Source organism: Sparus aurata, chromosome 18 (genome assembly GCF_900880675.1).
Source record: "Sparus aurata chromosome 18, fSpaAur1.1, whole genome shotgun sequence".
Taxonomy (NCBI): Eukaryota; Metazoa; Chordata; class Actinopteri; order Spariformes; family Sparidae; genus Sparus; species Sparus aurata.
This window is the reverse complement of record NC_044204.1, coordinates 29,553,504-29,668,765: the sequence shown is the minus strand read 5'-3', so window position 1 is coordinate 29,668,765 and position 115,262 is coordinate 29,553,504. Positions and strand designations below refer to the sequence as shown.

The following is a 115,262-nucleotide window of genomic DNA, read 5'->3' as shown; positions in this document are numbered from 1 at the left end:
AGTCCCGCCTTTAATCCTGTGACTTCCTGACATCACACTGCATCACCATGTCAAATATTTGCATAATTTATGCTAATGTTCATGGTAGAAGCGAAGCTAACCAGAAGCTAAAAACAGAGGTTGAATACAGAAATGTAGCACTGAGATTTCTGAGCAATAAAGCATTTAAACTTCATCTGGTAGTGACCCCAGTGGCGGTTCTAGGCCAGTTTTAATAGGGGGGCTAGGTTGGGGCCGGCTTATTTGTTAGGGGGCACATACAACCCGGTAAAAGGATAAATCCCTCATTCAGACAAAGCAGTGTTTACAATTTCATTTTGATTGGGTAGTAAACTGCTGAGACACTTTATTTATGCCTTTCCCTTCAGAACAAAATCATTGCAAGAAATCTGTCATTGTATTATTGATGCAGACTCACTGTCAGGGGGGCCACAAGGGGGTCCAGACTCAGAGTTATGGGGGCACTGGCCCCTGTTGCCCCCCCCCCCCCCCCCCGAACCGCCCCTGAGTGACCCACACTAAAATTATAAATCCAAAAATTACCATATGTCTCCTTTTAATCTGATATTAGATGAACTGAAGTATCAAGAGTAATTTCCTGGCCATGATGTAATATCAAAAGTAAACGTGACATTAAATTACACATGCAGTGTGTGTATGTATGTATGTACATATATATATATATATATATATATATATATATATATATATATATATATATATACATATATATATACATATATATATATATATACATTCATATATATATACATATATACATACATATATATATACATACATACATATATATGTATATATATATATATATATATATATATATATATATATATATATATATATATATATACACACTTTGGGTTAACTGATTATCAGTCTGGTGGATTATCTGATCCATTATACATTTTTTAGATTTTCAGAATCAGTGTTTTAGGGTTTTTGTGTATTTTGTCGGATTGCAGATTAATGTAGTGGAGTGGAAGTAGCAGAACATGGAAATACTCAAAGTATTTAGTGACATTCCATCACTATAATTTGGTCAAATCAAATCTCAGAAAAACTGCAATCACATCCCAAAGCCCAACGTTACGTCGTAAAATTGCTTGGCTGGAAATGAAAAGCAGCAAATTCTCACGTTTGAAACACTAGAAACAGCAAATTTTTCACATTTATCCCTGAAACATGATTTTAATCAAATTGGTGCAGATTTGTGTTCTGTTAATCCAAACTTCAATTATTTGACTACTTATCTCAGCTCTTACTTGAACAGGAAGGACTTGCGTAGGTAACAAACTTAAGTGAGATGAAAATCCATTTGATGAGATTCTGATGAGTTGTTAACGCTGCAAATTAACCTGGCAGTTTAAATCAAGTGAGCTCAGTGGAGGCTCTGCTGAATACTCCAGTGAGCAGCGACAAAGATGCAAGTCAGTGCCACAGTCAGCTAGATTTCAACCTAGTTTGAAGACGCAGTGAAAAAACAAAATACATTCTCCAAGTTTTAATCCTGTGTTAAACATTGATCATCTCTCGTTACTAAAAGTATTTTTTTTTTTTAATTCCTCTTTATTCTCTTTCGACTGACTCATGTTGAGCAGTTTCATAATTATATCAATTAAATGTCCTTTTGGGGTCAACTTGCTCACTGTCCATCATATAAAACAGTGCAGTGCAGCTGATATGAGTAGCTTGTTTTGGATTTTAGCTGTTGATCTTGTGAAAAACTTGTGTGTGTGTGTGTGTGTGTGTGTAGGCCAAAAGTTCTCTGCAGCCTCCAATCTCTTATTTCAGAAGATAAAGACTCCCTTACTTCTGTTTCATCCTTTCTTTTAAAACTTGAGGAAGGTTCATCCACCCACACAAAAAAAGGATGTTAATGACATCAAACAGCCCACTTATATAAATATCTGCAAAAACATAATAAAATTGGCATTTTTCATTTTGGTTTCACTGTAATTTATTCTTCATTCAGGTAATTAAATACAAAGATGGTGACCTTAGCTGTGTACATTTAGCTAACTTGGCTTTTTCACTGTTGAAGCCAACCAAACACTTTAATCATACAGTGAAGAAAAACAAATTGTCAACCGAGTAAAAAAACATTGTCTTTTAATACCAACATCAGTATGCTGCATGTGTAATATATGAATATGATAAACCGAAAGGAATGACACAGCAAGCCAGCTAATAAAGACTCCCTCCTCCCTGGATGAAGGCTCTTCTCCTCCTCCTTCTCCTTTTCCTCCTCTCCTGTGTTTATGTTGCTGAAGATGACATGAGGCTGCCCCCTGGTGGTCACTTCTCTATCAGAGAGTCCAGCTGCTCCTGCAGGGAGGCCAGCTGTTGAAGCAGAAAATAGAAGGCGTGATTGATGCCCCGAACGCCCCGGAGTGTAATGGGAGGGTAAGTGGATGATGATTAACATGTCTTATCACATTAATTTGCCGCCTTCATTTGTCAATACAAACAACCACCCGAGATAGTAGGTGGCCTCCATGCCATAGTTGCAAAGAGGACTCCGCTGTTAGCTGCCGACAAGTTACATTTCACATGACATGACTGAGTTTGAACTTTACTAAAAGGCATTAAAAAAATATTCGATTTCAAAAGTGCAACGCCATCAGCTAACATGGTACTTGACATTTTTACAAGATAAATTCTTGCAAAGTGCTGAAAGCTGTAGGAATCTCTCAGCGAGCACCGGCCCACGGCTTTTTAACGCAAAAGGTTCTTACCTGCTCCATCTCTCGCTCCTCCTGCTGAATAATCTCGTCCAACAAAGCTTGGAAGCGGTTCTGTGAGGGGAGAGGAGACAAACAAGATTTGTTCGAGTCGACACGCTGAGCCTCATTAAATTGCGATGGCTTTAAATGTGTGTCTGCCTGCGCGCTGCTCATGTCACTATCTCCTCCCTGACAGAAAGGCCACTTGGAATGCCAGTCAGAGACAGCTGACCTTTTCCCTGCGACTGTGATAATAACGACTGGAGATGGGGCTTTGACGCTCCCAAAACACCGGGCAACGAGAGCTCTAAATGGCAACGTAAAAAGGGCCGTGTCTGCTCGTGTTTTGCTCATTGTAGTCTCCGCTAAAGAGTGCTCAGAAGTACAATGAATTTAATTTTCAGGACATTTTTCCCTGCATAGCAATGTGTTTATAGCAAAGCGCTGATGGGAGAAATGTTATACTGCGTGTAATCTGCCGTCTTCATCATCACTGCTGAGAGAACTTATGCTGCTTGAAGACTTCTGCCTCAGAGCTCATCTGCATATTCTTGTTTACGTTCCTGTACATGCAGACCTAGTTTCTGTGTGAAAGAGTGTGTGTGTGTGTGTGTGTGTGTGTGTGAGTGGGTGCGTGTTAAGTGTTTACTTTGAGGGCCTGGTTTTCCACTTTCATGATGAGCTCCTCCTGCTGTTTCTTTCTGGCGCGGGTTTCCTGCAGCTTGGCCTTGACGTTGTTGATCTGCACCTGATATTCCATAACTGCGGGGAACAGCAGAAGGTTCAGATGTTACGACCGCCATAAAAAAAAACAAAAAACACAAACATTATTTACGCCTCTGCTTTGTTGCGCAGTTAAGAGTGAACAGGAAAAAAAACCCGCAGAGAGATGATGATGTGACTCGACAAAGCCACGAGGGCAAGACGTGCACCTTAGCTTGCTGAAACACAAGGATGCCTCCATTTCGGTTTGACAAATTGCAGTTAATGGGAACAACAAATCCATTTAGAAGGACGTGAGCCAGCAGGCCGAAGCACTAAAAGACGCAACTAAATCAGACTGCTCCGGGCTCCACAGAGGGTTCCCATTAAATCCAGCCAAAGTGATGGTGTCTTGCAACAACCTGTGGCTCCATCACCATCAACTATCTTCCAAACTAATTGTATCCACCCCCTACTCCCCTTCAAGTGACTCTCAATAGTCTGATACAGCCCATCTAATATGCACTATCAAGCAAGGAGGAGTCCCTGCAGACCCGTTTATTACAACTCTACAGCACTGCCAGACTCCAACACATCTGCAGGAGCTCTGCTGCTGCTACAGAGGAGCTGACCAGAAGTGCTGCTGACTGACAGCTCAGTGTATGTAGATTAGGAGCCATTGAGCTGTCAGACCGGACAGCTGTCTGAGCCAAACGCTGAGCCACAACACCTGTCAGGCTGGTTAGCCGAGAGCTGTCAGTGTGGTGCATCTCCATGGGCGAGGACACAGCACGTGTGTTTAAGTGTAAGTAGGGCTACTCATTTGAGGTTGTGTGTGTGTGTGTGTGTGTGTGTGTGTGTGTGATGTCTGACCTAAAAAACTCAGCTCTGATTAGAAGTCCAGACACCTGGCTGAGGTTATTTTTGACCTCTGCTTTGTAAGTGTCTGAGGGGGTTTGATTTAAATTTATGTCCGACTGTGTCAGTTCGACAAGTCGGTTTTGAAATCAGCATGCCATGGTCTCGGCAGTGAACCGGATACGACCGAAAAATGAAAGACCGGGGGTATGGCGGGTGAGTCGGCTGAAAGAATCAGCATTCACACCGAGATGCTGCTGACGTAAGTTGCAAGCACAGCACGGAGGATTGCATAATTCTAACGCTAGACTTACTTTATCCGTGTAGATTTACACACTTTCCAGAATAGCTCATACGAGCACACAAGCTCAATTTAAGAACAGATGTAGACACCATATGGGCATACATCTACACATCATATATTAAAGAGCTTCTATGTGTATCTCATTTACTTTATTCCTTCTGAACTGGAAACAATTTGTGAAGTGATGTATTCAAATACTACACTGTGTCAGTAGTGCTGCAACTAACAATCATATTAATCAGTTGGTTTGTCAATTTCTCATTTAGCCATTATTTGGTCTTTAAAGTGTTAGAAAATAGCAGGAAATGCTGTTCACATGTCCCCACAGCCAAAGAGGACATTGTGAAAGGTCTTGTTTGACAAGCAAATCTTCACATTTGGGGAGATTTTGACCGCTAACTACAGATGTTTTCACAGGAGGCTCCCCGTTTCATTTGCGCTATGAAATAATCATGATATTAAAGCAGATGTTTGTGGATGTTTTATGATGAAAGAAGTGCAACGCCACTGACTATAAAGTAGTTAAAAATGTCCTCATACGCATTTTCAGGACACTTTCATTTCATCACATGCAGTCCTCCCAGTGCCTGATGGCTGATGGATGTGCTACTGTAAAACCCATCCAATTGCCACAGTGCTAATGAATGATGTGGAATGTTGCCAAATTTCATTTACTTCTGACAATGTCATTAGCTAGCAAACTGTGATAGCCCTAAAGTGGGAGAATGATTCCAATTGCTTTAGAACAGGGAGAGAACAAAAATGTGTGGGGCAACATAAGACAGTATAAAATCAAAAAACATTTTTCATACTTCAATAAGCTTTTCATACAACAAGCAATATTTGTCATTCTGCAAATTTTCATACAAATGTCATACAGCTCTCCAGCTCTGTAGAAACCTTGACATCTTCTTACCTATCTGGTTGTTTCTGTCACTTTCATGCTGTGCGGAGTCGGACTCGTTGAGTTTGTCTTGGAGCTGTCGGACCAGATCATCCTCCGTGTCCATGATATTCAGGTCCTCGTCCTCGTGCCGGTCCCCTTCGTCTTCCTCATCCTCACTGGAGCTGCTAATGTCGTTGAAGATCTCCCTCAGCTCGTCGCGCTGGGCTGGCCATGCGGAAACGCACATTAGTGTTATTAACATGGACGCAAAGATGGAAAGGAGCGAGACGCAAACACATGCTTTGGTTCCATCTAGGTCAGAGAGAGTACAGGCTGGTCGGAAAACATGAGAGTAGGTTCAGGTTATGGGCCTGTGTGTAAAATAAACCAGGTACGCTAAATGCGCAAACAAACTGTGTGCTCCAGCAAGCAGCAGATAAGTGGTTCTTTTTCCCATTTTGTTCTTGGAATCACTTTGTTACCACACTGCACCATCTGAGCGTATTATTAGTCATGCCACTCACGCACACACACACACACACCACCACCTCGGCACCTATAAGTGTCGGCACATTTGCACTGTGCCCTTAAGTGCTCGGAGGGTCTTCTGGTGAGTCTAGAGGCAAATATTATCTAAGGGCCAAAGAGTAGCTAATGCTTGGGTGCGCTCCATTTCCATTTCAAACCTCTGGGGCAGAGGCTATCAACAGTGACAAGAGTGGTGTGCAGGTTTGAAAATTAGGAGAGAAACCTCTGATGGTGAGAGAGGAGAGTATAAAAAAACATCCCTGTACCGCAGTCGGGTCAATCTCAAGAGCCATCAGTGCCTTTTCAAAGCAGCTGCACACAAACAGTTCGACCTGCTGACTGCAGGTATGTCAGTATCAACACGAGTCGGCCTATATGTAACAAGAAATACTATTCCTGTCTTCAAATATGACTCAATTCATGATAGCAGTGGCTGATGTTTATCTCACGTGTCACATCAGTTTTGCACCGGCACATTCATGAGCTACTGGCTTGCGAGAGGATGATATTAAAAGGTTGTTTATACATAAATCATATGAATTTGTACAATCTAAAGAAAATCTAAGAAAAAAATAAATGTTCTAGTATCCCTGCCCACTTTATCCAATCAGGACAGAGAACTCTCTGAAGAGGCGGGGCTGTTCGCTCAGGGAACACGCGGCAAGAGCACTGGGTAAGCTACCAATTCCAGTGCTCCCGGTGATGGCTTATACTACCGAACAGGCCAAGTGATGAAAAACGCCTGAAGAATAGAAAGAGGCAAAGAGAGCCGCCTCGGGGAAAAAAAAAAGGAGCCATGCAAGTGTAGTCATGTAGAGAGAAGGGAGGGGATTGCCAGCTGCAAAATGGAGAGGAGGTAAAATGACAAAAAAAACAATCCAGCAGCTTTACATCTTTAAGCTTTCAAATAGCAATATCTGCATCTGCAATGTCAACCGAGTTTTACTGTTTTGAATTTATCATGTGCTTGAAGTAACAATATAGTACTCACTCCTTTTGCTGCTCTAACAGAGCCGGGCTGCCAGCATGCAAATGAAGCCCACCAAAGTCATTATTTCTCCTGATTTAGTGATGTTTCTCTTACCAGAGGATCCATGACCCATCTTGTGCCCCGAGGTGCCAGGCGAGGAGTCCAGGTTAGCCAGAGAGCCGTGCTGATCCGCTTCCTTGGACTCATCCTCATTTATGATTTCCCACCCTGAACATCATGGGTTAAGGTCATTATACCCTCTGAAGCCCGACACTAAGAGACTTTCAAAACTCAAGTTTCCACAAACTCGTCTTTGAAGTAGACTTGAAAGATCATACCCCTCAACTTTAACATTCATTAGTGTGTCGCGTGTATGTCGGCCGCTGCATGCAAACGCTGCATCTATAATTAGAATCCAGCTTCACCGTGAGCGACTAAGCAATGATAATGAACAGTCCATCTCAATTAACACACAGCAAGCAGCCACTCAAAGTGGCTCCGCTGTGCTCTTATTCTGTCAGGCGAGTTTAGAGTTTCATTAGAGTGCTAATAGCTTCCTTGCAAAGTGCATCTCGCTCACAAAGACATTCGACAGAGTCAAGTCAGGTGAGCCGGGCAGGAGTCAGAACACCCGCTTGGGTGTTAAATCAGCAGAATTAGGATTTAAGGGATGTGAGGTTATGTTTGTCATAAAAAGAAAATAAAGCCCCAACTATTTGATAGTGTATGAGCGCTAAAGTCGCTGCTCAGGGTTAGCTTCCCATCTGATTCTAATTAACAGGCAGTTGCTTGCTGTTTTGCTTGGTTACACATCTGGTTAATTAGCTTTTTAGGCTTTGAAAAACGACCATGAGCAGCAGTTGTAGAAGTCTAAAAAGGATACGGACGCTGACAGCCTCGGCGTCGGTGCTCAGCAATCTCTTCACCTCCTTTTCCACGTCAGGAGATTCGATGTACTGTGAAGAGAGAGAGAGAGAGAGAAAGAGGTTGGGTTAGCCTCCATCTCTCTCACTTTCTGTCTTTGTCTCTCTCCCTCTCTCTCTCACACACACTCGCACTCAAACACAAAAGGCAGCGGCTGGACGCATGCCAGGAAGCACATTAGCGATTAAAAACAGAAAGGGCCAAATCAATATGGCTCGGCTCTGCGTCTTCAAGAAGATTTATTCCGAAGACAAAGTAGAAGTGTAGTGCTCTAGCACACTCGCTTTCACTTTGATCAAAGCAATAGTGAAATTGCCTTCTTTGCCTGCCTTTGGGGCAAACTAAGATGGAAAGGCTTTATTTATATGTAAATCTTGGTTTTCACTTTCACCACAGTTCCTATTTTATGAAATGTAAATGTCTTGTTGGAGCAGAGCCGAGGAAAAGCGACGGATCATCAGACAGGATGCTAAAGAGACGGATGGGAGAGTGGAGGTGGGGAGATGAGGGGGAAATGAGAAAATGTCAAAACCTTCTTTTTCGCAGTCTTACGAAATCTTCTCTTGCGAGTGTTCTTCAGAGGGCAGGTGACTGGAGACCAAAACAACAGGATTAGTGAAGTCAAAATGGCTTAATGAGCCGTGGAGGGCAAACTGTATTTCCTGAATTGCTGAAGTTTTGAGCACCAACAGCTCAAAGTGCTGTTACGCGTAGATATTTGTCTCCTTACTGCCGTGGTTCCAGACGAATTTCTTGTCCTTGTCTTTGTCCTTCTTTTTGCTCTTGGGGTCGGTGCCAGTTGGCTCCTCTAAAGGAGGGTAAAGGTCTCCATCTAGTGTACACACCAGCATCTAATTCATGGAGGCAAAAAATTAATTAATCACTCTGCATTCTGCTGACTAGGTGTTGTCCTAGAGACAAGACATTAGACAATTGTCATCCTAAAGATTCACAACAAGAAATGTATCCAGTGAAGATGACATCCTGAATTTGTTGCCACTGTGGTGTTTTACCTGGCAGACATCAGCGGTTTTATAAAATGTCTTCTTGTCCACCGTTTTCAGAGACTCGATCATACACGGCAGATCCACCAGTTTGCAGGCCAAAGGGACGCGGTCTACCCTCACTATGCCGTGACGACCGTCAGCTACAAATAAGAGGAACAAGATGATTGCTTTTAATGAAATGATGTGTGTGAGAAAAATGTAAATACTACAATTAGGATACTGCCGTCACTGTTAACTTAAGCAGAGTACAAGTGCAGGTACAAAACGTGTTTTTTCAGAAATGTATAATTTAAGATTATTTGGAAGTGAAGACTTATACAGATAACATCTGTTGACATATTGACAGTTGTAGTGAAACAAACTCATAAAAATACCAATTCTCATTGGTCAAATATTTGCAGTTAAAAGAAGGTTTGATTCGATAGAGTGTCAACAAAAATGAAAAGAATCTGGGGATGCTTTGTTGCAACATTTGGACTCAATCTAACCACATTTGTATTCAAATATGGATCAGGTCTTTTCTTTCACTAAGCATACATTTACAAAAATCAATGAAGTTAATGAGGTAAAAACATTGAACACATTATCTTTTTGATTGAGTTATATGTGAAAAACTGCTTTTTTAAACCTGTGATACTTACTACTTAAATTACTGCTTTTTAAAAATTATATTATTGCTAAGACTACTGAGAAACAAGCTTACGGTGCAGCTCGATGGTGAGTCTGTCCTTCATGTTCATACTGCTAGACTGGGCAATCCTTCGCACTGTTGAGGCGTACTCCTGGAAGAGAGAAAAGATGAATCATTTTCAACAGTCACATTATATTTTTAGAGAAATGGTGAGTTCCAGCATGTGTAACAGTCTCACCGAAGGCAGCCTCAGGACAAACTGGCTCTCCAACTCATAAGGAGCATCCTCCTTGTTCTTGGAGCCGGCCTTCCCAACTAGAATCAAAAAAGATCACCATCAATAAAACGTTTATTTGTTCTGTTCTGTACATGTGACATCTATTGCATGTCTGTCCATCTGCATGTCTGCCCATCCTGGGAGAGGGATCCCTCCTCTGTGGCTCTTCCTTGAGGTTTCATCCATCTTTATTTTTTAATGTGGCAAGTTTTTCCTTACTCGAATTGAGGGTCTAAGGACAGAGGATGTCGTTCACTAAGCAGACTGTAAAGCCCACTGAAGCAATGTGATTGTGATTTTGGGCAATATAAATAAAACTGATTTGATCTGGTAGAATAACTGTCTTGTTGGTTGCTTTTTATTCTCAAAACTACAATTTGAACAAGAGGCTAGAAACACACAGTGATGTTTGACAGGTGCAGCTGTACAGATCAATAAACACTACCTGGTTTCAGTTTTGAGGAAACTCTTTGGCTAGTTTTTAATTAACAATCATGTTACAGTACGTGAATGCTGAAATGATCTTGTATTTTTAACTCATATTCCTTAACTTTTTCGGCACTTCCCTCAGACTGGGTCTGCACCATGAACCTGCTGCTAAGAAAAGAAAACTTCCCTGAAGAGCATTTGGAATAAATTCACTCACAATCCTCTATAATGTCTTTGAATTCAAGTCACATTTTTAACTGGTGTCAATTAAGTATTCCCATAGATAAGCCTCTTTCACATTTGCCCTTGTTTTATTTGCCTTTTCACGGCACCTTGATATTTCTCTTCTGCCATGCTATCGCAGATGTTCTTGATATACAGATAGTACCCATTATAACTTGTTTGTTTACATCAACTGATTTCTAAGCCAATATTGTTGCATTTTATTTTCGGACTGTTTACTTTGGATTCCTGGTAGTAAATAATAAAGTCACCAAACGAACACCTCTTCTCAGCCAGTATCAATATATGTAAATCATCCAACACGATCACCACCTTTCAAAAGTATTAATGTTATGATTAGTTCAACAAAAGACTTTACCTCTAGTTAATCAACGTTTGCCTTGATGCATATTGATTCTAATAACCTCTTCGTTTTGCCGATATACATCCAAATATGTTTATTACAGTTTGAGTAACGGTAATGTTGAGCTAACGTTAATGTAGCAGGGTTGCAGCTAAATGCGTATGATGCTACAGACAGTCCTGATTAAAACAGCTACAAACTTTAAATTCTGAACAAATGTTCATACCTGGAAACAACCAAATTCTGCTAATTTTGTTCGGTCATGTTGTTTTTAATCACGACTCATTCATTCCAATACAAACTGCCTGAGAAGAGGCGGCGGCATGTTTACAAAACAGCTAGCTATCGTTAGCTTAGCGGCTAGGCTACATTAGTAGCAAGGGGCTTTTAAACGTAACGTTACCTTTGATTTTAGACGTCATCTTCAGTTTTGTTATTCGGACGGCGCAGCTGCATAAATGTACTTAAATCATAAAAACAACGCACAAGAAGGAAAGGTTAAGTATGCTGACACAACTCTGTTGTCAGCTATAAGAAGCAAACAGTGACGACCGAGACGAAAACACAAACGCTAACGATTGAGTAGATGCATGCTGCATTCATGTACTCCTCGGAAATTGTGCTTCCACCATTCCAGCACCCTCGAGAAGGTGAAGGTAGGCGTACAACGCTTGTAGACGATTCCGGTTCAGAAGTCTAACTTTCAGTGTAGATCTGTTTAATTAAATGATTCTGAATGATACGGGCGTGTATTGCACTTTGGTTGTTGGTGAATGGTGATGTTGTAAAAGAGAACAAGTTGCCGTCTGTCTTTAACCGTTATATGCTTGGTTATTGTTTTGACACAGATCCAAAATCCATAAATATTCAATTTTGTAAAAAAGTAATTACAGATCTGGCGTTTAGGATGCTGACTTCATTAATTAAGGACTAACAATTATTTCATATGAAATTTACCGACTCTAAATTATTAAATTCCGATAAATATGAAGGTACCACTGATTCCCGCCTCTGCATCGCCAGACTTTGGACAATCGAGCTTCGGTGAAAAAAAAGGGTTATTTAAAAATACAAAATACTTATTTAGTAAAATATCTTAATTGTAGTTAGGCGTTTTATAGTGGTTTAGTTGTACTACAAGGGTGAGGACAAGTCGTAGCATCGGTACAAGGAAAAACGTCATTACAAAAACGCCCTGGGAAATATTATCTTTATTTTTTACAAAACCATTTTTAGTAATCATTGGACTTTTAACCTGGCATAATACCCAAGTCGATCAACAGAACAGAAACAGATAAGAAATTAAATGTGTCTCTCTTTTCATCTCACTTCCTGTTCAGAGTGGTAAATATTTGATATTTCACAATAAGAGTCGTTAGTTAAACCTAGCATTATAGCACAGGTAATGTAGCGTGTAAAACAGCGTAATCTATTTATTTCTTTATTCACAAGCAGTATAAATCATAAACAATACGTAAAGCCACGATGTGTCCGTGATAGTGGATTTAAACAAGCAACCTGACGCCACGGTGCTTTTACACTGAAATAAACATTGTACACTTTCTGGAAAAAAATAGTTTTCACTTCCGGGCCGGAATTGATTCCTCTGTTGCTGTCGTCTTTCTGCTCTGCACTCCCCCCAGTTCGTGAATAATATTGGCCCCAAAGTTTGCTGTTCCCCTCGACGACACCGGAGCATTTGACTGAAAGGACACCGACATGGTGTTTAAAGTGACTGTCAACAGCGCCTGGAGGGCGACGAGGACGCTGTGGCTGCTCGTGCTGGTGAGCCTGTCTGTGTGCATCTGTGTGTGCCGAGCATCCTCACCTCAGGAGGACAGTGCCATGGAGAACATCGTTACCGAGAAAAAGGCTGAGGAGAGCCACCGGCAGGACAGCGCCGACCTGCTCATCTTCATCCTGCTGCTCACCCTCACCATCCTCACCATCTGGCTCTTCAAACACCGGCGCTTCAGGTTCCTGCACGAAACTGGACTGGCGATGATTTATGGTGAGATGCTCCGGCGTGACTGAGAGACGTCATCAGTGTCGTTTGCTCTCATGTGGGGATCATGATTAGATGTTAGATGAATGGATGTCATTGTCAGGGCCTCATTCCTCTTCTTCCTCTTCTTCTTCTTCCTAAAAAATGGCTAACTTAGGACAGAATGAACCCCTTATCTGCACCCTGCACGACATTCAGACATTTGGTACTTGTGGCCCCTAGATGTGGAAACTGTAGCTTGAAAACTCCTGCACCAAATGTTCACTTACCTACATTTTCACTTCCCTAAGGCCAACATTTTATGTGCTTGATATCAAGCAGGCTGCACAATGTGTGGTCGACTGTTTCCTCCTTCACTAAAAAAACCCTTCCCTCACATCTGTTAGAAAAAAAACACCACTAACTTGCCTGTGACTGCTCTTTACTTTCAGTTCTTACTTGCTGTGACATGGTGGCACCTCTGGAGAGCACCCAAATGTCTCTCCTTTTTAAAATAATTCCCTGAGCAGTGAGTATGAGTAAGTTGGTCACGCTGTAGTGGAGTCATGTTACTTTTAGTATCTACAGTATGACTTAGTCAAATATTTGCTAGCCCGCCCGTAGGAGCTTTCACAGGAGACATTTTGGCTGCCATAGTTGTAGATCATAACAATAAAAATCATGAATTCCATTGACATGTGGCAGCCATAATGTCTAGGTACGGTACCGTTGTGTCGGCTCACCTGCTTGGCCGCAGTAGTGGATTCTGCTGCTTTCAAGTGAAAATGTGTGATGTGAAAAAGTGAAACTGTGCCTGATTCTGTTGCTCCTGTGACGGCGTGAGCTCACATGTAATTATCTTTATAGGTGCGTAGTGTTTGTTTCGGTGAGGTCATGTAATTCCAGGCATAGCTCCACTCGGCTTCATTCAGATTACAGGTGCGGCGCCTTAACACGTATTTATTTTGGAGTTTTAGTCCTGAAGGTGATCTGACTTTAATTTCACACCAGAAACTGATCTCATGCTCTTTATTTCGACAGAAAAAATAATAATGAAACATTAGATGATCCTTTTGTAAATTTAAAGCAGCACCTCACATCCTCTCGTGACATCTCGTCATTGATTTTAGCCTCCTTGTTGCACCAGTAATCAACTCTGCCCTTTGTGTCCCGTTTGTCTCGCTTCTCCTTAACTTCCCTCCTCCTTAACTTCCCTCCTCAGGCCTGCTTGTCGGCGTGGTCTTGCGCTACGGCATCCACGTTCCCCGGGACATCAGCAACGCCACGCTGGGCTGCCCCGTAAACGCCAGCCCCGCCACCCTGCTGATCAACGTCAGCGGGAAATTCTACGAGTACACCCTGAAAGGAGAGATCAACGCCAACGAGGTGGACAACGTGCAAGATAATGAAATGCTGCGAAAGGTACAGGCCAGCATGTCAAAGTCCTCAAAATGTTCATAAAGGATTGTAAGTTATGGGGAGATCAGTGGCAGGAGGATGCTCTCAGTGAAAGATGGAGCCGCTTGAGCTTTTTTGGAGTCATGACTGTCATTCTGCGGTCGTGTGCTGTCGAGATTCACACCCACAAAACAAGGAACATGTAGAGAGAGTGCCACAAAGGCTGCAATCTTTCGAGTTGTTCCATTACTGTTTGAGGTTCGCTCACCACACATGTCGTCTATTACAGACTAAACCTGCAACGTCACATAAAGACAACTTTTAATACAGCACTGATCTCCATTTACAGCTAATACCCTGTTAATTTCCCCGTGCATCTCCTCGTTCTGCTATTGTCAGAGTGTTTTGTAGATTGTTCTGGAAGCTACTTTATGACGTACCAGATGTGTCTTTTTTTGTGACTGTATTTTTATCCTTTGTGTGTGTGTGTGTGTGTGTGTGTGACTCAGGTGACCTTTGACCCCGAAGTGTTCTTCAATATTCTCCTCCCACCGATCATTTTCCACGCTGGCTACAGCTTGAAAAGGGTGCTGTAGTTTTTCTCTCTCTTCTGCTGCTTAAAAAAACTAAAAGCTTGTTAATCTCAAAGCAATAACATTAGTTACACTTCACCCTTCAGTCAGATCATTGATGTGTGTAATTGTTTTGTCTTTCAGAGACACTTTTTCCGTAACATGGGATCCATCCTGGCTTATGCCTTTCTGGGGACAGTTATTTCCTGTTTTGTCATCGGGTAAGAAAAAATAAAATAAAACCATCATTCCGATTTCTCACGTGCAACTCTATATAGTCACCACAATGTGCATTCAGTAAATTCATTGTATGCCACAGCAGTGTTCATATGTGTCAGTGACTTTGGTGTTAAAGTGCCCGTGACGGCAATAAAATCAGTGTTGTTCATGACGACATGCTAATCCACCCGCTGTTCCTCCGTCAGGTTGCTGATGTACGGCTGCGTGATGCTGATGAAGCAGGTGGGACAGCTGGGCGGAGACTTCTTCTTCACCGACTGTCTGTTCTTTGGAGCCATCGTCTCCGCCACAGACCCCGGTGCGTACACTTCCAAAGCGCATAGGTTACACTGATTATACTGTTTCACAATGGAAAAATAACAAAACAAGCATCTTTGGAAACAACATAATTTCTGTTGTACTGTTGAGTAATTCTTTGAGGTGGGACGACAACAATTCCAAACATATTTGGATGTTTTGGTTCTTCTGACTTTGCACGTTGCAGGAATCAAATCAAAAAGCAATAAAATTATCAGTTTGAACAAAAAACAATCTAATAAATACTTGGGAAAAAAAATTGAAAAATGTCAATTTAGCAGCATTTATCAGTTCAAGTCTTTCATTGTTTCCTATTTCTACAAAATGGTAAAATAGAAGTATAGTAAAAAGCAAAGTACAAGAATATTTATATTTACAGTATAAGTTTATAATAAGGATCAAGCAATATGTTGATTTTTTTGTTTGCTGATACATGTTATTAGTAATTAAGGAGACAATATTTGGAACTGATGTACATATTGTACATTTGCAGTAAACATCAACATCTTAATGTCAGAATTTAAAATAGCCAATAATTGAATAGAATTTAGTCAAATATACTTGAATATTTCCTTTTTTTCTGCTGTTTCATAAATCCACTCCACTACATCTTGGAAGCTTTTACTCTGTTACGTTTATTACACGAGTCACTTTGTAGATTGAGAGTAACACGTATGTAAAATATGTAATTGGAAGTTATTGTGGGCGTGACATTGAGTTAGACGACAGATTGCTGCTTTAGAGCCAAAGCAGAATGATATTAAATAATGTATTTTTTTAGCAAAGAGACAAAAAGACAGATTTTCATATCGTCCAGGCTGATCACTGACCCATCTGTAGCATCGCTTTCCACCCACCTCCATCTTGCTCAGTGATATGTATCATTATTTTGGTCTGTGGTGAAATGGAGGTATATCAACAGTGTTTCACGTGTTTGTCTCGCTCCACAGTGACGGTCCTGGCTATCTTCAACGAGCTGCAGGTGGACGTGGATCTGTACGCTCTGCTGTTTGGGGAGAGTGTCCTCAATGACGCCGTGGCCCTGGTTCTGTCCTCGTAAGTCATCCGTCTTCGTGACGACACACCCAAACCATGAGTCTGTATCCACCCCAAACCATCCCGACTGTGTACAAAGCTCCTACGTAACTGATTGAGAGAAACGGTGAATGTGCAAGACATGACCTACACATTCGCCGGTGACCTTTTAACTAATCTGATATCAGCTTCTCATTAGCGCTGTGTCGAACACGAGGCGGTCGCTAAACTAACACTCAGTTTTTCTCCTCCTCTACTCGAAATGTTATTATTTCCCCAGAATTGTAAATTATAACAGCAGGCAGCGTGGAGGGGCCGGTCCCAGCGGAGAGACTCTGACCGTCCCACTGAACGGGTGCACTAAGTAGAGCATGGCATTGTGTGTCTTGCCTTTGCGGTGCCTTGGGACAAACATGACAAATCACCAGCTATCTGTTTTCCCCACTCCGGCTTATTCCGCTAGAGATGCAAAAGATTTCATTACATTCTCATTTATATCTGGGTTTTCTTTTTTGCTGCTGCGCCAGCTAAGAACACATTCCTATTATCTTTTGAAGAAACTGTTCACACAGAAGCCAAAGCGACGGCCAGACGCCAGGAATGATAACAGACAAACTACCTGGTGATTTGTTTTGTGAGTGTGCGTGGACTGTGGATGGTGAACATATCACTTTCATTCCATTTTATCTCAAAAGTACTTTGGCAGAAAAGAAAAATTGTTTTCTGTAATTGCTTTCTCTGACTGACAACTACCCGGCCAAATTTTTAGATAACTCTTCTGCGATAAAACGCCTCTCAACTCAGACTGCACTTGAAGGAGCTTCATTATTTTCGGGAGTGTGTTGAGGAGTGTCGTCTTGTTCTTTTGAGTATGACCTTATCGGGACAGTTCAGTGCTGATACTTAACTGTCAGGGGTCACAGAGTTGCTGTATAAACTGAAATCAGACTGACATGTAGGTGAAGTATCTCCCTATTTGGACTAAATTATCTTAAAGCAAGGATAAATCTCTGTAGTCAGTTTTCTTGCTCTACCTGCAGCATGTAATGGTGTTTATTTGGAGAAAACAGTCAGTAAATGGCAGTAAAGTAAGCCAAAAATACAGCATAACATTTAGTATACTTTATTATCTATTTATGGGACAATTCATCCGACGCACCAGATGCAGACTGTCGGTTTCAGCCTTTCCGTCGAACAGCCATTTCCTTTCTTCTATGACAGTGAGATAACACACGTGGCTACAGTGCTCACATCGACCTTCAGACCTTCATAAATGAATTTAATTGGATACTTTTGTGCTTTAATCACAGTACACAAGCCTTGTAACATGTTTCTTTTAGTAAAAATCTTGAATTGTATTCACTAGACATTGCATCAGTTTTTCCTTGTGGTTCTTAATATTTATATTTATAAAGCTAGCCGTTGTTACCTTTTCTTTTGCAGGGGATTAGCCATTTTAATCCCAGGGCCTGCCTCCCCGCTTGCAAATGGTCCACCAAAAAAAAAAAAAAAAGTCATTGTTTTGCAGGAGCACTGGCGCTGCATTTGTGCTGCCCAAGATGACTGTGGTTGGTTAGAAAAACAACAAACAAGCCAGATGATTTCCCCCCATGTGGCAGAGTGGTAATGAGTGCAGCCAGACCGTTCTCTAGCGCTGACACGGTGCCGTGGTTTCGGCTGTGCGACACTGTGAGAACATGTGTCCCCTCACAAGACATCCTGACCTCAGGGGGAACTCACCTGCATCGATTCCGTCTCAAGGCTTCATCACAAATCTGCACTTATTTCAAGCAATATCACTGCAGTAGACTTTTAAAAGCTTGTCCTAGGTTGAGTATTAACACTGAACTGTCCAAATAGAGAATCTTCTGTTCCAGCCCTCTCACCGCTACATCACTCTGCTCTTCTTTTTCTGAACTCATCCAGTTTGCACAAGTTTTTTTTGCTGTGAAGGCCAACAGCGGCACAACTGAATTTAAGTTCCCGTACAAAGAGACCTGCTAGAGATATTATTTTCTGTGTGCAGGCTTTAATTTAGGCTTTGTAAGTTATGTTTGTGCTCATCGGTGATTGTATTTTGTGTTACTTCAGGTCTATCGTAGCGTACCAGCCACAAGGAGACAACAGCCACACCTTCGAGGGCACGGCGATGCTGAAGTCTTTCGGGATTTTCCTCGGAGTGTTCAGCGGCTCCTTTGCTCTCGGCGTGGCCACAGGAATCGTCACCGCTCTCATATCCTTTGTGGCGCGGCTTATTTGTTTAATTTACTTATACTAAAAAGTATATTTGTAGAACTTTCCTTTTAAGACTAAAAGAAAGCAAAGCATAAGCACAGTAAAACGTTTAATTAAATCCTTTTTACGTACAATATTGCTGGTAAACATTTCTGTTGGAGCTTTTTAATTGATAGTGTTTTTTGTGGGAAGTCTGCAGATAATGAAACATTTTTACTGTTTGAAGAAACGGGCAACAATAATTTTTAATAAGGACATTTTCTCCATTAAAATCCGAGTCCAGTCAGGACTCCCCTTGTAACACATCACCTTACTTGGGTGACAAATGAAATTATTCCACCTGTCCTTTCTCCGACGTTATGAATAATAGATAAAAGTTTGATCGGAGTTCATCTCGCCGTGTCTCAGTGTCTTGTTAAACTCCTTGACTGTCGACCGCACGTGACAAAGTTCACTAAGCTGAGAGATTTCCAGCTGTTGGAGACGGCTCTGTTCTTCCTCATGTCCTGGAGCACATTCCTGCTGGCCGAGGCCTGCGGCTTCACAGGTAACACACACACACACACACACACACACACACACACACACACACACACACACACACACACACACACACACACACTCACTCCAACCAGCATTTACTAGACAGTAAATCTCTTGGACAAAGCACAAAATATGTTTCCCTTGAGGATCAAATACTCGGTCACACTGTTGGTAATAATCAGTGTTTATTGATCGTCTCTCTCTTGTGCGTCTCCGTCCCTCCTGGCGTGCTGCAGGTGTGGTCGCGGTGCTGTTTTGCGGAATCACTCAGGCCCACTACACCTTCAACAACCTGTCTCCCGACTCCCAGGACAGGACCAAACAGGTCAGACCTGGAGGACAGCTTCACCACTGCTCTTTTCTTGTCTTTTTCAACACACAATAAATTCTGACTTGTGTTTAAACCAGCATTTTGACAATAGTGCTAAAGGTGGAGTTTATCAGAGACAAAGTCAAAAGTGAAAATGTCACAAGATTAATAAAAAGCGTGTGTCAGTTTACAAGCTATAAAATGCTGCAGTGGGTTTGTTGGTCGAGCCTTGTAAATTCAGATTTATGGTTTGATATTGTGGCTCGGCTCATGAATCTGTGTCATCTGTTGAAGTAAAACTCTGTGTTGAGTGACCCAAACAAGGTAGAATGACGAGGTAAAATGCCCGATTGATATGCAGCTTTTGGTGCAGATACAGATATTAGGGAGTGAAAAATGAATCCAGATGATAAATAAATCGGCCGATACACAAATGCACATTTGTGCAATGTTCCTTCAAATGTTCGTCATCAAACAGTTTAAAAATAAGCTTTGAGGGCGTGTGACATCAGTGAACCAAACTAATTAAAAACAACAGTTAAATTGCTGTCAGAGTCACTTGTGTTTCCACGTGTACCAAGGTTGCATTGATGTCGTTTCTCTTGTGTTGCAGCTGTTCGAGCTGCTAAATTTCCTGGCAGAGAACTTCATTTTCTCCTACATGGGTCTGACCCTGTTCACCTTCCAGAACCACGTCTTTAATCCCATGTTCATCGTTGGAGCTTTTGTATCTTTTGCTCGTGTGAACTACCTGCTGCACTCAAATCCTCTGCTTCATCACAACATGTGTCAGTGTCAGTGTCAGCGCAGGAATGTGGAACTCCCACTAGTATCAGCGCTTTTCAGACGCCAGAAAATAAAAAGATCCCACAGCGTTACACCTGACATCCACGAGGCAAGCTGTAATTGATTTAAAGGAGCAGTAAATAGTTTGGCACAGAATGAGGACGCTTCACTGTGTCGCTGTTTCGTTGTCCTCTCCTTGACCTCCGTCCCTCCCAGGTGGCAGTGTTCCTGGGACGAGCTGCGAACATCTACCCTCTCTCATTCCTTCTAAATCTGGGACGGCGCAACAAGATCAGGTCAAACTTCCAGCACATGATGATGTTTGCAGGTCAGTATGTATCCTGAACACTGTGAGCCTCTAGATATGAAGAGAATAAAATAAAGGCTTGTAATCAGAGATCACCTGATCTGTCTTAAAGAATAACTGGCATACTTGTTTGCGTCTAATGTTCTCTGTGCTCTTCAGGACTGCGAGGAGCGATGACCTTCGCCCTGTCCATCAGGGACACGGCGACATACGCCCGTCAGATGATGTTTTCCACCACTCTGCTCGTGGTCTTCTTCACGGTTTGGATCTGTGGAGGTGGCACGACGCAGATGCTGTCGTGCCAGCGCATTCGGTACGCCTCTCCCTCCCTCACCTATCAGATTCACTGGATTCACATTTGTTTATAACACTGCAGGGGTTTGACACATTAGGGTATTATGTGTTTAGCTCCTCTAGTTCACCTATCAGGTCAAAACATTCATGGAAACCTTTTTCTCTGCCCCTCAAGGCTGTTTTATATTTAAACGCCCACCTTTACGTGGTGCCTCGCTGCTCAGGAACTTGCTAAACGTGGGAAACACGCTTAACAACACTTACGCAGCTGATTTCCATGTTTTTTTTTCTCTCTTTTCTTTCACAGAGTGGGAGTGGACTCTGATCAAGATAACTCTGTAAGTGTGCCTCTTGAGAAACACTTAAATACTGTAATGTCTGTAAGAAAACCTCTAACTCCACGTTTTCCGTGTTCGCACAGATGAGTATCACTGAAGGCCCGGAGAGAAGAAGCACCAAACAAGAAAGTGCCTGGCTTTTCAGAATTTGGTACAACTTCGACCACAAGTATCCTTGGAAGTGATTCATACAAGTGATAAATTTATATTGATTGACTGATTTTTTTAAAATTGTCTGTTTTCAAGTAGTTGGTTTTGTTTTGATTCAAAAAGATAAAAGTATGTGGCCTTTGCAGACAGGAAAAAAGGGAAAGAAAGGGGTGTAACATGGTTGTGCGACATATTTGCAACCATTTCAGTTACCTGCGTCTAATAACTTGTAACTTTTAGTCACAACTATGATAATGATCTCGCCACAACTGTTACAAGAAACAGACAAGTAGATGATTGGCTTTTGAAAGAATGCTGCACCTCTGACAGAGAAACTAAGAGTAAGATACAAACAACAGACACAACAGAAATCCTCGTATATAAATCACAAATTAGCAGAACAAAAACAAGAATAGGTTTTTGGTTCTTTTCCCGATACTAGAGGTCAGGTTTAGTGTGACAGCAAGTCATCAGCCTTAAGAAACATTTATAACACTTGACACTGATCATTTTAACCTAACTACACAAGCATGGTACGTTTGTTTTCCATGTCTAATATCACCTTACAGAAAAGGTCTTAAGTCCTCCTCCCCTCCCCCTCCTTCCTTCCTCCACCCTGAGTGGCACTTGGGAAAGACAGCCCCCAAAAAACTACACTAGCCCTGTATGTTGAAGGGACACTGGTGTAGTGACGGCTGTACTTCACAGTGTCAGACAGCAGAGGGAGCACCGTGTACAGAAGACAAATGATCTCTTTTATTAGCTGCGAAGTATGAAGGTCATGAAGTTTAATGTATTTTCATTAAATCACTTTAATTGTGATCATTTTAACCTTTTGACCTGAATATAAAAAAAAAGCCAATTGTTCATTCATTTAGTTGCTCTTCATTAATCACACTTGAGTTCGTCTCTCTCTCTCTCTCTCTCTGTGTGTAACCCGTCTCTCTTTTTCTCAGTGCTCGTTTTCATTGTTATCATGTCCTTGACTCGAGCCCCCCCCCCCCTCCAGCTACCTGAAGCCCATCCTGACTCACAGCGGCCCCCCTCTCACAGCCACGCTGCCTCCCTGCTGCGGCCCCCTCGCCCGCTTCCTCACCAGCCCTCAGGCCTATGAGGTCAGACTCACACAGGAGCTATTTTTGGCTCAGCTGTGTTTGTTAAGTTTTATATTGTATTAACGGATGGAAGTTATTCAGATGAGTCACGAAGCACGGAGGTTCAGTTTGAAGCGAAAGATGTTGTCTCACTGGACAGATGAGAGGAATATTAAAGGTGCACTCTGCAGTTTTGCGGAAGACATTTTAATCAGAATTATTTAGTTTGACCTTAGAGATTACTCTGTTTGTATTTGGCGGACCCTGCCACCTTTTCTAGCTCCAGACAAAGTTCTGGGGACCTTACTAATATTGTAGATATTAAAATTCTGAGCTTGAATTTCTATAGTCCAGTCACTTCCTGTTCTTCATTTTCATTGTTCCTCTCGACAGAACGAGTGCCAGCTGAAGGATGACGACTCCGACCTCATCCTCACAGACGGCGACATCAACCTGACCTACGGCGACATCACGGTCAGCACAGACGCCTCAGGTGCCCACACGAGCGGCGGCGCGGCATTCGCCGGCGCCGCCACCTCCGACGACTTGGACAGGGAGTTGACGTACGGAGATCACGAGCTGGTGATGAGGGGCACCCGCCTGGTGCTGCCCATGGATGACTCTGAGCCGCCCTTCACAGACCTCCACCACGGCATGCGGATGTGAAGGCCTTTCACCGGAAGACCCAGACGAACCGTCCCGACTCGAACTGACCCGAGCCATCGAGCAAACCGACCAGTACCTGACACTCCGTCCTTCACTGTTTCTCATCCCGCCTCGCTTCTCTTCCTTTATCGCCACGTTTCGCTCCCTCTAGTGGCAACTCACTGTCTCTACCTCATTCTTGTTCTGCTCCTTTCCACACCTTTCTGGCATCTGCCGTTAATTGTAATATAGTCTTTATTTATTTGCAGGTTTTTTTTTCTTCTTAGTTCAGCTTAAAGTCAGTCACCTTACTGTAGCATTGCACAGAGGTCTAGCAGCATGTGTTAGTGTGTAAATGCAACCACGAGCTACTTTGTCGATGTACAGTATATCACAGGAGTACTATAACTTTGATATGCATGCTGAGGATGCTTGTCGTTTTCTTTGTGTGGGAGGTTACGGGGCTTTTGTGTTTCGGGTCTGACCTTGAATGTTGCTGCCTTCTATCTGTGCATCAGAGGCATGCTGACCCAGTGGATAACTTTACTGTACACTTTGTTACAATCAAGTGCCTGGGAAATGTAGTTTTAAAAAGCATGGCAGCCCGTACACGGATCGGCTCTGGGAAGCAGAGCCGGATCAGGGTGGGCGGTCACGCAGTTTTTTCTTTCGTATAAAAGAGGAAAAATAACTTAAAAAAAACAAAAACAAACAGACACCTCTGTCCATAAGGTAGCAATATTACTCAGTGGGTGTTTGGGCTGTCAGTTTGTGCTCTCCGCCTGTAAATAGTGTGTAACAATGCGAGCCACTGTACTGATGCAGTGTAACCTGGCAGTGAAAGTTGTGGATCTCTCCCAACGACCTTTGACTGTGACACAGAGAGGGGCTTTACACCTTATTTTAGAAGCTGATGTTGCTCACAGCAGAACGAAGGGCTGTTGTTCTGACGACAAGATCCAAACGTGTTTGAGCGGAGAAAGCTTAGTGCCATTTCTGTCCTGCATTCGGACGCTTTGTGAAAAACCGAACGCAGGCGACCTTAAAAGTGTTTTGTATCCTTTTTGGGTTTTTTTGCGACAGAGCTTAAAGGACTTTAAGCTGAATCACATTTGTCCTACATATTTAGCTTTTTCAATACATTTTCTATTGCGATTGCGCGTAAATGTCGAGACTTTGGATCAAATTTTAGCATTAAATGAATCTCAGAAACGCACACAGATACATGAAATCCACACACAAGTGAAGCGAGTCACTCTTTGAGTTTAATTAAGGCACATCAGAGAATTGATTTTCTCTCAATCAGATTTTGTTTAGGTCTGCAACCAGTTTAAACACTATCGATGAAGCAATTTTCTTTGTGAAACTGATCAGTCGTTTGGCCTGTAAAGTGTCTGACACCAGTGAAAACAAATTCTCATGACAGATTCAATTTCCCAGAACTTGAGTTGATATATTTCAAGGGTTATTCTGGTATTTTTTAATATAAAATGATGGTGGTACAAGAATAGATGAATGTTTTGAGATCAGTCCAGTTGCTTGCCTCAGCTGACAGCTGGGAAACAGGGATGCAACAGTATGAGATCACCGGAAAGATCCCTAAATAATTGGACCTTTTTTGTTTGAAGAGCATCCTTTTGTTTAACTACAAACAGCTGTTATATCTCTCCCTTTCAAAGCCACCAGACTTCATTGACAAAAACAGTCATTTTACCTCGCAGAAGATGGGAGTTATTGTCCTGCTGCTGCTTCGATCGCTTAGTTGTTTGTGTTACTTTGTGTGACTTTAACAAGTTAGTTTGTATTTGATAAGGAACAGGTTAAACTAACTGGACCAATTCAAAAACGTTTTGCACCTGTTGTATGAAATACTGGAATTACCCTTTAAATGTCTCGTTACGTGTGATCAACAGTTTAAAACCCAAAGAGATTCACACACAAAATCGCCAATATGTACATTTTAGAAGCTGGACGCAGTGAATTTGAAGCATTTTCGCTTCAAAAATACTTTCACTCAATCATCAGAATTGTTCCCAATTGATTCTTTTGTTGTTGCTGAGCAACTAAATCATTAATTAATTGCAGCCCCTCAATTTTATACAATGATGTCCGTAAGATCAGTGAATAAGACAGGGGATGGCCGTGATTATTGTAATGACTTGATTTCAGATATGAGCAGATATTAACGTTGGTACTGTGGCAGCTTGTCATTATGAAAACTGCTGGAATAAGAACAACAATCGTTGTTTCCATGCTGGCTGTTTCTCTCTCTGCTGTGCGAGACTGGACGGTGCGTGAGGGTTTAAAGAGCACGAAGTCTTAAAAATACACACAATCATTAATGGTTCAGATGGAGCGATGTGTTAACGTTTTACTTGCCGTCTTATTTCTGGATGGGAGGAAGGTTCAGTGATCTAATTCGTGTGCGGAGTGCAGCAGCTGTTAACGCGGGGTCTAACAGGAAGTGTTGACAGGGCGACGCCGTGGCAACGCTGTGTTGACGTGGACGGGAGCCAGAAAACACTGACGAACAAGGCGACTAAAAGTTGAACACACCGTTTTTGCGTTCCGTCCTCTCGGTGAGCCAGAGAGGAGAAACGACATTGCAAAACGGATGCAAGAGAATGAAAAGAAGAGGGTGAGAGAAATAAAAAGAGAGATGCTTAGTTAGTGTTTGTGTGTGTTTGTGTTGGAGATGATACGGAGGTGGAAGGAAGATGTCAAGCTTCCTCCCACGGTTATCTTCTGCTGTGCAGGAACTTCTGACAGAAAGTGTTTTCCTCTTGTTTTTTTAATCAGGCATGCCTCTTGACTCCATCGGAACCCAGGAAACGATTCGTTCCCGACAAAGTTTTTTTTTTAGCACGTGTCCTTTGTTGTTGTCGTTGAATTTATTTTGTAGAAGGGAAGCGATGACGTGAAAGGAAAAAAAAAAATTTGCACTTCTTCATCCAGAATGTTTTATTGTTTTGCTACGTTGTATGTTTTATCTAACGGCTGCTTTTTTTTAATATTATTTACCTTTTTTTAAATTTGTTTTTGGAAGGTTGTGGAAAAATGTCAGATGAATGTCAAACAAGTCGCGTCAGTTTAACGAGTCTCGCGTCGATGTTCGGTAGAATTTCAAGTTTTAGAATGAATTTCCCCGTCGCAGTCGAGATGGTTAAAAGTCCCCTTTTCATGCTTTCGTTCCATCTTATCACTTTACCATTCAGGTACTCTGATGTGTGTCTGCAAAAACGTCTGAATGCTGTCGACTTCTACAGAGCATGAATCATTCATCGTTCAAAAAAAAAAAAAAAAATATATATATAAATATATATACAAGCAGATGTGTGTGCCACTGTTCTTCAACTGACACATTAAATAATGTGAAATCTGCAAAAAGCTGATATAGGTTTCGGTGTTTGCCTACTGCTCTGCCAGTATGTGTTCTCTCTCTCTCTCTCTGTTCTCTGAATGGTGACTCGTGATGGGCTTTGATCATTGGAAGTTTTGTCTGAAGTAGCTGACCAAAGAGGCCTGCTGTGCTTTGTGTTTTCAGACAGTCCACTCTATCTTTATACTGCAAATTCTCTGTGTGAATGCGTGAACGTGTGCTCATGCCTGCAAGTGTGTATGGGATGTGTGTGTGCGTGCGTGCGCGTGTGTGTGTGTGCGAGGGAGAGAGGAAGACGTCGCGTCGTCTCTCTTCCCCCGTTGTGTCGCAGGTACTGACTGTTTACATCTGTGTGAATATACTCTCACCTGTCCATGTGCGTGCAACGGTCAATAAACAGAAGCCTGTGCTTTTGATTAAAGCCCTTCGCTGCAATGGCCTCGTCATTTACCTCGTTTCCTCTTCTAATGGATAACCGGGGTTGTGTAAGAATGTATCTGTGGAGCTCATGAGATCATCCAAAAGAAGATTAGTGCCAGGAGTGATTTTATTCGAGTTGCGTAAGTCCAGGAGGGGGATTTTCTCGTTAGGGTTTATAATCTTCATACCTGAAATGTGGCAGTGAGACCAAGATTACACGCTATTAAAGATTGTTAAATATTCCAGTGGGATAAAGTTAGACTGGGGCCTGATGGTCCTGCTCTGAAGCAGGGTTGTGATGCGGTTCCCACCGAACGATGGCAAAATAAACCAGCGGGATGATGAGCAGAAAAAAAGAAAATACACAATGAAGTGTTTGCGCTCTAGAAGTTGGTTTGTTTTTCAGGCCTCCGAAAGTTTAATAAAAAAACAATCTGAGGAGAGAAAAAAACAGCGACCCGGTCACGACCTGTAGACATATGCAACCCGTCAGGATGATTCACAGGAGACTCTGTGCAGGTTTATAAGATCAGAAAGCTGGGATTCAGGAAAAATGGTGGAAAGACTTCTACAAGTTTAGGCTCCTTGTCTTCTTGTATTTTAATATATAAAAGAATTTAGCATTGAAATGTATAAAATCAACTAGACCACATTCTGTCAAGCTGTGCACGCACGTTATCCCAGATATTTCCAGAACAAGGAAACTCAGGGGAACCGTGCATTTCATTTGGTTGCTCACTTACAACTTCCAGTCAGAGAGTGAGGAAGGAAGTTGGTGAATGATTCTAAATTTAACGTGTATAAAAGAATATTCTTCCCAAACGGCCAGAACACTTTACTGTGTATTAGTTGATTTGTATGTGTTCTAACTTCAGGTCAACTCTCGCTCAGCTCAGCACTCACCCGAGACTCCAGTTGCCTCCCTTCTTTCTCCTCTCTCCTCTCTGTGAGGTGATGTTTCCCCTCCAGATTCACTCGGCAGTCGGCGTTACAGCACCCGGCGATGGAGGTCACGTCCACGGATCCCTGCTGCAGTCAGGCCGATAAACGGGAGTGAAGATGAATCCACATTTTAAAAGAATTCTCCACGCTCTCATTCCTTCTGTAAGCGGCTCCAGATCAGCGCAGAATCCAAAGTGACTCCAGGTGTTTATTCCTCCAGAAGGTCTGGCTCACACCTGACTCTGTCCTGTCTTTTATTTTGTTTTGACAGAGACCACTTGCCTTCATTCATAACCAAAAAAGTGGTTGGAGTCCAGCTACAGGATTTTAAAAGGTCCCGTGAATTTAATACAGGTTTCAACATGAATATTTCAGTAAAATCAGCGACATGAACTGGGAGAAGTTCTGGATTTTTTCGGCGAGTTGGCAGCTTCTATTTGCACCATTTAACTATATCTCATTAAAGATGCAGTTGTTCTTTTTTGGCACACGCTTTTCATCCGTCATGCTGTCAGCTGTAACGTTGCAATACGTCAGCTAAGGAAGAACAAGGTGAAGACATTCATCCAATCAGCACGGCCTTGTAGTTTGTTCAAGTAGCACATACTGTATCTGCCAGTCGATGAGGTTATGTAAAGGTTTGGAAGCTGAAGTACGAGGACATTAAATACTGCAGCAGCTCTCTGATTTGCATCGAAAGCAGATCGTGGCCGTCTTCCAGATCGATCACCCCGACTCCCAATCTGATAACACGCCAGACGTGTGAATGAAAAACAAAGTGTGCATGAATTATTGTTTGATGCGAGTCGACTCTGAGACCCTGATGTGTCAAACTGTCCCCAGCGTGCGACATGAGTGCTGAGTGACTCCCTAAGGTTGTATTTATTGAATGAAAGTGTCATCAGAGGGCACCTTGTGAAAGACGCACCTTTCTCATCTTCCTGTCTTGTATTTACATCTTATTCTCACATTTTAATCAAATATTTTTAGATGATCCTCTGTTTCTCTGTCATTTGTAATGCTGTCAGTGAGTATGTGAACCAAAAATCTATCTTTTTGCACCTTCCAAAATGCATATTCGACAAATTTCACCCATCTGTCCGAGATAAAAGGGCCGAGTTGTGTAAATGAGAGAGCCACGCCCTGAGCAGTGCAGACTAATGCCAGTTTACTCTCCCAGCTGAGATATCAGGTAACGTGTTCCTAATATGGGCACAACTCCCTCCAGTCTGCTCAAGAATGTCTCAGTAGTGGAGTTAGAGTCCAGGGCGGAAACAGTCGTTTTAAAGGGCCACTTAGCTCCAGCACAGAACAGAACCTTCTGATTCCCACTCACTTGGCACTCTTTCACTCCACTGGATTGTTTTACTTACTGCAAGACGAAATCTCATACGACGACAATGGATCGAGGAAGACGTTTACTGCTGCGTATCCTCTGTTGCGTCATCCAGTAAAAACAAGATTCTTGATTGCTTTTGCTTTCATGACATGACAGCCAGCCATGGGTGCAGATCCTGGGGGGGACGGGGGGGAACATGTCCCCCCCCAATTTCTGAAAAACATGAATTGTCCCCCCCAATAAAAATACACTAAATTATTCAAAATTGAACAAATGTATTTTCAGACTTCACATTCTTCACATTTTAGATTCAGAACTGTTTACCAGCATAACTGGCATTATAAAAACATGATCAGTTAGTTTACGCCCCTTGGTTAGGGCTTCATATTTTGACATTCATCCATATCAATTAATCATGCATAAAGTAGTCCCATACACTGGGAGAAAAGGAAGATGGTGAGAAGAATTGGGGATCTGGGAGGCTTGGAGGGAGGTGAAAGATAAGAGCATGAGTAGACCCTTAAAATTATGATTTACGAATATTACATTTAAGTAAGCAGTGATACGCGCTGTTGTCTGTTTAGGACAAAAACAAGAAAGGTAAGCACAATAAATGATTCCCTGTGCAGTACTTTTTGAATGATGTGCCGAGAAAACTCACTTTTGTGTCCCCCCCCCCTAATCCTAACATCGGATCTGCACCCCTGCAGCCAGCCCCTAAAAACTTCTCCACCCAGATGGACCTGCACAGATCAGACCACGAGGCCCCCCATCAACATTAATCCAAGTCTCAAGCAAGTCCCGAGTCAAGTCACAGGTTGTGTCAAGTAAGATCGGGTCCTTGTAGTCAACCTTAAAATGACATCATCTGTGTAAGATTAGATAGATTGGTTCCTGTGCAACCAAAACAGGAAGAGGTGTTGTGTTCCGCGGCCACGTCTCCAGGTAACAGTGGAGCAACTGGAACAACTGTGGAAACTCTTCTCCACGTGGATGGAGAAGGCAAAGAAGGTGAAGATGGAGGGTGACAGAGTGAGGAGTGAACAGGTGGGCAGTCACTGGATGGAAAATCTCCGGTGTTTCATGTAGATGTTTTCTCTCACCACCAGGACGTGAGGCGGTTCAAAACTGACGTTCTTTCTACTGGAGTACATAACAAAAATGCCTCTTCACTGATAACAACCGGGTGATTAACTCTGCCTTCCATAGCAGAGATCAGGGGTTTATTTCAGGTCAAATTGAGATTCTTTTTTTGCTTTGGAAATTAGCCAGGCTGCTGGAATTTTAAACGGTTTTCTGAAGTCTGTTTCCACTTTTAAGTTACGTCAAGTTCCAAGTCAAGTCATTTTTTATCCCCCAACATACATCATTCTTACCTGCAGTGTCGGGACCTTTATACAGAGAAACAAAGCATGAGTGTGTGTCTAATGGTACAGTTATTAGGAGATGTTTCTTACCTGCTCAAAAAACATGACATGGAATTTAATTTTTATTAGAATTGTGGATATTCAGGGAGATAAATGTAGTCAAACAAAGAAACACTAACTTTATGAACTCTGATTTATTTCTTAAAGTTGCCTTTTGTAGTTTTTGGGGAGAAACTTTCATGAGAAGTGAAAGTTCTTCACTAACCGACTCCTTTTTATGCCTAAACTAACAAAATGAACAAACTCCCTTTGTTATCATGACTGAATAAACAGAAAAAAACTGACCTTAAAGGACAACACAGTTTTATACTGTGTACATGTGGCGGACCCTGCCACCTTTTCATCTTCAAACAGTGTTCTGGGGACCTGATTTTCCTCTGAGAACAGCTCGGTTAAAAAATAAATATCTCTGAGTTTTAACCTGATAAATATTGTAAATGTTAAAATTCTCAGTTGGAATTTCTTCTCCGCAACCCAAAGAGCCCCTTTAATTTCTTCTCAACCAAAGAAACGATCCGTCCCCATCACTTTTAAATAAGATATTATTAATAAGATAATAATAAGTCCTGCTCCAGATGTTCAAACACAACACATGTGACCTCCTGACCTTAAAAATCCTCCCTTCACATCTCCACCCTGACTGCACCATCACACACAGCCTCCCTCTCACACCTCCATCCTGTTGTTAGATGTGTATCTCTCTGGATGGAGTCCGGGCTGTTAAGTCTCAGTGACACCCTCGATTTAAAAGCTGCCATCTGCCTTACACAACACCTTCAGAGCACTTCATCATCCCTTTGTAATTGGTGGTGGATTAACTCTGAGGGGGGAGTTCGCAGGCTGCATGCATTTACTTTGGGTTAAGAAATGAGTCATCTTGATGTAATTCCCCTCTTCATTACCAAAGAAGGAGAGAGTGAGGAGGACAAAAGTGTGTCAACCTTGAAGGAGTCGGTCCATCTGTTGCAAACAGCCAAAAACGTTCAAATACAGAGAGGATAATAAATATAAAGGGGTCGTATAATCTGGGATCTCCGCTCAGCGCCGCGCACAGAAAGGTGATTGTTGGTCTCAGCGCTCGCTGATGCGGAAAAGTTACGGCTCTGCTTTCTTCAGGAGTACAGCGCCAATGAGAACTTTTGAGATCTTGTAAATTCCTGGTTGAGGTCATTGTTTATGAGAGCTTACAGAGGTTTGGCTCGTGTCCTGCAGCTTTTCTTTTCTCTCTCTCTCTCTCTCTCTCTCTCTCTCCCTCTCTCTCTCTGCTCCCTCCGTCTTTTAAAGCTGCGCTCGCTCCGCAGATTTCACCTCTCGGCCAAACCCACCGGACACTCTCACTGCTGGTGTCCTCTGAAAGACGCTCATCTGTTCGCTCTGCAGAGGTGAGTCCAAAAACAACTGCAGCTGTGCTTTAAAGAAATATATCGGAGGATCAGGTCATCCATCAGGTAGTCAGGAGAAGATTATCACAAGGCGGCTATTTGATCTTTTTACGCACATCCATGACGCGTAATTGCAGCTTTTATCTCATCGCGGGAGGGTTTCCGACATCATTTCCGTCAGTTTACAGCACCAGTTCCACAGAAGGAGCTCACTGAAAATGCTTAAATGTGCGACAAGTCTCTTTTAGTCTTTTTAGCCCTCCTCATCGTTTTGGGCACGGCGCTGCTGCGCTGCGCAACAGGTGATGCGCTTTGTTTTGGCACAGCAGTGGCGCGCACTCGATACTCTCCTTATATCATCACATCAGCAGCCTACAGGTTCATGCTTCAGGTTATTTTTTTCAGAGAAAGTTTCTTTAGAACTTTTTGTTTCAGGAATAAACTTAAAGTGTGTGTCAGTGGGTGTCACTTATTTCCAGGGAAATACTTATAAACAACTTTGAGGTTCTTAATCGAGTATTTTAATTTTATTTTACTAAATTTTAAACTGATTTTTTACATTTTTATTCACAGCTATATTGTTAGTTACTTTTCATATTCAGACTTTACAAACAAAACTATGATTACTTTATAAAGTATGATGTGCTGTTACAACCAAAACCTCCTAAAAGTGGATAAAGCTGTTAGAATAAACTGACAAAAAGCTGCAGCATCACAGGGTGCTGAAAATCTGTACTCAAGTACGAGGACAGTTACATTACTGAAATATTACTCAGTTACAATTACTCAATTAGTTAAAACTCCTGGTATTGAACAAATACTTCTCAAACGCTGCTCAGAGTATGAGTTACTTTTAACTGCTGATATTTAATTACCATATTGGCTACAAAAATGCAGGTAAAGGTTTAAATATTGGTTTACTCAATGGTGATATTAAAAGTAAATGAGAAGATTACATGGTTGTAACACATACCTACGTACAAGTAAAACTACAGACTTAACAAAAAGGATACCTATATAATGACTTAATTGCAGTCATTTGATTTACATATTAAGATTTTACAAACAAAAGTACTTAATAAAAAATATGATGCACTTTTACAATCTGACCCGCCCAAAAGTGTCCACTAAGGCGATTAAATATCAGCAGAAAAAAGTAACTAATACTCTGAGTAATGTTTGAGAAGATTACTTTGTACCTTTTACTTTTTTATTTTTTCAATACCGAAATTTTAATGAATTCGTTATTGTAACTGAGTGATGTTTCAGTCATGTAACTACAGTATGTAACTGTACTCGAGTACTCTGTCCACCACTGGTTACTGTGACGTTGTAGCTCTTTACATCCTGATTTTAACTGCTCGATGTACTTTTAGGAGACTTTGGTTGCAGCAGCGCCGTTTAAATCAGCATCAGCCACAACATGACAGTGATGTTAATGCACGAGTGAATACAATCCCATAATATAGATCTGAATGAGGGAATTTAACTTAATAATAAAGTATTTCCACAGTGAGGAAGTGCTACTTTTCCTTAAAGCAACATCATGTAGAAATTGGCATTCTCCCCGATTTGTTGCTACGGAGCGCAACACGGCTGTTGTACAAACAGATCCCAGGTCTGTAACAATCTGTCGGACTTAATGTAGGTGCTGACTACAAACACAACGCGTCACGTCACAACGTTGTTATGTGTTGTAACAAGTGATGGAGACTCCATTCCTCCTTTTACAAGACACTGTTCCATCAACGTGATTTTGAAGCTTTTATTTTAAGGTATAAAAGTGACATAATGATGCTGTAAGCCATCGTACAGTGTGTGTCATACAGCCAGTATCAATACAAACACCTCTAAAATCAGCTTATAATATTCAGTTGTGTCGATGCTGCGTCAGGGAGATGTTGATTGAAATTTTATTGTTGAACTATTACTCTAATGTTACTTGACCTCATGTCCTGACCCCTCCCCCCCTCTCCCTTCTGCTCAAACGATGTGCAGTGATATATTACTGAAAAGGCTGGCGTTCTCACGATAAACAGCAGAGCCTCAAAGGTTACATGTGTGGCTCCGAGACTGTGAAAGCGTGACATCAGCTCACCGTCTCCTCCCTCCTGGTATTGGGCAGCTGCCAGACCAAACGCATGATGTCATTAAAGAGACTTGGAGATTACGGTCCTTCCTCTGGCACACTGGACCTCCCTGTGGCTCCAGAATGACTTCACCAACCCCTTTCAAAGCTCATAAAAACTTCGGCTCTAACCGAGCAATAAATGAACCCGCTGTAATATTGAGGAGGCTGCTCCTTTCTCTGCGGCGTGGAATTTATAAATCACTAGTAAGTCAGTCCTGTGTATCTCAGTAAGTCTTTTTTTGTATATTTGATGTAAAATGGTACACATCAGTCATTCATAAAGCCGGGCATGTAGTGTACAGTTCAGATCAATCTTTAATGAAGCTGCTGTCTGTCAGCGCCTGTGAGGTCTCCTCTCCATCAGGCCGGCAGCGGGACATTTGGCGGCTGAGACGACGTCACGCCAGCAGTTTTCTTTCAGGCGGAGGCGGTTTCATCACCTCTTTCATTCTTGGGTGTGTCTGAGAGCAGATGACTGAGTTGATGAAACACATGAAACGGCTCTCGGCAGCTCCGAGCTCGACTCCAAAATAGGCAATGCTGCTTGTTTGTCCGCGTTGGCCCGAGCGAGCCGAGTGGATGTCGAACAGCTTCCCTGTCCTCTCCACCCTTTTTTTTTTTTTCTCTACCTCTTTAGCCAAAGAGAGTCTCAGCTGAACTGCTCATGATTGTTTGGTGAATAAAGGAGGACGATGAAGGAGGAAGAGATGAGGAGGGAGCCACAGAGAGAGAGAGAGAGAGAGAGAGGGAAATAGACTGAGAAGAAGCAAGTGTATCAAGCAGTGAGGTTGTAGACTAAACAACTAAATACTCCTTGTCTCAGGCTGATAAGTCGTCGTTGTTCCTGGAAACTGACCAATCACATTTTTGTGTCATCGCTTTGTAACCCAGGGCAGGGAGGGAAAAACTCATATGTAAGACATTGTGAAAGGGTTAGTTGGGTTAGTGGGTTTAACCTAAAAGTGAAAAGAAATTAAAAATGATAAGTGAACAAGATAACATACGTTCTTTAAGCCTCCCAACCGAGAGTCCTGCATCCATTAACCCACATCAACTGGCTCCAGATGCAGACTTTGACACTATTTCTTAAGTTGAAATGACCAGGGAGTGTCCAGGAACATCATAATTATTGAACAACATTAATTATGATGTTCCTTTTCTGGGAACGGCAGCAACAAGGTGACATCCGCAGGCAGTGGCGTGCGCAGACTTTTTGAAGGGCAGGGGCGAAAAGAAGGGCACTTTAGCACGCGTTTTGGCTCCAAGAGGACACTTTAGCGCGCGTTTTGGCTCCCAAGAGGGCACTTTAGCATGCGTTTTGGCTCCCAAGAGGGCACTTTAGCGCTTGCTTTGGCTCCCAAGAGGGCAGTTTATCATGTTTTAACCAGCCAAGGGGGCAGTTTAGTGTGTTTTGCCAACCAAGAGGGCACTTTGGCAAGCTTTTTTGGCTCTCAGGAGGGCACTTTAGTGCGCGGTTTGGCTCTCAGGAGGGCACTTTAGCGCGCATTTTTCAACAATTGGGCCACGAGGAAGAGCGACTGAGCGATTTTTGCCAATAGATGCCCTTAAATCCGACACACTGGACCTTTAAGTCTACAAAATGAATAATAATTTAGGGGATAATTGTTTTTGTTTTGTATATGGAACAATTCCACAAAGTATCCAGGTGTTATATCTTTTGAATAACAGTATTTAATCGTTTATAAAGTAATATAATCATTAAAAAAAATTGCTGGCCCATTTTAATGGACAAACTGCTGAGGTGCTCTTTCATAAAGGCAGTGAGATTAAATAAAAACTGTCCTGTGTCGATAAAAAACAAACTTGGTATCACTTTGTCTCTCTGAGGGTCGAGTGACGCGAGTCTTACGAGAAAATCCTGAACGTAGCGAGCACTGCCCATGAAGAATCTAAAGTTTTTATCCTTACAGAAATACTGTCGAGCGCACAATCAGGCTTCCTCTTCGCTCCACACGTCAGAGCGAGGGACTGACTTCTTCTGGGTGTCGAGGCGCGAGTCATGTGAGACCGGCGAGAGGTGAAGCGCTCGCTGGCACACAGTGGAGGCTTTATCTGAAAGTGTGTGTGTGTGTGCTAGCAACACTTCGAGGCATATCCGTTGGACAGGAGTGTTAGTGTGTTGATGGAGCTCCCCTCGTGGCCTTTTGTCCACACATGTTTGACCTCGGTGTGTCTGGGTCTTGCAGCCACACCCGGATTTATTCATTCACTCACTGGTCTCAAGTCTGTGTTGTAATACAGCTGTGTGTGTGTGTGTGTGTATGTGTGTGTGTGTGTGTGTGTGTGTGTGTGTCCTGTTGTCTTGACGCTGTGTTTGTGTCAACATAATGAGTCACTGAGCCTCCTGACATTGACAGTGTGGCTCAGTATCACCGGTCTGCCTGGCCGCTAACCAGATTTGGACGGGTTAGTGAGACACATGGCCGCCCAGGGCACGAGGTCAAGTTGAATATGAGCTCTCAGACACACACACACACACACACACACAGACACAACACACACACACACACACACACACATATACGGCTTTTGTTGCTGTTGGTAACAGTGCAGAGAGTGAAGGGTGTTTGTTCCAGTCGCACTGAGTGATTTCCGCTCATTTGCTCAGGAAGTACAGGTCAGACTTCCTGTTTCTCTCCGCCTGCAAACACCAAACTTAGAAAGTGAGAGATGATGGGATTGTAGCCAAGAGGCAACACCTACCAAAACAGTCACGGTGTGCATTTTGCATCTCACGGTAGGATGAGTTGGAGAAGCACACACTGTACATGAGAGAGAGTTTATCATCGTCTGTAGCAGCTGCGTATTTAACCCTGCATTCCTTCATTTGGGAAAAATAAATATTTATAGTCTTGTTTGTTGTTGCAGATGATAAGGAGTTATTTCTGCTTTTGGAGATGGCATGTGGGAAGGTGGCCACTGCAGTCCAGCAGTCACCGGGTAGATTTAACACCGTCACTAAATAATACTGTAGAAATACAGATAGTGTGAAACCAGACGTGCTTTATACTCGTGTTGTCAGGAAATCATAACAGGAAGAGACAATGGATAAACAAAAGATGCCCTGCAGGTTAAAAAAGCTCATTAAACAACTTGTATTTAAACAAATGTTACAAACAGCAGTTCATCTTTTTCTGACTCCCATCGCAGGACTTTTGGTCGTGTTTATATCAAATGTAAAAACATCTGTTTCTTTAGGATACATATAACAGCAACTGAACGCACCATGAGGGATGATGGATATTGCTGTTGTAGATACTTTCAAAACAAATCAATACAATGACGACATTTAATATTCATGATATTTACAATGTAGCGCCAATTTAGCACAGTATTATGTATATATCTAACCCATTTCCACTGAAAAAAACCCTGATATTTGGCCAATGCAAAGAAAGTGATGGCAACATTGAATTTTTATTGTTATTTTGGTAATATTACTGTCCTTACTGGTTGCTGTGACACAGAAATTTTCCCGGTCGGGAGACAAATAAAGGAATTCTAATTCTGATTCTGATTCTGAAAATATATAAAATATCTGCATTACATGATGGCCAATTAAGCATTGATAAAAAAATCAAGTTTATGGCATCTACCAAGGAGATAACAGCTCCTGCAAACAGAAAGTGACAATAAAACTGTCATTGTTCTGGCTGTCATAGTATTTTTGATGTTTGCTGAAAATTATTTGTTGGTCGTAAATCTATTAAACTGTTTCACCTGAAGATAACAAGATGACAAATTGTTACAGACCTAGAATTTTTGTATTTTGCGACTGTGGTGTTGCACTCAGAAGCTGTGGGAGGGCGCCAAATCGCACAAAACTCCAATTTCTACATCGTGTTGCTTTAATGTGCACCCAGTGTTTTTCCCCTGCACATACAGTAACATTTACCTTTCAGCTACCTCCCTTTAGCCACACGATGCTAATGCTAACTGCCCTTCCATTGGTTCTAGTAGCACTTTGCTAACTCAAAGGACTATTGAGTTATAATAGAGAATACAAATGGCTTTAAACACTTTATTCTACATTATGCACTCTTTATTCCTTTGTTGGATGTTGCTTTCCAATAACACTGGACCGCCGATGAATTTCACAGCCATCACCATCATCATCATTGTACCACATGTCAGTTCGCAGAGTGCCTTTTCTCTCATTTGCACTTCTTAACTGTCAAATTTCCACATGAAATCGACGCTGCGAGTGATGGAACCACAGCGAAATGCATCGCGGTGAGATATTAAAACAAGAACAATCGAACAAATGGAGAAATAGAAGCAGGATGAACAGATTTCCTGCTGTAGCACAGAGGGAGGTTTCTGTGGGCCGGGAGTCACGGCGCCTTCCTGCTCATTAATTAGTCTTTGTGGGTTTTAGAATAATTAGGTGACAGATTATAAAAGACCAAACGTAACGCTGTGCTCTGTGGTAATGGACCAAATCAGATCTGTAATTGCAACCAGCTGCCCTTTATATACACACACACACACACACACAGGGTAGCTAACTGCATTGGTTTGTTTCGTGTGTGATGTATGAAGAAGTTTATTGAATAGATTTAAGAGATGAGGCTTCCCTTCATAAACTGAGAGAATAACTCAATTATTTCCCGTCTCAGCCGTTCTCCTCAGTCTCCAAGTCTCCTCTCATGCACATAATGAGCCTATATTTCTGTATTTAAGCTCGTCTGACTGCGAAGGCCCAAACCAATCAGAGTAAAGTGCCATGTGGAGCCACGTTTGCTCCACTGCAGACAAGATAATGATGGTCCGTGATTGTGAGCTGGCAATAATAGAGATGGCAAAATTAAACTGATTCTAAAATAGCTATAAGAGAGTCATCATCTGACTCAGCAGTTCCCGGCAGCTCCGTGGAACTTTTTAGCTTCTTTCAGCTGATTGTTTTGGTTTTCCAGCTCACAACTTCACTGTTTTGGTTCAAACTCGTGGCTCTCATAGCGTAGCTTTTTAGCATAGCAACTTTTTTTTGTGGTAAAATAAATGAAAAAAAAACCACAGCCAACACCAGACGGACACAATAAACAACTCGCTGAGGAACAAAGTAGAGCAGTTAGAAGCTAATGAGAAATATATTTCCCTAAGGAGATGGTGGAGACCAAAAACAGAGCTAAAAGAAGAGTGAATATTGGACTTACACTCATCAGGTGATGAGATAATTGAATGATAATGTTGTTTCATAACAAATTTGTCATGATGAGAGCACACAAGAGGCATTTTCAGACTAAACAGTCCAAACTATACACATTCTATGCTGTTTGTTCTTGTATGTTGTCTGTTGTTAATAGAGCTGACAGGGTTTTAAAGATGGCGGTTGCTTGTGTGGCTCCTGAGATCGACCAATCAAAGTTCCTGTGGTGCTGGGAGAGTATCTACACGAAATATGGAGCTTTAAAAGTTGTTTCATTAAAAATTGTTCATGGTTCTTGTGGTGCGAATACAATCAAAAGAAGTTCTCAGAAGTAGGAAAGGTTACTCGGGCCCGAAAACGCCTAAGGTTCACCCAAATGCAGGAGGCAGCAGGCAAAGGATCTAGTTTTTATTCAGGATCACAGCACACGAGGATCAGGCAAACACTCCAGGGAGACGAGACAAGGACTGAACAGAAGACTCAGACACAAAGTAAACTAGCGGAGCAGGTGGTGTGAGGCGGAGAAACACAGGAGGAGCTGATGTGTGGAGAGAAATCAGAGCAGGAGCACAAGAACTCAGGAGGAAACAGCAAAACACAGAAAACACATGAAACACGAAAGTGAACCGACGCGACCGTGACAAAAATATCAAGTTCACAATATCAACACAAAAGATGACAATGTTTTATGTTCACAACTTGTTTCCAAAGCGTCTGCTGTCGCAGTTTTAATTAAGTTTGGAATAAAAACGTGCGCTCATAAGTTGGAAAGAAGTTAGTTCTTCTTATTATTATCACTTATTATTGATTTAACGTGTTTTGCGTTTAAATTACAGATTTTTCATGTTTTTGTGATTAAATTCAGGAAAATATTAATTCAATCACAAAAGCATGTTTAATGTATAAACAAGATTTTAAAAACGTGTGAGTAACCACATTTTTTCAGTTCGTTTAATTGAAAATGTAGGTTTTTTTATTTTCTAATTAATGTAATGGATGACATTTTCAAAATGTAACAAAATGAGTGACAGTTTACTGTAGAAAAGAATAAGTTCTGAAGTTTTACACAGATTTGATTGTTAACTGACAGAAATCTTGTAAAATTATGGAACTTGTGATGTCAGAAACATTGAATAAATGTGGGTTTGATATCTTAAAACATTGGTAAAGCCTCAGAATTCTGCAACATATTTGTTTTGCTTACGCTTTAATTGTTTGTTAGTCTGAGTGCAGATGGACGAGGACATTTTATTCATGTTGACTTTAAGCTTCTCTATCAGGAATGCGCTCGGTGTCTCTGGAGGCTTTAAAGAAAAAACCGTCTCTCTTGGAAAACGAATCACTGAGATAACAGAGACAAACGTTCGCCACTGACGATCACATTTTCCTCCCATTCTTGAAACATTCTCCTCCAGGCTCGCTTAGTTTGAGCGTATACGACGTCATCTTCTGGAATAATATGCCATACGCTCTCACGCCCGGCGATGAAGACTTGAGGAGAAGCTCTTTAGAACACTTTGTCTCTCCTCAGCTGCTCCTCCTGTGGCTCGTCTGTTTGAGTCATGATGTGATCAGCGTGTCATCTGTACATGTCCTGAACACTCCAACAAAGCGGCTGAATGTCGGGGCAGTGGGAGTATCTGTTATCCCCGGTGGCCATCGCTCGCAGCCTCCAGACTGTGGTTTTGTTTTTTTTTTTTTCTACCTTCTGATGTTACAGCAGTGGAATCCAATCTCTATCACCTAATCTCTCCCCTCTGCATCATACTCTCCCTCATCCGCTCTGTTCTCTAATGCATACCCTAAAAAGGACAGGAGGGCCCACGGTTGGATGTGGTCGTGGGGTCGGGGGGTGTGTGCGGGTCACGGAGGGGTATATACAGCCCCCCGTATCTTAAAGAGGCGCGCGGTCTCTGGGTTTGACCCTCCGTGGATGCTACCGTCTCCTCCTGTCCTTGCTTTTCCTTCTCTCCTTCCTCTTTTCCTCCTGACGGGAACCAATCATGTCGTACAAACTCACAGGTAAAATGTAATACTGGATGCCGTAAATTATTGGACATTTGTCAAGGAAAAGCTCAGGAAGAATTCCACAAGATTTCACCTGAATTTTACTCATGTTTATGATTTTAAACGTCATATTTCTGTCCCGTCTTTTAAGCTTTGTTATGGCGGATTTCAGACAATCCAGTTAATTTTAAATGGTTAATCCTTCAGTTTATTTTTCTATAAAACTCAACAAACTTTAAGATGCATTTTTTCTAATCTGTCAGCAACAGTATGTAACAATATAATCAACTACCAGCAGCCTGTCATCACTCTTTTCCATATTTATGTCCTTTTTCTGGATTTCTGTTTTATTCTGTTAAATTATCTGACCAGCAGAACAATGTGACTTTACATATTCTTAACCTCTTATAAACTTTATCTTCACCATCCTGTTACTTTAATTCTTATGCTGCTGTAATTTTATCTCGTCCAATTTTAAGATAAAATTTGCAACAAACTTTTTGAAGCTTCTCTTGTTAGTTTGATGATGTGACGTTCAAACAGCATCTCTGGCTCGGGGGGATTTCTGTAATTCCATAATGTTAGTTATATTTTGATGCAGTCATACAGATTTAAACTTGTTTAATTTAGACATCAGCTAAATCACAGACATCTGCTGGTTATTGTTTTGGGTTGGTTTTTTTTTGCAACAAACTCTTCTCTCATCAGTTTGGTACGCTTCCGCTAACAGCTGCTTCTTACCGTGTCTTTCTAATATCAAAGGGCAAAACCTGAAACATTTACTTTGTGCAGATTCTCCGTGGATTATTTGTTTTTCATTTTAAAGTCAGATTTACAGTTACAGTCTTGGGCATGTCGTCCTTATTGTTGAGGTAAAAGATGCACTGAGCTTTTGTTGATGGTCCGTTGATGTTCAAACAGCCTCTTCCAGTAAAAAAATGAACAGCTGAACCATTCGAATGTCAAAGACTGAAATCTTAAATCGTCCCCACCTCTGGTCGGGAAGATTCCATCACGCTGAGCTCTTATTGATACAGACTTTTCATTTACATCAGAACTAAACTACATCTTGTATATTGAAGATGGAACTCAATGCAGTGATGATACGATGGAGTAGATTTAATATCTTTTTAACCTGAAGATTCAAAATTCAATAATGTCAGAACTGATTAGGAGCTGAGAGCAGATGTTAAAGTGGAAGTCACACACACGTAGCACCTGTTGGAGGATCAGCAGCGACACGATCGACCCGCTTAGATTAAGTTCTTCAAGTTGCACGAGTTCACAATAAAAACATCTACTGTCCTGCCCAGTTGGCCTACAGTGCTGAGTAGAGGGTGTTCAGGAGGGTTGTGTGCTGGTTGTTCTTCTCTGAACACTTTGTGAGTCCGTCATGAGTTTGTGCTCAGCATTAATGATGATTTTGATGTGGGTGGATGATTGAACCGTTCTCTGCAGTCAGACGAATGAGAAATGAGCTGAGCGTGTGCAGCTCTGTGATAGCATCGTCCTGTAGTCAAATACTTGGAGCTCTCTTGAAATATTAATTTGCTGATTTCTGTTGTGTAAAGTCTACAGAACAGTCTGTTCCAGGGTTTGAATTGTGCTTTAATTTCCTCTCCTCCGGAGTGCTGTGATTGTGTTCAGATGACCTGATTTCTTAAGGAGGCCTACTGTTAAGTGAACACAGAGTTTGGATGATGGTCCGCTGTTGATTTGGCTGATGCACAGTCCGGATCTTTGAACACGCACCGCTCTGACTCACCTCTCAAACTGATCTGGCGTTGACCTTTCCTGCTCCCCCCGAAGGGACCGCGGTGATATATTCCACTCCCCCGCACAGCTGAGTGTCGGTGCATACCACGCCTGCCTGACAGGGGGCAGCTGTCAAGCTGTTTGTGACAAAAGATTAAAGTACTGGACACTGGAGCCACAATAGCTGCATAGTCCCAGTGGTCATCACTCTGTATCCATCTCCACGTGTCCCCACGTGGAAGGTCAACCTACTTTAAATAGAGAGGGCACGTCTAAAATTAGATCTCTGATCTGGCGGGGCTCAGTGATGAGACCCCGAGCATTGTGTGCGTGAGATTTGGTGACTTTGTCAGTTGGATTAAATCCTACGGGAGGTGAGTTTAGGCGGCATGGGGCGTGTCAGGCCTCGGTCCATCCACACACACACACACAGACACACACATCGGGGACACATGCCACACTGCGGGAGGCTCATCTCTGTTTACCCCCGTCCCACTTGAAATAGCCGCAGTCTCCTCTCATCAATATTTTCCTTGTTCCCATGGTTACCCCGACAAAATGTCATTCCTCCCATTGTTTCCTCCATCGCTCCTGTTCTACTGAGATGATATTCATCAACACTGACTGTTCAGCTGCTCTCGCTGACATCCTGTGTGTGTGTGTGTGTGTGTGTGTGAAAGAGAGAGGCACTTTAGAGTGATGTAGATAAAGCATAAAAAATGTCCACTCACTCCGCCCCAACACGACAGTTGTTCCAGGAATCTTATTCAGTCTGCTCCCAGCGGACGCTGCCCGCGATGCAGGAATGTTGATGGACGAAGGAGCGAGGCAACTTTGGCTTATAGCGTTTACATTAACAGCCAATAAAATAAAATGACCCAGACGAAAGAGAGGGAGAGACAGAGCGTGAGTCGGGGTGAGGTCCTCGAGGTGGAGTCGGGGGTGACGGGGGGAGGGAATGAGCCAGACGGTCTAAAAATATGAGCTTTCCAGGGAGAGCTTGATAAAAAAGTCTGCAGGCCAGAAAGCACGCAGACAACAAGCAGACATCTGTGGGCCGCTTTTTTTTTTTTTTTCTTTCGTCAGCGACACTTCTCTCATCAGTTTGGAATGCTGCTGCTAAGAGCTGCCTCTCATTGTGTTACTCTTACTAATATTAAAGGGGAAACTCTTAAACTACCTTTTCTGCACATTTCTGCTTAGATCCGCTTCACATTTTAGGGTGCAAAGGTCAGATGTACTGTTTACGTCCCTGTGCTGTTCGCCAAGCTCTCATCGTTAAAGGATACGTCCACCTCAAAAATGAGAATTCAGTCATCGTGTACTCACTCTCATGCTAATGGGAAGTCGGGGAAAGTTTTGTTGTCCTGTTAAGTACTTTTGGAGCTTCACAGGAAGAACAGTGATACAGCAATCTGCCAAAAGATTGAGGTAGATGGGAACTTGTTTTTAAACTTAACCAGTGGGGTGCACAGACTTTTTGAAGGGCAGGGGCAAAAAGAAAAAAAAAAGCCCTGAAGAGGGCACTTTAGCGTGCGTTTTGGCTCCCGAGAGTGCACTTTAGTGCATGTTTTTGCCTACCAAGAGGGCAGTTTATCATCTTTTAACCAGCCAAGGCGGCACTTTAGTGTGTTTTGCCAACCAAGAAGGCACTTCAGTGTGCGTTAGGGCTCCCAAGAGGGCACTTTAGCACGCGTTTTGCCACCCAAGAGGGCACTTTAGCGCACGTTTTTCAACAATTAGGCCACGACAAAGAAGGCAGCTACAAAGAAGATCTCATCTTAAAAAAGGGTGAAAATAAAGTCTTCTCAAATCAGTTTGGGATCTCAGAGGCTTCCAGAAAATAACATGACACTGGACAAGTCCCCATCTACTTCAGTTGTTGAGGAGAACGCTGTAACATTGTTTTGCTGTGAAGCTCCAGAAATGTTTTATTGGCGACAAAACTCCACCTGACTTTCCCTCAGTGAATAGATCATGAGGAACTCGTCCTTTAAAGTCATATTCTGTTCTTATCAAATTCCCATATTCGATTTCCATCTCCCTTATTTCTTTTATCCACGTTTCTCAGAGCCGCAAAGCACTTTTAATCATCTCAATCCATCATTTGCTGAATTCTGTCTTTGACTTGCGTTGTTCAGAGAACCATGTGGATGTAGGAAAAAAAGAGCAACACTGTCCCCATCTGGTGTCTGAAGGAAGCTGGTGTGAGTCGGCTGTGCTGTGTTTCCCCTCAGGTCCCAGGAGTTATCTCACCTCCACCATGAGTGAGCGCTTCGACTGCTACTACTGCCGTGAGAACCTGCACGGGAAGAAGTACGTGAAGAAGGATGACAAGCACGTCTGCCCCAAGTGCTTCGACAAGCTCTGCGCCAACACCTGCGCTGAGTGCAAGAAGCCCATCGGCGCTGACTCCAAGGTGAAAACACAGTGTGAGTGACAGACAGAGTGGATGAGTGAAGGAGGCAGAAGTAACTGAGTACATTTACTCAAGTAATGTACGTAAGTATAGATTTGAGATTCTTGTACTTCATGCTCTTCTACAATTCAGGGGGAAATATTGTGCTTTTTACTCGTCTTCATATAGTTGATGAATTTAGTTATGAGTCACTTTGCAGATTATTATCAAATAAAATAAAATGTTTTCCTTTAGATTAATGCACTCAACCGTATAAAAAGTAACTACATTTACAATTTAAAACAAGTATTCAACATTAAAGATATGCAAGTGATACTTTAAGTTTTCCTTATTAAGAGTTGTAATGCAGGACTTACATAATCTTAATAAAAATCGTTCTTCACCTGGTTTCAGACAGCTAGGAAAAAAAAAAGAAATTCAGGAGAATTTTTTCTACTCTCTTATTTTACCCATTTGAATCATATCATCCTCTGAAAAAAATATTTTTCACTCATTTTCACACATGAAACTTTGTTTGGTTCCTCTGCAAAATAATTTTTTTTACTCACCTGGTTTCAGACACCTAGAATTTTTTTTTTAAGGAGAATTTTTTTACTCTTATTTTACCTGTTTGACTCAAATCATTTCCAGAAAAACGTATTTTGACAAATTTTCACTCAAAAACATTTTTTTGTTTCCTCATCAAACAGTTTCAGCCACCTAGAAGGAAAAAAAAAGGAAATTCAGGAGATTTTTTTTTTTACTCTCTTATTTTACCTGTTTGATTCAAATCATCTCTAGAAAAAAAACTGTTTGTTTTTTGTAAAACTCATTTTGATCACAGGAGGCTGCTCTGTGAACACTGGGAAAACTGGCTACACAGACGGCCAAGTAAAGCCAGATTGCAGAAATGAAACATGAGAGACATCTTTTTACACATAATAATAATCAGACGTTAAATAAAGATCCACGTTCTCATAAACATTCAAACGAGCAGTATTACTCGCGTACTTGCACTTCCGTATTTGCGCTTCCATAAACATCTTTCAGTTGTAAAAATATGTACAAGTCTGCCTCTTTAGGTCAAAATGAGTATTACAGAAAGAACCAGAATTTTTTTTTTCTCCTCCCGACACATGAAAAAAAAAAAATGTTTCACTCTTTTTCTCACTCTATTTTTTTTTTTTTTTAAAGACAAAGAAAAAGAAAAAGAAAATTCTCCCTTGCACCTCAGGGCTTCCGTATATTCTAGTATTCACCCAGAATAAAATCATGAACCTAAAAGTGAGCATCATATGTCTCCATCAGCTGGAAACAAATCATCATCAGGTCTTTTGTCTCAGCAGATGTTTTGACTTGAACCCTGCATTTCAAAATGTCTTTTAGTAAAAGCCTGTCTGTCCTGAATCTTAACATCTCTCCTCCGTGGGTGTCGAACAGAAGTAGAAGAAAGAAAGTGAGGCTGTTTCTGTGTGTGTGTGTGTGTGTGTGTGTGTGTGTGTGTGTGTTTTCTTCTTCTCTTGTTAGTTCAGATAGCTCTCAGTCTGTTACGCTACTTGTGTGTCATCCCGCGGTGGCCTCCGCTCTCACCGCGCAGTCACAGCCTGTTAAATCTGTAAAAAGATGTATTATTACTTCTAATGGGGCTTAAATACTTATATCTCATTCTCACCATCCGATCCCTCGAACTCCTTCACGGCTCGCCACGTCCCGGTTCACTTCATCTCCACTTTAATGTCTGCCACATGGGCTCGTTCTGTATTCTGGCCCCGGGGCCTCGGTCCACATGATGAGTAAACAAACTCCACGGCCTCCTTCTCCCCCTCCTCCTCCTCTCTCTGTTCAGGAGCTGCACCATAAGAACCGCCACTGGCACGAGGACTGTTTCCGCTGTGCCAAATGCTACAAGCCGCTCGCCTCTGAGCCCTTCAACGCCCGGGATGATGGCAAGATAATGTGCGGCAAGTGCGGCGCCAGAGAGGACGGCAACCGCTGCCAGGGCTGCTACAAGGTGGTCATGCCAGGTGGGCTCACTGTCGTATTATTGTTTTCTTTGTAAAGGCACAGTGTGGAGTTTCTGCCACTAGAGGTCTCTGAATCAAAACAACACAAAAGACTTAAGTAGTTTGAGAACGTGGGATTTGTTGTGTCGTCACTACAGCAGCCCAGAGGTTCTTATCTGACCTGTGGCCCTTTAATAAGGGCTAATAAAGCTAAAGCTATAATAATAATGTTAATATTAAAAGACTTTCTCATGGGCGAGGTAATGTTTTACGCAGGGGCGGTTCTAGGGGGGGGGGGGGGCCAACAGGGGCCAGTGCCCCCGTAACTCTGAGTCTGGACCCCCCTGTGACCCCCCTGACAGGGAGTGTGCATCAATAATACAATGACAGATTTCTTGCAATGATTTTGTTCTGAAGGGAAAGGCAGAAATAAAGTGTCTCAGCAGTTCACTACCCAATCAAAATTGCTGAAATTGTAAACACTGCTTTGTCTGAATGAGGGATTTATCCTTTTTTCTGGGTTGTATGTGCCCCCTAACAAAAAAGCCGGCCCCAACCTGGCCCCCCTATTAAAACTGGTCTAGAACCGCCACTGGTTTTACGCTACATCGATAGGCGATAGGCGGCCTAAATTAAACACTGTTCCTTTAATAAAATGACAGGTTTCTCTGCGTTTGAACATCGTTTGGAAACATTTGGGATAATGTACACAGCTCAACAAAAGATACATCAAAGATCTGGTGGTTTTAATAAATGTATGTCTTTATTCAACACTGTTTATTCCTCACATTTAGTGAGGACAGTTTGTTTTTTATTAAGGTATCTCACTTTTAAAATTCAGCTCCTGTGCTTTATCAGGAAGCGAGTTTTGATCAGATTTAACCGACAGTGTTCGACAACACAAGCAAAAAGGACACCAGATATTGTTACATGTTATTATAGTTATTAGATTTCTTTTGAAATGTTGCACAACTCCAGCAGAGTCCAGAAGCATTTTCAAGCATTTACAGCGACTTGGATCTGTAGTTAATTTAATATTTATGTACATTTGTGTGCTAAAAATGAGTATTTCACTTCATCACAGTAGATCAGACGTTGCTGTTGGAGAAGCAAACAAAATGAAAACTTTCTTGAGAAAAGTTTTGTTTTTAAAATGTTCCTCTTATCTGTAAGAAGACTCGGCATCCTGTAAGAGCTGAGCTATGGAGTTTCAGAGCATTTTCCAAACCTTTAAAACAAAACATTACAACGTGTCAAGTAAAACAGCTGTTCTAACTATAGCAGGTTGTGTCCCTGCTCAGAACCACGTTATCAGAGAGAGCAAGTGTTTTTTTGTTTTTTTTTTAAGGTTTTATAGAGAGAAAAGAATCGTTTTTTGGAACAGAATTTAGAAGAAAGTGATTTTTTAAGGAAACAAATTGTTGCATCAACTTTTGTTTGTGTTTCTTAGGATCCCAGAACGTGGAGTACAAGAACAAGGTGTGGCACGAGGACTGCTTCAAATGCTTCGAATGCAAGCAGCCGATCCGCACCAAGAGCTTCCTGGCCAAAGGCGAGGACATCTACTGCGCTCCCTGCAATGACAAGAAGTTTGCCAAGAAGTGCTTCCACTGCAAGCAGGTAGGAGCACTGATCCTGTCACTGTCTATGTTCTGCGCTTGTAAAGATATTCATTAGTTTACAGAACAGCATCCTGCTGATGAATGACCTTTTGGCCCTGTAGTGTTTGACATCAGAGTCCCTCTTGCTCCTCTCAGGCCATCACCTCCGGAGGGATCAGCTACCAGGACCAGCCCTGGCACTCCGAGTGTTTCGTGTGCCACACCTGCCGCAAATCTCTGGCGTCCACTCGCTTCACCTCCCACGAGAACAACGTTTACTGCGTGGACTGCTTCAAGACCGATGTGGCCAAGAAGTGCCACGGCTGCAAGAACCCCATCACAGGTCAGAGAGGCTCGAACACACGGTGGCATTAGTGTGATTTCTGCTGTATGTACACAATGTACAGAGAGCGCATCAGTTTATTGTTCTGGATGTTTCCTGCACGGCTGTAATCGCCTCCTACAGATTATAATCCACAGATGACGAAATAGACCATGAGGCAACGGGGTCACATACAGTAAGAGGATGTGCTGCAGCGACAGAACCTCAGATGATTCATCATGACGCAGTTTCAGTGTGACACAGCAGGAAAACTAGATGTTTTGACGGCGCTTTATCGTTCTTAATCATAACAATACATTTCCCAGAGTATGTTATTCACAACAGTATGTGATCTGACGCAAATTACAGGGAAATTTTCAGTTATTTCCGGCAGAATTGAGTGTTTTTTAAGGCCAATGTGAAATTTATATTCAGGGAAGAGTACAATTCAACGTAAGGTTTTGAGCTTTTCTTTAAAGAACTTTACTGTCAGTACCAAATTACATGATCATTAAGTTTATTTCAGACTCTGCCGGGCAAAGTCTAAAATGAGGTTGAGCTATAAAGAAAAGATGAAGAAGAATACAAGAGCCGCAGTAATATACTTCTAATGAAAGTGCTTTTTAAAAGATATTTTACCTTTATTTTACCACGAAGGCCCATTGAGATCAAGATCAAGATCTATTTTACAAGAGAGACTCGAACTTATCGGGTTAAGTTTCAAAGAACTGATAATAATTTATTAAAATCCTTCATTGAGTCCTGAATAAACCAACACATTCTTCTTCACGGTTTATATCAATTACGTGGGTTTCCTTTCAAAGAAAGACGAGCAGTCACTTTAAAAAGAAAAAAAGCTGTTAAAAGCATATTTGAACCTTACTTTGTTCTGACAGCCACCGTAAATACTGTGAATTGTCCACATACTTGAAACAAGATCTCAGTTTTTCATCATTTGAGACTAACTTGTGCTGAACATTGGGACAAATGACAGGAACGATTAAGACGAGACACGTCTCGATGTCCTTCTGTCTGTCTTTTCGTCTCTGCAGGGTTCGGCCACGGCACCAACGTGGTGAACTACGAGGGCTACTCCTGGCACGAGTACTGCTTCAACTGCAAGAAGTGCTCCCTCTCGCTGGCCAACAAGCGCTTCGTCATCAGCGGAGAGCACATCTACTGCCCCGACTGCGCCAAGAAGCTGTGAAGAGGGCCGCTCTTTAAAGGGGAATTACACCAAAACTGACTGTTCATTTGCCAAAAAGCACATTTTCTTCTCTTCTGGATGTTTTTGGGGATTGCGAGGTAATAACAGAATAAATGTTTCTCCATTTCTGAGTTAGCACGAGGTGTAAGAACAGTCAGTTTTGGTGAAATCTCTCGTTACAAACTCACAGTTATTTCAACTCGGTATGCACTAGCTTGAATCATTTATCCACATATACATTATTGCAACTGGCTTCAGTGCTGGAGACTAACATGGCGACGGAGTTTCTTTTGTGGGTTTGTGTTATGCACTAATCTGATCTGTGCGGCCGTATGAGACAAAAGCCTTTTCAGTGCCTTACTGGGATCCTTCAGAGGGAATAAGATGCTCTTTACATGCATACTGCTGCTCGCTCATTACCAGCTTTGATTAATAATCTGTTACGCCTCTGAAAAAGTTTGACAGCTTTCAAAAGATGTTTAGCGAGTGACTTTCAAATATGAATTAGGTCTTTGAGATTGATGCTGACGTGTAAACTGCTCATGTATTCAAGACTTTGAGTGAAGTTAAAAGAATAAAAAAGGGAAGGAGGTGACGTGAAGTGTCTTTATTTGAGAAGGAACTGACGAAGAGAAAACACGGCAGAGAGGAGTATTTTTTGAAGACTTTATTGTTTTAACAGTTTGTATCATCTCAGTACACTTTAGATATATTTACAGTACAAATCTTATTTGTGGACAGGGCGTTGTTAGGTTTCTTTTTTTTTTGTGTAAATCCTCCAGAGAAATATGCATATTCACAAAGTTGCCCTGGTTGGGTAGACTGATTGTCGAGGCCGAGGTAAGGACAAGCTTTTCTTAGTTAACTGTGATACAATAAAAATACTAAATCTCGGATCTAAGGCACCGTTCTATCCTATTGTTATAGACAACTTTGAGGGCCGAGAGCAGTCGGCTCCGGGCGAGTCCTCAAAGATGCAGCAGGACCTGGAATAGATACAGTATCTGTTCGAAGCAGCAGCAGCAGCTACAACAGCCACCCAACAGGTGCTACTCATGAGCGGGAAAGGTTTCGGGTGTAGGCGAAGGACTTTTTTTCTTTTCTTCCACGCAGTTTCACACAACTCTCCTTACGAGCCCGCACGGTAAAGCTACTTCATCCTTTAACCACAGCGCCTAATTTGTGCCAGTGCAAAGAGTCTCATGTTTTCTAGATGAATAATGTATGAGAGCTAAAAAAAAAAATAAAATAAAAGAGCAGGCAGCTCTGAGAGACACGGTAAATAATGAAGGACGGTTTCTGGGAGTCTGTTACATTCTGTGAGCTTATTAATCAAAGCTAACATCTAAAGCCCCTAGTCCGTATGTACAGAGAGATTTTAGTGAGCAAGCCAGCAGAGAACAAAGCCGGAAAAAAAAAAAAAAAAAAGGTCCACGATACGTCGTGCTTGGACTAGTCAAGCAAGATCTTAATATAGCTAATGAAAGAGACAGAAAACAGCTGTATTACGTTTGGTGCCTCGTACTACAAAGGAGAAATCGTTGTGACCTGAGCTGATATGCCTACCGACAACATCCGCACATCCTTTGACAGAATATAAAACAGACTTTGATGACATTAAAGCGTCTCAGAGAGGCCTTAAACATGGGTTAGACATGCTGCCGAGGGCTGCAAATGTCACCAAAATATCAAAGTTGTTAAGTCTCTGAGAGGCAAAATTCAGGATCGGGGGGCGAGAGGGATTACAGGGCTGAAGAAAGCTCTCAGGCATACACACAGATACACACATAATATTTTGAGAAACGTATAGTGGGTCCCCACTTGGCCCCTTGTTTTGTCAGAGGACTTCATGTAAATTTTGGGTTTTTTCCAGGTGGCCCAAACGTCAAAGAGTCTAACAGAAACCTAACTTATAGCACAGTCACATACACAGAGACTTCAATTATCCACATCCTGACGCCGCTCCATCCTACGCATGGCTTCATTTGCCTAATACTGATTATATACACAGTACAATAACACTTAAATATATGTAGAAATGTGTTTTTCATATATAAACAAACAGCCAGATTTCTTTAATATTATAAAAAATAGTTGAAATGCATTAGCAGCTAGAGTGTCGGGAATCCTCGAAGAAGGTTAGTGGGGAAGTAAATGTAATGAATTCAAGGATGGATGGATGGATGGAGAGGATGTGTGGGTGAAAGTCGAGCTTGAACCGGATAATTGGAAACCAGATGTTTTGTTTTTTTTTAGTTTCGCTGAAGGTGAACAGCTGAGCGTTCCGAGTTCAGAAATGACGCAGCTCTGAATGAAACTAAAGGACTTCACCTGCGTATCAAGTTACAGTAATGGTTATTCAAACAGAAGTGTTGAAGTGATGCAACCTAAAATGATGTTAGTAAACATAAATTCTATTTACATATGTAAAACATAACAAAAAAAACCCTACATCAAACTTCACTGAACGTATGAATTCACTGCGGTGTTGTCTCGAATCTCAACACTCATCAAAATGTAACAGCTGTGCTCCTGAAGCCCTCTAGTGGCCAAAAGAAGGGAAACACACAGTGAGAGAACCTGGGAGAGACGACCGGTGTGCGTGAGCATGAAAAATGGTGGCTGAAGTGACAGAAAATCGCTAAACTGTGTGCGCGTGTGAGCTTTGAGCACAAGTGTTTTCGCATCAAAAATTCAAAGTCGGGAGAAGAATAGTAAGGCCATATTTGTTGGACGCTACCAAAAAAAAAAAAAAAAAGCAGCCGGTCAAGTAAAATTTAGATGAATCACACATGCGAAAACCTGGTATTTAATTCCCACCCAGCAGAATGTATTAACCCTCCTTTAAGTCACGATATTAACCTCACGTTCACGTCACACAGCCTCGTGTGCATGTGTCCTGGAATATTCTCATATGAGAGAAAAAAACAAAACAAAAAGACTAAACATATGATAACAATAATTACATAACAAAGAAGCCAAAATTAATAAATTACAACAATGCACCCCTGACGAAGACACGACTCTTAAAAAACATCATCAAAATCGGACACAACATAGAAAAAAAAAGGAACTAAACACAAGAGGAAGAGGAAAGAGACCTGGATCGAGCACGTTGAAGGAATAAATGGAATTTCCCTGAAGCATAACGTTCATTTATTTTTTTATATATATATTTATATGTAATTGTAATATATCTGTTTCCTCATCATTTGGGGTGCGAAAGTAGCACTTAGGGTGGTCTTTCCGCTTCACCTTGTGCTCCTTGTCCTCTAGAAGAGGAAGAGGAGAAAGAGGAGGAAGCTGTTCGGAACTGGAGTAAGGAGGAGGAGTAAAGGAGCTCAGCGGGACAGGAACAGGAACGAGTGCAACAGTAAGAGGCTTCTCAGCGATGGCTGCAGCATCAAATCTCTGCAGAGACACAGGAAGAGTTATTTTTGAGAACACAAAGTCAAAACGTGCTCATGGATGAACGAGTGGAACTGACTCCTCACCTGACAGGGCTTCTATGGGTTGATTGGAGGAATGCAGGGGGTTGACGGGGGTTCCCTTGTCCTCGAAGGCTACCCTGGTCGCATCTGAGCCCCCGTCACAGTTAATCAACACCTGGTTACAGTCCTCGGCCTCGATGAGGGGCCGAGTCTTTGAGTGGACGTTGAGGTCGATCAGTTCCTCAAAGCTCCACTGGTTGGATTTACCGTTGAGACCGGACACCAAACCCACCTTGGCGGAGTCCTGCTCGTTCAGGAGATCCGAGCCCTCGACGAGGCGGCCCTTAGGGACCGGACTGCAAAAGCAAAAGAGGTTGAAGAAGAAGATGAGAGGTTAAAAGGCAAATCTCTTACAGCGCAACATCACTTTGTCACAGAACGAGAGAAGTGAGAGGGAAAAATCCACAACAATAAAGGATACAGTCGGTGTTATTTTATATATTTTGACAAAGCCAAAACCAGCAATAGCAAGCAAACTTTTAAAAAGCTGAAGAAGAAAAAAACATTATATATAAAAAAATAATAATTAACTAGGTTTGGTTATTGGCTACATTATGTCTGGCTGTTTCTCACAGAGTAAAAGAAGAAGAGGTGGCAAACTGCGGGAGTGCTAATAAAAAAGATGAAGAAGAAACAAAACCAGCCGTCTTGACATCTATGAGGGGATTAATCTGTGAAAGGGAATCTTTTGCAGTAAACAGGAAGAGGCCGGCAAAGGTTCTTCTTCTCTTCCGCCAAGCGATTTAAACGTTTGTTACATCAGAGCCTATTTGGAACAGCAGTTTTCATCACTCATGAAGTGCAGGGAAGGAAAAGACCACTTTTAATATCTAAAAGTGATTTCTGACCGGGCTGGATGCCATTTTCGTTTTAACAGATGATAAAACAAACTTTGTGAAAGTGATTAGCACACATTTGAAAGGGACAACATGTGGCTGTGTGACCCACTTCTCTTCTTTACTTCAGAGAACACAATGTTCAGCAGTTAATCAGAGTTTTGTCAGCAGAGCTCTGAGCCTTTTCGGTGTGGGTTTCATTATCTTTCTGAAGTTATACCTCACAGCCTGAGTCTCATCTGTGCTTATGCCATTGTTGTTCTCCTTGTCGTCCGTCTCCGGTTTTCCGTTCACACTTCCCAGGGGCTCCTCTCGTCGAACCACCGGCTCGCCGGAGGACAGGCCGCACACGTCTGCATCTCTATCAGCCTCCGGCTCCACCTGGCCTGCAAACAGACACACATTGAGAGTCATGTAAATCCACACACTGAAGTCATTATGTAAAGTTTATGTAAACAAACACAATAATCATGCATTAAAATATCCTCATCTCAAGCCATTAGTGAAAGCTGGAGAATGAGAATGCTTACTCATGGTGTCAGTGTTCATCTCGTCCTCTCCGTCCTCTCCCTCCTCTCCCTCGTCTCCGTCCTCTCCCTCCTCTCCCTCGTCTACATCCTCTCCCTCGTCTCCGTCCTCTCCCTCGTCTTCTTCGTTCTCCTGTGAGCATTTATCGTCATCGCCTCCATCTCTCTGTGCAGGAGGCACAAACAACATGTTAACATACAACAGACACTATAAGACTTGTAGGCTGAACGGCTTTCAGCTCACCTTGTCACCCTGGTCCCCTTTTCTTGTTCTCTTCATTATCTCTTCAATTCTCTGAAGTGGAAGAACAGAGGATATTGACAATAGAGCAGGAGCCAAATAAAAGATAAAAATTGCTCCTTCATCAATCTTTTCCTACCTTCTTCCTCTCCATTCGTTCTTGCTGGTTCTGCTGCATGATGCGGTCCCTCTCCTGACGGACCCTCTCCGCCTCCTCCAGGGCCTTGGCCTCAGCCTCCTCACGTTCCTTCTGGAGCTCCGCCTGCCTCACCGCTTCCTCTTCTGCCAGTCTCACTCGTTCTTCCTCTGCTAGACGAGCGTCTTCCTCTTCTTTAATTTTCCTCTCCTCTGCAAGTTTCTTCTCTTCTTCCACGCGCTTCAGACGAGCCTCCTCTGCTAAACGCTGCTCTTCTTCCTTTCTCAGCCTGAGACGGTTGAAAAACAAAACATTACATCTTGTTCGCTACGCTAGGAACACCAATCATCCTTTAATTCTCATCAAATGGTTAAAGATGGTACCTTTTGTATACTTCATGTATATGCTGTATGTCACATTCACATTGATAATTTCCAACAAATCTTACTTCTCCTCTTCCTCCCTCTGTATCCTGAGCTGCTCCTCTTTCTCCTTCTGCTCTCGCATTAGTCTGCGGTTCTCTGCCAGGATCTTTGCCGCCTCGGCAGCCGAGTTGGTGCCCGTCGAGCCTTTAGAGTCTGACGAGAGGAAAAGACAAATATAGAGATACATTTAGCATTTCATGTTGCATTTACATTCATTGGATGCCGGCTACTCGTGACAGGGAAAGACAGCAGCAGGACAGAGAATAAAGCAGTCTGATACGGAGTTGTGTAACTTTCACATGATCATCTTGTCTTGTTGCCCTTTGGAAGAACTCTCGTTCCAATTATTCTCTGTGAGAAAAATAAATCTCTCGAGTTAGTTAGAATCAAAGATTCCTCTTGGATTAGAGGTGAAAGGTCTCCAAGAAACTGACTGAAGTCCAGTTGCCTACAATATACCACACAGTTAGGTGCTGTAGAACCATTACTAAGCCATTTTATCCTGGAGAGCCTGATTTTCTCCAGCAGATGGCAGCAGGAACAAGCTCAGAACTGCAACAGGATGTGACTCCAGCTGGAACTTAATAGGTCTCCTGCTCCACTGAGATTTATTGCAAACTGAGCTGCTGCCACGTCGGTTTACAGCACACAAACACACACATCTCTGTATGGTCTGTCAATCAAAACAGATAATAGTGCTCTGTTATCTTAAAAGCAAACTGATTGCTCTTTGAAGCAGAACTGAACCATGATCACAGTTTGATTACCGTTTAACACTCATGGTCATGAGTTTTTCTTCATGCTGGAAGCAGCGCTGATAACAGAGTGAGGGAGTTCAAAGGGGAACAGAGCGTGAGCATTTTTTCCGGTTTAATTACAGAAAAAAGGTGATAATGTCAAAAATAAAATTAGAACAATATCTCTAGTTCTTCTAAACAGCTTAAGCAGCTTGTTTTACTAAACAAACTCGTTTTCTGCAATTTTAACAATTCATTGATGGAACACCATTCCTTTTTAGAGCTGTTTGATTTCCTCCCTTTCCAGCCCCTGAGCTCTGTGTGTATGTATGAAATGTGACCAGATGTCTGGACAATGTATACGTGAAGAATGATGAGAAATAAGGCCGACATGGATTAACAATCATTACTAGGTAGAGAGGAAGGGACACCCAATTATTCAAAGATAATTATCTGGAAGGAGACACGACTTTAATCTTTTCTGGGCTTTTAAGTAGGTTTGATCTTGCTTCCATATTATTTATCTAGTTAAGATGAGAAAGATTTCATTTCATTTCATTTTGCCTGGGTTTACTTCCCCCTCTGAAATTGACAGCATATCTCGATGCACCAGTGCAAACATCCTGGTCCCCAGAATAACCATCAGTCTTGGTAAATATTGGACCTGATGAAATTAAAACCAGTCAGCTGTCTATGTTTGTTAAGTCTTCCTTTAATATGGAGCTTTATTACATGATTTGTACTAATATGAAACTCCTTCTCCAGCGAGCTTGAGATATATTTCAATGAAGTACAATGAATAATTTCAGCTGTGAACTGCATTCTGATCACTGAGAGTAGCTCACCATCTTTGTCTTTGGTCTTGCTGGAGTCAGACGACTGTGTAGACACAGCCTGGACAGGACACAGATCCTTGGACTTGGAGTCCCTCTTCCTCAAGGTGGGGGGTCCTGTTGGAGTGAGAGCTGGTTTCTGGATGGGTGGGGGCTTGGCTGATGCAGGCTGGGGGGATGGGGGACGTTGTTTCATTGCACCAGGTGAGGGCGGGCGTGTCTTGGAATTTTGCCTGTGAGAAGATATTGTGTTTTATAGTTAAAGTTGTTTGAGAGTTTGGCTGTAGCTTTTTCTTTTTTATTTAAGTTAAGGAAAGGTTTAGGGCTTACTTTGATGCTGCTGGGGAGGGGGTCCTCTTTGGGGCTGGATTGGGAGCTGGAGATGGTGAACGGTTTCGTCCCAGGGGAGAAGACGGGGAGGCGGGACGCTGCGCTCCAGGCGATAAATGCTTGTCCTTCTGTAGAGGTAAAGAAGTAATTCATGACTACCACGTAACTCACAATAAAACCCTTACAAACACCTATTTACCTATTAAAATATGTCGATGTTGATTTAAATACCTTTGCGTCATAAACAAAACAGTTGTAAATCATGTAACTAAGTGGTATTTATATAAAAAAAGATCAGTCCACAAACATAATAATGTCTCACTACAGCCTGTTGGTCTCCACTAGAGCTGCTGAATTTTGAATATGGCGAGTGAAATATCCAAATATCCAAATATCAGAAGCTGGTTTTTGATAACGTGAAAAAAGTCTGACAAAACAACATCACAATGAGGTTCTGTAGTGTTGCAGAGATGCCCAGGGCTACAGATCTTGTTCATCAGATGACAAAAAACGTGATTGTTTGGTACAAACCCCCAAAAATCTTACATCATTTATGATTCTACCGATGATCATTCCCACCAATCATGAATCATAAATGTTTAATCTTTTATCTGTCCACAGAATCACAATATGACAATTTAATCATATTATGCAGCCAAAGTCTAAGTCAGTGTTTTCCAAACATTTTGGCGAGTGACTCTGGAAAATGAAGAAGAGGGTTTACTGTAGTCTCTCATCACAGCACATGGCTTTGATATGGACATGAATTGTCCTTGAAGACCTTAAAAACAAACTGAAGGAAACAAATTATTATTCCTTCTCAGTTCAAATTATTCCTTCTCAAACTTAAGAATGACCTAATTTGAACTCAAAAAATTCTTCTGGGGTCCGGCGAAAATTATGGACACAACTCCGATTGACACATGAGAGATTAAATATTCTCCTGAAACTGATGAAAAATAACACCTAATTGAACTTTATCAGGTCTGATCACTGTGATCATAAACATTTTCTGGTATTTTTTTGGGTAAATCTTTACATTTGCACAAAATCAGGAGCTTGTGTTTAAGAAAAAAGAAAAGAAAATGAAACCTCAAAATCCTTAAAGAAATAAATGAAAGGTACCTATTATATAAAAGAGGAGCTGTAACTAAATTGAAAATACACCATGTAACTCCTTTTTAAGCTGCCGTCCTCTGTGTTTCAGTTTCACACGGCTTTTCAGACAGTGACGCAATGCTGGTGTGATGGCGGCCATGGGTCAGGTTTTAATTCATCTATTTTTAATGTCCACGTGCTGCGTTTGGCTCTATGAACACGACTGCACAAGGTCAACCATGTGACACTCAGGCAGACACAAATATACATTACTGTCCCACCTCAAGCCAAGTAAGTTGATTTAATACTGTACATTTTAAAAAGAAGAAATTGCTTTGCCATTATGAATAACTCTATCAACTTTGGTCACAGCGTGGTAATCATTCTCTTGTGAGGACGGGAAGGTAAAAACAAGGACAGTAAACAGGCGACTGGTATACAGTTTCTCAACAGGGATGAGTCATTCATTTCCTGTATATGTCAGTATAAAATTGGAGCAGTATATGTGTCTTTGTATCAAAGAGAGGTGGAGTTCTTAAAAGACATACACAGCAGTAACAGCCATGAATTGCACGACACTGACGACACCAAACATCTCAGAATATCCAATCATGTCACTTATAATCATTTGTAAAAAGAAATATCCAAGTTCAGGCAGCCCGACTCAGCTGGCTTGAAAGACACAATTTATCTGAGGTGTGATGCAATGCGATAAGCTGTGAATTTCAATTATCTCCCCACCAAATCTGTGCATGTGGAGGGGAGAAGACAATGGAATGATGAGGACAGTCAAAAGGCTTTTGACATTCGGCCCCAGGGTGAAGGGTGGGGTCTGCTTTGCATGGCCTGATCTGCCCATAATCAGGCTACTGCTGATCTCTTTGTCTCAGGCTCTGACAATGAGTCCCTTCACAGCCACAGAGGAGGCTGAAGACAGGCAGGTTATGAGAGACAGCCAGGCCACTATGAGACATCAAATAACACTATCTAAGACCCCAGTTAAAGAAAGCAGTGAGTAGGATAAAATGATGGCGATATAAGAGAGTGAGCAGCAAATGTCAAAGAACAGCTGGAGGAACAACATTTTCCTATGGTTAGCATCCTGCAGAAGTACTTTGACAGGCAAATGCAGCCGGATACGTGCATATAAATCAGAGCCTTTGGTACCATCTACAGATTCCTCTTAGTGAAAGCATTTCAATGCACGAAAGCATGCATTTGTTCTCACTACACAAGACCTGCTATTCAGACGGATTAGGGAAAAGGTATCCCTCTCGTCCACTGCAGTCAGGGCAGCAATGATTAATCGTTTACTTGTCAACTATCAAGTTAATCAGCTAATAATTTGATCACCAAACAATCAATTTGAGTATTTTTTTATGACCAAAAAAAGGACAGAGTTCTCTGTGACTACTTTCTGATTTCTTTTCTCCTCTTTGACAGTAAACTGAATGTCTTCAGGTTAAAAAATACGACATCTGACGACATCATCTTGGGCTTTTGGAAACACTGGTCCAAAAGTATTCAAAAATGGTGAAAAATGTAGATCAAACAACTGGCCGAATGATTGAGAAAATAACTGACAGATAACAGATTAGACAATAAAAAGAAATGTTACTTGGAGCTTGAAGTGCTGCCAACAATTAAATCATGTATGAGTTGCTTCCATGTGTTTTCTTCCATTAACTGTCCCATAAAAATAAAAGCAAAATATTGCTGCTACCAAAGGTTTCACACGGTTTTACAAACACAGAACTTTTTTCTAGCAATTTTATTCTACTGTATAATACTGTAAAGAGACAATTTATAGCCCTACATCCAAGGTACTCCATTAGTTAATGCAAGCTAGCTTACGGACACAGGGCTGCATTATTACCTCACATGGTGAACTGATTTATTGGTACATCGGTACCAGCTAACATCTGCCTTGTTGACTGCTATCGACAAATAAGATTACATTCACTGGTCATGGAGGACAATCTTTATTAATTTTGTCCCATCAACTTTGTGGTGGCACATTCATGAACTACTGGCTGACACCTGGCAAGGCAAGGCAAGGTTGTTTCATACATTTTCTACTTTTTCTAGGCTGAATGACTTTAAAACAGTTCAGTTAATTTTTCCAAATGAGTGTGTCAAAGTTTCTCTGACACAAAAAAAGGGTAAATAAATTTGGAACAACAAAATCAACAGTCGGCCCAGAATTCTAAAACTGGTGCATCTGGATTATTGACGGTTAAAACAAACTGACAACCCGGGTATATCTGCGCACCTAGTCCTGGTTAACTGTGCCAAGGCATGACTGAGTGAACCCAATGAATGAAACATGATCAGACTGTTGTCACTCCCTTCCTCTTCCAGTACTGTCACGAGCAAACAGACCACTCCGTGAAACAGATTCACACTGTCGACTACCTCATGTAATGCGGATTTTCACACATGTATGTTAAGTTTCTGTACTTGCAGAGCCATATAAGAAACGCTTATTCAACGTGGCTACAAAAAGGCAACTTAAGGGTAAGAGAACAGGGAGACCATTCATCTATCTGCAATGAAAGCTTTCACTTCAGTTGATCATAACAACATCATACTTTTTCAGATTCTCTGTAGGCCAGTGGGGTTAGTCACATGAACGTCAAGAGGTGTTCTCACCATTGAAGGGTCGAGAGCTCCGTCGGCCGACACAGAGGTGGTCATGCCGCTCTTCTGCCGGTCGATGCTGCGGCTGCGCACGGGTCCACGCGGTGGGTGCAGGGGACTGGCAGAGGCTGAGCGAGGACACAGGTGACACTCTGGTAAAGGACACAGTCATCGCAGGGCCAGGGGAGCACAACCAATGGGAGGGGTGATAAGCGGCCGTGTTGGGCAGCAAAGCAGCAAAAGAGCGAATGAACCAAAGAGAATAAAGAGAGTGGAGGGAAAGAGAGAGGGAGAGTAAGAGAGAGAGAGGAAGGGAGGGCAGATGATGGTTGAAAGAAATGCAGGAGAGGATTTTTGTGAGGGGATAAGAGCACAAAAAAAGCGATTTGTTAGATTAGGCAGGCAATGGCTTGATTTGTGAAGCTTGTTTGGGCTGGAGATTACCGGAGCAGCAGAGGGCAACAATCTCACAGAAACCCCGACACTCCACAGGTAGCAAAAGCCTCAACATGAACAAACCCGGAAGCATCACCGCACAGCACAGACTACACAAAAACCTACCACCAACACAGCACAACACACACTGACAGTGCACACATGTACCACACAGATTTATTAGTACACTAAACACACATTGATATTGATAGTGTTGTTTCTTGTGTTCAGTTGCTGTCTTTGAGTACTTCCTGCCATCATACTGTAACTCTCTAGTTCGTTGTGGTTTCATGACTAAGGCTTTCTCTATCAGGGTGTTTACAAGTAACAGACACTAACATTTTATGCATGTTTACACCACCTCTTGATCTTTTTTACTTGACTATGAATGGATTTTCCTTTATTGAAATAATTGTGAATTGGTGATCATCTTCACAGAATTGACTTCATTATTGTTTTTCTAATATATTATCAAGGGGAGTTTGCTTCCATTTTCAGTAATTAGTAAGTATGTCACCATGGCTGAAATGTCTGTTCTGCGGAGCAATACCACAAATTTGCACTCCTACCTGAATTTTTTCGCTAACAAATATGTTCTGTGATGGAAAGAAAATATTTGTTTCTTTACAAAAACTAATGTGAATCTAATATGTCTTGGTCCCATTTTCACAGTTTTAGGCATATTTTTTGATGATTATGAAGTTAATATTGTGAGTCTCAATTATTTCAGAAAGCATCATCAATTTGAGATTTTCATGTTGTTCAATGCTTATTTTCAACAAAATCTAAGACAGATTTTTGAATGAAAAATACTTTTCAGAATGATTGTAGATAAGTATAAAGCTAAGTAATATATGTGGTACTGTGCAGAGGTAGGTTCTATCATTAATCTACATTTTGCCAACAGGTGGGTGCAAGTATAAAGTTAAAAAGACAGCATTAGGTTCAGTGGTTCAGTGGTAGGTTTAAATATGTTTACATCAGAAACATGGACACCATTGGATAAAAATAAAATTAAAAGATGGATAAATTAAATTAGATAAAGTGTTTATACCAGTCAAGGCTGTTTAAATTCAAATTTAAGACTATGTAATGACTTTAAAGCTTTAAAAAAGGACCTGCAGACACCATGCATATATCTAAATTCTATGAAAATAGGATGATTGATGAGGACATTCTCAATAACTATAAACCTGGAATGACAATGGGTGACGAGCGCTGTCCTTAGCACTGAGATTAAGTGCAACCTTTAGTTGGTAAGGAGAGTAAATACTGTTGTCCACCGGCTATGAGCTTGCTGTGTCAGATTGAGGGATTAGCCAAGATAATCCTGAGACCTGGAGAACTCTCCCTGCCACAGCCTGAACACAAATGTGCCCTGTAATTCATTCAGACTGCATACTGAGCAGCTACAGTATGGTGGCTAACTACAAAAATGTACCCTGCCACTGCTGTTGCTGTAGAAAAAGGCAATGTGTCATGTTTCTACTGTGTCTATACTTAGCAGAAGATCTATAGTCACTAATGGGTTTGTAATGGCCGGTCAATAAACACCACAACCTAAAACCAACACGAGGAATCCAGTCGCAGCTTTTGAGTGAGTCAGTGCTTTACAGTATGGTTCTTTAAAAAAAGAGTCAACAAGAAAAATGGGGCATTCATCGGTGTGTGCCAGGAGATTCATTATGGGTGCCTATGCTGCTTTATGTGCTGTAAATCCCACTCATCGGAGCATAAAAACATAAAAAGTTAAAACAGTTTACTGAATATTTAAAGCATGCAAGTCATTCAGAGAGACATAAAACCTCACCTAGTTGGCTTCAGAGTGTATTTTACTGAAACGAGTCTGTCGAAAATCTCGTGCAAGAAGGGAGGCATACTGAATCTGATTAGTGCGACTTCAATATTCACTGAAAATGCCAGTAATTACCATGTCAGCACTGTGTATTGGTGCTCAGCAATCTGGCCGAACTACCAGAACACATGTGATAGCACAACAGTCTGATTCTGACGTAACAAGAACCAACAGGTAAGCAGCTTAGAGCAAATCTCCCAGCATGGACTCTGAGGCTCCTCAGATGCAGAGAAATGCTCGCAGCCAAGTCAGCACACAACAGCCAATTGTGTCAGACCTGAAAGTGCATGTGAGCTGGAGCCGTTTGTGTCTGTCAATATTTACCATGTAACCATGATCTCTCACATGAGTGTACTTTGCTGCAAATAACTACTGTACATAACATAACATAAGACAAACAGCTGATCATTACAATAGCGGCTTTTAAACACGGGGAGCTGTGCAGGGACTTCTGTAATTCCACCACCACAAAGAGACCACCATTCACTATGACTGTTCCAACAAGGTAGGGCAAAAGGATGAGATCAGATCTAGTGAAGGAAAGGGATTGGGCTGACTTTCTACTAATAAAAAATAAGGGTAAGTAGGGAGGACCACGCTCTCTGCGTAGCCCTCCTTCCTCTCTGTCAGGGTCTCCGAATCGGAGGTTACCTGGAGCATCTCTTCCTTCAGCTGACAGGGCGGCGGCGCTCTTGCTCCTAGCTAGAGATGCCTGGGTGGGGGTGAGCAGGCGACTAAGGACCCCTCCGTCCACAGTGCCGGCCGGTGGCCTGTGAGCTACACGGCCGAAAAAATCACCCGAAGAAAAGAGGAGAACAGAAAGGCCGAGAAGGAGAAAGTGGATGAGAATGGGGGATGAAGGCAAAACAAAGAGGAGGGAGGGGAGGATCAGTTAAATTTAGAAAGGTCACCATGTGATTTAACCAGCAGAAGAGAATCAACATCAACAACTGAAGGTTAAGTCCCAATAATCTTACATGGGCTCCTTATTAACTGTCTTTATCCTGTTATCTTTCAGTGACATTCGAAAAAATAAGGAGAGTCATTAAAGACAGCAAGGAAAGGACACCATGGAAGAGTGCTGAGACTGATTGTCTGGTTACTGAAAATCATTAGTCAAAGTAGAAAATGAGGTCAAATCAATGGTTCCTTGGGGTACAGGGAGGTTTGCTGATGGGAAAAAAACGAAACATTAGTGAACTTTGAAGACAGCAGAGGAACACTATTGGGTAGAAAGATGAGAAGTGAAAGAACCCAAAGACTGAGGCCTCATTCAGACCAAATCAAGCGTTGTGGTGAAAACACCAGTCCTCCCATTCTTTTTGACTAGTGTGTTTAAGACTGAGGCAGTGCGGATGGCTGAGATTAAAACAACAACAAAAAAAAAAACTGCAGCAGCCCTGAGATGAAAGGTAAACACAGAATCAACGATGGCCAATCATAGGTTGGCAATCAAGGGTCAACAGTATCATTGGTCAACCGGTTTACACTAAATTTATAAAATGACAATACAAATTTAACCAGCTACTATAATACACATTATGGAAGCTTTTCATGCTTTCTAACTAGCGCTGGTTGACATGATATATTTGGTGTCAGGGTGAAAAAGATACTGTTATTTCTTCCAAAAGGAAACACATTCACAATCATTCAAACTTCAACCAAATTGCTCAGTTTCCTCAAACAACATCGTGCTCCCAGTGGGCTGAAACAGCATGTGAGGAGAAATATTCAGCAAACTTGTTCTAAATGGGAAAAGCCTCTATGTAAGATTTGCTGAATGCTGGAAACTGGTCGCTATCCAGGCCGAGTTTACAGACCAAATGATGGTGGTGTCATCCCACACCGCAGATCAACCCTGCACTTATTGTCGAAACGCCTGATTTGGGCTGAATGAGGCCTAGAAGTGACAGAGCAAGTGACTGTGACCAGGCAGAAGTTCTTTAGATTCTGCAGTGCAAACTTATTTTATGGTTAAGTTAAAGAAAGTGCAAATTTGATAATACAGAGGCGGACTATAACAGTCAGTACTGAACAATTCAGCATATTACAAAAGCACTACAGTGAACTCTTGATTTCACTGCAGAAACAAAGAGCTCCTGCCTCCATGAAATGGAAAAATCAATAATTCCCAATTTATGCCGTTGTTGCTACCGAGGCCACAAAGAAGCATCGATACGAGAAGAAGGGAAAAAGTGATGAAGGTTTGATTTTGCCACATGTCTCTACAGTAAATGCTCGTTCTTCAAAATGAGAGCACACAGTCACAGTTCCCTTTGGAGCCCCTCACTGAGAAGACATCTGTTGCAGACAGACTTGTTTGTTGTTAGCTGATGAGTGCTAACTCCTGGAGCATGGCAGCACAGCTCGCTGCTCTGCACCCAGGTATTAAGATGGGTGATTAGTTTGAGATAAGTTTAAAACTATTAAAACAACGATGTGGGTTAAAAAAAAAAAAACTTTAAGAAAATCTTCTTTTGGTGATGAGCAGTGCCAAGTCAGTAGTTGTATTATTGCCTAGGTTAACCACACAGAACAAACATGAATACAGAACAGTGACATTTTTAACTCCTCATCTGCACGAAGAGGCCAGCTACAGGACGAACAAAAGCATTGGTGGTTAATGGCAATACACAGACTGCAGTCAGCTGCCGTGGTCATTTCTGTGCTCTGGGGGTGCTACGGTGGGATGGCACTGACACACACCACACTGAAGCACGAGCACAGCGACTTAAATCCAGCTATGACGTCATCTGGGAGGGAGAAAACAATCAACACTTTGTGACAACAAAACAATACACCGTTAGTGCAAACAGGGAACACAGCAAAACCATTTCTGGGTTGACACTTTGTTGACACAAAACAATAAGGAAGGTTAAAACAAGATCAGCTTTCAGTGAGATCCAAGGCACAGTGCAGGTTAAAACAGCAGAGAGGTTAAGGCATACATGGAACAAGCATCAGTGGGTCCAGTTAATCACAGACAAACAGTGCAGAGAAGCTTATCAGCTGCCTAGAGGTAATTCAGTGAGTAAGATTTAATCGGAAGAGAACAAGGATTTAAAGAAGGAATACACAAAAAGAAGAGTTGAAGGTTTATACACCCGTTTAGCTGATGACACTGAATATTATCCCCGAAACCTCTTAGTAGCCGAGAGTGATGATAAGCTTTTTAAACCGAGAAAATTCAGAATGAGCAAGCTGTTAGCATCACAGCAACATGCTTGTTATTCCAAAATGGAGGCCTGAGCGATGTATGAGAACAAATGAGAGCTGATTGTTCATGCTAGCCACCTTGATCATCCGTTGTCCCCTTATCAGGCTTGGAAGGGGTCTGCGCTCTGCCCACACTTACTCGTGTGAGGGACGAACTTCTCGTCTTCATGGAACGGCCTACGGACACGAAAGTGGAGTTACAGCCAAGCAGGCACTGGGAAGGAGTCAACAAGGAATCCCCAGAGACAGTTTAGAGTCATGTGCGCTTCATTTGGCCATGTGTGAGTCACCGGGCTACTGCAGACAGCAGCTGATGTCCAAGTTTAATAGAGGATGCTTAAAACACACAGAGGAGAGTTGGAACTGTCTACTTGATGTTCACTAACTCAGGCTACCACAAAGTTAATACTGCAACAAAGGGACCTGTTGTAGTTTTAATAGCTGTGTGTTTAAACCATTAGCATGTGCAAAGTTAGCTTGATATGTGGTTGGCATAGCTACATAGTGTTTTATCCTAAGTTTTCCTATATTTAGGTGTATTCTAGCTTATTCATGTTTTATGTTCTATATTTATAGATATCTATAGATATTCTTCAGATATACATGGTATAGATTATGGTAAGTTTTTTCTTTAAACTCTGAGTTGAGCTATTTCAACTAATTTTGTTATTTGTTTGGTTTTCTTTTTCTGATGGCGAGTGTTATATTTATATTTTAACATATAGAGCTGGGCAATAGGGCCTTGGAACAATAACGCAATATATTTAGGCTTCATCGAGACACACCAAATCGATCCTGTTTAGGTGTGTAAATATTGTGCAACTCCGGTTACATGTATACTAAATTAGGTGTGTCAATATTGTGATATTCATGATAACTCTGATATCAAAAAATTCAATATTGACGTTTTGTTAATATTACAAATATGACAATATCATCTGAATAATCCAAAGAAGATGTTCTGCCTTGTGCATATTTTGGTTATGAGGTAATCTGGTCGCCTTTTCAGTAGAAAATGAGTAGTCCGTAGTAATTCCTCTTCATTCAACAAAATATCAAGACAATGAAACGTTTGATAATTAATCTCCAGTAATGTCAATATAATGACTAAACTGGTCAAGGAAAGTATAAGAACAACATGTCTGGCTGCTTAAACAGATTAATTCACTTGTAATGTTACTGTAATGTGTCCTTTAAAATAAGAAAAGACAACACTTGGGCCATTTCACAATATAGCAAAGTCTCAAATCTAACCCGGTAAATAGTCGCAAATAATGATATAATATTGAGATATTGCCCAGCTCCAACCCTTGGGCTAATATTTCCTCTTTCATCTGTGTTGGTTTGTTAAGAAAGCGTGGTGTGGGATGGAGAGCGGATCTTTTGCACCTGTCTGTTCCACCTGAAGCTTTTTGCCGTCTTCCTTACTGGCCTGAGCAGCATTGCCATTGCTAGGCAACCGGTTACAAGATGAGCTCCTCTGCTTAGCCCCTGAGAGACAATGATGAAACACCCAATGGTGAATTTACACAGCGCTCGCTTGTGAATGGTTCAAGGTCTCTCAGACTTTTTTTTTTAGGAAAAAAATAGAGAACCCTGGAAAAGGAAAGGCATAAATGTGAAATAAATTGGGAGGTATACAAAAATCAGCAATATCAAAAAGTAGAAGCTGTGGAGAGATGTGAATCAGCTGATTGTGTTGATTATTTCTTTCTGTAGAAATCAAAAACACTTGTAAAATCAAAATATGTGAGGTTTCTACACCACTACAAGTACATTTATTTACAAATCACAAGTTGATGCCAGGGACCTCTTCTGATTCTGAAGATTTTGATTCAGTACTTCATAGAGGTGCATAGTGAACGGATAAAGCAATATTGGGAGACCATGCTAATTTCTCATTAGCTTGAACCAGAGACAGAGAGCTAAAGTAATTATTACCAGTCTGTGCTCCAGTGAGCCTGTGTGTAAAGCCCTGGATATGGAGAGCACAGGGGTCAGAGTTCACTGCAGCCGTAAGAGTTGGAAGAGAAAGTGGGTCTGTTCCAGATAATCTACAGTTTGTCAACTGTTAGATCTCAATACATTATCATCACTGAAAAACATTCACCTGGCTGATAGCAGATAGTCTGAAAACCTACTTTATTGCCTAACACACAGCATGGGAATGCACGGAGGTTAGAAGGAAGGGAGGGGGAGAAGGAGTAAACGAGGAAGGAGGGGGAGGGAAGACAAGAGACTTACTTTTGTCGGGAGATTTGACGAGGGTGGCAGAGGAGGAGGATAGGCGTTTGCTGATGCCAGCCTCAGACGGCTGTTTCAGGTTCATGGTGGATGTGGAGCGCTTGTCCACTAGGAGGGAGGAGGATAGACAGACAGGGGAGGCGGGGTTTAAACTGGAGGTTGGCTATTGGGAAAGGCATTTGGGTGCACACAAGGGAGTACAAGGTTCTGCAAGATCTTAATACCCCTAATATGCAATGGGTGATATGTTGCTTTGAAATACCAAAGATAAAAATATTTCTAATTACATAATATACCCATTAAACCATGAAAAATACATGATATAAAGTATGAATTCAGACGTGAATATCATGTTTAACATGACTACGTAGACTTTTAGCAAACCACAACAAAGTTGCTGTGGTTTAAGAGCCGGGCATGGCAGTTAGTCAACAACAGATGCTTTTGTTTGACCACTCCAAAGATGAGAGCATCATTGTCATATGATCCGTGCCAGAGAGATATTAGTCCTGCGTTTCGTGTCAGGCTTCCATGCAGAGTCGCCCATGTGACCTGGAAGTGTTTCGACGTTGTGAGTGAAAAAACTTAAAGCTACACTTCCAGCTATTCACCCAGCACAAGGCACATTCAGAACACAGGCCTCATACAAGAAATGGTTAGTGAAAAACTGCCAGTTAGAGTGCAGGTGAGGGTTGGTCGGTGGGGGAAGATAGTGGCAGTGCCAGCACCAGTTCAAGCTGTGTTGCTACATCGTGAGCAAATTATCAACAAACAAAACCTTGTCGACTCCTTGGTGGCTTTTCTGGCGAGGCAGGGGAGATAACTATTGTTACTGGAGACGAGGCGCCGGCATCAGAATCTCCTGTGGGAAAACACAGCTCTCAGAGAGGAGCCATAACATACACGATGCTGAGGCGCATCCGTCATAGAATGGAAGAGAGAGAGGAGGTGAAACCTGGCTTGACACCGAGCATTGAGTTGTTACAATCTTGGCATCAAATTAACATGGACAGTCTTCAGCTGGTACTTTAAAGACCCATTTACTTCTACGTCACAAATGGTCTGTAGTTTTCTGCAGAACATTGTGGGTTATTGTCTGAGTGTCAAACACTGGGAGTGATTGTGCAGATGAGTCAAGTGATATCTCATGCGCGTTGTGTTGTGAAAGAGTGAGAGCATGACAGACTACATGTACAGTTGTCATTTACATTTAATTCTTCAGATTTCAGTAAAAAAAAAAATGATTTTTGAGTTTTCACATTATGTTTTCATCTTTGACAAAAACAGATTATTGAAAGCTCTCCACCTTTAGAGTCTGAGAAGCCTCTTTGTTGCTTGAGGGTTAAGATTTGGGGCTATGAAGTTGACAAGCTTTATATTTATACATAATGCATTAAGGCTCAAATGATACCAAACTAGTGGCTAACAAGGCCTAAAAATGACTTAAAGGGATGCAATTCAACACAAATGTAAATATGACAGAAGTTATCGTTTTCTCTTAGCTATCAAACTTGTAGCAGCTATATTTTGTAGTATAAAGACACAGTCACCTCTGTCAATTGTTGAATAACAAAAAGATAGAGAGTGAGGACTGCATATTTTTCTAAATTTCCATGTTTGTCTGAATGTCATGTCATGTCATAATACCAGCCAACTCATCCAGCAACAATAGCATGCTGTTGCTGGATGCTTTTATGTACATTATAGCTGGATTTTACCAGAACTTGACCACTTTCACATCTTGTTTTTTCATTTATGTTGCGTGTGTGGCACTTTTTGTGAACCCTAACCTGCTCTTTGTCGACCATGGCAAGTGAATGATGAAAGTCAAATTGAACAGAAGAGCAGAAAGGAAAGGGCGGGCCTTTTGGCCAAAGAAAGGGCCTCTCTACCTGTTCGTCCATCTGAGTCTGTGGACAGTCCTCCCCAGGACCATCTTTTCTGCCTCTGCTCCACACGCTGACTACGCTCCAATGTCCGCCGCATCACTGCTTCATAGTGCTCCTGCAGCATTACAGGGGCAGAGGGAAGAGAAAAATGTAAGTCATTTATAGCAGAGCAACCTTCATCCCTAAACCTAAAGCAGAGAGGGAGGGAGATATCAAAACTGTCCTTGTTCAGTTTTCTGTCTTTCCTCTTTTTTTTTTTACTATATAAAGGAAACACTGAAATAAAAATTTGTATTTCTATGTAAATATTACTCTTATAGTCACAAAAGTCAAATCAACAAGGAGCACTGCTCTGAGGCTCCGCCCATGCTGCATCTACCTTTTCCTCTTCCTGTTTCTGCTTCCTCTTCTCTTCCACAGCCATTCGTTTCTGCTCCTCCTTTCTCCGCTGTTCATCAACCTTTTTCTGGCGCTCCTCCAACTGACGCTCCACTTGCAATTTGGCCTTGCGCTCCCGCTCCATGATCTGAGACTCTCGTAAAGCTGAGCACACAAAAAAACAGGCAAAAAAATCAATCGTTAGTTGGTGGTCTTCTTATGCCCATTAGAAAATTCCTGGTACTAAAATTAAATGATTGCTTTTTTCTTTAAAAATAAGTATAAATTCTGTTGTCTCTTTTACATTTGACAGGGTTAATTTCACATACACAGAGGAAAGTTAGAGCTAAAATCGCACCCTTACCCTGTTGTTTTTCTGCTTCTTCTCGTCTCTCTTTAGCCACTCGCAGCCGGTCGTCTATTCTAAGTGCGGCACCGTCAAGGACTGCGAACACATCCATGTGTATATGTGTTTAAAAGGTAAAACATGTGCGGCAATTCTTATTCATTGAACAAAGGGACGGATTATAATGCAGCATAGTGTCACAAAGGCTTTGAATCAGGCAGGCAGATGTGTGCATGTGACTGTCATTAATGAGCTTTGCCAACTGTTACAGTAATAAGATGATGACTAAGATTCACCTGCATTAAGCCACACTGAGAGGGTGGTGGAAGTATATTGTGTTGCATCTAATGGTTCAGATTATAGAAGACAATAGCGCGGTGACAGAGCAGTATCTGTGTGAACCGATCTGTTTCTGTGTCAAGGTGTGGTGTCATTTACCTGGCTTACACCCCTGAGGTTTAGCTGGTGGGTTGGTTGGAGGTCCTGGACTGTTCCCTGACAGGCTGCGCCGCTCCTCGGCTTGTGCCTGTGCAGCTGCAGCTGTATTTAGGAAACCACAGACCATACACACAGAGAATTAGAGTCACTTCATCCCATGTCTTACAAAGCAGGTATATCAAATAATATCAGGGAGACAGGATTGCTTTTGGTTCTCCAAACCAATCAAGTTTAAATCAGCCGATTTTCTCTGTGCTTTGTTTGCTCTCCATAGGAATGCTAGTTCTAGAGAGATCCAACGGATTTGACGCACCAGAACAATCCAGCTATTCAGCCATCTGACATAACCCCCCCGCTCATGGTCAACCCTGTAGCCAACCATACACTGCTTTCTGTGACCAGCTCAAAGGCATGGGCTGCTGTGGGAAACATGTCTGGAAACAAACCCCTTGTGAGCTTCCTGATATACAGCTCATATGCCACTCCCTAAAACATACAGCAAAATCAATATAGGACAAATTTCCACATGCACAATCAGCTTCTGCTCTGGTACAGCCACCTTGACAAACCAGAACATCAGCAAAAATCTGCCTCGGGTCTTCCTGCGCTTGCAGCCAACTGTTCTATCATAACATTTCTGCTGTTCTTTTGAGATTCGAACATTACAGAGAGAAAATATTAGTGTCCCTGGTGACAATTTTGTTGTAATACTCATACACAAAATTGAGCAATTTCAAATAAAGGCAGGGGTTAGAAACATATATTCAAGGTAGCAAAGACATCAACTCTACCACCAGGACCACTATAAGGTTAATAGCACATCATGGTTAGGAGCTACCGGGGCAGGAAGGAAGGAAACAGTGAGGACGTGATCAAGCTTTATGAGTCCTGGTATCAGCCTTTTCTCCTGTGTCGCTGTGTATTCAGCATTAGAAGAACTGCTGACAAAGAGGCTAAACCATGGTCAGACATGTGATGTTCACATTATTAACGAACACTTCTGACTATGGTCTTTAAAGTTTCTCATTGTCTCCATCTCCATCGCCAACATAAAATGAAAACTAATGGGCTACTTGTGACCTGCATATAATAGTACTGATTTAACTGTGTTATTAGTACATCTACTTATGTACACCATATGTACGACAACGAAAATAAAGTATTATGTCATCATTGACATAACTTATTGTCAAAAAAATAATATACATTTGCTTGACAATAGGAGTGTATGATATCTGGCCAATAATGTGAAATTTATATCATCAGCTATTGGCTGATAATGAAATTATAGTGAATAAATTGATATGTTGCAATGACATCAAACTGGAGCACTGCGTAGAACCACACAGTGTTAACTAAAGCAAAACATGTTGTCACTGGTTTGGATTTGGTTTTTTTTACAGTTTCAGGGGAAGAGAACATGATTGCATGTTGATATACATGTTCTGCAAGATTTGTAAGAGGAGAGAAATGATCAATTTTGACACAGCAAATTTTATTTGAGCTATAGGATATAAATCATCCATCTTCGCTCATTACTTCTTGACCTCAGGTGTGCGTAAACGGTTATGAACTTGTTTTTAAAATTCAAAGACGTGAACTTATCAGTTGTCTTATTGACATAATTTTTCTGAGGAGAGAAAAGATAAGAAATGCCCCATCGTCTCAGCAATGCATGATTGTGACATGGTGTGCTGAGTCATGATCATATGCGCCCTCCAAGCAGGGGATAACCGCTGACACTAATGTGACCAAGCAAGGAGTTAAAATTGTGACCATCTCTGTCTACACTTAAAAATGAAGCTCTACTCACCTACAACCACACACACCACTTTTTTTAAGATCTCTTCAGACAGTAACTACTTCCCATTAAAACTGTAATTTCTCACATCCCTCATAAGAAACACAATTAACACAAACCTGCTGCTACTTCACATGTCATCTTCTTTTGATTGAGCAGCTATAAAAAGTAGCAGCAACCTTATTTGCCACAAGATAAGGTACAGACATTTGTCTTCACAAGAAGCGCCACAGTGAACTGAAATGCTTGCATGGAGGTGCTTATTGGACGTCAAAGTAAGCAATTCCTTGTACTTTATTTGCTCATGTAAACCAATCATGCAGTGCCCGCCACACTGATCATGGTTTCTCAGCAGAGCATCGCGTGCATGTTCTATCTGTATGGAAATTGACTTTACACTTTACAACCTTACTCGCTGGAAAACAGAGGACGACGGGCCCTTTTTACGCGAAGTGACAAATCGAATTATAATATTCACTTAGCTGACAATAAATTTGCTATGTTTGCACCCCTAATCCAAAGGAAGAGTCTTAAATGCATCCAAGATGAAATAACAAACATAACAGGGTATCTGGATCGACATTATAAGATTGGCTATACAACCCTCAAAAGATTTGACAAAACAATTCTAATAAACTAGATGCTAATAAAATAGATTTCAGATTCACCAGGGGAGAGACAGAGCAAAACAGCTGACAATGCAAGCAAATGTTCACTGATTATCTGTATCATGCAGCAGCATTGATGCTCTCCAGTCAAAGAGGGTCGTGAGGGTCAAAGTCTGCAGCTAATGCCCAGTGGAAGGATACCACTTCACTTTTGACTCCGTTCTTCGACCCTACCAATGAGTAGGGCTAACGGGGGTGAGTTAGGTCTTTCGTTTTTGTTCGATACACAAGAGTAATGTAATTAATCTGATCAGGATGTGGATATGACCAACATCTCATATCCTGATAAGGGTAATTTCATATCCAGATAAAGCAGATGTCACAATACAGCACTATCAAGGTTAAATAAAATGACAACATGGAATGGCCCATCTCTTTAACATTTGAAATCATATACTCAAATTACTGTTTGCAAAGTGCAGTTTTCTGGTCTAAGACTTTTTAACTAGGTACTAGCTCCTTGTTTAGTCTACGCTATTAGGGATTCCTTCTCCCGTGTCATGTTCACTCTCCTCTATGTTTGTGCTGCTTTCATGCAAATTTCCTGTCTGCATCCGTGCCATGCTGACAAACGCAAAGCGCCATCCAAATGATGAAAAATATTGCTGTAAAGAGCATGATTTGCAATACAACAACATGAACGATAGAATATGAAATGAAAGAACAGACGTTCTCCATTTTTACATAAGTTTTATCGACATTTCGCACAGCCCAATTCCTAGCATTGAGATTGTATGAGTAGTGGGAAACATACAATATCACAAAGAACAAACTGACCTCAAAGCAAACAAAGAAACCTGCACATGCAGACATTTACACACGGCTTGTTCAGCAATATTTAGCATACAATAGTGCATGTAAACAGTATCACACTGTATGTTTAGCAAACATTATTAACATGTGTGGTTTGGGACTGCGAAGAAACTGCTATTAACCAAATGTCAATACAGACATTCCCCTTTACGCAGGAGAATAGACAGGAAAAACAGATGGGGCGCTGCTGGCGAAAGGAGCTGATCTATATTCAGAAGAAAAAGCAATCTAATTCTAGCATTAATGAATCACGACCAAAGTAAAAACACAACTATCTTTCCAGAGAAAAAGATGTTAAGAGATGCCGGGATATCAAATCTTGATGACTGAACGGAAATGTTCGGGCCCAGAATCTGTCTCACATCATATCTCACTCTTCTACTAAATCTACTCATTTAAAGGGGGAAAAAAAACAAAAAAAACAGACTGTAACCGTTGCTTAGTGATACAGCAGCTCGGGATGGATGAAGAGCTTCTCATCCGTACTCAGGCCCATATCAGTGAAGACATTGTCTCTAAAATGAGATGACTCACTGCTAAATAAAGAGAACAGAGCGGTAAAGCTTTGAAGGATTACTCATCAGTGTAAGTGTCAATTTACATGGAAATATTACTTCACATTTGTGGGTTTTTGAATGATGCTGATATTGCAACCCATACTCAGTAGATCCAGGATGAAATCTACTATCAAGAGGCTGCTCAAACAGTATTAACTTCAGTATAAAAGCATAAAAGTCAGTTTAAGACCCAGAATATTCAGTTTCAACAGTATGATCGTCGTCCATGACATGACAGGATTTAGACTTCAAGCAAACTGCACTCTCTGTTCCTTAGAGAGAAGTAAAAGCAGACAGGAAACTAAAGGGGCTGAGTAGGTAACAGCTGCTAAGCTAAAACATGCAGTCTGTTTCTTTTGACGCAAGATTACTTATGCATAAAATCATCTGTTGTAACAACACTGATGCCGTAACCACACTGACTGCGCTTATTGTTCTGTAAGAAGCTAAATAAGTGCACAATCAGGCCGAATCAGAAACAGCACCGTTCAATAAAACCAACACGCTCTCCAAAGACACACATGTTCAGGAAGAGATTCTGTTTGTCCAACAAACCTCACGAGAGCCAGGTGTGCTCATAGAACAGAAAAGAGCCAATCAGAGGAGCTGTCTCTCATCACTCCATCACTATGGAGATGTGCACACATTAGCATACATCAATGCTGCTGCATCAACAGACTCGGCTAAATGCAATGAAAGGAAGGAAGACAAAATGTTCAAATTAACCAGGTTACTAGTTATACACCTGACCTGATCAAGGGGATAATCTGAGTAAAGTAGGCAATAATGACAATCTTTATGTCGTGACTAATCCAGTTGGTATTAGCTTGGCATATAAATTTATACTCAACAGTCAAGAAACATTATTGTCACTGCACTGCTGTGCAAAACAACACAATGAAAATACCATGGCAGCCCCCGCTATTAAGGAGAAACAAAATAAAGAGAAACAATACAAAAAGTTACAACAAACACAACCATTCTGAGTGCAGCACATATACATATTGATTGGTTGTGAGCCACCCTTCAGACTGCAGAGTTATTATAGCTGCAGTAAAGACCACCAGGGGGGCTGGTGATGACAAGGCTGCCCTGCAGGCTAGACAAAAACAGCAAACAGGAAACAGGCCAGCCTGCATTACATTACAACACTTCTAGTTGATTGCCACCACTGATCAAATCCTAGTTCTCTAAATAACACGAAAGGTCTTTTGACATTTTCTTTTGTACCAAGTTGGGGAAGCAGGTGTGAGTTAGGACTCTTTTCCGTCCCTCTTTTGAGCTGCAGCCACTACTGCGTCCTGCTGCACGGTACAATTAAGTAGTTTGTTGCACAGGAAGTGTCTGCGCTGCCTAATGAAAGGGTGGACAGCCATTTGCTGGCGAGTAAAAAAAGTATGTAAGGTTTCATCAACAACCTGAACCAGTAATTAGTTCCTTCTTCTGTTAAGTTTGTCCAAAATCAGTTAAATTGTCTTGTGTAATACAGGTCTGCAGTAAAAACATTCTCAGCCATCTGGGGCACAAAGCTTCCCATCACTGGCTCAAGATTTCAGGCCCTCAGATAACACTGCTGATGCACGCTCACACACGTGCGCGCACATACACACACCCTAGATCTTCTATTGGGATTACACGAGACCTGTTCATGCAAAGGTAAGCCATGGCTATTTGCAGTACTGGGCCTGGCAGGATAATAATGACACATCCCAGTTTGCTGGGGAGTCTCCTCTACCAGGTGGACTGCACCTTTTCTTATTGAGATGGACACTGAACGGATATAACCACATCCATTATCAATGATAATCGGCAATCCAGTGTTTGCTAGACTCTTTGTGTGGGAAGCTAGAACAGTACTGGTTTTACAGTGTTCAGGTTGTTTTATTGTTGAATCTCTGTGGAGAAACATGACATGACAGCAGACAGTGCAGATGCAGTACAGATATTCAATACTAAAATACAAAGCTGTCAGAGTTGAAGATAAATTACAGTTTAATATTTATATCCCAAGACGCAGACTGCAGTTACACTTCATTAAAACTATTACACCTGTAATCATTTGGTTTGTAAGCCTTCCTGATCCAAAACATCCTGCCCTAACAATCTGTGACAAATACAAGTCACACCCCTCATTCACATATCTTATCTTTACACTGTCTGTAACTCAACACAAGCAGCGTGTTAAATCAAAATGTGTCACTGCCCCATATACATGCGGTGTTGTTGACAATGCAGATTTTTCCTAGGTTTGTGGAGGACATTGCTGCATGTATTTGGTGGCGGGTTTGGGGGTCTTTCCCCTAAGAAACTTTCACGTTCTTCAATAAAATACATATTGGCAATTTTACACAATTTTAGATTACAATTCTCACCATTTGTGTGCACAAAAAGTTGAAATAAATTTGAGCATATAATACATAATCCAAACCCAAGAAAAGCATAATGTTAAATTTACCAAGAGTCTGCTGAGGACTAACTGCGACCATCAGATCCTTCAGTTAGTTAGTTTTCATGCTCTCCACATTGGCTTTACATTCATCTGGCTTTGATGTTGTACCTATGCCTTATAATGACAGGGGAACCCAACAATGTGTGAGCATCACTAATTGAAATTGATTCTGGAACAATTTGGAAATTATCCTCGAAACCATTCAAATCTCGAGGCAAAGATGGCAGGGAACTTACAAGTGCGCTAATGTGTTAAATGTTAAAAAGTGAAATAAAAGAAAAACAAGAACAAAATGAAGCTAAAATCTTTTTTATATGAGCATACCAAAACAGAGTAATGAGCAAAACCATTCTAATGACAGACTGACCTTTGAGTTTATGCTTATACAAACTACCACGTTTTGCTATTCAAATCTTTGGCGTGTGAATGCGAGTGTGTGCACTGTAATACACACTATGATGGTGGTAGAATAAAACAGGGATGGGGCATTTGTTCTAGAACAGCAAAACTAAGTAGACAGATCCAACAAACTACTGAAATTGAGGCTGGTTCATTTCCTCTTCTGGTTAAATCCAACCAGCTTTGAAATATTTCTCATGCTTTTAATTCTGCAGCAGCGATTGCTGGGCCAGGATCAGGATAACCTTGCAGTGTGACTCGCAGTAGCGCGATCTCCCTTCATAATAGCAGGGTACATTTTCTCCTTGCTCACATTCTTGTGGAAATGCACATGAGCTAGATTCCGGGCGTTATTTTATTATTGTCAGTCCTCTGCTCTGACTGCAGGCAGAGCGACTCCACATCCTTTTTTTATTCCTCACAAAGCCCGGACTCAAACACTTCACATCACTCTGGACTTTGTGGATATTTTCATAAAGCCACAAAAATGGGCGGATTTAAATTCCAGATTGAAAATTCTGAATGGAAACAGGAAGAAGATCAGTACTAAATACGGTCCAGTTGTTGCCAGGAGTAAAACATGCCTACACCCACACTGGGTATGCAGAAAAACTCCCTCTTACCCTTAAACAGTAAAAAAACTGTCAGGCCACCGGCGGCTGGAGTCATAACAAACTGTGCATTCATGCCCACAGATGCAGACACAGTAAACATCCACGTCCAAGTCTGGATGGGGCCAGCTGAGGCATGGGTGAGAGGCACTGATGGGAGATTTCAGCCTATTTACAAAAAAAAATGCACAAGACCTACTTTTTACACAGACAAGGGCTGCTGGTCCAACCAAAACTCCTCTATCACTTCATCAAGAGAAAAACAACCACAGCCTTATTCTCTTATCAGAGCTCAGTGTCTGACAGCGTCTGACACTCCAGCTTTATCTGAAATTCAGGTCAGACATTGTTATAGTTACCCTCCCTGGAGAGTGGAGGGGGTTGTGCCATATGTCAACATATAAGCATAAATGTAGAGCAATGTATAAACGAGAGAAAAGCACATTTTATAGGAGATACTGGAGCAGGAAGCTAAAAACAATACTGCTGATGTGCTGTGGACCGGCTAGATAAACAAGCTGGTAACTTCTGTAGGAATCAACTCAGGTCGCTTTTTAGCACTTTCACACAAAAAGGCATGAGCAGAGAAGCAAAACGCTTCCTGAACTCTTCCTGAAAGCGACAGCAGATGATCACTTTTGACAATAATCCCCATGTGATGAGCAGCGTTATCTAAAGCTACTGACGGGTGTCAGTTACAACGCAGGTAGTTAGCTTCGCTTACCGAGCATTCAGAGTTTGTTCCCATAGTTTAATACATTCACACAACAGCAGCTCGTCAAAAAACGTGATTAAAAACGTAATAAAGCTAAAATACAGCCAAGCTATGTGGGCTGGGCGCCAGACAAGAAGCTAAAGTCGTGATATGTCAACCGGCTCCGAGCTACACAACTTAAGCTAACGTCAGTTACAAGTACTTTCTCTACGTTAAACTAGCTTGTTTAGCTTTTCCCTGAATTTTTCTGCAAGATGTCGGCTAGCATGGCAGAATTCAATCCGACTTGTAGCGTTTAATGCGGGAAGAAGTTGCAGATTTTTCCGCATCCATTGTCAGCAGATAACCGGACAGCGAGCTAACGTTACTAGCCAGAAAAAGCTGGCCGCGTTGCAACACGTTCAAAAAACCCGGCGAGCGGCGGCAGCTGCCAGCAAACATCACGAAGTGGTTACTTCCATGTCAGACACAAGCGGGAGGAAAACCAACACGACTGCCAAGAGTTTTCTTACCCATTTGGGCTCGCAAGCCTTTGAGAGTCGTAGTACCCTCCGCCATTTCTGTGAAGTTTTCCTTCTCTGTTTTTTCTAAAGCTGGGGCGCGTAACACATCGCAGCCGGCAGGACTGGACACCGCGGGGACGTGGACACCAGAGACAGGGTGGGATGGAAGAGGTCTCACTCCGACCCATTTCAGGAAACTGACAACAGCGTCGCAAAGCATTCAAAACGCTGCTGTTTGATGTGGGAAGTTTGGAGACACGGTCAGCTGTATTTCAAATTACAGATGTTTTGATGTCAAATTAGTTGACCTTAATTATTGTTAAAATTAAGGGATTTTTTTTTTATCACAGCTCATTATTTATTTATTTTCTATGTATTTTTTTCCCACCAACTAAATGTATGGAAAGCAATTTCGAGCAATTTTATATAGATATATAAGTGGTGATGTGTTTATATGTATATACATAGGCTGGTGGTCTTCGTTGCTGCTGTAATAACTGTAAGTCTGAAATGCTGTAAGTTTGAATTGTGGCCCACAACCAATCAATATGTGTATCTGCTGCACTCAGATTGTTTTTCTGGTGGTTTTTGAACATCTCTTATTACTGCAAACTGCTGGATGAGGCAGTAAACTGAATCAGATTAGTGTTTGTTAAATAAAGATGAAACCTAAGCTTGATTAAAGAAATACATCCACGGTAAGTCATAGTAATGAAGTAAAAAGTCATATATAAGAGATAAGCAAACAAATAAATCTTGAAAATGGGCTCCCGTAGGGTTTTGTGCCATTATTAGACATTCTTAAATCACATGTTTGTTTTTTGTTTTTTTGTTTTTTTAAAAAAAGGCCTACCTTTTTATGATCTCACTGCTTACATAAAAAAAACTTCAAACATGGCGGTCGACAGCTCTTTCACGTCCACTCCCGAGAAAACTACTTTGCGCAGGAGAGGCTGCATCATTCTGCAGATTTCTTCTGTCTGCGTGAAGATTTTAATCACAACCTAAAAGTTTTTGCTGTACCTTTGTTGTGAGTGGTAGTGACTCATCTTCAAAATAGACGATCTCGGGAGCACTAGCCTATTACGCACAGGAGCGCCCCCTGGCGTCTGTGGCAGGTGTTGTATGATATTACATGGAAAAGTTTATCCACAAGAGACACTGGCAACAATTTATAAATGAGTCTTGATACGTCCACGAAACAAGAAGGTTCAGTTAAACAAATAGAGTACTTTCATGATGTAAAATATTCTACATCAGTCTTCTCAGATTCAGAGTTTTCCAAAATAAAAGCAAGATAGGTTTTAAATAACACAGTGTTTAAACAACAAAGTAAACCTGCTTTTCAGATGGCTTTGAAGAGCAGTGATGGTGTAAAAAGAAAAAGGTAAAATCTTACCGGTTTGAATTTGCTGAAGAATCTGCAGAGCTAGAGATTGAGGAAAATTTGTCAGTCGCCAAACTTCTTCCAACGAGAGAATAAAGTATTTTCTCAGGGCTCAGTGTTGTCTATTTTGCTCCGAACACTGCATCCTCTGTGCTGGTTTGTCTCACATGCTTTAGCCAGAGGGCCTCTCATCTATTTTACATGGTAAACAGGAAGTAACACTGCATGTAGGGTTCAGTTTCAATGGCCTGGATATTGTGTTATTTAACACTCAAAGCACAAAGTAAAGCGTCTCCTCAGTATTAATCATTCATGTGACATCAATTGTGTTATGGAATGTATTGAGATGGAACTTGATAACGCAAATATCCAAACAAATAAAGCACAACAATGGACAATTAGGTAGAGAAAAATAAAAGTTCTTTACTCACAAGAAGTTTCGTCATTCGCTCAAAATCAATTTATCTCAGTGAGAAGATTTTCTTTGCTTTCCAAGAGTAAGAGTCCGGTGCTCCATCTATAACAGTGTTATTGTCCAAAGTGGGTCAGAAATACTGTATAACAGTTGGAGTCATGGAAACACACCCGTAGGGTCTAAGTGTTCAGATGTTCACCGCAGCCCTGTGAATCCCAGCAACAACTTCAGGATAATGTCAGAGTACAGCAGTCTGGGCCAGCAGTGTGTGCAGGTGAGGTCCAGGAAGCCTTGAAGAGTGATGACCTGAGGCCGGACCCCCAAGTGTTGCTCCAGTCTTCTGAAAATGTTCCTGTTGTCTGCTGAGTCCTGGAGCTGGGACGAGTCCTGGACTGATAGTCGAGTATCTTTGATACTCTGACCCGGACAGAGACAGAACAGTACAAACACAAAATCAATGGTGAGTCCAGAGTCTGTTGGGGACGTGTGCAAAAGTTTTCCAGTGGCCATGTCACCATTATGTCCAAGAAAAATTTGACAAAGTCCAAAAATAGTTTCTTATTTCAGATGTTCAGATTTGAGAAGTTTTAAAAATAAAGATACAATTAAAAACTAGAACAATAAAACCTACATTCAATGACGTTATGCAAGTTAAATGGGAATTATATGATGGAGCCCCCTTTGGTTGCAAATTGTGGTTTGTGAGCACTGCATTTTGAGATGTTTCTGGGATGGAGTCGCTGTTTTTTTTCCCCACTTTCTAGAAGTGGCTCCACTAAAGGGGGATTCGAGGGAGCAGCAATGCGATGTCTGGTGCCTGAATGGGAGGTTTAAGGGGGTTTACAGTTTATAGTTATACTCCTGAGTTAATTTCACCCAGATGAACCTGAACAACTGAACTCATGCATGGATTGATTTATCCGTTAGGAGGCCACGGCACAAAGGACGTGTTGTGGAGCTTTATCTCCAAAAAAGAAGGGGCCATTTACTTAGAAACCCTGATCCACTTCCCATGTTTACGGGAGTTTTTGCACCATCTGATACTGATATAGAAAAAAGGACAAGCTAAAGTCGGTGCTTCTGACTCCAACGTCCTTCTTACAGGAGCAGGTATTGAAATTGATTGAGTTAACGACAAATCCTTTAATAGTTAAAACTTCTGAACAGTGAGGCTGTATGCTTGGTGGTCTCTGTGGAGCCTCTGCGTTGCGTTTGGAGTCGTTAGCCACTCGTGCTCCCCGTTAGCGGTGCCTAGCGGGAGAAGCACTGAGACGAGGCTCTAGAGAACGAGCATAAAATTCACTTCCTTTGGATTGTTTTCTTTTTTTGGGGGGGGGGGGGGGGAAACCGGAAGGACAGAGAATCCTTCACAAACAAACACATCCACAGTCCAGCGGCTTTAAATAACTCCAACACATCGTCCACGTTCTCCTGAGAGACGGGGAAGGTCTCGTTTTTCTTGTCACTACAATCCGCTCACATGTGGTCAATAAGAAGTTATTCATGCGCGTACATTTACTGCAAATTGTTACGTAGAGCCCCTTTAAAGAGAATATGCTGGGGTTTGTGCACACTTAAAGAAATGCTGTAACTGTGGGCTGAAAATCTAAAAATGCACAGCTGGAAATCAGATGTTGACTGATAGTTACAGCCCTGATTTGTCCACAGAGATTTGATCGATATCTTGGAGTCAGCTGTCTTACTCTTAAGCATATCAAACTCTCACACACTTCTGGCTTTTAAAGTTCAGGATTTCTGGTCTACGTACATATTAAAAAGCTGAACCTGTAGGCGTGAACTAAGGGAAGCTACTGACAGTGGGCTCTGTGGATCATATGAGACATTTAACTTGCTCTGGAAATGTTTTTTGAAATGTCATTCTCCAGGCTTTTTGTTCACCACGAATGGATTTCCACTCCTGCGTCTCGGGTGATGGCAGAAGTCTGCTGAAAATCTCAAAACCTCAGCAGAGGAAACCCAAACTGTCTCCATGGCAGGACGGGATTAGTGGTCATTACATTTGCTTTGAGTGTGTGATTTGGGTTTGTCGGTTTGCGTGCTGACAGGCCGACCACATGAGCCCAGTCCAGTAGTGTTACTGGAATCACTGGAGAGCAGCATCGCCATTTTTCCCCTGACCTTGGCACTACGACAGTGCGACACATCAATCCACTTCTGTTGAACAGCGGCTACTTTGCTCTTCCTCTTGTTCGAGGCTCTCTTCTTTCTGATTGGAGGGCTTTGTGCTGGCGGTGACGTTAATCACAGTGGAAGGAGGAGGCACCTCATCGTCGTGACCTCTGGACGGAGAAGAAATGAATGTAAACAACTGAGCAGTGATGGAGGAGAAACTGGGTAATCAAGCAGCGCTGCGCCTCAGGGGGATCTCGACGTGGACAGAAGTGTCTGTGAAGGAGCCTCTGATTGTTCGGCTGTGGACGAAGGTACTGAAGGTCATCGGCGGGAAACAGGGGAACCTGCTCCGAGCATCTCGGAGAATAAAAGGCTGAGAAAACCCCAAGAAGCAGCGGAGCAATGAGGAGAATGGAGGAAGCTGCTGCTGAGCCAATCAGGACCTGTCAAAAAAGGATTTCTTCTTTTACTCTTTAATCAAACAGGAAGTCAGTAATTGAACAAAAGAGGCTTAAAAAAGAAGCTCCTCACTCTTCTCTTGGGCTTCTTCGAAATTTCCCCCGGGCTCAGTGACAGTTATAACATTTCCTTTAAACATCGCTGCAAAATCACCAATCGATAAAAAACTATTTATACAAGCTTAATAACGTCGTTGGCTCTCCGGTTTATCTCTGGGTCTTACTCACTTCAGAGCCTCGAGCTGTCAGAGGCAAACACTCTTTATTGACTCTGCCACGGCTGTAACAAGGCACACAGAGCGGCTCCAGCTCGCCAGTCGTGCTCCTGAGTTTATAATACCTGTACACACAACCACGCTCAGCACAAACACAAAAGTTCTAGCACATATCCGGTGATTCGTCACCCATCCTGGGAGGCAGTGGCCACGCTGCGAGACAAACTTCCTCTGCAGGTTTCAGTTGATCCTTATACTTCAGTTCTTTGCCTCTCATAGACTCATCACCAGCTTGTAGCTTCTCCTGACAAGCTTCCTTTCGTCCAGCAGAGGTAAGGAAGTGTTGGGAAAGGTCTCTGGGAATCCCCCTCATCCCGCATCAGGTGTGACGCAGGAGAGGATCCCAACCTGACTGCTGACCAGTGGACCAATGAAGTCGAGACTCTCAGGTCCCCCCCCACCTGGCCCACCTCGAGTCACACCGTGGTGTGTCACAGTCCCTCCAGGGGAAACCCGCTTGTTTTGGTTCTGGCTTCTCATGCAGGGAGCCGAGGAGGAGGAGGAGGGAATTAAAATGCATGAATGAAACCCTTGTTAAAGAGCGTGTCTCCAACAAGGACACTCTGTGTGTGTGTGTGTGTGTGTGTGTGTGTGTGAGCTTGTCTGCAGGTTGGAAAAACATCTTTAGTACGACAACCAGTATTGTTTTCAGCTCTCTCAGGTTCTGACCCGACTGACGAGGAGCTGTGAATAAAAAACTTTTCCTAGAAATGAGTCGGATGAGACGACACACTTGTAATATAATGTTTGACCACCTTGTGGTAGTGTGGAGCCATAAATGATCCCAAGATGTGTGTGTGTGTGTGTGAGTGTGTGTGCATGCGTGTGTGTGTATGCGTGTGTGTGTGTGTGTAGGAGTCATTATCAATAGCTTATGGACTGTTGTAGTGTATAAACTGTTAACAGAAGTGCTTATAAATTTTTTTTATAATTTAACCAAAGCCCATCGATGCTTTTACACACAGTTATACAGTCTGATTAATGCTGATAAGCACCATATAAGTACTACTAAGGCCCTCATTATCTATCAACTAACACTTATCACAAGCCTGTTAGTATAAAATGCTACTGGGACTTATTTTTAACCAGGTTTTTTTTACTTACTTGCTCACTAACGAGCGAGAAACACTTTGTTTTTTCCACAGTTTGCTGTAGACTCTGCTTACCTTCCGGTCTGTACACGAGAACAAAACAGACGTGACGTCACACACAGAGAAGCTAATTTAGATTTGTTTGAGAAAGAAGCAAAAGAACATTACTGAGTGTTTGCAGAAGATTTATGACAGCAGCAAACCAGACACGCAGAAGAATCGCAGGCACACACACACAAACCTCTTGTGTCGATCGTAGACATGAACGTTTCCAACCACAAAAAGATTTTTGGTCATAGCCAGCGTTTATAGAGATGATATAAGATGATTGTCAGGTGCAGTACTTGTCACATGTCACAGTAGAGATACGTCTGGCTCATCTACCTCAACACAAACAAGGGTGTGTGTCCAATCAGTGTGTGTCCTATTTCCCAACATCCTGCCGTCTTTCTTTAAACTCTTGGAGATAATTGTTCCCATTAAAAGTCTCAATGAGAGTCATTGAGAAACACTGAAACACTGAAACCAGGTGCTTCAAGCTGATTTGAATGTCAGAATTAAATGTCAGAATTTTGACACTCAATTTAGCAAAAAAAAAAAAGGTTTCCTGAAGGTTTCAACGTTATCTTGCTTGTTATGTATGTTTATTGCCGGTGATTAATGAATAACTCGGGGGACTAAAGGAGGAGGGCGTGGAGGTTCTTCTAATCGAGGAATAAAGTGAAGAGAAGCTCGGCAGCAGACTCACAGCTCAGACAGCTTCACGTCAACGATCGGTTCTCACAAAGAAACAGCTTGAGGTTCAGATTTGACCGTCTCAAGGACACGACCGGGGTATGTTTGAGTTTTTCACTCAGCCACACATGAATCATAAGGTTAATAATTACTGTTACTTGTGTCAAGGGCGAAGGCAGTCTAAAAGATTTGTGTTTCTCTATGTGTCACATTTCAGCTGATGAAAACTTGACCGGCATCCAAAGTTCTGCGTTTTTTGTCCGCTGTCATGAACTCCACCAGAAGCCTGTTTTCTCTAATCACCTGTCTGTGTGTGCTGCTGTCAGTGTGTGTCCCGGGTTCAAGTAAGATTTCAGACTAATCAATTAAGTTCACAGCACTTGACATAGTACATAGGTGGTATAGTGGCAGCACTTTAACTGTGTTTTTCTTGTCCTTACCTTGTGGAAATTATTTCCTCTTGTGGAAATAGGTGAAATATCGATTTTATTTTATTTATCGGTACATTCCACGGTGACAACACACAAAGGCATCTTTACTTGTGGAATTCAAGCAACAAATTAAGAACAATGATTGAAAACAGAACAGAAAAGAGACATTCTAAAAGAGGGAGAAGAAGAAGAAACGGGAACTATATGTGCTTTTAAAACTCGGTGTTCACTGAACTGAAAGAAACTGAAAAACAACTGATTGACGACGTGGAACTCATTTCATAATTTTCACGGTACTGGAGCTTGACTCTTCTTCTACCTGTGTGTTTGTTTCCAGGTGCGTCTGCCAGCTCCAGCCTGTGGGGTAAGAAGATAACCATCAGAGATCATAAGTGTGTGTGGCAGCTACAACCGGGCACTGTAGTACCAGCCCTCGAGGAACTGAGTGTATGTGTGCTTTTATACATCACTACCATCACAGTGTCGTGGACAGGTTTTGTCTACAAGGCACCAGGGAAAAGTCAGATAGAGCTCGGACTTGAGGGCACAGATGAACATCTGGATGTTTGGCTGTTTGAAAAAAGTCATCGCTTGGTGAGAAAACTGAACCTGAGCCAGTGGCACTCTGTCTGCCTCACCTGGTCTGGTCAAGCCCAGAGGCTGCGGGTCTACATAAATGGATCCGTCCATTACAATGCCACTGTGGATCGCCCACAGCTCGCCCATGGTGGCACCCTCACTCTGGGGGTGTCTCATTTTGTAAACTCTGGTATAGTGCAGACAGAGTCTGGGAAGAATCTGATTGGTCAGATCGGTCGGTTCAGGGTGTGGAACAGAGAGTGGAGCGCCGAGGAGCTGAGCGGGCCGAGCTGTGCGGATGGAGACGTGTTGAGCTGGGACATGAAGCAGTGGAAACACAACTGCCGCCCTCCAGAGCCTGACCACACCTTACAATGCGGTAAATACAGTATGACCTATTCTAATGCATTTCACTGAACTGAAAAAACAACAATTACTCACAAGGTTTCCTCGCCTGGTCACATAAAAAGCAATCAGCTGGAGGTGAGAGTTGAATGAGCGGGCTGTTCAGTAACTACAGTTTAAGGTCAAAGAAAAGGCAAACCACATCATAAACCTGTAGTCCTCTGGAAATATTTTAAAGCAGTCTTTGCTTTTTTTGTTTTGTGTGTTTTCTTCAGCATGGTCACTCTACAAAATCACAATGTGGACGGTCATACGTCACACTACAACGCCTGAGAATTGTTCAGCGTCCCTGGAGGAAGTCACGAGAAGCTGGGTATGACAAATACATGAACGATGGAATGGAGTCTTTTTTTCTTTTGCCTGTCAAAAAATAACCTGTGTTTATCTTTCGCTGCCGTCTCTTATCAGCTGGAGAGTGTTTTCCCTCGCAGCATCTCCGTCCATCACATCGTTGTCTCGTCACCAAGGTAACGCAACTTCTGTTAAAGCAAAAGCAACCCCCTCAGTAGGAAAGGATGGAGGAAGTGTTCAAATCCCTGACTTACAGGTCACATCATTCCTTTTTTAAACAGCACATCTACAGAGCTTTGAAGAAAAGGTTCAGAATAAAAGTATCTCTCCTTAAAAACATTATTAAGATTGTGAATCTGTCGTTTAAAAAAATGTGTTGGGTCTAAACAGCAAGGATTGTGAGCCAGTAGTGTCACAGCGTTGGTATCACATGGGATCTGTGTTTTGTCAGTGGTTGCCAGTTTGTGGGGGGAAAAAGTGAAAATGGCTGAATTCCACAGTATGCTGGGGGAAGTCAGCCATTTTCACTTTCAGCTGCCCTTATGTTAGCCAGCTAGCTTTAGCAATGTTAGACTTAACGTTTGCAACTAACTGGCAACCACATGATGGGGGCAGATCAGAATCAGTAATCAGAAAATGCCTTTATTAGTTCCGCAAATGGGGAAATGTGTGCGTCACCGCCGCCAACCAACAGTTCAATATAACAATAAACAATGATATAGTAAATAATAAACGATAGTGAGCAAAAGAGCTAGAGCAATGATTCGAAAAACAGCAGTGTTGTGACGTAAATGCTAACATTAACAGGCTAGCATTAGCAGCATTAGCAGCGTTAGCGTTACACTCAAAAATCAACTTTTCTTACTACTTTTATTATTACTGATGCATTGATGTGAAAGTAAGATTTCGTTGTTGAAGGACATCGAGGTGGAACAGATGTGAACAATTGTATATACTGTTGCATAATTTTATCTACAGCAGCATCTTCTCACGCACAGCACTTGTGTCAATATACTTCGGCCACCACTTCAAGCTGGTTTCTCGTTATGATGAAAAGCTGTGTGTGTGTGTGTGTGTGTGTGTTTGTGTGACTGACGGAGGTGATTGGTGAATTATCAGTCTAGTCATATACTGCGACCATATTCCTGGGCGACATCCCCGTCTGTAAATTCTGTTATCTGTGTTCCCTTATAGCCCTGCCTGCCACGGGGTTAATAATTCTGCCGCTCCGCATGTGCAGCAACCTCAGGTACACGACTATCAGCCCTCAGTTTGATTTTCCACAGAAGGAAGCAGCAATATCCTCAAAGACCAGCTAATTACAGAACAGATGAAAGGCTCTTTTTCATTAGTTGAATGTTATTTTCCCAGGAGTAAGTGAAGTCATATAACCTTTAAATAACGATTTGATAAACTTCTTTTTTCAGAAATCGCAGGCATTATTAAACTCCTCCTGTGCCAAATGGTGAGATGAATTTACCAAAGATATTCTTGACAGCTGGGTACAATTTTTTTATTGACCCACTGCATTGTGATTAATCCCCAGTTTCTGGTCTGACATCTACGTGAAAGTGGATCCCGCTGCCAGCGTTGAAGAGGTGCAATCTGACATCGCTGCGTTACTGAATCCGTCCTTCTCTGACAACTTCCTCAACCTGACATCTGACCCTGATAGCATCAGCGTACTCCCTGTAGGTACGTATTCTCCGCACAGCTCACGTCAGTCCTCTCACACACGCCTGTGAAAATGCACTCGCTGTTGTGTTGTAGTGGATACCTGCACCAGTCAAAGATTAACCAAACATAGATTTTTATGACCATTTTTATTGTCACGAAAAAAGGATGTATGTCTGTGTCACATGAAGTTGACCTTTTTTATCAAAGGGTGTATTTGCGCACATAATTATATTTGTTTAGTTCTTGTGTTTTATGGACACACAGCCGACTCTGGATCACAACTGGAATTAAACGTATGCTGCATAGATACACTTGTGAAGACAGGAAAAGAGATACCGCACGGCTGCAGAGATACGTAGAGTGAGAGGACAGAAAATGTTAGACATGATGTTATTTCTAACTCTTAATTTCCTTTTTCCAAATTCTTTTTTCAGAGTCATTCCCTGCAGGGACGGAGCCAACACCAACCGTCAGCACTGGTGTAACTACGCCAGGTGAGCATGAAAGAAAGGATTAAACGATGTTCGTGGTGTATCTGTAATGGCAGCAGCAGTGACTCAATCTTTATAATCAGGTGAAGACAATCTCTTTGAGTTGTCGTATTTTCTTGTAAACTGTGTTTTTTTTTCTGATTCACAGAAGCAGGTCCAACTCAAAGTCAGGCGTCGTCACCTCCTAACATATCGACCACCGGCGAGCCTTTGGATCTAAACAAGACTGCCTGTGAGTTCACTATCATGTCAGATGAGTCAATGTGTTTGTGCCTCCGCTTCAAATGCAAATATTTTTCACCAAAGGCAGCAGTGAAACAGAACAAAGGCATACTATGCAGGTTTTGTCGGTTGCTATTTGTAAATGCATCGTTTCAAATCGTCCCCTCCCGCCTGGCTCAGCAGTCGAGACGGAGAGAGACAGTGAGAGCAGCGGAGGTAACTCATTAGGAAGCAGCTTTTAATGAGAACAAAGCAGCGAATCAAAGAAAATCATATTTTTTTATCTGTATCACTGCCATTATTTTCTGAAGCACAAGAAAGTACAACCCTCCAGATGATGGGTGAATGCAGCCAAAGTGCAAGTTTCATTCTGCCTGCTGTTTGCACTCTGCTCTACCTGTGTGTGTGTGTGTGTGTGTGTGTGTGTGTGTGTGTACGTGTGTATGGAGCTCAGCCCCACCCTCAGTCAAACAGACACACAGGCATGCAGCTCTTTATAACAGATGAAGAGAGCAGGACAGAGATGCAGACCTCATGTTGTTATTGGTTGGGGCTGGCACACGTCTACCTAAAGGTTGACAGAACACACGGAAATACCAAGAAAAAAAGAGAAAGTCCCTTCAAATACTGACACCACTGTCCACCTCTAGTGGGTCATAAGTGTTGATTGAGACGAATTCCTTTCTTATGAATCTATAATTTTCCCATTCCAAAATGTCTTTGTCATCTCTGATTCAGTGATGGATCTGGAACATTAACCATCTTGTCTCCATCAACATTTAACCGACATGGAGTTTACCGTCTGTGTTGCCCTTTCTTGCATATCGCCCGTGTGTTTGCATAAAAAACTATTTTCATAACTGCACAATGATAATTATAGCGCCTCGCTGTCTGCCCTTCAACAAAAGGTCTGTGAGGACAAACGTTATTCATAAGTTTGGTTTTTAGAGGTGTTCAGTTTTAGGAAGTGATCATCACAGCACTGTGTGAGATCATCGCTCACTGCAGGCACCTGCAGCGACTCATTTAGATTTCTGATCATTTCTGTGTCCGTCCTCTGTGTGACTTTTACAGTCATTGGCGTACAGAATGAACAGCATTGAGAACATTACCATGGAGGGAGGCTGTGGACAGCAAGCACAGCTTAGACACTATTTTGTCCCTCTGTTCCTAAAATCTTCAATTGTCTCAATAGTGATAAGACACACATGCTAACACGCACTGCCTTACTATCTGTGTTTTCATTCCTGCAGATGGACCCAGTGTATTCTTCCGAGTAAATATGAACTTGAGTATGAGCGGCAGTCCGACAAAACCCAAGGATATTATTGAGAACTGGGTAAGAGGCTCAAATGACTGCACTCGAAAGCTTTCTCGACTGAAATAACGTGAACGGTGACTTACTGGAATGAAAAACCTTGAGCAAAAAGTAAATAAGGTGCCATCATTTCCACACATACTGTACAGCATACATCAAGAGATAAGAGAGCTGCCCGAACCACTCGAGCCGCTTCAAGACACTGATTGTTACGTTTCTTTCTGCAAAAACATCTTTTGCTCGCACAACTTTTTCTGTGAAAGGAACAAAGTCACACACTGAAAATGCCTGAAATCTGTTGCAAACTTCACCACCTTTACAGAATGTAAGAAAGCTGATTGTTGAGTTCCGTCCCCAGGCTGTCGAGTGCTGGTGATTTGGGTTGGCACCAACTCAAAGTGTCAGTATTTGAACAATCTGAGGACTGAGACTCAACAATCCACTATCTTTCTCCAGAAACCTACACTTGTTGCTTAAAAAGAGCTTCCCTATCCTGGATAATTCGGTAACAAATCCGCAGTAATCATGTCTAATTTTCAGTAATCTTTTTAAATATGTGCTTTATCGTATCCGGCTGAACTCAGTTTTACCTTCCTTTTATCTCCCTGGTTTAATCTCTTAATTTTCATAATAGCCCTTCCATGGATCGGTGTTGCAAATTAGCATCTGCTGTAAACACGAAGACACTTGCATCAGACAGCTGTTATCAACTCGTCAATGTTTACTGTATCTGTTCTTATCGAATCAACCATATTTAATAAAAACAAAATTAATAAATTTTCTCTGGGCCGAAGGTGAGACAACAGCTGGAGGTGAACAACACCATGGCGGTGCTGAACGTCGTCATAATGAGGAAATATGACAGGTGGGTATCATTAAATCAATTCAAGGCTTTTTTAATATTTGTCTTATTTACAACAAACTTGGCTGAGTTATCATCCATCTGTTTAATTACAAAGGTACAGGGAGGAGTACAAGGCACACGTGGTGAGCATGCATTTTAAAAGCAAGACAATTAGGATCAAAATGCAAAACAAATGATAATTTTGTAATTTGATTAGATATTTGGGATACAACGTCTGTTTGTTTCCTTTCTTTTAGATTTTCCCGGACCAACAAAAACAGTAGGTGACTAAACAAAGAAAAGAATAACAAAGCTAGCTGCACAGACTGTTTTGATTTGTATTGGTGGTTCAATATGTTGTTGTTGTTACAAGTGACTGCGCGTTTCCTCCGTAGATATTACTGCAACTTCCACGTCCAGGAGTACAAAATGAGCAATGTGACGGAAATCCAAACTCTGATCAACGCTGCCTTGACATCAAACCATGAAAATGACTCCATTGCTGTTCAACCTACGGATTTGGTGATCAAGCACATAGGTACGTTCTCCTGACACAAATGAAAAAGAAAGGTGTAGATATATGAATTACGTTTTGAGGACATGTCTCCTTCTCAGAGCCAGAAAACTGTTTAGAGGAAACTACTCCGACGATCTACGGAGAGTTCATTTGGCCTGAGACATTCCCGCAAGAAATCCAAGAAATGGGATGCGTGAAACCACTAACAGAGAAAGCCTACAGGCTTTGGTGAGACATTAACTTCCATTCACCCATATATATATATTTGAGCAGGATAATGAGGATTGAATTGTCAGGCTGCAGAATTACGATCTAAACACATAGCAATAATCAGTCAAAACAGTGAGTAAACAAAAGGATTTAGTGTTTTACAGACTGACATCACACAGCCTCATATAACATAATGTCTGTCGTATTATAATAAAGCGTATATTGGTTTACAGTTGAGATTAAGTGCACTAATATTGATGGGTTTATTCACACCACCTTTCTAGTCATCCTCTAGAAAAAAAAACAACAGGTAAAAAGTGGGGATTTTCTTTGCATATCGCTGTATTTACTGGTGGGATCTTGTTTATCTCTGTCTGTCTTAACAATGTGTTTACACAGAGAGAGCTCGACAAGACGTGAAAATTCCCTCAATTACAATGTCCTGTTCCAACAGATCCTCCCACTCTGCACACAAGCCCTGATCACACACGTAACGCTGAGGGAGCGCTGCCAGCCTGCAGCTCAGGCAACAACAACAAAAAAAAAAAAAAATCAATTTCCTACAAGTGAATTATTATTAGAGCGATGAAGGGCTTCGATCTCCCTGCCTTCACCTCTGCCAAATTTAATATGAATATCAGCCAAGGGACTAAATAAAATGGGTAATGAGTTTTATGGTCTCTTAGCGAAGCACTGCCTCGAGGCTTATTAAGACCAACACACGATCGTCGAGAACACGCAGGTTTTATTTTTTATCACCCTTTGTCAGAGGAGGAGGCCACAGATAAAACGTCAACCAACCAGAAGAAGAGGATTTCTGAATACATGTGTTGTGTTTCTGATGCTTCTGATTCTCTTCCCTCTTCAGTAAGTTGGACATTAAGACTGACACGGCCATCTGGATTCATCCTAATATGACAAGCTGCCACCCGACCAAGACCATACCGGGCCTCAGAAATATCACCGTCACTATTGGTGAGACACGCACACGAGCTGGCTAATTTGCATTTGCCTGTGGTATCTTTTTAAAGGTGAAATGCATGGCCTGCACTGACCAAAACAAATGTGCATGTCATAGCTTGAGGTTGCGGTTTTGTTATTTCCTGTTTTATTTTGAAGTTCTATCCTCACATGCCATATATAGATAAATGTAAATCCCCCGTATATCCAAATATATCCTCCGTTTTACAAGAATTTACAATGTCAAAACAAAGAGCAAGGACTATTTTTAGCGCATTCTGGTCTATAATATGTTAAATTGTTACCTGGCACCTGTATTTTATGTTTTCTTTTGCATAAATACAGACATTCCCACTATAAATTGAAGTACCAGAATGCAGGTAATGAAGTGTTTGATGCGGACTCTTATTTAATCTCAATAATTATAGATATAAATCCCCTCGACCTGTGCCATCGACCTAAATTGTTCCTTTTTTTTTCATCCTTTTCATCTGAATAAATCCATAATGTGAAGAAAAGCTTTAATTGGTTGTGACTGACTTCCAGGTAACGCGGCTGAGGTTGTGGACATGATCCGGGACCTTGTAGAGGCTCAGTTAGGCAGCAACGAGGAGCTCTCCGCCTCCGATCTGGATACGGTGGTTTACAAGCTCGACGAAGTGGTTAAAGTCAGCATCATCACGCCGGACGTCGGTGCTGACATCGTCGACATCGTTGCCGATATCCTGCAATCCAAAACGTACATGACTCCGGTGGCTAACAGGTAAGTGGCGTCCGGTAAATCTCAGTGCACATAAACCCAGAATGAACATGATGTTTCTTCTAAATCGTAAATGTTTGTTCATTGATAATCCGTCTTTTGTTTTGGGAAAAAGCATCCTCAATATGACGGAGGAAATGGGGAACAACATGGATTTCCAAGACGAATCTGTCAACGTAACGGCACCATCTTTGGCCGTCTCAATGATCAACGTGAATCCAGATGACTTCAAGGGCCTCACTTTCGGTGTGTCCTCCATTTCTTCAAACCTGAACCCACAGGTGAGGCAGTATGAACGCTATGACATGCGGTTAAAGAGGTCAGCAATAGTGAGATATCCACGAGCAGAAGAAAAGAAGCCCTCTTTAAAACTTTTACTCGACTCCAGCTGACTGCTAGAGGACGATTCCTGTTGAGTTAAGGTCGCTGACCGTCCGGGAAATGCAGGGAACAATTTTAACAGACGTGGACTCGAGCAGTAACGGCACATTAAGCTTTAACTTGAAGAAGAACCTCGATGCTGACCCATTCGCACACACTCAATCATCAGGAGCTGTGTGGGGTTCAGAATTTCGACATATAAACCGGAAGAGCAGATGATCAACCCGCTGACCTTTTTGGCCCGTGGATGACTCACTCACAGTTCAGATCATTTTTAATATAAACCTTTTTCCCTGAAGGCCTGTCTGGGATTTGAACCCGTAATCTTTTTCTCTGCTGGAGAAAGAATCATATCCGTAGACCAACACGACTCCCGGATGTGTCATCTTGGATTGTTTGTTTGTTTTCCCTCAGATTTTTCTCGACCAGAACTTTGTGAGTGATCCGTCTCCCGACACCGTTGCGACTATCTCTTTGCCCTCTGCGCTCCACGACCATCTCCTCCCCGGCCGAAGCAACACGACTCGTGTCCAGTTTAGCTTTTTTGGAACACAAGAACTTTTTCAGGTAATTTCTCATCTCTTTCTTATCTTTTTTTCTCTCCGTTGTTGTTGCTGCTGTTTTCTCTTTAAATGAATAGTAGAGTTTGGGATGTTGGATGACTATGAAGTTACAGCCAGGAGCTAATTAGCGTAGCTTAGCATTAAGACCGTAATCACGGTCCGAAGGTAACAAAAACTGCCTACAAGCAGCTAACAGATTTTATTTTGAATGTTTAATCCGAGAAAAAACAAAACGTAACAAAGACACTGAGGTTTTTTGGAGGAACTATTTCTTGACCAGGTGTGGTGACACCTTGGGGTCACGTCACTTTGAGCTTTCGCAGGGATACACAGGAAAATTGTTGGTTTTGTGATGATTTAAGAACATTTTGAACAGAGTTGAGGGTCGTTGTTTCGCTCTGTTTACAATCTTAAGTTAAGCTAAGCTAACTGGCTGCTGGCTTTAGCTCCATATCCACCACTCAGACGCGAGAAAGGTATCAATCATCTTCGCATTTATAAATTCCTTTAGACACAACAACAAAACTAATGTGGCGCCAGTTACACATGAAATGTATTAAAAATGCGACAATTTTGCTTTCAAAATGTGGTTAGCCTTTTTTTCCACATGCGGATCAGGTAAAAATTTGTTTCTTCACCTGTGAATTCAACATTTTTCTCATATATGACAATAAAATGACGTCACATTTCAGTTTTCTTTTCTTGGATGAATGAAAATGCCCAGAGGAAATGTCCCTTGTGGATCAGAATTTTCTACATGTGCAGACGTGACAGCTGGTTTATCTTTTCTCAACAGGACCCGCTCACAACTAATGCAACATACAGCAGCTGGACATTGAATTCCTACATCGTGTCTGCCAGCATCAATAACAGCCAAGTCAGCAACCTAAAGGACCCGGTGGTGGTGACCCTCCAACATCAGAAACCCAAACAAGTGAGAAATTAACATAATGAAGTGTGTCGCATTTGACTCTAAAACAATCATCACTTCCCTGATCTTTTATTAATTTTTTGTGTGTGTGTTTGCTACAGCCGGAAGACAAGGTTTATTGTATGTTTTGGGATTTCCAGAGAAACGGTGAGTTCATCATCATTTATTGTATTATGTATAATAAATCAAGCAAGTGGTGGCTATGTTGACAGCTTTTAATCAAATGTGTGTGTGTGTGTGTGTGTTTGCCAGGCGGGAAGGGTGGTTGGAACAGCAGAGGTTGTGTTACCAGCAGTATTTCTCCTAATCGTACCAGCTGTCTCTGTGATCACCTCACACATTTCGCTGTGCTCCTGGTGAGTCGTTCGTCAGCTGCTCATAAATGAAACCCGGGAACAAACAACTCCCACCGGCAGCGACACACTGTCTGTGCAATCTTGGCCGGTTGCCGAGCGCTTGCATTCATCTCTGCCAGTTACCCAAGATGCTGATGTGTCACATATACAATATGTGAGCACATCATTATTTTTTTTCACAGATGAAGATTTTGAACAGCTTGCAGAGCTGCTTGCCCTCAATGTCATCTTCGGCGCTACCACTAGGGGGCGCTTTAAATGTGTTTCATGTTTAAAGTATACATTGCTCTGTTTTTATGTTGTTTTTCAGGATGTTTCCAGAACACCCATCAGTCCAGATGACAGTCAGATCCTGACAGTGATCTCTTATCTCGGTTGTGGTATTTCCTCCATCTTCCTGGGCATCACGCTTCTCACCTATCTTGTTTTTGAGTGAGTCCCTTGTAGAACCACCAGTAACATACTTACAACATAGTCGATTGTCTAAATTGAATCTCTGGCTTGTCATTTATCTTTCTGATCCTGATTGTTGTTGTTTTTGGACACTATAGGAAGCTGCGTCGAGACTACCCATCCAAGATACTCATCAACCTGTCTGCCTCCCTGCTGGGGTTGTGCATGCTCTTCCTTCTCGACTCCTGGCTCTCGTCCTTCTCCAACTACGGGCTGTGCATAGCCACCGCTGCAACGCTGCACTACTTCCTGCTCGCCTCGTTCACCTGGATGGGCCTGGAGGCCGTCAACATGTACCTCGCACTCGTCAAGGTCTTCAACATCTACGTTCCCTCCTACATCCTCAAGTTCTGTGCCGTGGGATGGGGTAAGACGGAACTTTGTGCGCTCCTCTCTTATCCTCGGCTTTGGTTGGCTGATTGGGTTCAAGGATGGATTTGATTGGTTGGGGTTGAGTTGGTGGCACGTCATTTTACAGATCTGGAATTTTTTACTTTTATCACCCAATAATCTGGATTTTTTTTGATGATTGAAGGTTATAGAAGAAATGTAACTGAAAGAAAAACTACTTTTACAAATCTAAACATTATCCTGCCCTTTTTTGCTATTGTATTCTTGCCCTTAGACAAATTTCACATTTATGCACATTCAACTGACCCACTATAGCTTGAAAGCTCTCCAGATTGTGCTTGCAATTGATTTGAAAGTCATTAAGTGGAAGTGTTCTGATAGAAAATGTTGTTTTTTTAATCTATAATTAGTAATAAATTGCATAGGTCTCCTCAGGAAACTTATTGGAGATTACTAGAAAATGAAAGCCGCTCAGGGAGGTTGTAACCAAGATATAAACCCTGGATTGTTGCAAGAATAAATATTGGTAATGTATGTTTCTGCAAACTGCGGCTACAGAAGATCTAATAAGATTAATAATAAATGATGCAATTTTTTTTTTTATTACAGGTGTTCCACTTGTTATAGTCAGCCTGGTACTGGCCATAGATAAAGATGTGTATGGCAGCCTTTCCCCTGAGGATGCTGCGGTGGCGCTTGAGTCCGATCAGCCATTGTAAGTCTGAGCAGTGAGTGAGTCACTTCTATCTCGGGAGCATTATGTCCAAATCATGTCATATAAATTGTGAATTTAGCTTGTGCCTGATAAAACTGAGAACACTGCAGTAAACAAAAACACACAGGCAACAAGTTCAACACTCAGCTGTGTCTTTTAGACAAATAAAAAATGTCATTGAGGACGTTTATCATAAATCCCAGTGTGTCTTACATGATGACCAACCCTCTCTCTCTCCCTCCAGCTGCTGGCTGCAGAATGACATCTACTTCTACGTGACGGTGGTGGCATTTGTTCTCCTGATCCTGTTGTGCAACATCTCTGTGTTCATCGTGGTTCTGGTCCAGATCAGACAGATGAGGGTCAACAAGCGCTCAGCAAACAGCCGCAGCTCTCTGCATGACCTGAGGGCGGTGGCCAGTCTCACCGTCCTGTTGGGTCTGACGTGGGCACTGGCTTTTTTTTCCTTCGGGCCGGCCAGACTGGCCCTGCTGTACCTGTTCTCCATCTTCAACTCTTTGCAGGGTAAATATGAGCTGTAGATGGTGTTGTACCGCATTAGTCACAGAAGGGTGAGTCATTTTTTAACACATCTGTCACTCAGTCATGATGTCGGCATGTGTTGACATCAGCAGACTACCGCGCTATTTTTTACAATTTATCTGCTTGGTTTCAAAATGATTTCATCACCATTGTGGGAGAGTTTTCTCGACTTTTTAAAAGACATGTAAGGATGAGGTTTTATTTTTTGAGAAGTTATACGCATGTGGAGAAGCTGGCACTTTAATGAGTTCGGCTCAAGGTAATACATTAATGTCGAACTAGGAAATAACACGAAGCACTGATAGAAATGAAAAGCAAAACATTTCAACAGACAGGATGACAGATGTGTGTGTCTCTGCTCTTCTGTCCCAGGGTTCTTTGTGTTTTTGTTCCACTGTCTGATGAAGGAAAATGTGAGGAAGCAGTGGAGACTCCACCTGTGCTGTGGACGTTTCAGGCCCAAAGACTGCTCGGGTACAAGTCATTTAGCAAAGCAATGCATGCGGATGTGGAACATATTGAAGAATAACGTCCGAATCGTTAATGACGCCTTGTTTTGTTTTTTTCCGTTTTCAGACTGGAGCCGCACTGTGACAGCGGGCGGTGCCGGCAAAAAGAACATTCTTGTAAACTCTGACTCAGTCGCCTCTAACAGCACCTCCACAGTCAGGAAGGTGTCGGACTCCTCTACCGGATCAGCACCAAAGCACCACCAGGGGGCATGAGTGGGCCTCTGGATGTGTCTCTCTGGACAGCTCTCCCCTCTCAGGGTCCATTGCTCAGTCACAAACACTGATAGCTGAAAATAGAACAGATCCGTGTCTGTTATGGGCAGGGAAACATCACATAAGCTACATTTTAAGGGACTCTCCTGAACCTTGCATTAAAATCAGCCCTGTAAAGTGCACACTGAGCTGACAGTCAGCTCAAAGCACAGTAGAGGAGTGTGTTTTTAAAAATGCCTGTTGCACTTATTTAAAAGGCCAAAAGTTTTCGATCTAGTTCGTCCTCAAGCTCAACAAGACTGATTTAACTGTTATTTTGAATGACTCGTGCTTACAAAAAGATGAAGGTGAAGGAAGCATTTATAGTATTGTTCCATTTCTGAAAGGACTGTTTTCAAGTACAGCACATGAGAAACTTTAACTGTTCATGATGTTCCCTCCGAAGATAATTTTAGGGTATCCTTAATTTAAGTGATGATAAAGATATTCATGTAAGTTCTGTCGAAACAATTTTGCGCGATTTTAATATTTATCGAATCTCAGCAGTGCTTTGATCTTAAACATGTTCAACCACATCGCCAGAATAAAAACTTTCTGCAAACCATGAGTATTCTGTGATTCACGCTCGTTGTCTGACAAACACTCGGTTACGATCCGGAAAAAGATTTTGTTTTGGCATCAAATGTCTCAAATGTCGCTTGAGATGTCCCAGTGTCCCCTTAAAGATGTCACTTGGTGTCATGCTTAAAAATGTTGAAACTCTTGTAACATGTACTGTAATATGAAAGTGATATGACACATTTTGAGCAACTGTCAATATGTGCGACACAAGATTTCAACCCAACGAGAGCACCGTTGACTTTTCTTGACGAGTTCCTGTCGTGTTTAAAATGAATGTTTATTGTCTCCTCGTGGCACCTTGTATAAAATATTGTAGCAGAAAGATAGTAATGTAGCGGACTTGACAGACATAATTCACCATAACATGGGTAGTTTCTCCCAACTCTCCGTTGTCCAATTTACTGTTGGACGACGGAGAGCTGGGAGGGAGTAGGAGTGTAAGCAGTTTTCCCACTGTTGTAGTTTTTTCGTGTTAATAAATGGGTGAGAAACACAGTCAAAGAAAGAAGTTGTTCGCCTCCTGTTTTTCCACAACTTCTACATTGGTGATCCAGATCATGGTAAATTTATGTCTGTCCAGTCCGCTACAGTAACATCGATGCAAAAATCTACACAATGAGCAAAGTATTGTATTTTTATAACAGCGCGGTGATTTTCTCATGATACTTAAGTTTCCTTATCCTTTTCATTTGCAAAGATTAAATTGCCACATGGGACAAATCAACCTCACCAAGGAGGTTTTGTCTTCACCCATGTCTGTCTGTTGTTTGTTTGTTTGTTTTGGTCGGCTGGTTGGTTTGTTGACAGGATTACACAAAACCTGCTGAAGGGATTTCCATGATATTTGGGTGGAGGATGGGTCTCAGCCCAGAATCGACCCCCCATCATCTTCTGGCGTCGACGGATCCAGGAATATCTGATTTCTCACTTTCTTGACATTTTTGTTAATTTCGTTAATTTCTCATTCATTTATGGATCTCGAGGAAAGAATGAGGTGTATTTAGGTTGCTGGTGTCTATGAGTGAGTGGGAAAAAGGAGATTGTTGGGCCTTGGTGGAGGTATGCGCTCTACTGAGTTGCATTCTAGTTAATAATCTTTTGATTTGAACAGACAATATGTCTGACAACAGACACTCTTTTTGTTCCACCTGTTATCTGCTGTTGTTTCTTGTAAGTATAAAAAAGCCAGTTGATGAACGCATACAAAAGAAAATCAGGGCCAACAGTGAATGATTGCAGTGGGAGCAAAGAGAACGAGTCAACCACAGACCCCGTTAAAGGTCCCGGGGTCCTTTAGGTTTCTGTACTCTAACACATAAATGTCATGGTCTACGTTTTACTTTTTACCAGTGTGACTGAGGAATGTTTTAAGGTGTCATCAAGTCTCAGGAGAAACCTGCTGGATGACATTCTGCTCATAGCTGTCTGCATTCAAGACGCATCACACGCCCTCCCGCTCAAACACAACATGTAACTTTGGAGGAGCACCGAGCAAAATGTTTTACCTGTAGGAGGGGACGAAGAAAAGAAAAGGGACAGGCAGCCCATTTGGTTTCTCAAAAAAGACACCTGATGTTTAAACTCAAGCCAAGTTTCATTTTTTGCAACAAACTTGGCTCCCGCTCATGTAGGTCATAACACGTCGGCTTTGAACGACCGGCTGATGCAAAGACGACGTCTCTGGTCACCTTCGGTTAATCATCAGGTCAGGTAAGAGACGTTACTTCAAATACTTCAACTGTTTGCAGTCCCATCAGCAGAATGTGAGGGGATTTTTATCTGCCTTATGGGATGGATGTACTCTGATTACTTACACTTCAGTCAGTCAGGTCGCTTTGATTTCAGCGTGTTTAAACCACATTTCTTAATGTGTTGAATATCCCGCCACACTGTCCGTGTTCTGTCAAAACTGGATTCTTCTGTTGTTAACATTCGTGATCATTTGGTGCCAGAATGACAAAATTAAGCATTAACATCTCTCTCTCGGGTAACACTTTATGATAATCATCACTAATAAATGGTACATTTAAGGTAAATTAACTGTAGTTCAAAGTTTTTAGACTGATACCAAACAATTAAATGCTTTAAGAGAAAACAGTGGTTAAGCAACTGTTAATGTAAAGGTGCAACTGGTAGAAATATTGTGTTATTCATCTACAAACATTAATTGGATGGTCATTATCATAGTTGCTTAATAAATGGTTTATTTCATTGTTTTTGTCAGCAGTCGAATAACTATTCTTTGAAGTCTAACTACGCACAACTTGTTGATGATGGCTATTTTAAAGTGTTACCAGTTTTCTTGCATTGCGAGTAAAACATATTCGTACGAGACGGTTTCTGAGCCATGAAAATGAGCACAGGTCAATGTGCACTCTACACTCTGACTGTGTGTGTCACTGCTTGTGTGTTATAATCCGCCTGTTTCAAAGACAGCCGTCAGCGGTCGATGTGGTGAGTCATCCGAGGAAAGTTCAGATTTTAAAATCCTTCTGATGATCCACTGAAGCACAGTGTAGTTCAATTTGTCTTTACAGCGGTAATGAATGAAAAAGGTTTGCTGAAGATAGACTGTCATCATTTACCAAATAAAAATGTCACGTCATCACTAAAAATAGACCCGCTGGTACGTAAGTCAATAAATCCGAAGTATATACGGCATCGGAAATGTAGAGATAGTGACATCTACTGATCAACGGCATAGAGGAGAAGTATGTTTTAGGGGTTTAAGAGAAACAATAAATGAGAAGCTTTTCATCTCTGTGCTGTTTGTCCACATGTAGAAGGTCTAATCAACATGTGGTAAAAGCCAATTACATATGAATATATTGAATTCACATGTGAACATTTTCATTAAATGTGGAAAAAAAGCCAATTTGCTGTGAAAATTGTCCAGATTGTGTCTGACATTATCAACACATTCTTGTACTTTAAAGGGTAATTCCACTAATTAAAGTGTGTTAACAGGTTTACTGCAAATGTGAAAAAAGTATTATAAAGCCTTTTGTGGCTCCAGAGGATGCTGCATGTGTTCTGATAAAAATCTTCCAGTTGATCTCATTGATGTCACAAGTTGCATTATGGGTAATGTAGGCATGAGGTTTCTGTAAAGGAAGAAGAATGTGTGGGATAAAACAGGTGATATCTTTTTGTTTGGCTGTATTGATTTTTAAACTGTCTATAATGAGTGCAACAGTGTGACGGGAGTGCAATGCTAGACGGGTGAGTCGCTTTTCAAAACCTGGCACCTACTGTATATTACCCACAATGCAACTGAGCCACTGAGCAATATCACTGGAGGATATTTATCAGATTACATGCAGCTTCCTCTGGAGCCACAAAAGGCTTCATACTACTTTTTTTCACATACTGTATGCAGTAGGACTCCCCGAGACATGTAAACACACTTAAATGAAGACAACTGCTTGACTGAATCTTTAATAAATAAATTGGTGGATTGTCGGTGACTCCCAAAACAACAGCACCAGCATCACGCAAACCAGATCGCCCTCATACATTCACAGTTTGATTCGTTTAAGAGAGGAAAACTACCTGGTTAGGTTTAGGTTTAAATAATAAACTTAACTACATTTGTAAGTTAGAATAACTCAGTTGCGGTTGCACACTGGACACAAACAGCTGTCTCCCGGGTGAAAGTCATGTACTTGTCTGAACTGATTATCCATCACTGACCTCATCATTACAGAGACAGTTTTACTCTTAATTCTACTTCACCTGACTTCCTCCTTTGCTGCTGTAATAATTAGTACAGCCACTAGAGGTCGTCGCTTAACTTGAACAGAAACATGGGTCGCAATAAGCTGCTTTTACAGTCGACCTACAAGCTCATTTTTTTTTATGACAATATTTTCTTTTCACATGTCTAAATTTTTGTTTACATGTTATGATTGCATGTGAAAACATTCAATTCGTGCGTAAAATTGTGGATTTCACGTCTGAAAAGGCAAATTTTGTGAAGGCAAAGAAAGAGCAACAGAAACTATTGACTGCTACATTCTAAATGAATGAAGCTGTCTTTTGTGTGACTACAGTAGGAATATCAAATCTGCACTTATGTGGATGTTGTGGAGCAACACAAATGTATAATTCATGATTAATCAGATATGATACTGCTACACTTTATACTGAACATCTAACGATGGTCCTGTTCGCACTGTGTTTTCAGTCGCGGCTGACCATGGAGGACAGAACAGACAGCCCGATGGCTGTGAAGGTGGAGAGACATTCTCAATATGTCATCCTGACGTACTTCCAGGGGGACATCAACAGCATGGTGGACGCTCACTTCACCCGGGCTCTCGGCAACGTCTGCAAAGCCAAGGCTCCGGCAGCAAAGACAAAGAAAATCCGTAAAACTATAAAACTGGGTAAGCACACAGAATCCTTCCTGATCGAAGGCAGCACATTTAATCCTGTTCATCCACCCTACATGCTGTCTGTCTTTGTCCCCCTACAGAGAACTCCAGCACTTGTCAGGGGAGTGCTGCTGACCCTTACTACGAGTCACAAGTTCCTCCAGGTCGTCTCTTGACCTTCAGCCCTGCAGACGACGCTCCTGAAACGTGGCAGTCATTCACTGCCCGGGCAGGAGAAGGCCCGGGGCTGCCGTCCATCACGTACTCCCTGTCCCAAGAAGGGTTGACTCTAACTGGACAGCAATACTCCACATCCCTGCTCAACCTGCTGCATAATGACCGCGGTGACATGGGCCCCAGCATGGCCTCCAGCTCCAAGCCGGAACTGCTTCCCAGCTGGACGATGCCGCAAGGATTTCGAGAGTCCGGGGACCCTGCTGTGGGCTTTGAAGCTGGTAAGCCTTCAGATGTAATATAAGAGCTTTGAAAATGTCTTCCAACCACTGAAATAACTTCTTCTTAGATACGAACTCTTAACATTTTTGGGCACCACTGCGCAACCTGTGAAAACATTAGTGTGTCCTTCAAAGTTTGAGAAAATAACCTTCAGGTGATGTCATGCTGGTTATTTTACCAGAGACTTAGAGACATCCAATTAGCAATAACTATTGGAGAAACCGGCGAGGGCAAACTGGATTTTGAAAGTATCCAACAAGGCAAATCCCTCCACAGCCACTCCTCAGAAATGCATTAAGCGCTCAGTACCCGACTTCACCGACTGCCCCGTAGCTCTCGTTGTCCAGCTCATGTCTCAAAACACCAACACAGCTATTCTCAGTACACACTGCTGTCAAGTTAGCATGTCAGCATTGGGAGACTTCAGCTGCACGTCCTCGCTCACATTCTTGTACGAGTCTAGCAAGCTTAAAACTCCGGTCATGCGCGAGTGCCGATGTGGAGGTAGACAAGTGAGTCTGCCTTTTCATTCTGGCTAGATAGGAATGATCGGGCGGGCTTATTAAAGACCTGCAAGACTGGATTTGTATTTCTATTTTTTCTTTACGTGCCAGAGCATTTGTTTTATTGATTACTGTCAGAATGTTTAAGAGATTTTCTATGAATAATTCAGCAACACTAGCCTGAAGAAAGATTTTCTGACATAGATGATGGGAAGTGTTTTTAGATCTATAAGTAAAGACATCTAAGCCTCTGCTGCATCAACTTAGACCAACTTTTTTCCTGGCTTCAAGTGTGAAAATTCAGCAATTTCAAAATCACGACCGCACGTAATCCTTAAACTAACCGTTACTGCCTCTTATGTTGGTGTGTGTTTCTTTTTTCTGTCCCCTTATGTAAAGCAGAAGCATTACTTACCCAACAAGAAATATAAACTTCAATCCCTTGACAGACAGGGAATCAGCGTATCCCTCTGTTTAACAGAAAAGCATATTATGAGGAACTTCACACCTGATTTAGATTCAATCAGGAAGGACTAAAGCCAAAGCAAAACATGTTTCATATCAACTGAAGCGCACCAGGCCTAAAATCTCCGAGGGTAGCTTAAGGATCAAACATTTGACAGAAGCAAACACAAGAGAAAATACATGAAAATATACAAGTTAATGAAAAATAATGACAAAAAATAAGAATAAGAAAAAAATTTAAGAAATCAGCTGACCAGTAAAAAAATTGTAAAATGTGCAAATTAATCAACTGAAAAGGTAAAAAAAAAATAGAATAAGAAAGATAATTAAGAATGTTTTGTAATACAACACAAAAAACAACACACAAATGAATAAATAAAATAAATTAAAAAAAAAAAAAACAGTCACTCTGACCAGCAACACCAAACTACTTAAAGGCACAGCAGGGAAGGAATGCAAATTAACAAAGTAATCACTTTGCAGGTTACTCAAGAGACAAACTATCATTACCTGATCCTGTTTCGAGTACTCGTTCAGCGTTTGTTAATTACCACTCGGTCCCTAGAGTCCTTACTTGTTTCCTGTTAACCTTTCACAAATCTCTTTTAATCAACATGCTTGATTGCAAACGTATGTATGCATTAGCGCTGCTCAGAAACATTGACCTTTTGCTTCTCTCTCTGTCAGGACGGCACCTGGACAAGAAGGACTTGTACTGGTATTGAAGAGAGAGCAGAGAGCGGCCTCATGCATACCTGGCGCTCTCTTGAAAGAAGCACCTGGCTTCTCTGTTCACTCCGGTAGCTGGCAGATATTTTTCTCGTCAAACAGGCCCGAGTGTTGCCTGGGAGAAGACACGGAAGAAAACAGCAGGGGCCCCGCTCTTTTTTTCCTCAGTAAAAATGACCTCAGCATTACTAACTGGAGCAAACTTTCTGAAAGGGAACATTCACTGACAAACCTGTTCTTCCACTCTGTCACTCCTCTGGTACACTGTATACATAGCTGCTTCCATTTTTGCTTTTGGAGCCGGATGAAGGGCATTTTCTCTTAGTAGGCCTATACCAGTAAAATAGACCAGTATTAAGTTAAAGCGTGAACATTGTGAGCCTCTTGTGTATAAATGTTGATGTTAATATCTGCCTTTAGTTCTCTTTAGTTCAATGTTATACACCCTGAAGGAACAAAAAAAAAAAAAAAATGAAGGATGGTAGGATGAAGGATGTGTTGTTTTAACTTTCGTGTGATGTTGTATAATCTTCCTGTAATCTTATGTAATGCAGTGTATTGAAATGTAATCATATACAAATTTGTGCTGGATGAATATCTGAGATGACAAATAGAATAAAATAAAACACCTCAAACATCACTCAATGTTAAGTAGAGATGGTTTTCTGATATTGAGATGTGAAAAACACACTTTCAATGGCTCTGTGAAGAATCATCAGCGGTAGAAGTGACACATTTATCTGAACTTATGCGCAATTTTGACAATTAACTACATTCCATTTATGCTTCTTTATGCTTGTGCTCATTTTAGAGGCAAATATTGCACATTGACTTATGTGTTACATTTATCTGACGTCTATGGTTGCATTTCAGATTTACATCAATAACATATGGTAAGCTGCAGTTTAAAGGAAGATACTTTTATTATCTAACAACAGTCAAACAATCAAAAACCGACGGGCCGGCCAAATTAAACACCCTAACACGATGAAAACAATTCAACGCAGATTAACCACAACCACAAAAACTAGAAACTACCGCACCCATCAGATAAACACAAAACAAAATGTAAACCACAACCAGCCTGACTGCGTCTCTGGTCAGGTGGAATGGGCAGAGACAAAGCCGAGTGCCCTACCTGCTCTTATTGGTTATTATATGGCTACTATTAATCAGTACGCAGTAGTTAAAAATAGACTAATTTCGCCTTTAATTTAAAATACTTACTTCCCCCACCGCGTATGATTTATCTTATGTGTATCTGTCGATATTGGTTAAACCTCAGGTGTCCAACAATCAAAAAAAATAAAGGACACATTATGAAATAAATTATATAATTGTGAATAGTACATTTACTGAACAGTCATCAAAAGAAAATGGCATTGAGGGAATAAAAAGGACTCAGGAAAAAAGGCCCTTTTCTTTTTTTTGATTAAAAACTGCTATAATCAACATGAAAACGACCTCTCACAGTGTCATCGCTATATTTTATATGAAGTGGATTTATTATGTCTATTTATATATATATTTATTCCTTTGAGAACTTACATCATGTCCTATAGATTTATATACGTAACGCGTACGACTACCCACTGAGTAGTTGAGTAGAGACTGTCTGTTGAGCGAGAAAATCCATTAGAGCTTCACTAGAGTGCCTCTCTGACTGTGGTTTCTAAACGGTGTCAGGCTGAGATGAGCTTCAAATGAGTCCATACACACACTGTTCACCATCACTGACCATCATTAATGTTCTCGCCTGTTTGTTCCTTTACCTCTTCACACGTCCACTTGACCGGTTTCACTTAGTCACCCAAGAAAAGGATGGTGCGAGCAGAGTCTAATTAAAAGATGTGGAACTTGTGGAGGGTGTTTTTAGTTCCACTCAGCATGGAACATGTTCACACCTTGAATTTGAACTGTATCTGAGGCTCGATGAGGAGCTTCATCAGACCTTTACATAGCTGGTACTTTCTGAAGGGTGTTGATTGAACTTTATGTTGACTTGATGGATGGCAATAAGGTGCGGGGCCCAACAGTCCAAAACATGTCCCACTGGTCTGAAAGCCTGTTTGTCAGACAGCCCATTAGTCCAACAACACATACCCACTGCTCTGATGGCCAGTTGTTCTGAAAGTACACACACTGCTTTCACCAGCGTACACATAACATAAACTTAACTGGCAATAACTCATTCTAACTCAAACTACAATCTTTTCCTAAACAAAGTCTGCCTAGTTTTGATGCCTGAACTTAACTGTCGGAGTCAGCGGATGTAAACGTTTGGTATACGACGGTCGCTTGCAGACGATGGCATTCTATTCTCATCCAACATCTCAGAGTTTATAAAATCCTCATTAATGGGGATAATGCTGCATTCGTACGCACGCATTGGATGATCCAACTTTATCGCACTGGTAAGTCATTTTGGTGTGTTTTTGTGTGTCAAGTTGGAATGTGGGAGCAGCATGGACGAGGTTTGGCATTTTGTTGATCAGAGCAGCAAAACAACAAATTGACAGCTGAATAATTTTCCCATTGGAGCGATGGGCACTCTCAGAAAAAAGGTTGTATTGTAACGTATCATATAGTATCGTATTATATCGTATCGTATCGTATCGTTTGTGCGCTCATTAGTCCTAAACACAAAGTGGAACTAAGGAACGATCTGAAGCCCCTTTTGGTTAGAAAATGTGCCACATTTGCAGCCAGGTAAAGACTGCAATCTACCGTCTTTTCTATGCGAAAGGGAGGTGTAATATTCCTTCTTTTCAATAAAAACTGCCACTTGGGTAGGCGTAAACATGTGACGTGACGTGAAGCACGAAGTTGGGTGTGAACAGTGACAACACATATGCGTCGGAGAATATTTAGCACCGTGATACCAGTGTCAGTTTCAAAACAACAATGCATAGAGTCCCTGTGATCTGTTTATTGACGATTCTCTTGGCTGTGATGGCTAGCGTCTCCGCGGATGAAGTGATGGACTGACTGCTGTGATCGGCTGTTTCCTGGTTTTAAAACTCCCCGACTGTGGGTCACACAACAGTGCAGGTCATCGACACCTCCATGTATCTCACGCAATTGCCAGCACATCGACGACTTAACATAGCAATGGAGATGGCAAAAACTTTATCCTCCCAGGCATCATATTGGCAGACCAAAACAGACCCCCAATATACCACGGTCCGTCTAAATTGGTGGACCTAGCGGCAAAAAGGACAGCCAAATTGGTGGCTTGCTGCCCAGTATAAAAATGGCTAGACTAACTAACAGACAAATTATCATCATTATTAAGAATTATTTGCATGAAAAGGAAATTTAGGCATTTTCTGAAAGATTCAACACCCAATGACGCGCTGAGCTTTGTTTTCACTTTGATCCATCCGAACACTAAGACCAGGACTGTTTCTGTTGCCTGTGCTTGTCGACTGACACATGTTAAGACGATGATTCTGATGTGATTAGCATTTGCTCAGTCAGAGATACGTTACGCCAGTATGCACATTTTACTACAGGCACCATTCATAGCTACATTTGGAGCAGTAGTCATCTCCATATGATGGGTGGGTGGATTATTGGCGCTGTGCTAATATTAGTTCCTTCCCATCTGGTACAGTATTCACCATTAACAGGTTACCAAATGGTTTTTTGGGCACTGTTCCCGAGGGCTCAAGGACCCCGAGCCAGGTGCAGGCACTGGAGGAGTAGGAGGCCTTTCATGAGTCTGTGTTCAGTGTCTCAACAACCCACAATCAGTCAAAGGATTCATCATTTCCTGAGCAGAGAAATACCTCAACTGTCAACACAGAGGAGCTCACACAACAACAATGACTATACAGCTATAAATAGACTTCTCTGTAGACAACACAGTGTATAGGCACCATCTCCCAAGCTGCATCTGCGTGTCGCCTCCTCATCCAGCTCGGGTGATACATTTATCTACCATCTGCTGAACAAAAGGAAAGAAGACGCAATGGAAATGACTTCCTACACAACTCATTATTACTGTTTCATTATTTCTTTTATCTCAGGTTGAAAACAGCCTCTGGAATAATGATTGACAAGGATTACAAATCATTAATTCAATTCTTCCACTTAAGCTGCCAGCAGATAACGTTTCTGCGAACCGCTGATACATTCACATTTGTACAAGCCACAGGCTGCGTACCTTGTGGACATGTCTACAGGGCGTGTAGTTGTTTTTGACCACGTCAGGAGGTGGAGGGGACGGAGGTGGAGATACAGAACAGGTGAGAAAGTTGCCAAGCCAATGACCACAGTTCAAGACTATGTTTCAACATTTGTAAGTGCGAGATGACTATGGGTATCTATCATGAGACGTCAGGGATAATTTCCATGTTTGAGGCAAGAAAAAAGATATACTTACCACTGTAAAGCCACAGGTAAATCTATATTCTTCGGCATTTCAGAAACAACAACACACGCTCGACAAAACACTCCTGTGATATAACCTCACTCAGCAGCTGCACCGTGACTCTGGCTCTTTTCGTATTCTATGGGTCATTTGTCTGAAACGATTTCTCTCTCACAGCGCTTCAATTATGAATTTGCTTCTTCGCTCTCTAACCTTTCTTTGAGTATCAGCCAATATCTTTCCATTGATTTTGTCTGTGTGACCCACCCTGTTGAGAATATCTTATGTCATCTTTGCACAAAAACAGCTTAAAGTGCAGACTGACTACTTATTTACACGACAAAGACGACACAGAACAGAAGGCGAGTTTGAAGTCCTGCATCGTAGGCTACACAACACTTGGAAGTAAAGCAGTAAAACAGCAACTGGGGAACACAGAATGCACGATTGACACCCCTGCTGGAAAAAACAGCATAGACCAGCACCAAAACACAACACATGCCAGTCTTGCTGGTGACTGGCATATGTTGTGTTTTGGTGCTGGTCTATGCTGAGACGAGGAAAACTGAACATGAACACAGGAGAGCAGACGAACATGAGGGGAAAACACAGTGTTACATACAAACCAAACTAACGAGGGGATGAGGTGCAGGTCCAGAGACACTGACGAGGATGATGTGAAACAGGTTTGGGAGGAAAATTAGAATGGGGAAGAGCACAGGAGGAAAACACAAGAGAATATGTGACTGCAAAATAAAACAGGACTAACCGTGACTAACCAAACACCAAACCGCTCTGTTATCAACAACAATCAACCACACAAATGTGCTTCACTTTGTTTATGGGGGTTAGATTTTGAGATCCTCTCAACCCTCAGACTTTGTTACTTTGTCTTTGTTAATCCTCATTTGGCTTTTCTTTTTTCCTTTCTTTGCTTTGAAAGACGCAGCTCCTTCAGCTTCACTCCAGACAAAGTACTGATCGTTGATGCATTCTCAAACAAAACAATTGCGCGTTACGTGGGAGCCAACCCGGTCGTCCTCGACCAACCTGGCTGGCAGCTTCAGTTCTGTTATGAAACGTCCGACTTCACTGTTGCTGCCGGAAAGTTTGAAAGACGAGGAAATTATTGCTGTCGAGCATAAAATTCAGACCATGGAAAGAAAAGCACATGAATAAGAAATCTTTCCTGATACAGATGTAAAAACGAACAGGTAAAAATAACCCTGCAATCTCTCAACTCAAGCACAGCATAACAGCAGGTGCTTATTAGTCGAACACTTTATTACTGTTTGCCTTAAAGAGCTCACGTGGAGTAAGGCGTGTAAAAAAAAAAAAACTCAGATTCAGGGGCAGAAGAAGCTGCAGCAGCGATGGATTTAAAGAGCTTATTGTAAACGATTTATGAATCCCGCCGGCCTCTTTTTTCAAATATGATAGGAAGAAGATCGACAGCAGGTGTGGAGGAGGAAGAAGATGAGACAATCTGCATTACTCCAGAAGGCAGGTGTGGATTCAGCCGCCCTACAGGCTTGAAAACCATAATCCCTCTTCCTCCCCTGTGTAATCAGGCTGATCTGAGGCCAATATGGGGACGAGGCGTTGAGGGGGGCACTGACTCTGCGGTGATGAATCTCCCATCGAGCTTTCACCAAAGTCAATGATGTTGATTGCAGAGCAACAGGACGTGGCGTGAGGTGGTCACGGGTGCTGCGTGTGGTTTCCGTCTGTCACCAGCGACTATAGCGATTTAAGATTTACAGCGATCTCTTTGGTGATAGTGGAGCCAGAGAGCGGAGTGACATCAGTCGTAGTCGTTAATGAGACGAGTAAAGAAGGCGGTGGGTTGTGGTGTGTCAGCGAGTAATGATCTTATTGAATATGTTATCAGTGTTTATCATATTTTCTCTAATTTGTTTTTCATTTTGAATGAAATATCATGGAAATACCCAAAAAAATGAATTCTGGTTTGGTCTAAAGGGCTATACAGGTGTTTTGGCGCAAATAAAGGTCCAGTGTGAAGGATTAATAATTTGCTGACGATGATTATGTTTTCATTCATTTATAATCACTTTAAGATTAAAATCATCCTGTTTTCTTCACTTTATAATAAGCCCTTAATAACTACAGAGGGAGCAGGCATCAGCCATGTTTCTGCTTATCAAACAATCGACGTATTGAATTTGTATCTCTTAAGACGCAAAGTTCTGTGAGATTATGATAAAAGCATTTGTTAACATGTTTCAAATGGATCCGCGGTCTACAAATGCAGAAAAATGGCCGCTGTTTTGCTCTTGTAGGCTGAACACTTTGCATTTCCTGTGAAAAGTCGACTTCAAAATAAAAGTCAACTTG

General features: G+C 41.8%; 6 protein-coding genes across 22 annotated transcripts; 4 read left to right on the top strand and 2 right to left on the bottom strand.

Annotated features, from left to right (window-relative positions):
• Positions 1-1,957: 1,957 nt before the first annotated feature.
• On the bottom strand, positions 1,958-11,469 carry taf7 (TAF7 RNA polymerase II, TATA box binding protein (TBP)-associated factor). The gene is made up of 12 exons (XM_030397249.1): positions 11,247-11,469; positions 9,790-9,866; positions 9,624-9,702; positions 8,927-9,060; positions 8,644-8,764; positions 8,446-8,504; positions 7,873-7,945; positions 7,104-7,217; positions 5,522-5,716; positions 3,391-3,503; positions 2,754-2,813; positions 1,958-2,358 (listed from the first exon to the last, which is right to left on the bottom strand). Exons 1-12 carry the CDS (start codon positions 11,263-11,265, stop codon positions 2,314-2,316), a joined length of 1,089 nt encoding a protein of 362 aa, XP_030253109.1. The 5' UTR covers positions 11,266-11,469; the 3' UTR covers positions 1,958-2,313.
• Positions 11,470-12,416: 947 nt separating this feature from the next.
• On the top strand, positions 12,417-26,871 carry slc9a6a (solute carrier family 9 member A6a). The gene is made up of 16 exons (XM_030397046.1): positions 12,417-12,854; positions 14,050-14,249; positions 14,735-14,812; positions 14,942-15,018; positions 15,223-15,335; positions 16,285-16,390; positions 18,461-18,602; positions 19,046-19,151; positions 19,384-19,472; positions 20,071-20,184; positions 20,460-20,571; positions 20,710-20,863; positions 21,152-21,182; positions 21,266-21,351; positions 22,342-22,447; positions 22,820-26,871. The coding sequence occupies exons 1-16, from the start codon at positions 12,563-12,565 to the stop codon at positions 23,090-23,092; spliced, it is 2,079 nt and encodes a 692-aa protein (XP_030252906.1). The 5' UTR covers positions 12,417-12,562; the 3' UTR covers positions 23,093-26,871.
• Positions 26,872-31,805: 4,934 nt separating this feature from the next.
• Positions 31,806-51,149, top strand: fhl1a (four and a half LIM domains 1a). 2 transcript variants are annotated; one of them, XM_030395711.1, is made up of 6 exons: positions 31,806-31,960; positions 45,261-45,442; positions 47,268-47,445; positions 48,875-49,044; positions 49,182-49,368; positions 50,400-51,149. In XM_030395711.1, the coding sequence occupies exons 2-6, from the start codon at positions 45,287-45,289 to the stop codon at positions 50,552-50,554; spliced, it is 846 nt and encodes a 281-aa protein (XP_030251571.1). In that variant the 5' UTR covers positions 31,806-31,960; positions 45,261-45,286; the 3' UTR covers positions 50,555-51,149. The 2 variants fall into 2 exon arrangements, with proteins under 2 accessions (XP_030251571.1, XP_030251570.1); XM_030395710.1 differs by lacking the exon at positions 31,806-31,960 and adding an exon at positions 41,160-41,283.
• A 57-nt stretch (positions 51,150-51,206) lies between these two features.
• map7d3 (MAP7 domain containing 3) lies at positions 51,207-81,310 on the bottom strand. Of its 14 annotated transcripts, XM_030395697.1 has the most exons (21): positions 81,175-81,310; positions 72,650-72,751; positions 72,230-72,310; positions 71,867-72,030; positions 71,491-71,602; positions 70,377-70,460; positions 69,599-69,706; positions 68,744-68,845; positions 67,433-67,531; positions 64,790-64,915; positions 61,861-62,000; positions 58,111-58,238; positions 57,793-58,013; positions 56,234-56,363; positions 55,789-56,074; positions 55,653-55,703; positions 55,491-55,574; positions 55,412-55,454; positions 55,102-55,267; positions 54,049-54,341; positions 51,207-53,965 (listed from the first exon to the last, which is right to left on the bottom strand). In XM_030395697.1, exons 1-21 carry the CDS (start codon positions 81,218-81,220, stop codon positions 53,958-53,960), a joined length of 2,574 nt encoding a protein of 857 aa, XP_030251557.1. In that variant the 5' UTR covers positions 81,221-81,310; the 3' UTR covers positions 51,207-53,957. The 14 variants fall into 14 exon arrangements, with proteins under 14 accessions (XP_030251557.1, XP_030251555.1, XP_030251556.1 ...); XM_030395695.1 differs by having other exon boundaries at positions 55,412-55,574; XM_030395696.1 differs by having other exon boundaries at positions 55,412-55,574; positions 61,861-61,976.
• A 6,365-nt stretch (positions 81,311-87,675) lies between these two features.
• Positions 87,676-101,978, top strand: adgrg4a (adhesion G protein-coupled receptor G4a). Of its 2 annotated transcripts, none has more exons than XM_030395545.1 (29): positions 87,676-87,758; positions 87,877-88,003; positions 88,428-89,048; positions 89,290-89,387; positions 89,483-89,541; positions 90,560-90,614; positions 90,793-90,830; positions 90,912-91,060; positions 91,477-91,536; positions 91,685-91,765; positions 93,009-93,094; positions 93,868-93,938; positions 94,033-94,060; positions 94,175-94,197; positions 94,313-94,455; positions 94,533-94,662; positions 95,513-95,619; positions 96,151-96,367; positions 96,480-96,645; positions 97,160-97,312; positions 98,105-98,242; positions 98,341-98,386; positions 98,492-98,595; positions 98,906-99,027; positions 99,147-99,415; positions 100,009-100,114; positions 100,359-100,639; positions 101,030-101,131; positions 101,234-101,978. In XM_030395545.1, the coding sequence occupies exons 2-29, from the start codon at positions 87,928-87,930 to the stop codon at positions 101,380-101,382; spliced, it is 3,678 nt and encodes a 1,225-aa protein (XP_030251405.1). In that variant the 5' UTR covers positions 87,676-87,758; positions 87,877-87,927; the 3' UTR covers positions 101,383-101,978. The 2 variants fall into 2 exon arrangements, with proteins under 2 accessions (XP_030251405.1, XP_030251404.1); XM_030395544.1 differs by having other exon boundaries at positions 91,682-91,765.
• A 1,506-nt stretch (positions 101,979-103,484) lies between these two features.
• On the top strand, positions 103,485-109,177 carry vgll1 (vestigial like family member 1). 2 transcript variants are annotated; one of them, XM_030395645.1, is made up of 4 exons: positions 103,485-103,708; positions 106,190-106,391; positions 106,481-106,834; positions 108,491-109,177. In XM_030395645.1, exons 1-4 carry the CDS (start codon positions 103,667-103,669, stop codon positions 108,526-108,528), a joined length of 636 nt encoding a protein of 211 aa, XP_030251505.1. In that variant the 5' UTR covers positions 103,485-103,666; the 3' UTR covers positions 108,529-109,177. The 2 variants fall into 2 exon arrangements, with proteins under 2 accessions (XP_030251505.1, XP_030251506.1); XM_030395646.1 differs by having other exon boundaries at positions 103,485-103,713.
• The last annotated feature ends 6,085 nt before the right edge of the window (positions 109,178-115,262 follow it).

Bases quoted from the DNA above. Each gene is read 5' to 3' on its own strand.
- taf7 (XM_030397249.1), bottom strand. The intron at 8,765-8,926 runs GTAAAACACCAC...TCCATGAATTAG, and splicing joins AAACCGCTGATGTCTGCCAG to ATGCTGGTGTGTACACTAGA. The intron at 5,717-7,103 runs GTAAGAGAAACA...CCGCATGGCCAG, and splicing joins GATGGGTCATGGATCCTCTG to CCCAGCGCGACGAGCTGAGG.
- slc9a6a (XM_030397046.1), top strand. From the start codon at position 12,563: ATGGTGTTTAAAGTGACTGTCAACAGCGCCTGGAGGGCGACGAGGACG. The intron at 19,152-19,383 runs GTAACACACACA...GGCGTGCTGCAG, and splicing joins CGAGGCCTGCGGCTTCACAG to GTGTGGTCGCGGTGCTGTTT. The intron at 21,183-21,265 runs GTAAGTGTGCCT...GTGTTCGCACAG, and splicing joins ACTCTGATCAAGATAACTCT to ATGAGTATCACTGAAGGCCC.
- fhl1a (XM_030395710.1), top strand. The intron at 47,446-48,874 runs GTGGGCTCACTG...TGTGTTTCTTAG, and splicing joins CTACAAGGTGGTCATGCCAG to GATCCCAGAACGTGGAGTAC. The intron at 49,045-49,181 runs GTAGGAGCACTG...TGCTCCTCTCAG, and splicing joins AGTGCTTCCACTGCAAGCAG to GCCATCACCTCCGGAGGGAT.
- map7d3 (XM_030395695.1), bottom strand. From the start codon at position 81,220: ATGGCGGAGGGTACTACGACTCTCAAAGGCTTGCGAGCCCAAATGG. The intron at 72,311-72,649 runs GTAAATGACACC...ATGTGTTCGCAG, and splicing joins ACCTCAGGGGTGTAAGCCAG to TCCTTGACGGTGCCGCACTT. The intron at 58,014-58,110 runs GTAAGCCCTAAA...ATCTTCTCACAG, and splicing joins CCCTCCCCAGCAGCATCAAA to GCAAAATTCCAAGACACGCC.
- adgrg4a (XM_030395544.1), top strand. From the start codon at position 87,928: ATGAACTCCACCAGAAGCCTGTTTTCTCTAATCACCTGTCTGTGTGTG. The intron at 99,416-100,008 runs GTAAGACGGAAC...TTTTTATTACAG, and splicing joins GTTCTGTGCCGTGGGATGGG to GTGTTCCACTTGTTATAGTC. The intron at 100,115-100,358 runs GTAAGTCTGAGC...CTCTCCCTCCAG, and splicing joins CTTGAGTCCGATCAGCCATT to CTGCTGGCTGCAGAATGACA.
- vgll1 (XM_030395645.1), top strand. From the start codon at position 103,667: ATGCAAAGACGACGTCTCTGGTCACCTTCGGTTAATCATCAG. The intron at 106,392-106,480 runs GTAAGCACACAG...GTCCCCCTACAG, and splicing joins CCGTAAAACTATAAAACTGG to AGAACTCCAGCACTTGTCAG. The intron at 106,835-108,490 runs GTAAGCCTTCAG...TCTCTCTGTCAG, and splicing joins TGCTGTGGGCTTTGAAGCTG to GACGGCACCTGGACAAGAAG.